This window comes from Vombatus ursinus, unplaced genomic scaffold (assembly GCF_900497805.2).
Source record: "Vombatus ursinus unplaced genomic scaffold, bare-nosed wombat genome assembly UNPS02010320.1, whole genome shotgun sequence".
In the NCBI taxonomy this organism is placed as follows: Eukaryota; Metazoa; Chordata; class Mammalia; order Diprotodontia; family Vombatidae; genus Vombatus; species Vombatus ursinus.
Window position 1 is genome coordinate 1,019,322 of NW_020950098.1, and position 116,434 is coordinate 1,135,755.

At 38.6% G+C, this 116,434-nt stretch overlaps 3 protein-coding genes across 7 annotated transcripts in view; all 3 read left to right on the plus strand.

Annotated features, from left to right (window-relative positions):
• The first annotated feature begins 15,052 nt into the window (after positions 1–15,052).
• On the plus strand, positions 15,053–51,091 carry MDM1 (Mdm1 nuclear protein). 5 transcript variants are annotated; one of them, XM_027854204.1, is made up of 15 exons: positions 15,053–15,187; positions 17,566–17,680; positions 20,481–20,857; positions 21,821–21,958; positions 27,078–27,242; positions 35,254–35,336; positions 35,426–35,525; positions 42,257–42,295; positions 42,639–42,814; positions 43,907–44,209; positions 44,770–44,921; positions 45,009–45,121; positions 48,015–48,264; positions 48,969–49,031; positions 50,330–51,091. In XM_027854204.1, the coding sequence occupies exons 1-15, from the start codon at positions 15,170–15,172 to the stop codon at positions 50,440–50,442; spliced, it is 2,205 nt and encodes a 734-aa protein (XP_027710005.1). In that variant the 5' UTR covers positions 15,053–15,169; the 3' UTR covers positions 50,443–51,091. The 5 variants fall into 5 exon arrangements, with proteins under 5 accessions (XP_027710005.1, XP_027710006.1, XP_027710009.1 ...); XM_027854205.1 differs by having other exon boundaries at positions 21,824–21,958; XM_027854208.1 differs by lacking the exon at positions 42,257–42,295 and having other exon boundaries at positions 21,824–21,958.
• Positions 51,092–81,999: 30,908 nt separating this feature from the next.
• On the plus strand, positions 82,000–88,095 carry IL22 (interleukin 22). Its single transcript, XM_027854147.1, has 5 exons — positions 82,000–82,205; positions 83,146–83,211; positions 83,485–83,628; positions 84,910–84,975; positions 87,649–88,095. Exons 1-5 carry the CDS (start codon positions 82,014–82,016, stop codon positions 87,724–87,726), a joined length of 546 nt encoding a protein of 181 aa, XP_027709948.1. The 5' UTR covers positions 82,000–82,013; the 3' UTR covers positions 87,727–88,095.
• An 18,942-nt stretch (positions 88,096–107,037) lies between these two features.
• Positions 107,038–116,434, plus strand: part of IL26 (interleukin 26) — a 14,286-nt gene continuing 4,889 nt past the window's right edge. Inside the window, exons 1-3 of the mRNA XM_027854183.1 lie at positions 107,038–107,208; positions 107,307–107,363; positions 107,638–107,772. Of these exons, the coding sequence (XP_027709984.1) occupies positions 107,038–107,208; positions 107,307–107,363; positions 107,638–107,772 (363 nt within the window). The remainder of the gene's footprint in view (positions 107,209–107,306; positions 107,364–107,637; positions 107,773–116,434) is intronic.

Below are 116,434 nucleotides of genomic sequence, written 5' to 3' on the forward strand. Positions count from 1 at the left end.
GGCTTTGGTGATCAGGAGATACAGGTGAGTGAAGTCTGAAAGCCCGAGTTACCTGCCTGCCCTCCCCTCCCCCCCAAAAACCAGACAGATCATGACTTATGGGGTGAGGGGGAAATTCTGGAATGCATTTTTCATTAAGTTTGATGATGAGTCATATGAGATTTCTGCTTTTCTAAAAGATCTATAGCAAAAAAGGTTTTGTGCTTTAACCCAAAAGAACAGTGGCAGAATCCACTCCTATGAATAAGAAGAAGCACCTTAGTTTAGGATTCTAGTTTAATCCAGAAAGGGTGGCTAGGTGTCTCAGTGGATACAGTGCCAGGCCTGGAGTCAGGAAGACTCATCTTTGTGAGTTCACTTATTAGCTGTGTGACCCTGGGCAAGTCACTTCACCCTGTTTGCCTCAGTTTCCTCATCTGTAAAATGAGCTGGAGAAGGAAATGACAAACCATTCGAGTATCTCTGCCAAGAAAACCCCAAATGGGATCACTGAAATGACTGAACGACAAATTAATGCAGAAGCTTGAAACACAGAAATACCATAATATAGCACTCAATGGAGCTGGGCACAGAAACACCTAGCAGTGCCCATGGATGACATGATACAATGGAAGGAGTAATGGATTTGGAGTCAAAAGGCCTGGGTTCAAATGATGACTGCTACTTTTGTGACCCTGGGCAAATCATTTAACCTCTCTAGGTCTTTGTTCCCTCATCTATAAAATGAATCAGTTAGATTAGATGACTTCTAAGGTTCTTTCCAGCTCTAAATCTACCATCCTTACAACATCAAGCAGCAGCCCTATGGAAGGAACCAGCAGGCAGCAATACTGTTTGAGACTAAGCATCCAGCAGGAATTACATGCCTTGGAAACATTGCACCTGAAGCGTGCTCACAGGAACAGTGTGGTAACATTACCAGAAGACCTCGGGGGCCCTGGAGCTTCAGAGATGGGAGTCGCCCTTGCGTACAAGTGTGTGATCATCACATTTGTTCCATTTGGGTGTGTACCTACGTGTGTCCACTCTTACTACTGGTTTTTTTCTTTGTTTTGTTTCACAAACTACGTATTTGTGAAAGGGTATGTCCCAGGTTTGGTGGGGAATGTTTTACTGCGACTTTTCTTGCTATTTTATTAAATGTCTTTATGTGAACTAATTGTGCCCTTTGCCTAGCTAGAAAAAGTAAACACATTGGTGGGGGCTCATGATCTTTGTTTTTGATAGGGATACAGACCCACAAAGTACCTTGAATTTAGGGTAACCTTGTTTGGGGACCTACCATGAGGGTTGGGTGTGGCTCTACACCAGGGGTGGGGAAACTTCAGCCCTTTAACTGAATCTAAACTTCACAGAACAAATCCTGTTAATAAAAGGATTTATTCTGTAAAACTTAGACACAGTCAAAAGGGCACACCTAAGGACCTAGAAGGCCACATGTGGCCTCCAGGCTGCAGGTTTCCCACCCCTGCTCTAGGTTCTGCATGCAATAGGTGCTTAGTGTATATTGAACTTTATTGCTTGATACCAGTGTGTGGATGCTAAAACTTATCTCAGTCAGATGGTGAGAATCTTTAAAAATTAGATTAATGCTATTACTCTGCCCATATCTTGACTACTTAATAGGGCTCAGATAAATTTCCAGCTAACCAGATGGGCTTACTGATGGATGGTACAATCAACTATTAGCTCCTTCCCTTGGGAAGGAGCTGATGACAGAAGGAGCTTGGGAATAAAATCAACCTGAGAACAAAAGGTGGTCTAGTTGCCTGGATCCATGGTATTACATAGTTCTTTTTCACTCAGGTTTCCAAGGCAGGTGACTTATGAAGAGTTTGTGTATCCTGTCTCCTTAAAAGGATTCCTGATTTCAAGCCCTGTAATGAGCTTTCTCTATATGCAGGTTGCTTCCTGAGATAGGTTTGGCCTGGCAGGCCTGGTGAATGAATGTCACAACTAGCACTTTGTTATACCTGATCATAATTTAAAGAAATTAGACCCTTGGGGGAGACAAGATGCTGTTTATCTTTGTTAGTTGGCTAAGTAAGGGTGACTTAATTCACAACACCAGTCCCCATGGGATAAGCCAAAGAATTGATTTCACCTTGGTTCCAGGCTGTCTTGCAGGGTGAGAGCCTTGGTATTAAAATGTTCTGGAAAAGTACACTGTGATCCTATCACCATATCCAAGATCACACTTGGATTTTGGCCATTGTGAAACAGAACACATGTGAGTTAGGCCCACAAGAGGACAGGGATTTTTCTGTTCTTCCCACAGGTGGATAAATGAACAGAGAATACTTGAATCTGTGAATGAGAAATCAGATAAGCAGAGCCATAGCTAGGAATTTTTTCATCTGAGGCAAAAGAGGGGTAGCAGTAGTGAAGAGAGAGAGAGAGGGAGAGAGAGAGAGAGAGAGGGGGAGAGAGAGAGAGAGAGAGAGAGAGAGAGAGAGAGAGAGAGAGGGAGGGAGAGAGAGAGGGAGAGAGAGAGACAGAGAGAGAGAGGAAGGAAACAACAGAGTATGCAGAGGACAGTGTGACCTAGGTGAGTCAGGAGAGTGGATAATCCATACCTTCCACCAACCCCAGCCTATGACCCTACTCTTATCATTCTCCAACAGGATCTGCCTTCCCTCACAATCTGTGGGGTTAGAAGTATGCCCCTCTTTAGTTTGGTACCCTGGTACAAAACCTCAATTCCCCACCCTAGTTACTGTTCTGCAGTAAATGATTTTTTTTTTTTTTGGCTAGGCAATGGGGTTAAGTGATTTGCCCAAGGTCACACAGCTAGTAAGTGTCAAGTGTCTGAGGACGTATTTGAACTCACGTCCTCCTGACTCCAGGGCTGTGCCGTATCCACTGTACCACCTAACTGCCCCTTAGTAAATTATTTTTAAATAAGAATGATGCATACTTATAATTATTAGGTCTAAGAGGACACTCAGAAGGGTCAAATGAGTTAAAATAATTAATCCTTTTATACTACAACCACTTCTATGTGTACACATACAACACTATAAAGTTATAATAAACTTTGGCCAGGTTCATTATGTGTCATAAACCAAAACTTCTGCACTACATAAGCCAACCCATTAAAAAGCAAAGGCATTCTTTAGTCTCCAAAGCTGGAGACTGGATGGTGTTTGATAAGGAAGTGATAGTAAAGAGTCCAGCTGTCAAACCTTAGCATGTTTCATCCAGGCCTTTGGCATAAAGCTGTGGAGATTAAAAACCATGGTTACATAAACTCACCCACACCCTCAAGGGAATTAAACCCCTTTTCTCTCACAATGTATATACTTCCTGTGGCTTCTCAGATTAATCTGGCAGACAGCCTAAAATAATCTCCTGGGTAACAAGTGATTCTTAATAATAAGAGGGGAGAGAAATGCTTTTCCAAATGGGTCCCTGCTAGAGACAAGGGAAAGGGAATGAATCTTTTACAAATATGATTTAATTTGACCCTCACAACAGCTCTGGGAGGTGCTGTTATTATCCTCATTCTACTGTTAAATAAACTGAGGCAGACAGAAGTTAAGTGACCTACTATGTGCCAGACATTGTACTAAGAGCTTTTACAAATATAATTTCATTTGACCCTCCTAACACTCTGGGATTTTATATCTGTTATTATCTCCATTTTACTGCTGAGAAAACTGAGGCAAACGGAAGTTAAATGACTTGCCCAGGATCACATAGCTAGTAAATGTCTGAGGCTAGATTTGAACTCAGGTCTTCTTGACTCCAAGTCCAGCTCTCTATCCACTGTGCCACCTAGTTGCCAATGAAGATAGTCTACAGCACATCGGGTGGAATCCCTATGGCAAATTTGTGGGAAGACATCAACTAGAGTTATGTGGACAGGCATGGATGGGTTTTGCATCATTGGAAGGAACTTCCAAATCAATGAAATCACAGATCCACATGAATATTTTTGTATTGAGCTAGAAATTTTCCCCAATTTTCATGTTCATTTTAATTCTGTGTGATTTATAAAAGGAAATTGTTGTGTAATTAATTTTGAAGGTTAGTCCATGGATCCTATTTGTTCCCTAAATATTTAGCAGGAACTGGGCTGGAAAGCAGAGTTGGGAAATCCCAGAACCTCAGATCTATTGCTAACACAAGGCAAAACACAGTGAATCACCATACAGGATGAGGACGATGCTAGACAGGGAGGGTATTAGAAGTGGCAACAACCTGTATCAACCTATATAGGTAGGGTAGGGACTATTTTTCATTTTGTCTTCCTATCTTCTGGGGTACAGCCAAATGATAAAAACCTATTGAATTTGTGTTGAAGTCAGAGAAGGATAGGATTAAGGGAACAGGTGGGTCAGGTTTAATCAGTTTAAATTTAGTAAACATTTATTAAGTACCTACTAAGTCCAGGCACTGTGCTAAGCACTGGGGATACAAAGAGTCAAAAGATAGTCCCTGCCCTCAAGGAATTTACAATCTAATGGGGGAGGCGACATGTAAACAAACATATACAAAGCAAGCTATATACAGGATAAATAGGAAATAATTAAAAGAGAGAATTCAGAGAAGGCTTTTTGTAGAAGGTGGGATTTTAGTTGGGACTTAAAGTCAGGGAAGCTAGGAGGCAGAAACGAGGAGGGAAGCATTCTAGACATGGGGGACAGCCAGAGAAAATGCCTGGAGCTGAGAGATGGAGCAGTGTCCCTGAAACTAAGAGTATGTGTTGGGGAGTAAGGTGTAAGAAGACTGGAAAGGTAGGAAGAGGCTAGGAGGTTATGAAGGACCTTGAATGCCAAACAACATTTTGTTATTTGCCCCTGGAGGTGATAGGTAGCCTCTGGAGTTTACTGTGTGCATGTCTGTGTGTGTGTGTGTGTGTGTGTGTGTGTGTGTGTGTGTGTGTATTACACGTGTGTTTTAAGAAGGTTTAAGGTGGGGTGCATAAGGGGTGCATAGCTCTGCCTTTGAGACTAGAAGGAAAGATGAGAGCGTGGGTGTAAAAACAAAGTTATGTTGAACTTTGGATGACAGCAAATGTGATCATGAACTTTGAACTGTCTTTCTGGTAATGACATTCAATTTGAACTAATCCATCTGCACATTTTCATCCTGTTATTCCTTACAGGAAAACAAAATGTATTAATGCTACAGACTGGTCATAACCACAGTGACAAGCTAATGAGTGTTTACCAAACTTCTAGTATGTGCAGGCAATGTGCTAAGTGGTGGGGGTACAAAAAAGCCTAAAAATAGTCCCTGCCCTCAAGGAGCTTATCATCTAATGGGGGGAAGGGGTAGAGACAACATGCCATCAAATATGTTCAAAGGACATATTGATCGGGGAGTTGCTGAGGGGTCTATGTAAGGATGACCTACTGGGCACTAATTAATGGAACCTCCTCTCCAATCAGAGAAAGAAAAGCAGATGCTTTGGCCTTGTTGCTCTGAAGGTTGTCCCCACAGTTCACTTTCTACAGAAGACAGAGAGAAAGGCCCTATTTAACACCAAAAAAACCCCTACAAAACATTTTTTGGGGAAGCATTAGGTTTAGCCAAGAATCTCTTCTTACCCTCAAACCTATGATAGTCACAACTCACACCTCTGGTATGCACAGAGGAAACTGCGCATTAAAAAAAAACAAGCAATATTATGACAGCTGTGGAAATTTATGCAGATTAAAAATTACAGTTACTAAGTGAGTTCGAAAATAAACAGAAATTTATTTGGAAAACACTTGCAACTAACAGTGTTAAAGCTTTGGGAGGTGAGCCAACCCGCCAATTCTTTCTGTGCCTGATGCAGCCAGGATAGGGAATATTTTAATATAACTGCTCTTGGTTAGTAGAGAATTTTTATTTTCATCTGCAATATTCTGAAACATGTTTGGTCCTGGCACAGGAGCTGTGAGCCATCCTTTCATTTGACTGGGACTCTTTTTTGTCTTCTGGTTTTATCATGTGATTTTTCCATATTGATGCCATTGAAATTTTCAAATTGTGTAATAGACTCACATTGGTTATTGGTGGTTATTTGTGACTTCATATTTTGAATTAATTTTAATTAAGTTAATGTTTATGTAGCACCAGACAATGTCCACTGACAGGTAGAAATACCCAGGACTCCCCTAATCCATCACCCTGGAGAGACCCTCTGAGTGACGACCTAGCTCTGAAAAATATTTCCTCTCTCAAGGGAGAAAGAGGGGGAGATGAAATCTCTCAAGAGAGGTGGAGTACAAGATATTGGCACTAGCATATTGGGAATCTAAGATAAACTGAGACTCATTGCAGCCACTATTGTGACTACCATTATTGACCTGAGCAAAAGTGGAGACCCTGTCGTGGCCACCCAAGTGAACCAGCAGAGAAGTAGAAGCTGAGGCCATAAGATAATTAATTACCTGTGGCCAGATAATGCAGAAGCCACCCAGAACAGATACAGATGGCTGGAGCCATTCATGCTGCTGAGAACTGAACAGGTAACTCTTTAATTGTCCACCTATATTTTAATTTTTAAAATTTTAATTGCTTTTAATTTAATTTGCCTTTAATTGCTTCATTTATATTTTTAAGAGTTCGCTTTCTTTCTCTCTGCTAATGTTTTTGTAGTGAGTATTCTGGTGTCATTCTTGCAGAGCGAGGCTGACTACGTCATCCCTTCAGGTTTCTAGGGGTATCCCTGGGGGCAGCTCAGTGGCACAGTAGATGGAGTGTTGGATACAGAAACAGGAAGACCTGAGTTCAAATCTGGCTTCAGACACTTACTAGCTGTGTGACCCTGGGCAAGTCACTTAACCCTGTTTGCATCAGTCTCCTCAACTGTAAAATACCACCCAGGGTTGTAGTTATGAGGATCTAATGAGATAATAATTGTAAAGTACTTAGCACAGTGCCTGCCACATGGTAAGTACTATCAGCTCAAGCCCCCATCCCAGGGTGTTGCTTCTCATATTAGCCACCAGTGACTAGCAGCCCAGTTCTATTTAACCAATTAACATCAATTAATTTTTACAAAGGGATATTTACTTTGAAGATATAACCAGAATAAAAGTACAAACATGTCCACCCCAAATCTTAGGGGCATACTTTGTCTTATACCATCTTGGTCTCCAGGAAAAGTGAGCTCAGACTTCATGCAATTTCTACATAGCGCTGGTTTCATGAAGCCCATGCCTAAATGGGGCCTCCTTGCTAGATGAACCCTCTTTCACATGCTTCTGGACTGGACCCAAAAAATCTTTGAGTTCCCCTGGGTTCCAAAGTTCAACCAGCTGGTTGCAAAACCCAACATGAACATGACCCTTGGACTTTCTTAGTGGTTCACTCTCCTGACCTCCTAAGGCTCACAAGGTTGTGGCCTCTAGAATAATTTCCTTCTTCTAAAATGAAATAATAAATTCAGAGGCAAAGAACTAAGTCCTATTTCATGAACCACAGGTGACACTGGGATGGCATGGGCCCAAGGTCTCTCCCTTTATGATATCGTCTTTTCTTTTACCAGAATAACATTAGCCAAGAAGAAATCAAAACCAAATTTAAAAAAAGTCAGACAAATTTATTCCTTTAATTCTGGATTTTTTTTTTTTTGTGGTGGTCATTCTTTCCATTTATATTGTTGTAGGAGAGAGAGAGAGAGAGAGACAGAGAGGGAGAGAGAGGGAGAGAGAGAGAGAGAGTGTGTGTGTGTGTGTGTGTGTGAATGTATGTGTATTTTTTGGTTTTGCTTACTTCACTTTGCATCAGTTCATGGAACTCCTTTTATGCTATTCACTATACATCATATTTGCTGTTTCTTACTTTCACAATTTGTCTAGCCATTCCCCAATGGGCATCTAGTTTGTTTCCAGTTTTTTTTGCTACAATAAAAAGTACTGCTGTAAATATTTCAGTGTAAATAAGACCTTTCTTTTTATTAATTCCATTCTTGGAGTATATGCCTGGTAGTGGAATCTCTGGGTCAAAGGGTGTGAACAGATTATAGACCCTCTCCCCTTTTTGCATAATTCCAAAATGCTTTCCAAAACAGTTGCACCAATTCACAGATCCACCAACAATGCATTAGTGTACCTATCTTTCCATAACCCTCCAACATTGACCATTCTGTCTTTTGTCATCTTTGTCAATTTGCTCATTGTGAGGTGAAATCTCAGGGTGGTCTGATTTGTAGTTCATTTACTATTTATGATTTTGAACATTCTTTCATATAGTTGTTGATAGTTGAAATTCTTCTTTTGAGAATTGTTTAATCATATCCGTTGGTCACTTATCTATTGAGGAATGGTTTTTGGTCTTTGTTTTTGTTGGTTGTCTAAATATCTTGGATACCAAATCCTCAACTGAGAAATTTGATACAAAGATTTTTCTTCCCATTAATAGCTTCTCTTCTTATCCAGATACATTAACTATATGTGGAAAATTTTCAACTTCATATGATAAAAATTTCCCACTTTGTCTTTTATAATTGTTGCTATCTCTTGTTTGCTTAAGAGTCCATCTTTAAGCCTCCTTGCCAGTTTTCCCAGAAGTTCTTATTGAAAAAGGAAATGTTTCCAAAGTAATTTATGTTTTCAAGTTCATTGAATAATAGGTTATTGAGTTCCATTATTCTGTCATTCTCCCCTTCTAGTCTGTTCAAACAATCTAGTTCTGTGTTTTTTAAGCGGCACTAAATTGTCTTGGGGGGAGGGGCAACTAGGTGGCAGAGTGGATAGAACACAGGACCCAGAATCAGGAAGACTAATCTTCAAGAGTTTAAATCTGGCCTCACACACTTATTAGCTGTGTGACCTTGGGCAAGTTGCTTAACCCTGTTTGTCTCAGCTCTTTATCTGTAAAATGAACTGGAGAAGGAAATGGTAAACCACTCCAGTAATTTTGCCAAGAAAATTCCAAACTGGGGTCATGGAGAATTGGACGTGACTGAAATGACTGACCAGCAACAACAAAATTGTCTTGATAACTCTTGAGATCTGGAAGAACTATTTTCCTTTCATTTCTACCTTTTTAATGATTTTCCTTGATATTCTAAAGTTTTGTTTCTCCAAATGAATTTTTAAAAAATTATTTTCTCCTTATCTGTGAAGTTCCCCTTTGATAATTTAATTGACATAGCATTAAAATTATAAATTAACTTTGGTAGTGTTCTCATTTTTATTGTGTTAGCACAATCTAGCCATGAGCACTGAATATTCTTCTAGCTATTTAAGCTGTTTTTTATTTCTTTACATTCACATCATCTTTATGAATTAAGATGCTGCTTATGGGGTTGTTATCCACATACACAAACATGTCTAAAAGTGTGAAGGTATTATCTAGCAAAAGATCTTGACAGGCTGGAAAGGTGAGTGGTGTCTATAAGAGAAAATTTATTGGGGATAAATGTTTTAAAAAATCAACTACAGAAATACAGAATAGGGAAAGAATAGTTAGATAATAGTGTGTGGAAAAGATCTGGCAAATTTAGTGGACTTTAAGCTTACAAGTACATAGTGAGATATGATGGCCAACAGTTAATGGAGATTCTCTTCATCTTTTCTCAAAACTTCCATATCTCCCCATCATTCCTCTCTCTCAGTTGAAGAACTTACCTCCTACTTTATTGAGAAAATTGAGGCCATTCAATTCTAGCTATCTCTTCTCCCTTTCTTTTCATTTCAAAACCTCTTGACATCACTCCCCCCACTCTTTACCTGCCCCCCATTCTCCTCTTTTTCTTATGTGTCTGACAGTGAAGTGGTCCTTCTTGCCAAGGCCAATCCCTCTACCTATTCCCTTTATCCCAACCCCTTCCATCTTCTCCAGCAGATTACAATCTCAATCATTCTCTCTCTCTCTCTCTCTCTCTCTCTCTCTCTAATTTTCAGTCTCTTCTCTACTGGTTCTTTTCCTACTGCCTTCAAACATAACCAAGTCTCCCTTATCCTTAAAAAAACCTTCACTAAACCCTACAATTTTTTCAAACCATCATTCTATATCTCGCCTCTCTTTCCCAGCCAAACTCCTAGAAAAATCTACGTTTACTTACCACCTCCACCTCCTCTACTTCCACTCACTCTTCAACTCTTTGTAACCTCAGACCAACTCAACTGAAATTACTCTCTTCAAACTCACCATGGATTTCTTAACCGTCAAATCTAATGGTCTCTCCCCCTCCCCTCTTCATTCTTTATCCATCTGCTGCATTTGACAGTGTTGAGCACCCTACCCTCCTGGATACTCTCTTCTGTGGGTTTTTGTGACACTACTCCTTCCTGATTCTTCTCCAGCCTTTCTTAGTCTCCTTTGCTGTTTCATCGTTCAGACCTACACCTTACAACTGTATTCTTCAAGTCCTCCTACTCTTCCTTCTTTACCTTCATTCTCCTGATGACCTCATCAGCTCCCCAGGCTTTTATTATCATCTCTATGCAGATAGTTCACAGATCTATATATTCAGTCCAGGTTATCTCCCTGGAGGTTCTTAACATCACCAATTGCCTATTGTATACTTACACTGAATCGCCTGGACCCATTTCAAATTTGGAATGTTCAAAACTGATCTCATTATTTATATGCCCTCCACAAACTCAGCCATCTTCCAAACCTCCTCATTTTTGTTGAAGAATCCACCGTTCTTTCAGTCTCCCAGGTTTGTAACCTGATTTATCAATCTCCACCATACTTGTATTTCCAACCAGCTGCCAAATCTTGTCATTTCTACATCCACAATATCTCATATCTAATTCCATCTCTCTATTCACACAATTACACTTTCATACAGCTCCTCAACATGAGTAGCCTGGATTATTGTGACTTGCCCAGGTCACACAGCTAGTAGGTTTCTGAAGCTGGATTTGAACTCAGGTCCTCCTGACTCCAGAGCTGGTCCTCTCTGGGTCACTTAGCTGCCCTAAATGATCTTTATAAGGTCCTTCCAGCTCTTTATCTCATGAACTTGTGGAAATGAAATATTAACCCAGAACCACAAAAAAAAAAGGATTTGAAATAATCAATCTACACAACAAAGCAAGAAGGAAAGGCAACTGCTTCCTGTGGGGACCCAGAGAGGGTAAGTGATCATCCCAGGTCACACAGACAGTAAATGACAAGAGGTAGCATTTGAATTCAGGTCTTTTGATTCCAAAGTGAATGTTCTTTCCATTGTACCTCACTGCCTCTTAGGGCTGTGGGCAGAACTGTAAGAAACAGAGCTGCTATTTTCCTAGCTGTTAGGCTGAAAAGTGTCTTGTTTCTGCTATTCTTGATTTAAATGACAGAGGGACTGTCCTCACCAATTAGCATGTATCAAGTGCCCCCAGGGTATATGGCTCCATAATAAGCACTAAGCCATAGAGAACCAATTTCTTATTCTCTTTGTTCCATTTTTTAGAGGATTTAGGCCATGCTAATCTGTCTTTTCTTTCTGCTTTCAGTTCTTCCTGATCATATATCCCCGAATGAGATCATTGAGTGGCTTGGTTTTAATAGCATAGTTCTTCACAATTTTTAGATAACAGCCACTGAATTCCAGAAAAATTCTTAATTCTTAAAAGTTTTGAACACAGCCAGCTGAAGAATACCTTTTCTTCATAGTTGTGGGCTTGTCAATGTTTAAAACCAGCTCTTCAGAAAAAAAAGTATGTTTAACCCACTTTTAAATTTAATCTGAAGTTTTTCCTTTTCTCCATTGTTTTCTTAAGGCTAGACAATCAACAAAACTATAAAATTGAACCCTGATTTGCAGTTTTGATTATTTCCAACAGCTAAACGCTACCATTGAAAATTTAACAATTGGTTCTCTGGCTCTATCTCATTTTTGTATGGGACCCTCCTATGTGAGAAAGGGTCTGTGAAACTAGTACCTGTCACCTGACAGCATCAGATCAACTTTCAGTACAATGTTTCAACATTTTCATCAGTCTTTCCCCCGTGATCTCCCAGCGTCTTTTTAAAGACAACAAAGTCATCTAGCAACAGCAACATTTCCATGTAGTTCCTGTCTCCAACTACCTTCTCCATAAGTTACTGAAAGATGGCTTAGGTTTTGAGAAGCTTTGGGGAATAATACATTCAAACTGATAAAATGCTGTGGAAAGGATGAAGGCTGCTTTTTCTTTATCTTTCTTTGCTATTGGAACCTGGTAGTATCCACTGTGTAAATTGAACAGTGAAAATTACTAGCCCAGAAAAGAATCCAGGACATCTTGAACTCTGGACATGATATTTTGGTCTACTCTAGTGATCTTATTCAAAGTTTGGGTAACCCTACACACATATAGACTTTCCCAGTTTTCTTCTCTACTATGACTATAGGTCAGTAGGGTCAAACGCAAATAGAAAAAGACCCCTATAGGCCACACTATGACTTAGAAAACCACAAATGAACATTATCTATATTATATTGTATTTTTACTTATTTTGTTAAACATTTCCCAATTAACATTTTAATCTGGTTCCTGGCCCATTGCACTTGGCCTGTGGTAGTTTGACACCTCAGTTGAAGGTGATGCAGAATGTTGGATTCTGTAATAATGCCACTGTTCTGCAGTTCTTTCAGAGAATTTATGAGATCATTCATTGTGGAAAAGGGAATCTTCCCTGACCGTTAGGCATTGTAGGTCGAGAAGTGGATAGAGTGCTGAGCCTGGAGTCAGGAAGACCTGAGCTAAAATCCAGCCTAAGACACTAGCTGTGTGACTGTAACAAATCACTTAACCTCTGTTTGCCTCAATTTCCTTAGCTGTAAAATGAGAATAATAATAGCACCTTCCTCCCTGGGTTGTTTCAAGGATAAAATGTGATAATATTTGTAAAGCTCTTAGTACAGTGGCTGGGGTATAGTACCTGCTTAATAAATCCTAACTTCTTATTAATATTACAACTGCTCTGGAAAAAGATAATTTATCGGGAAGGTGAAATTTTTGAGTTGTTCCTCAGACACAGCTCACAGCCTATTTTTTGCAACAAGAACACCTTTTTCCACCTATTCCTTAACTAGTTCTTCTGCTCTTCGGTATCAGAGTGACAGATCACTATCTAACTCTTAGGGTCATTATGAGGCTCAAATGAGGTAATATTTTAAAATGCTTAGCATAGTGCCTTGCACACAATAGGCATTTACTAAATGCTGTTATTATTATTAAGACAGAATGGATAGAGTTTGAGGCCTAAAGTCAGGAAAGACTTATTTTCCTGAGTTCAAATCCAGTCTCAGACACTCACTAGCTGTATGATCCTGGGCAAGTCACTTAATCCTATTTGCCTCAGTTTCCTCATCTGTAAAATGATCTGTAAAATAAAGAACAAATGGCAAATCACTTACTCTTTGCCAAGAAAATCTTCAAATTGGGTCATGAAACGTTGGACACCACTGAACAACAAAATTATTATTATTATTATTATTATTATTGTTTTTGGGAATGCCCTTTGAAGGCAAGGGCTATGTCATTTTGTTTTCTTATCTTAGCATCTAGTGTGGTGAGGGCTCCTGGTAAATGTGTATGCATGCAAAGGGGAGGATTTGTTACTTCTACTTTGTCCCTCCCAGCTTAGTTGATGTAATCACAAATGACTGGGTGTTAACATTTTTTTTTTTTTACAGTGTGAACATGTTTCTCTGATAGAATTCAGGGGACATGCCCCTGCAAAGGCTGGAGTCAGTCAACTGAAGGTCAGGTTCTAATAGTTTGGCAGTGAGACCATACTAGAAAGCAGCAATGGGAGGCTGGCAGGTACCCCTCCTCCCCCATCATGGTATCAGTACAGCCCCTTACCCATTAGGAGAGACCCCATTCAGTGCTTGGAGAGTCAGCTTCAGCCACAGCTGAGACGCATCCAGTCTGAAGCAGAGACATCCACTCTCCAAGCATACAGCGATCCAAAGAGGCCGTTACTTGCAGAGTGGGACCTCTGGCAGCAGAAAAGAGAGCAGCTGATTTTGGACTCAAGAGAGAACTAGCCCTGGCAACTGAGAGTCACTCCAGAAAAGAGCAGACCTTGGGAGGCTACCTGAGTAACTGGCCCAGCAGAGAGGCTGAGTTCAAGGTGGAGGTGCAGGGGTGGTGGTGGGGTGTCTTTATAAGCACTCTACAAGAAGAGAAAGCCCAGCAGTATTGCAGTTGTAAATTGCCTTTGTCACATGTCCACTACGTGTCCCTCACTACATTCACTCCCTATGATGTACTTAAAAGTTTGTGCCCATTCTTTCCACGGATAGTGTGTGTATTTGTGGGACATTTATGGGGTGACTATAGTTCCTATTTTTATTATTTGTGTTCACTGGGCTGAAGTTAATGGGAAGCATACTAGTAGTGGCTCAAGAGCTATAAATGGTGTAACCACTCTATAGGACCAGAATGCAAACTGGAGGAATTATCCTGAAGGCGGCGCTACATCCTTCTTCTTTAAGCACTTATTTATTATCAGTATTTAGCATTTCAAATATACAATACTATGTTTATATAATAGCTAGAGTTTATATATTACTTTAAGGGTTGCAAAAATGATTTGCAAACATTATTTCATTACCCTGGGAGGTAGATGCTATTATTCTCATTCCCGTTTTACAGGTAAGGAAATTGAAGCAGACAGAGGTTAAGTGACTTGCCCAGTGTCACACAGGTGGTAAACATCTGAGGCTGTATTCTGGACTCTGGTTAGCAGCAGCAACAACAGTTCAAGACTCCAGATTAAACCCCGCAGCATTAAGGAGCCTCTACAGCTTTTTCTGAGGGGGGGGGGCGGGACGAGAGCTCTAAGTACACGACTGCTTACGACGCTAGGTCACAGACTAAGACTTGTTAGAACTTTCGCGGGAACCTGGCTCCCCGGTAGCCCCGCCCACCCGAGTGAGCGATGGGCGGGCGCCCAAGCCCCGCCCTGTGATCGACATTGGAGCTCCGGATTTGGGGGAAGGCAGGCAAGGCAGGCGCATGGGCCCTCCCGAGCCTCCATTGGTTGACTGCCGCGGCCCAGAGAGGAAAGCCCACGTGGCAATTGGCTCAGCGGCCTGAGAGGGGGCGGGGCACGGCCGCGTTTTAAGGGCGGGTCAGGCTGCAGTGCGCCGGCGCGTCGCTGGGGACGCCGGACCGGGACTCCTAGTCGGGGGCACGAACTGTGTCGCCCCGCCCACGGGGCTCTTTGTCCAGTTAACTGTCAGCTGGTGGAGGGAGGGCTGCGGCCCGGGGGCGCCGGGGGCGGCGGAGACATGCCAGTGCGCTTCAAGGTGAGCTCCGGGGGGCCGGGGTCGGGGGACGTGGGCCTGCTGGGCCGGGGAGGGCGGGGAAGCCCCGCGTCCTAGGTGCCTCGGGCGCCGGCGCCCCATTTTACAGACGAGGAAACTGAGGCCCCGAGGCGGGAACGGACGTGTGTCCTCGATGATGCAGCCGGCCAGTGCCCGAGCCAGGAAAAGGCCCCGGTGGCCTGCCTGCCCAGGCCTCTGCTTCCCCTCCCCTGCATGCTCGGCCTTCTCCTCAGCAGGCCGAGTTTTCTCCCCAGCTTCTTCAGGAAGACACTTAAGAGTTACTGCGTGGAGCGCTATTATATTTTGGGGTGTGTGTGCGTGAGGGAGGGGTGGCATAGTGGAGGGAACACGTAATATATGCATGCGTGCTATATGTAACACATAATAATAATATGCATATATAATAAAAACAGGTCAATATGTGTGTATGCAGGGTGTCCCAAAAGTCTGAGTGCAGTTTTGGGCTCTAAAGCAAAAATTTAAGCTATGAAAGCTTAAAACTGCACTCTGACTTTTGGGACATCTTGTATAATAATAGTAATACTTAATAATAATAAATAATAATTTTGTTGCTGTTAAGTCATATCTGACTTTTTGTGACCCCATTTGGGGTTTTCTTGGCAAAGATACCAGAGTGGTTTGCCATTTCCTTCTCCAACTCATTTTACAGATGAAGAAATTGAGGCAAATAGGGTGAAGTGACTTGCCCAGGGTCACACAGCTAGTAAATGTCTGAGATCAGGTTTGAACTCCAGAAGGTGAGTCTTCCTGACTCCAGGCCCGGCACTCTGTGCACTCTGGTGCCACCTAGCTGCCCCAATAATAATAATAATAATAATAAAAATAATAATAATGATAATGATGATAGTTACCGTTTGTATAGTGCTATATGGTTTGCAAAGAGCTTTACATATCTCATTTAACACTAATAGTAATAACAGCTGTCAACATTTTTATAGCAATTACTATGTGCCAGATGCTGTGCTAATCGCTTTACAATTATCTCATTTGATTTTCATGACAACCCTGGAAGGTCCATCCTATTATTAGCCCCTTTTTACAGTTGGGGAAACTGAGGCACAGGAGAACTTAAGTGACTTTCCTAGGGTCCAACGGCTAGTAAGTATCTGAGGCAGGATTCAGGAAGACTGAGGTCTTCCTAACACCAAGTCGAGTGCTGTCTATGCACAGTGCCACCTGCCTATATTTGTGTCTCTACTCATACATACATGTGCATACACATTTCATATATACATATATGTATATAATATCCCCAAAGTGTAAGTACAGCCTTCTATACAATCACCTAGCTGTATTTGTATGTGTATGTATGTGACACACACACAGACAGGGTGTCCTAAAAGTCTTATTGTAATCTGCTGTGCATGATTCCACCTAGCTCTATTTGTGTGTATATTTTTACACAGTACACACATATGTATACATGTGTAGATACACAATATATAACAGATGTCTCAAAAGTCTTAATGTAGTCTATTATGCACTGTGCCTATATGTATATGTGTACATATGTGTGTGGATACATACATACACATGCACACATATACATTTAGGGTGTCTCCCAAATCTTAGTGCAATATTCTATGCACTGTGCTTCCTAGCTGCATTTGTATGTGTGTCTATGTCATATATAATGTATATAAAATGTGTGTGTTTCTACAGAAAGAATGTCCCAAAAGTATTGGTGCAGTATAGAGAATCATATTTTCTTATGCTTTTTAGAATTTGGGTAATGTGCTAGATTAGCTCTAGGGATCATTTGCCCTTTAAAACCCAACTCATGAAAAACAGGGTGTCTTCTTCTTCTGCTTAGGGAGGTGTGTCCTTATAGTTTCAAATCTTTGCCCTACTGCACCATATATCACATAGATCCTGTTATCCAGTGGACGCTTCAACAAGGATTGATTAATTAAATTCAACAAGAATAGTAAAGTTTCTACCATGTGCAAGGCACTGGAGAGTCAAAGATGAAAAAGGATACAGAGTGCCTACCCTAAAGGAGCTTACTTTCTGCTGAGGGATGTAAACAAGAAAGTAAAATGAAGATTAGCTGATGGGGGAGAGATCGATAATAAGTAGGGAACTCAAAAAAGACTTCTCATAGAAGAATATACCACCGCCATATCTTGAATTAGTAAAAATAGTCTCATAGTAATGATAACCTACCATGAAGGAATGCATTTAACTTCCTGTCACCCAGTTGTCAAAGGGAGATCTTTTGTATTTGATTACTAATTCTGAGATTTGAAATTTTTTTAAAGGTTCAAAAATATTACTTAATGGTGTTTGTTTACTGAGTCTCTGATTGTATCAATCCTATACATCTTTGCATTTTGCAGGGTCTGAGTGAATACCAGAGAAATTTTCTGTGGAAGAAATCACATCTCTCGGAGTTAAGTAATTCTCCAGAAAGTCAGAAAAGTCCATGGGCTGGACTTCGATCAGATCAAATAGGTAAGTTTTAGAAGTTGATGACTATTATAATTTGTGCAGATTTTTTCTTACTGGGCAAAATCATATGTCATCTTGGCTTTGCATTTTATAAATCGTTAGGTCTTCCCAAAATTCTTATGGTTGTCCTCGTTGACATACGTGAATTTGATGTAGTTGATGTTAACTTAAATGACCTTAACTTATAAACATCAGAATACTCTGCTGCATATAGAAGCACGTGAATATCTGCAAAGCAGTAGCAAATGGCAGATTTTTACTTGTATTGCAGCCAGTGTTTTGTGTAATTTTTGCAAGTTGCTGTCAGATGACATTGTTACATGAGCAACTGTGAAGTTGAGGCTTTAGAGAACAGAGGTGAGCCAGGGGTTAGATGGAAAGGTCTGCTGTGCTCATCCTCCAACTCCTCAGACCTCTCATCTGCTCCTGAGGGGCAGCTCTTTTCCTATGTTTCACCCCTTCCCTAAATCAGATAAGACCTTCCCATGTTGGGAGAGGGACAGGAATGGGAGGTGGTTTTCCTGTTTGGAAGCCTGGGAAAACATGCTTTAGGCTGTGTCTTATTGGATGACCTTGGTCCCAGGGTAACAGAACAGGAGCTGGGGAAATGGAGAGCTTTAACAGATTAAATCAGAGGGGATTTCTGAGATCATCTCGGGGAAGGGGAGAATAGAACCCATATCACTAACCAGGGGCAGTTGGGCTTCTATACTTCTGGCAGTGTTGAGAATGGATTGCTTGCTCAAAAATAGGTTCTGGATGCTGTCTTGTCTTTGTTATACTTAAATGCTTGAAAGGCTGTGTGATTTTTTTTTTTGGTACTGAATGCAAAGGGCAACTCCTCCATGCCTTGATAGATGGTCCAAGTTGCTATAGCCAGCCTATTTGAATTTAGATTGGTTCTCTCAATTATGAGAAACACAGTTCTTTTCAGTGCCAGAGCTTAGAGTTTTTTCATCTTGGTAGGACCTGCTCGAGCTTGTTCTACTGGCAGACTTTCAAGATGTCAGGTCACGTGTATGCCGTGGTGAGACATCAGTGTATGACTTTGATAGGTGTTACTTAGACTGCATGAAATTCTACCAGTTGGAGTCTTTGGTAAATTATCAAGCCCAAATAAATGTCCTAAAAATGCAGGCTTTGGTTGGGGTGACAAGGGGAAACTCTATTTGGTCATCTTTACCTTTGGGTTGAATTAGTTTGGTCAGATTTCCTTCTTAAACTGAGATGACCTCAATTAGATTTTAGGTGGAAGGGTAAGGGTGGGGGGAAACAAGTAGAGCAGAGTGTAGAGAAGGGACAGATAATTTGGGATTATGGTGATGTTGGGGGAGGCACAACAAGCCTAGATGGGATATTATAATGAAAGGGAGCTTGGACAGTGTGAGAACCTTACAGGCCTGGAATGCTTAAGGATCTTAGAAATTTGGAAAAAGGGAGGTAGGAAAATGCCAAATAAAAATTCCAAGAACTTTTTGTGGGGCTCTCTGTCCTTGCCTTTTCCTTTTCTGCCAGCTCCCTTTTTAATCTCTATTCCCAGAGGCATTAGGAGGTAAGAGCAAACCTTCTTTCTTTGTATGTTGCCTGATGATACTTGGAAAAGCGCCCTTCATGTTCCTTAAGTGCCATAGGGAGCTGCCCCAACTCAGAAACACCAGAACGCTGAAGTGTCTTTACTGATTGTAGAATTTACAGCTGGGAGACACCTTAGGAATCATGTAGTCTACATTCTTCCTTTTATAGGTGAAGAAACGAAAACTGGCTTTGTGATTTACAGAAACCACTGACATGCCCCAGGTGATGTTGGTGGTAAAGAACAGAGCCACCATTCCCATGGGAGCCCTCTGTCTCTAGACCCAGCATTCTGAGTGGGTACAGAGACACTTTGGGCCTTGCATCATATTTTATGTGGTTACTTAGAGGGAGTAACAGATAGTACCCAGACCAACTCACTGACTTTCTCTCCACCATCATGTTTCTGCCCACTTTTCTTTCACTTCTTGATTACTTGAAAACAGAGAATTTGGAATTAAATTCTGTATGTTCTTGTGCAAATCACTTAATCTCTATGCCAGTTTCCCCAACTATAAAATGAAGGGGTTGGATCAGACTTGTGCAGCCTTTAGGGGCCCTTCAAGCTCTAGATTTATGGTCTCTGAACTTTTCCACTTTTCAGTAAAGTAATCTTTACAGCTAAAGAGCTTCCCCCTAATTTGGACAATTTTGGTTTGTTTTGTGACTAAGGTTCCCAATCTGTAAATTCTGTTTGTTTAAAAAAAAAAGTTTGCTCTATTAAAATAGATTCATCAGACAGAATTCACTGCAGTGGTATCAGCTGTTCAAGGAGATTGCAGAATCTCTTCTTGTCTTGGAATATTTACTTTTCTCTGACTAATCTGCATAAGAAAGCCTTTTGAAAAGGTTCAAATTTGAACAGCACCAAAGCCGATTGTTTTTATTAAGTAGCCAGGAAAAAACAATTAGAAACTGTGGCAATATGTCCTTTTTGACTTGCCAAGTGTATGATGTCGTGACCTTGGTGCCTGTCACAACTGACTGGAACAGCATGACCCTAAATTTGTTTTCTTTTTTCTGAGAAGACTTCCAGGACTTACATTTCTTAGGCTAGGTTTTATTTTGAAAAATCCTTATTTAGTTTGCGTTAAGACTTTAAAATTCAAGTAAGCATTTTTACTTGAATTTCTCCTCCTTTCCTTATACAAATTTGTGTCTTTATAACATTAGAACCATCATTATGACATTGGAACCACTAAGTACTCTTTTTATTAACTCTGTTTTACAGGAATCACGAAGGAACCAAGTTTTATCTCAAAGAAAAGAGTTCCTTATTATGACCCAGAAATTCCCAAATACCTTGAGTGGAAGGCAGAAGATGCCTCTGAGAACGAGTTGGTTGTATTACCAGAACCTGAAGTCCCAGAGGTGCCAAAACTGCAGGAAACAAAAGAAAAAGATGACCTGAATGAAGAAAGAATTTTAACCACTGAGGTCTCTCGAGTGCCCAAGAGGGTTCGGTCTCATTCTGCTGACTCTCGAGTTGCAGAAGCCATTGACCCTGTGGATAATAACAAAGAAGCAATTTCAGATCCCACACCAGCACATAGGAATGCAGAACCACAAAAGCCTTCCCAAGGTCTTTCAGAAAATGTCCATAACCAGGTAAGAATTTTCACTTAGTTTTCTGAAAGGTAAAGAAAAAAATCTCAGCTTCAAAGTAGCTCTAGCAGTACTGGCATACATACCTAAAACTTTTTTGTGTGTTGTGCTGGGCTTCAGCTTAGTTAGGGATCATTTCTAAACCTTGACTCTTGATTATCCACATAAACTTGGGAATCAGTGTCAGTGATACAAAACAGTGGAGGATTTGCCTCCGGATTTTATTCACTGCATATCAGTATCTGAATCCTGAGAGAGAGATCAGATGGAGACAGAAGGGAAGTAGGAGCCTCCCTCCACAGGTGGTGAATTCAGATACTATGGTCTGTCCTTTAAGGGTTGACCTCTCAATAGCCCCCTTTCAGTTTCTTATCATGGACCAACAGGAAAGCAAACAGAGTCTTGATTGACAAAAAACCCTAAGAGGAAGGAGGAGAGGACTGGCTGGATCTCCCAAGTATCATTGCCAGCCTTGCTCTCTCATGCCAAGGCTGGGTTGTTGTCACGCACATAAGGGGTTTGTAGCAGCGCTTGTAGGGATAGCACTATCTCCTGGGTTCCTTTGCCTGTTCGAGCGCTCCTTCCCAGTTTCATGTCTGCAGCTGATTGGGACAATAGAAGAGCACTAAATAGTGTTAGAGAAGAGCCCGTGGCCCCTCAGAGAAAGCAGACAAGGAGAGGGGATTCAAGAAAGGTGATGGGGAAGCTCGGTGGGTAAGGGGCAGTGTCCATGGTAGTGACTGAGTACATAATGATAGCAACTAGATGGCCTTCGGATAGGAGAGTCAATCCTAACTAAAATACTAGCATGATATTAAAATGTCATTATTAAGTGTATTGTAACTATTTGATTTGAAAAATCTTAATAGCTTTAAGGAGGGAAATCAAGATTTGGTTTAAATGGCAATTGTATGAATGATGGAAAGTTAAAAAAACTTGGATAAAACAATGAATTTTTTTTTTAAGCAGTTGGACAGGATTCTACGAAGGAAAGCAGGATTGCCTGTTACTCCCATATATCATTCCCTCAGAAATTCTGAATACCAAAGACAATTTGTATGGAAGACCCCGAAGGAGAACTCCCCAGTTCTTGCAGCCAATCAGGTAGCTTGAAGGATGGGTTGACAGTATTCGGTAACTTTTTACAATGTAGGGATGCATGTTAACATGGGACCAAGATCCTAAAAAAACTCAACTGAAGTATAAAAGAAGTAGAGTCTAGGAAAGTGAAACTTTTGCTTAAAAGTTGCTTTAAATTGCCTGGTTGGGTTCTTTGTTATTACTTTAAATTTCTCCAGCGACTTAATTTCCTTTTTCTTCTTTTTTTGTAAGTATACTTAGACCTCATATTAATTTATTTCCTGCATACTTTTGTACCTTCAGAACCTCCAAGAATTAGAAGTGGAATGGAATGCTGTTAGTTGTACCTAGAGCAGTGATCTTGTCAGTTGCAACTACTGTGGAGTTACTAGTATTTGTTATTTTAGTCATAACTGTTCAGTGCAAAAAATTTAACTTACATAGAGCTTTCCATAAGTGATAACAGATAACACCTTTGCTTTTTAAAAACCTACTCACAGAAGTCCTAATAGATTAAATCTTCTGACAAGATTAGAAATCTTACTTGAAACTTAGAAAATAAAAACTTAGCATCTCTCCAGTTTCTTAGATTTTTTCAGGTAAATTATTTGGGTTCCTTAAACCAGAGATGAACTTGTCATAAATCTGGTGACTACTTCAGTAGGATTATGTGCAGATGAAAGAATTGGGTTAAGTCAATGTTGTTTCCTTAGAATGAACAAAATGAATCATTACCATTGTCTTGGGTATTAATTTCATCCCTGTCATTAGAGAAGGGTCTGAAGGAGTTTTTTGGAGTCAAATTTGGTATTTCATTTGAAGCCATATCAGTTTCTGAAATCTGTGTATGTATTGGAGAGCTGTGTGAAAGAAGCTGATATTGAGTTTGTAAATAAATTTTATTATGCCAAAAGCCTGTTTCTGAAAAGATGCCATATACAAGTTTGTAAGTTAACTGTGACGCCTTTAGTTAAGAAATCCCTGGGGTTATAAAATACCAGATCACTACAGTGTATACTTAGATTCAGACTTTGTCAAGAAATAATGTTTTGGAAGTACAAATAAATGGCAGAAACTCCCAATTTTATACATTGAACTTCATACCTCTTGTGCTTGTTTTTTCATATTAGAAACTTAAACTGTATAGTAAAAATGCAAGTCAGACTCTGATATTTGCAAAAAGGGTATTAGAGGCAAAGGACAGAAATATGAAAAAAAAGTTTTTTCTTGCCTAATATAAGTTGTTTTAGTTTAAGATAACAATTAAACAAATTATAAGAGATGTTTAAGCTTTCAAATACAAGTATTTTTTCCTTATTGATTGTAGTGAGCAAATTATGATTTAAATAAATAACTGCTGCAGTGTTTAAAATACTATTGCAGGAAATGGAAAAAAAAACACCTAAGAGAATGAATAAATAAAAGTGCAAATGAATCAATTTTTTTTTTTAAGAGAGAGAATGTTATGGTGGGAAGAACTCTGAAATCTAGGAGTCCAGCATTCAGGTTCTAGTCTGAATTCTGTCATTAAATTCAGACTCAGAATATGAGAGCTAGAAGGGCCTGAAAAGTTCACCTCTCTGGGCCTCAGTTTTTTCTTATTTGAAATGAAGGGACTTAATTGAATGGCTTGTCCAGAGGCTATGTAAAGTGGTCCCGTCACTTTAACTCAGGGGACCTCAATTTCTTTTGTCTTCCAAAGGTCCTTTCCAGTTTTAAGCTATCAGGATTGCATGACCTTGTAGCAACAATCTTTGAAGTAGTTGGTATTCATCACAGCTCCTTTTCATTAGCTGGATTGACCCTATGTCAGATGATGAATAGATTGTGTTTGGTTGGCATTTCTGTTTCCTGTCTAATACTTTGTTTCTTTTACTCTTGTCTTCAGGAGTTAGCACACTGTAGTTCAGTTTAACAGACATTTGTTAAGATTCCAATATTTGTTAGGCTCTGTCCTCTGTATTGGGGATAAAAAGGCAAAATACTTGGGGATAAGCTGGATTCATTCACCTAAGTACAAGTACAGATACAGATCAGGGAAGGTTTTGTGGAGGTCCTTGGCACCTCAGTTGGGCTGTTGCATGTGACAGCTTGTGAAGAGGAAGGAGCTAGGGTGAGAGAGGTAATATTGAGCTCCAGGGAACAGTTTGTAGACCAATTTGCCTTGAAGGTAGAGTGTAAGAAGGGGAGGTGGTGAGAGTGAGCTGGGGAGGAGGCAGCATAAAAAAAAAAACAAAGCCTGGAAGAGTAGATTGGAGTCAGATTGTCAAGCACTTTAAATACCAGCTAGCGTTTGTGTTATTCCAGAGTCAGTAGGGAGCCACTGAAGACTTTTGAGCACAGGAATGACGTGGTTAGATTTATTTTGGCAGCTCCATAGAGGATGGCTTGAAAGGAGAGACTAGAAACTGAGGGACCAGTTGGGAGGTTCTTGTAATATTCCAGGCCTGAGGTGATGAGGTCCTAGATTAGGGGGCTGGCAGGTGAGTAGAAAGAAGGGATTGGAGGTGAAAGATGTAGAAACACAATCATAAGACTTGGCAAGTGATTGGATATAGGGGGTAGGAGAGGGGAAATCAAGATGGCTCCAAAAGTGATTGGGTGATAAATAGGGTGGGGGTATCCTTAAGAGAAGTAGAGAAGTTAGGAGGAAGGTCAGTTTTGGGAAAATCAGTCACTCAGTGTGTACTTAGTAAGCACCCACTCTGTGTCAGGTACTGTGCTAGTTGCTATTTGAAACAGAGACAGAATTGAGAGTCCCTGCCTTTGGGGGTTTATATTCTACTGAGGAGATAGACAAAACATGATTGTTTGTTGTTGAGTGATTTCAGTCACATCTGACTCTTTGTGACCCCTTTTGGGATTTTCTTGACAAAGACCCTGGAGGGGTTTGCCATTTCCTTCTCCAGCTCATTTTACAGATGAGGCCACTGAGGCAAACAGGGTGAGATGACTTGCCCAGGGTCAGACAGCTCATAAGTATCCAAGGCCAGATTTGAACTCAGTTTTCTTGACTCCAGGCCCAGTGTTCTTTTCCCTGGGCCACCTAGCTGCCCTGATTTTGTTGTTGTTCAGTCGTGTCCAACTCTTTGTGACCTCATTTTGGGGTTTTCTTGGCAAAGATAATGGAGTAGTTTGTCATTTCCTTCTCCAGCTCATTTTACAGATGAGGAAGTGAGGCAAACCAGGGTTAAGTGACTTGCCCAGGATTACATTGCTAGTATATGAGGCCATATTTGAATGCAGGTCTTTCTGACTCTAGGCCTAGCTAGATCCACTGTGCCACCCAGCTGCCCATTAAAACATGATTATACATGAGTAAATGCAGGATGTGTGTGTGTGCGAGTGTAGATAATTTCTGGTAGGGCACTAACAACTGGGGAAAGCTTCTCAAAGGAGGTGGCTGTCACTCTGTACCTTGAAGGGATCCAGGAGTTCCAAGATGGGGAGGGAGAGCATTTCAAGCATGAAGGTAGCATAGGCCAAGGCATAGATATAGGAGATCAGTTGTCTCCAGAGAACAGTAAGCAGGCTGGTTTATGGAGTGTAGAATGAATGAGGGGATGATGGACAGTTCAGGCAGAATGGGGCCAGATTATGAAGGGTTTTCAATGCCAAAATGAGGAGTCTGCATTTTGTCCTAGGAAGTCATGCCTGTGCTTCGGAAATATCACTTTGGCAGCCATGTGGAGGGTGGAGTGAAGAGAGGGGTGAGGGGATGGGGCTGTGGGGATGGTGGGAGTGGAACCAGTTAGGAGCCTACTACAGTGATTCAGGAAAGCGATGAGTAGGGTCCATGCTTGGGTAGTGGTGGTGTGAGAGAAGGTGGTGGTGGTGAGAGAAGGGGGTGAATTTGGGAGCTATTGAGGAGGGAGAACTGACAAACCATAGCTGTGAGGGGGTGGGGGCTAAGGGAGAGTGAAAGGGAGAGCTGAGAATGACTCCTAAGTTGGGAACCTTGATGAAAAGATATAATGAGTTCCAATTTGGATGTATTGGGTTTGAGATGCCAACAGCACATTAAGTCTAGGTAGAGTTGTCCAAAATCAATCAATGATAAGGATTTATTAAGTACCCATTATATGCCAAAAGGCAGTTTTTGATAAGGCTCCAAGAGATTAGGGCTGAATTTGTTCATTTGGTAGTCATTTACATAAAGATAATTGAAACCACAGAGAGAATGAAGTGGGGAAGGCCCAGGATAGAAATTTGGGATATAAGCTGAAAAAGTGGGAGATGAATGATGATTCAGCAAAGGAGGCTAAGAAATTATAGACAGGTAGGATAAATAGGAAAGAGTAGTGTCATGGAAACCAAAGAGTCTGTTAAGAGGAAAGGGTTTTGAACATGTCAAAAGCTGCAGAAAGGTAAAAAAAGGATGAGAAATGAGAAAAGACCAAAAGAGGTACTGGTAACCTTGGAGACACAGGTTTCAGTAGAGTGGTGCTGTAAGAAGCCAATTTGTAAGAGGCTGAGAAGTAAGTAGGAAGGGGGACAGGAGAAGTAGATTGGGGGTGAGGTGGGAGTATAGATGATCTGTTTTAGAAACTGGCTTGAAAAAAGTCTTTGGATTTTGCAGTTAAGAGATTGTTGGTAACCTTGGACAGAGTTAGGAAAACCCCCTTTCACCCCTTCGTCATTTTGGGAAGAAAAAACAAACAAATATATATTTTTATCTTTCAACATTATGTTGATATGCTGACAGCCCTTAATAGTAACTATAATTTAAAGTATTAGTCTGAGAACAGAAGAGACCAGATGTATTAACACATGCTGATCTTTGGATATTAGCTTCTTGGCATGTGAATGGAAGTATAATGGACAACAAATACAGTTTTGTGCGTGGTAACTTAATCGTTTATCAGTTTGGTGTAGTGAAAAGTATGTTAGATTCTGAGTCAGAAGACCTGGGTTTAGTTCCTGGCTCAGCCATTAACTAGTTGGATAACCTTCGACAAGTTATATTGCTTTTCTGGTCTTCACTTTTCTCATGTTAAAAATTAAAAGGGTTGGATGAATTATCTTTATGTTTCCTTCTACCCATAACATTCTGTTGTATTTTATTGTCTGTTCTTAGAGATCTAATTTTTGCGTGATTGACCCTTGAAAATAGGAAAAATAACTTTGTTGTTCTTATTTTAAGGTTTTTTTAAATAAAAATAAATCTGTTCCACCGTTCAAAGTTGATGTAACTATCCCTGAAACAGAATACAAGAGGAATTTCAAAGGTTTGTCTCCAAACAAAGAAAGAAGATATAAGCATGATTTGAAAGAGAATGAAAATCCTGAAATTGACTCACCTGAGAAGGTATTATCATTTCTTATCTTTTTTAACTACCATTTTCTGTATCTTATTCTTTATTGGATATATGATGGTTTAGTCTACTTGAAAAATAACATATCATGGCTTTCTAGGAGCCATGAGTACAGTCAGAATGTAAATTAAAAAAAAAACAAAACCAAAACCAAAACCAAAAACCATGGTCACAGCAATTGCCGTTCTATTCTTTTGAGAAAAGGTACAGCAGACAAGATCTCATTTAATGTAATGCATATGGGTTGCCTCAGTATACATGTCATGTTTTTTCTTTGGAATATCAGCAATATTAATTGCACCTTAGAGAAGTTTCTCTTCTTTGTACTAAATTCATAATCGGTGAAAATTAAAGTGCTCTAAACTCAAAAAGATAACAGCATTTTATAAATTTCTTAAATGCCAGTAGTACTTGAATATGAGCAAAGCTTGACCTTAAATGAATTGCTTAACTACTTTGAGCTTCAGTTAACACAGTGATAAAATAAAGTGGTTGAGCTGATGACCTCATTGTCACTTCTAGCATGACGATCCTGTAGTTTTTCAAGGACCTTCTTGTCATGATAAGAAGTAATGAGGTTGCCATCCGAAAGACAGTGTTTTTAAGGATAAACAGTACACACCAATGTATAAAATCAAGGGTTCTCAGCAGTTGGCTACAATCTAGAGAATGAGCCTGTACTGGGAGTTTTAGATTGAAAACTACCCAAAAGTAGGGACTGTGTTGTTGATTCATATTTATATCACCAGTGCTTAACAGTGCCTGGCATATAGTAAGTGCTTAATAAATGCTTTATCTGTCTGACTTTATCTATGTCCTCAGAAAAATGTTACTCTAACCCCGAAAGAGTAATATGTTGAGCATCATATTGAGATCTTTGGAAAAAAAAATAAAAACATTATTTTACCCTTAGAAAAGCATGATATGTCTCTACCTGATATACTGTGTATATTGTAACTCTGGTCATCTTCAGAAAGATATAATAGAAATAGAAAATATTCAAGGAGAAACAGGTAAACTCACCATCATTATTAATCATTATTTTGATGGATCTGACCATGCTACTCCTTTGAATTAGAAAAATGTTGCTATTTAAGAACAGATTGGGACTCATAACCACAGAATTATGGTTGGAAGGAATGCTAAAATTCATCCTGTCCAATCTTCATTGCTTTATGTGGCTGATGGAACTGGAACCCAGAAACTCCCGTGTAAAAGCTAAGGGCTCTCAGGCTCGCAGGGGTGGGTGTTGGAATGTAGAATTCAGGAATGGGTGCTGTTATGTGAATGTGACTTGCTTTCCATGTCCCGAGTTACTAGAATGGTGGCAAGGCACCTTTTAAAACTTGAATGAGGTAAATTTGTGGCAATTAAAGGAAATACCGACATCGTAGGGTTTATAAGCCCATAGACCTCATTGTCCCAAGAAGTGGTCTAGTGCTTTGTCCTTGTCCCAGGAGCAAACTTCACCCTTTCCTACGTCTGTACTTTGCTTTTGCCTTTCTCTCTGCTGGGAATGCCACCCGTCTCATCTCTTTTCTAATTACTGCCTGTCCTCAAGGCCTAGCTCAAATAATAGGTCATAGGATTTAGGTCTGTTAATGAACTCAGATTACCTGGTCCAAACCCTCTCATTTCACAGATCAGGAAACCAAATAGTTGAAATGACTTGTCCTAGATTGTTTCTCCTTATAAGGCCTTTTTGACCCATCCCATCCTGAAGTGCTTTTTCCTTACTTTGAGCTCTTATCATACTTATTATTGGTACCATTTGGGAATTAATTAGCCGTCATAGGTTTTGTATTTTTATCTCAAGATGTTATTGAAATGGCTGTTATTTTACAGTAGCCATTTATTAATTTTAATGATTGAAATTATATATTTCAATAACCATTTATTAATATTATTAGTAATAACAAATTGAGATAATGATTTAATTTAATGATTCCCTTACAGCTATAAGGGAACAAGTAGAATTTTCATTTTATAGATGAGAAACTGAGGATCCAAAAAATTAAGTGATTTACCTGTGTTCACACAACTAGTAAATAAACACTCCATCTCTGCTTGCTGAAATCGTTCTTTATTTCCTTTCCATGCTGGGTTCGGTGGTGTCACAGCCCATTGCCCTGAAGCATTATGCAAGGCGAAGTGGAGGAGATACAAAGAGCACCTCTTCCCTTACCTCCTAGAATTTAGTCTGACTGAGATTGGGTGGGGATACAGTCTCTTAAACTTCAGTGAACCTGCGATCTCATCGTTGCTGTTATTCCTTTGAAAAGGCATATCAGGATGGGCAAAACTGTGGCCCTCTAGGTCCTCAAGCGTGGCCCTTTGACTGAATCCAAACTTGATAGAACAAATCCTCTTACTAAAAGGATTTATTCTGTAAAACTTGGACTCAATCAAAAGGCTGTACCCAAGGACCTAGAAGGCCACATGTGGCCTCCAGGCCACAGCTACCCCACCCCAGTATAGATCAGTTCTCATCCATGCCTTCTCCTCATTTGTGATTCATCTCTGTGTCCTCCCATAAATCCTCCTCAGTGTTCTGCAAGCAGCCTTCTAGGTCTTTCACAATTATTTGTGTACCAGTGTAGCACTAAGGCCATTGAGTGATCTGTTATCCCTCATAACTAGCCCCTCTCCTTTTCTAATTATCCATTTCTCGCGTTCCAGTGTTATTGGGAATATTCTCTGGTTCAACACATGTCTCTCTATTATCATTTGGGTCACCAGCAGTTTGAGTCTTAATCCTCATGGGCTTATAACAAGTACATACTAAAAAAAATGTAATATAATAAGACAAGTAAAAGTGCTCTATAAGGTTGAAGGAAGGGAAGGTAATAGGGGAATCGGAAAGCTTCATGGAGCGTATTATGTTTGAACTGAATTTCAAACTTGGGGAAGGGCAGAGCCATTCTAGGCTGAGGGAGTAGACGTGGCCAAAGGCAGGGTATCTGTGTCCTGTTCTGGCCTTGTCACTTCACATCCCCATACCTTTGCAAAGGTTGTCCTTTGCCATATCCTATGCAATATCCTAAATTCCTATGCCCAGAATGCGTCCCTTCTTTACTTCCATCTCTTAGTCCCTAGCTTCCTTTAAGTCTCAGCTCAGGGACCATCTTCTATGTGAAGAAGCTTTCTTGATTCTTTTCCCCAATCCCCTGACTGACATTTTTGGTGCTTTCTTCCTCCACAAATTTTCCCTATCTTATATTCACTTGTCTGTGTTCTCTAAAGGCCCTAAGTTGTGGTGCAGGTGCTGACTTGTATTGGTAGAGGGAACTTCCTCACTGGGAGTTCCCTCAAGCAGTGAACTCACTGGTTTGTTCCCTGAGATCCCTAAATCCTCATCTGTGCACTAGCTATATCCCCTTAAAATCATTCAGGTAATAAGCATTTATTATGTGCACACCAAGAGCTGTGGTAGGTGATGGGATAACAGAGGCAAAAATGACACAATTCCTGCCTTTTAGGAGCTTACATTCTTTCAGAGGAGACTCTTAGGAATGTAAGTCAATACAAGGTAATTTCTGGGAGGCCCAGGGGTGGGGGAAGGCTCTAGGCTCCAGTTGCTTAGAGGATCAGGAAAGGCCTCCCTCATAAGGAGATTGTATGGGGGCTGAGCTTTCCTGGGCAAAGGCACAGTGAGGACAAGGAGCAACGAGAAAGCCAATGAGTGAACGAAAGGGAATATCATTTACTAAGCTTGGAAAGGCAGCATGGAACCAGCGTGGGAACACAGGCTCCTTGAGGGAAGGGACCTTTTTGGTTTGTCTCTGTATCCCCAGAACATAATAGTGCTTTGCACGTATTTAACAAATATCTGTTGAATTGAAAGTTGAGGATAGATATTATAGATAGAGAGTACTCCAGTTTGGCTGGTTTGTAGGGTATGTAGAAAAGCACAGTTTCCTTCAGTGCCGAGCAGTAGACTTTGGACTCCCTTTGACTGGCATTAAGAACCACTGAAGCAGAAGAATGATATGCTTAGATCCTTGCCTGAAGAGTCCTTCAGTAGTTTGTGAATGTGTTAGGTGGTAAAGAGTGATTAGGCAGCTAATGCAGTAGTCCAAGTGGGAAGTAACAAGGGCCAATACTAGACTAGCTTGGGTCATAGAAAGGAGAAAATAGTCATGAAATGTTGTCCCATGGTCACAAGAACTTGATAATTGTTTGGGTATGAGAGGAGGAAGAAGTCAAAGAACTTTGAGGTTGGGCAGGTATGTGGTACTTTTGATAGAAAAAAAAAAGAGAGAAGTCTGTAGCAGTTGGTTTTGAAGGAAAGAGGATGAGTTTGGCTTCCTAATGTTTACTTCCCTTTCATTTCAAACACTTCTTAAGGGCCTGCTAAATGTAAGGCACCTCTCTAGGGAATATAAACACAAAAAGCTCCTAATCCCCTTTCTCTGGGAGCCAACATTTTCCTGGGGGATTAGAAGGTAAGGATAAGGAGATAAAAGGTAACTTGAGACGGAAGATTGCACTGATGCCTGGGGGAGGCAAGGAAAGGATTTTAGTGGGAGATGGCATCTTAGCTGAGGCTTGAGGAGGTAATGATTGTAAGAGGGAGGAAACAGGAGGAAATTTCAAGCATTGATGATGCCTTGCAAAGGCAGAAACTGGAGATGGAATACCAAATCTGGGCAGTAGCAGCAGCTAGTAGGCCATTTTATCTGGCACATAGGGTTTATGATAGGAAGTAATATGAAAAAAGTCTGGAAAGGTGATTGGGTACCTAACGCTGAGGGTTTTAAATGCCAGATCTGTGCCCAAGATGCTTCTGGTACATATAGATGAGGATATCCTATAGGGAGTTGGAAATGTGGTCAGCACCCAGGAGAGTAGTTAGAGCTGGAAGGATATTTGGGAGATTTATGTCTTGTTTTACCAATTGGTTGGTAAGACATCTAAACAAATAACATGTTATAGGATCATCGATCTTGTTATTGTTTGTCTTGCGTTCTCAAAGAGGACTGTGACATCAGGAAGGTGATGCCATGACTTGCAAGCGAATTGAATTTAAGTGAGGGAGGGCTATACAAAGTCATCAGCCTCACTTTCTCTTCCAGAGCCATCTGTGTCCAGTGGCCAGATACGGATCAGAATAATGAGTTGGCCCCACAGCTGTAGAGTAGGAAAGGACCTTTAAAGCCATCTAGTCCGACCTTAATTTTACAGATGAGGAAACTGAATCCTGGGGAGGTTTCGTGACTTGTCCGAGTTCACACAAGTAATAAACCTCAGGGTTGGGATTTAAATTCACATCATCTGATTCTGGGGCAGGTCGGTGGTGCAGTGGATAGAGTGCCAGACTAACCTTGCTGAGTTCAAAAATGGCCTTAGACACTTACTAGTTGTATGACCCTGGGCCAGTCACTTAACCCTGTTCAACTCAGTTTCTCATCTATAAAATGAGCTGGAGAAGGAAATGACAAACCACTCCAGCATCTCCGCCAAGAAAACCTCAAATGGAGACACTAAGACTCGCATGTGACTGAAATGACTGAAGAACCATATCTCACTTCAGAGCCAGTGATATTTCCACTCTACCCGTCTGCCTTTATTCCTCATAGTACCTTACACGTAGTTGCTGCTTAGCAAATATTTGTTACACTTATTTTTAATATCTTTGTGCGTTATCTAGCACATGGTCTGTTTTTGTAAAAGTACCACGTGGTATTAAAAACTATGTGCTTTCTTTAATATATATGTATTTAATGTAACATGACATTAAATGTAATTTGATAAATTTAAATCTAAATATATTATAGTTTTTGTTCATGTTTTTAGGGAGTCCAAGGATTTTTAAGTTCTTTCTCTTATACTCGTTTTCAGTTATTTGTTTTTGATAGTAGATATATTGTTTAGCTGCTCTTATAATTCTTGTAGTCAGGCCTTTTTTTTTTTCCCTCTGAGATTCTGTTTGTAGTTGATGTGGTGTTAATCTCTTCTTCTGGGTTTATCTTTTAGGCCTCTCTTAACCCATAGTATTTTAGTCTTTTCTTCTGTTTACTCATATTTTCAAACTCAGTTCGTGGATTGTGGTCTTGTACTTATGCCAGTCCCCTCTGGCACTATTGTATGGGTTAGGTAGGACTTCCTTGGTCCTGTTTCCTCTGTCATCTGGATGCTGCCATGCCTTAAAACGTTTTTCTTTACTTTATTCTCAAGTCATTATTTTCCCTACCATTCCATCCTGAAATTTTATTCTGTAATTTTTATACTCTTTATTTCTTCCTTAACTTCTTTGTGTACTCCTTGGGATAAAAGCTTCTGAAGTACCAGATTTGAGTTCCCTCTTCTGATAAGTTTCTTTGTTATTGCTTTTATGGATTTTGTTCTGTCATCCCACTTTTCTGCTGTGCTTCATTCTTATAGATATAATTCATGAGAGAAGTTTGAGAGACTCAGTGATGTATGGTAGAAATTACCAACATGTTCTAAATCCTGCACCAGCCCCTACCTCACGGAATCTTGTCTCTGAGTCTGTGTCTCATCATTCAATAAATATATATTTGATTTTTTGGGGGGGGGGGGATCTAGACCTGTAAATTGATTGGCATAGGGAACTTCCAGTGAGGTAGTTCCTACCAGTACAAATGCTCTTTTATTGTGTACTTTTTAGTCTTACAGAGTTATCTGGGGGCACTGACACATATCCAGTATGTGTCAGAGACAGCACTTAAATTCAGATCTGTCTTTGAGGCCAGTTCTGTATTTACCTTGATAGGCTTCCTTGAAATCAGACTTAATGATGAGGTATACAAATATATTAAAAGAAGCTGGAGTCAAGTTTATGAATATGAGGGCATATTAAAAGAAGCTGAAATATGTTTAACCCTTAAAGTTTCCCTGGGTACTTCCAGGGCACTGGTCCTTGACATCAGACAGGAGAAGCAAAGGCTGTGTTGGTAGCTGCAAAGTGGCTTAGGAAGGAAACTTTGGGGGAGGGTCGAGAAGCAGAGGTGATCAGTCAACTGGTATTCTTGGAGAGAGGCGCAGACATTCTCATAAAAGCCACACCTTCCCTAAGACAGAGCTGACAAATTGTCCTGGTGTTGTGTTTTTGTGACTACTTTTCCCCTTTAAAAATGTCCTTTTGGGAACTAGGAATTTAGATTGATGAGCACAATGTCTGATTTTTGCTGCTGGTCAAATCACTTGAAGCTAACCCTGGATACCACATCTTACGGGAATGGCCTGAAATATTGGTGTTAGGTAAGGTGTGTGTGCTGTCCTCTAAACTCTGCCTTGAGACTTCTGTTATTTATGGAGTACTGGGTTAGAGTAATGAGAAGTCTGACGTAGTTTAATAATTCTTAAGTGTAAATGTTATGGTGGGTCAGTCACATTTTTTGTGGCTCATATATATACATATACACATATAGATAGTCTTTTCCACAAAAGATAACTGAAATGAAATTAAAGCAACTTGTTAATCGTACTTTAAATTATTATTACCATTTTTATTCATAGGGAAGGTTTGCCATTAATACTTGGTGAGAAGGGAACAGATATATTATTTGTTTCTTTTTCAGAGTAACAAGGGAGTAGTAACATTTACTGAAGTGAACTATATCTCTTGTTTTTCCTTTCACTTCTTTCCTAATTGCTTTGCATCTAGAATATAGTGCTACGAAATGCTCATACAAATATTAAGAATACCAGGGTGAAAACAGTAGCATTGTTAAGATAGGTAACAGCGTTGAATTGCAGAGTAGTAGGTTTTTAGGTGTTCTTTAAAAAACAAACAAACTCAAAAAACTCTGTTCAGAATCTTTGCTGTGTCATAAATTATGCTCTACCTGGAGCTACACTTTGGAAAAGTTGGTAACCAGGATAGTTCTGTTTGGTGTTGGTGTTTAGCTTTAATTCTTGAATGAATTAAATCTACTTCATATAGAAATATTATGATATAAAATCTAACATTAAAGAATTTAAAATTTTTTTAAGGCAATATTTTAAAAACTAACACTATTTAAATTATTTCAATTTCAGAGTAGTAAAAAAGAAAATTCATCAAAACAGAAGGAAGCAGAAATGGAACCAAAAGACAAAATCTCTCCCCATAAATATCAAAGGTTTGGGCATATGTTTTGGAACAAAAATATCATGCCTTTTAGATCTTGGACTTAGCAAAATGTATTCACTCTTGTTTTCTTTGTGCTAGGAAAGCAAACACTGAATATAGAGCTAAATTTGTGTCCCCATCTCAGTATTTGTACAGAGATGGTACTTGGAAACGGGTGAGGGAAAACACGCTAAATCAGGTGAGTATTTGAGGCTCAGATTTTCTCTAAGGATATAGAAATGTTGAATTCTTCTTGAGGTCTTTGTGTTAGTGATGGAATATGGCATGAAAAGCTCATAGCGCCTTTGAAATTGTATTGTTAAAAATAGAGCATGAACCCAGGAGTGTGATTGGCAGGTCTGGACACAGGGATTTAAAAATGTTCTGAAGGCCTTTCTACTTCTTGTGCCTGTCTAGGTTCTTCCACATCTGAGTAAACTGAGTTTAGATACCTGCTGCTGCAGAATAGTTAATTAGTGCAGTCATTATTTGCAGAGCCTCTGCAATCTAAAATCAAGCTATAGTTAAGTCTTGTGTTAGATGATGGCACCCACTGGAAAAATGTGATGCTGCAGTCAGTGGTTAGATAATATAGGTATTCAGGAAGGAGGAGAGATGGCAGTGGAGTCGTGAGTCTGTAGCAGGGAATAATTCTTGTGATATGGAAAAGGGGTTTGGGCTAGAAGTGGGTTGTAGAGTCATTCTCAGAATTGGAAAATGGCAGGAAGCCACATGAAGCCATTAGGTGAAAAAGGAAAACACTTTAGCTATGATACCATTAAGATCATTGACACATTTTAGCTTAATAGTCAGGGTTCTCTGCTTTTACCATACCTACATGATTTAAAAATTTAAGTGGAGATCTTAGCAGTTTAGTTTAGAGCAGGAATTTATTGGCAATTACCAAAATAGGTTATCAGTCTGAGAAGGGGAATGATTCTGTCCTGTAGCAACATTTTGAAAACCAACGCATTCCTGAGGGATGGAGAAGGGACAGCTTGTCCCACGCTTTGTGCTTTCAGTTCAGTCCCTGTCCTTCTACTGCTCTAATAACTGGGGCCTTGAGGAAGCAGAAGGTGGCTTTTTCAGCTGGAGCTAACAAGTCTTCAGACTCATAGTTGGTAGCTTAGGATGTAAACATCTTGAGTGGAGATTGTTTCATTCTTTTTATTTATATACACAGTACCTGACACATACTCAGTGCCTAGTAAATGCTTCTTAACACCTCTTGTAAATGATCTTAACACCTCCTATTATTGCCAAAGTTTGTATGTAACCTTTACATACAACCCTTAGGTTGCATTTCACAAAAGGGTAATATCGTTTTCCATTCAGATCTTCCCTTTATGTTAATTTTGACCTGATCTCACTTTTTAAAAATCAGAAATGGGGATGAGTTGTATAAGAGGAGGACAGTTGAAATAAACTACTTATGTTATCTTATTCAAGCCTCACAACAATAAATAACAACAGTAAGTGGGTACGTTTATTATCCCCATTTTATAGAATAGGAAGATGAGCCTGAGAGAAGCTGAGTGACTTATATAGATGATGATCTTTTCCAGGAGTTCAAAGGAAGGAGACACTATTGGTGGGCTGCAGTGGGTCGGGGAAGTTTTAAAGAAGGGTTAGGAGACCCCCTTTGCAGACTGGTGAAACCTGTGGACCCTTTTTCAGAATATTGTTTTTAACTGTACAAAATAAAATGCATAGGATTACAAAAGAAAATGATTGTATTGAAATAGCCCAATATTTTTTAAAATCCACAAGTTCATGTTAAAAACTCAGGTTAAAATCTTCAGTTCTAAAGGTTGTAGATTCTCTACTTGAGAGAACATTTCTTACCTGTTTAGGTAAAATAAGATAGTGAGTCTACCAGGCTATTCTCCTCTCAATTTTACATTTTCAGGGAACTAGAGAGAGGTGATTTTTTAATGAAGGACCAATAGTTTTTATATTTCCTGGAAAGGAGAAAACTCCCAATGTCTCTTTGTATTAATATAGTTTATCCTTTTTTTTTTTTTGGTGAGGCAATTTGGGGCTAAATGACTTGCCAAAAGTCACATGGTTAGTGAGTGTTATGTGTCCGAGGCTGAATTTGAACTCAAGTCCTCCTGACTCCAGAGCCAGTGCTCTATCCACTGCGCCACCTACATGCCCCTAGTTTATCTAATGAATATTTTTGAGTGGGTAGAAAATCATGAGATTGCAGTAATAGCTGCTGCTGAGGTGGTTACAAACATTTTAAATAAATGGTATAGTTGACATCTGTCCCAGATGCTGTAAAGGTGAAATGGTTTAGAAAAGAAAATGAATTCTAGAAAGAAAAGGATACCAGAGATTCTTTGTGAAAGGAGATGTTTGTTACCAGGTATGCAACTACTGAAGTTGGAAGAAATTTGAGCTTTGTTGACACTCAGGTTTATCTATGTAAAATGTAAGACATTTAAGTTACATGTCTTTATTTGCATTTAGTTTGTTCTTTTTAACTTTTTCTTTTAAACATGGATTTTTTTTTTAAATTGCATTTTAACTGGTTGGAAAATTAAGGCATAAACAGAAGGAAATGCAGTTTATTTATATGTAATTTATGTTATGTAAGTGGAATATGTTGGATGCCCGTGAGAATTGTTGGACTTCTTGTTGGAGTTTTCAGTGAAAGTTTTAACTCTTCTAATGAAATTGACTTGTAGGGACGATATAATTGAAAAGAATACAGCATTACTGCTTTTAGTTAACCTAACATTTGTGACAACACTCACAGAATCATAGATTGTTTGAACCCAAAAGCATCTTTGTGTGCCATCTGTAACAGATGCCATCGTACCCAGCCAGTGCTGGGCACGACATAGCATTGATGTCATGAGAGTAGTGTGTTTGGAGTGCTTGGTAAGCCTTATGCCACCATGTGTGTGTCATTGTATTATCACCTAGTCCAACCCCTCGATTTGCAAGTGGGGAGAGAGAGGCCCAAAGGGGTATGTGGTTTGGCCAAGGTAGACCTGAGGTCATGTCTTCTTATTTCAGGTTCACTGTGCTTTCCACTATTCAAGAAGGCCAATTTGGGAGATTTGTAATTCTTGTAATTATGATTGTTTTTAATTAAAATAAACTTGAAGATTCTATGGGATGAAAATTAATGTACCACATTGTAACAGATTACTGATAACAAACACTGACATAGAAATGATGTTTAAATAGAAATGATGTTTAAATGAGTTGGAAGCATTAAAGATTATATACCCATGACAAATAGAATTAGATTAACTACAGTAGAAATCTTGTTAAAAATAATGTTGGCATTAGATAATAATCATTGGTTTAATGAGAGAGATCCTATAAACCACTCTATACATAGGAGATATTTTCCTTGCAATATAATTTAACTGGATTTTAAAGATTTTTTTATATTTAAACTACACAAGTATTTTGGTTGAATTGGGCAATAGGAAAAAAGTTCTGGAAAAAAATGAATGTTTCTTTTAGCCTTTATCTGTTTAATGCATCAGACTTAGGGTAGTGCTTTTCATATAAGACAGATATTTTTAAAACTGAATATGAGTGCTGCTCCAAAGAGCAGAAAAACTTGCCAAGTCTCTGATCCTGCCTCCTTTGGACTTAGGGATTCTCTAGAGATTTGACATGATCTTTATCCCTTTACTTTCACCAGGGCTCTGTTACAGGGCTTTGAATATATTTCTCCAGTTGCTTTAGTAATGCCAGACTTCCTTACTTTTTTTTTTAGTTTAAATAGGTTTAAAAAAGGGGGCAGCTAGGTGGCACAGTGGATAGAGCACCCTGAAGTCTGGAGGACCTGAGTTCAGATCCGGCCTCACACCAAACACTTGACACTTACTAGCCGTGTAAGCCTGGGCAAGTCACTTAACCCCGATTGCCTAAAAATAAATAAATAAATAAATAAATAAAATAAGTAGGTTTAAAAAAAAAAGACTTGCCAGATGCAGGCCTCGCTGAAAGAATGGTAAATATAAAAATAAAGAGGTAAATGCAGTTCTAAGTTTCTGTACAAAGACACCATTTTATTCTATTTGGATTTAGTGTCTTTATTCCTTTAGCTTCTGTTCTTTGCTATGATAAACAAAGATTATTTTAAAGGTCTTAAAGGTTTTTTTTGTGAGGAAAATGTATAATTGAGACATTTCTTTTAAAAACAGCTTAGAATAGTATTTAGTAATAAGCCAACAGGTGGCAGTGTGATGCAAACAATTAAAAGATTTCAAACCACTGAAAAGTTCCTTAAGTCATTTTTTATTCAAAAGGACACAACTAAAAGTGCTTTGCAAATTAGTAGGAAGATAAAACTACATTCTGAACATTTAAAGAAGTATTCATTTTTTTATGTCCTGTCCTTTCTTGATGTATGTATGTATATTGTAGTTTAATCCCAAACCACATACTATGAAGAAATAGCCCTCTTTTTCTTAAGAGATCTCACAAACCCGTTAAGGAATTCAGAGAAAAGATTTTTGCTTATCAGAGAGCTGGTGGGGATTGGGGTAGTAGCACAGAAAAACTAAGATTCTTTTCAATCAGTATTAAAATGCATGCTGTGGGTGTACGTATGGGGAGTCCTGAGCCAGGTAACGGAGGGAGGGGATAGAGAAAAAAGAAAACAGGCCCGAATTCTTGGAACTTACTAGCTAGTGAGGGCAGGAAAGACATAAGACTTGGAATCAGAAGACTGGGGTCTGAGTCTGGCACGGCTGCTAATTGGTTGGGCAGGTGACTCCACTTTCCTGAGCCTCACTTTTTTAATCTATAAAATAGAGACTATTAGAAGCGGGACTGCTGTTAAGAATCAAATGAAATAACCCTTAGTAGCTATAAAGCCCTATGTCAGTATAAGTGGTTATTGTATGTGTTGGAGAATGAAGTGGTTTTGGCATTTGCTTGCTCTGAACAGATGGAAATTTGTAACCCAGGTTGAATGATGGAGTCAGGATATGAAAAGAACAGATCTTGGCTAGAACAGGTGTTCTTAGCCTGGGAAGGAAAGAAGGAATGAAATAAGTGTTTATTAAATACCTAGTATGTACTGGACACTGGGCTAAATGGTTACAAATAGTATCTCATTTGACCCTAACAACCACCCTGGGAATTAGGTGGTGTTATTATCCGCACTTTACAAGTTGCAGAAACAAAAACAGAGGTTTAGTGACTTGCTCGGGATCACACAGTTAATACAGAGTCTGAGGCTGAATTTGCACTTGACTTTCTAGATCCAGCCCAGTGCCTGCACTGCACCACCTAGCTGCCTTGAACCACAGACCTTGGGTGGTCTGCCAACTTGTTCTTCAGTATTTTGGTAACTTTATTTCAACATAGTTTCTTTTGTACTCATATATATTTTGTTTTATGCATTTAAAAACATTACTCTGAGAAGAAATCCATAGGTATCATCCTACTGCCAAATGGGAGTCCATGCCACACACAAAAAAGATTAAAAACCCCTGGGCTAGAATAATGGGCTTAACTGAATGAGATGAAATTGAATAAGGATCAATATAAAATTTTACACAGGTTCAAAAAAATACATTTCACGAAGTTGAGGTAAATATGTATAGATAGCAGTTTCTCTGGAAAACAACCTGGGGGTTAATATCAACACGAGTCAACAATGTGATACCGCCACCAAACCCCCTCCTGTGATGTTAGGTTGTATTAAGTGCTGTGCAGTGTTTAGAGGACTATGTCGATGATGACCCTGTCATGCCCTTCCCTGGTTTTGACCACCCTCGGGGTATTATGTTCAGTTCTCAGAGCCACCTTTTAGGAAGAACATTGATAAACATTAGAGCATCCAAGAAGCATGACCACGATGATGAAGGCCTTCATCTCCTGCCATATATGGATTGGTTAAGGAAGTGGGAATGAGAAGAGAAGATTTGGGGGCAAGATCACCACTTAAGCATTTACTAAGTGCCAACTGTATGCCAGGCGCTGTGCTAGGAGCTGGGCATCCAAAAACAAAAGTGACACAATTCCTGCCCTTGGTTACTAACATTTATTTACATTTATTATGTATGTACCAAGTAAATGCAAGATATATTTGGGAGGAGCAGGGGGAGACACCAGCAGTTAGGAGGGTTAGGGCTTCATTTTGAAGATGGCGTTTGAAAGAAGAGAAGGTTCCTGAGAGGCAGAGGTTAGGAGAGAGGGCATTGCCGGCTTTTAGTTCGGTCTGTCTGTAGGCATCATGACAGGAGATTGGAATGTTGTGTGTAAGGAATAGCAGCACAGCCAGTTTGGCTGGACTGTTGAGTATGTGAAGCAGAAGAGTGTGTAAGAAAGCTGGAAGTAGGTTGGACCCGGTTTCTGAGGGGCTTCAGAATGCCAAATAGAGGAGTTTGTATTTGATCTGAGAGGTAATGGGAAACCACTGAAGCTGATTGAGTCGGAGAGCGACATGGGCAGATGCCCTTTGCGTGAGGAACACCGTTTTGGTAGCATGTGGATGAGAGGGAGTGATCTGAAGGGCTGTCATTTGGGAAAAGGATCAGTCTTGTTCTCTTTGGACCCAGAGGGTAGAAGTGGGTAGAAGTTGCAAAGAGGCAGATTTTGGCTTGTGAGGAAAAGTTGCTGCTAGTTGGAGCTCTCCTATAGTAGTATGGATGTTTGAGAAGGAAGGAGTGGGTCCATCCCACCAGAGGGCTTCAGACAAAGGCTGGCTGACCAGTGGAGAAGGGGTGTTGTAGAGAGGATTTTCATTCAGCTCTGAGTTGAACTTAATAATCTCTGAGGGCCCTTCTGTCTAGGAGATTTTGGGGAATTTGAGAGAATAGGGTTGGGTCAATTCTGTGTATCTAAAAGTGAGGATGATGATGTGTGATTTATTGGTTCCCCGTGATGATGATATGGTATTATCATACTGACATATTTCAAATGTGTTTTCTGTATTCCTCCTCCTAGGGTTCTCAAAACACCCTAAATTCCCTGTGGTATGCTGAGGTTGGTTGCTTCTGAGTTTTTAAAAAATCTAATGCATAGAATATTTGTGCGAGCTCAGACTGAAAATAAAAGACTCCAAAATTACTGTATTCCTAGTTGCTACATAATGTCCCTGCCTGCTGAATGAATAACTAGCACTGTGCTTTAGCTTGACACTTCTGATTTCTGCTTTCAGAATGCGTATAGTCATGCAAATGTGGCTAATTTTTCTTTTCTTTTCTTCATTTTGTGGTCTAATTTGTGCTGTGAATGTTCAAGATTGCCTATCTTTGCTTTTTGATGTTTGTAACAAAAAACTCAGATTTTTATAGTGATGCATGGCATCTGGTTTCTTCCTGTATAGGTTAAAGAACTTCGAGAGAAAGCTGAGTTTTATAGGAAACGGGTACTTGGGACGCATTTTTCTCGGGATCATCTGAACCAGATTCTCTCTGAAAACAATCGCCTATGGGATGTCTCTTCTGTGTCCAGCTCAGAAGGAACTGTTAGTAACAACATCAGAGCCCTAGATCTTGCTGGGTGAGACGCCCCCCCCCTTTTTTTTTAGATAGTGAAACTTTTCGTCATAGTTACAAAACTGGGATTTAAAAAAATAAATGGAATAATGATATCAGAAAATGACACCTATCACTCAGACTTTACAGATTGCATATAGTAGGCACTTAACCCAAGCTTAAGTGGTGATGTTGCCCCCGAATCTACTCTTCTCATTCCCAGTTCCTTAACCAATCCATATATGGCAGGAGATGAAGGCCTTCATCATCGTGGTCATGCTTCTTGGATGCTCTAATGTTTATCAATATTCTTCCTAAAAGGTGGCTCTGAGAACTGAACATAATACCCCGAAGGTGGTCAAAACCAGGGAAGAGCATGACAGATTGAAAAGTGAAAATCACTCTTAAGATCTTATTGATTCCGAAGTGAATACCAATAAATATGTACCGAAGAAAAAATGCCATAGGAAGTAGGAACAAATAAATTTGGCTTTGTTTATTGTGTATGTGATGAAATTAGTGTATCTGGTGTGGGGGATGAGTGCAGAATCTCTTTGCTCTATATGCTTGCTGGTTTAATTATGTCTTTAAACATTCACATGTCTAAAGGAGAATTTACCACTTCACTGGATGGAGGTTTCCTCATTTTCAAACGTATTTGTGCTTTTAAAATGAGCACTTGTATGTGCAGATTGAGTAATAGTGCAGGTGACCATCTAGGCCACACGACTTGCTAGAGCCTGTGTGCAGGCAGCTGTCAGGTGTGGGTTTTGTGGGCTTTGTGGGTGTGGCTTCATGAGTGAATTTTCATGTAATTGCAAGTGCAACATGGAACTAATTGTTTTTGTATTTTGAATTGTGTGTAAATTCCAGATGACTACTTTCATTGACTATTCTTTAAAGTGAACCTATTTGTATGTGTTACCCCTCTTTCATTATATCTGTTGCAGTGGCATGAGACACACACACACACACATATACACACACACGTTATTTATATATAGGTATACATAATATGTATTTATGAATAATGGAGGAAACTAAACTGGAATAAAATTACTTCAAACTGGAGAAACTATGTTATTAGCTTATAATTAAATTTGTTTTGGTCATACAGAGTTCCTACAGGTCATAAGACATTGCAGAGCCATGATTCCAAAAAAAAAGCAGAAGAAAGGCCACCTTTGGCAACAGAGTGTCAGAAAGATACTACAGAAAAATTGGGTGTGTCCGATGCTCTCACCCTCCCTGTTAGAAGAAAACTGGCTTGGGATGAAGGCGGCGCTGGTGATCAGATACATAACCATGAAAGAAGAGTGGAAGAAGAGAAAAATGAAAATGACAAGCAAGATTGTAGAGAGGAGGCCAAGGAATTAGAAGAAAGTGATAGTGATGTCAAGAGAGACAGGATCCAAGCAGGGTGAGTTTTTAATTGTCCGTTATAGGAGATCACTTTTCCTCTACATTGTGCTTTATGGTTATGTACTTAATTTGATGTAAAAGGCAAAAGATTTATTTGATATTACATTTGTTAGTAATCAAGTAAAATGACTGTGAAGTTTTCAAATGTGTAGACAAATCACAGCATATGTTGCATAAGTATCATAAAATAGGTCCCTTTATTTGACACCACTAAAGTTAAGAATTTGGCTCACGTATTTCCTGTGGAATACAGAGCCACCCTAAAGTTCAGTTGTCCTGTGGCCCCTTCCCCAGAATACCTTGCCTTTCTCATTACTCTTTCAAATTAGTGTGGGGCATTGGTTGTCCTGGCCAAGGGCATTTCAGGATAGCTGTTTGGAGTAAGAATCAGCCCTCATCCAGCAAGGTGAGTCAGTTATCTGTACTTTATAGCATCAGGTCTCTTTGTTATGAATAATCTAGATTTGATTACATTTGATAATGGAAATGTCCCTCTTGTAAGTTTAGAATTAACCCTTGCATATCAGTGACACACATGTCTTGATCATGTTTTTGCAGAGAGACCGCTTCCCTACCAAGTGCTTCAGTAGCAGATGGGTCAGATTCTTCTTCTGTGTCCTCAGGAAAAGGTGGCCGGCTCCCAACTCCGAAGCTGAAAGAACTTGGTGGAGCCCCCAGGACTCATCACGATCTAACTACTCCTGCTGTTGGTAATAAGGAGAGAAGAGCTAGCAGAATCTTTTCTGCCTAGTGCTGTCCAGTTTGCTTTAAACGTGTTGCCTTCTGCATTCTTCCAGGGGGTGCTGTTTTAGTGTCTCCATCTAAAGTGAAGTCTTCATTCCCAGAACATAGGAGAAAAAAGTCTTCTCCAGATTTCTTAGGAGAAACTTCAAAGAATGAATCTAATAGGGTAAGATAAGAGTCATTGTTGGTGAATATGTTTAATGAGATGGGGATGGGAGAGCAAGGAAGCCAAATCTCTTTCTGATTTAAATAAATATGTTAGCACTATGCAGGAAATGCCTAACAACTTTAGCTCTAGAAGAAGTACTATTTCATAAAGTAAGGTGACTGGTGACTTGCTGTTAGTGAAGTATACACTTGAAATGGTTTTTCTAGTAGTGGAAATTAATTCCCTGATCGCAGCCCACCACCTACTGCCATTTGTAAATAAGGAAGCAAACATTAATGAGATGGCTTGTTGGGGTTTAGGGTATATAGTCTATGGTCTAATTTAGAAATTGAAACTATTATTTTGGCTGTATTAGCTCTGTACTTTAATCAAGTGAGCTGACTTTTCATAGATGAAACATGTATAGTCTTAGAATAAATAAGGTGGCTTATTGTAACTTAATTTTTATTTTTAAATTTATTTGATATTGTGCAATAGAGAATAGCAGAGCAATTTCTTTACAAGCTGGTTAGCATCAAATACTGATTGGTTTTAATTGAAACTTCAGAAAACAGTTTTTGTAGTAGTGGTTTCAGGTTTAAACAATTTTAACCCCCTTCGTGTGTCATTTCAAAAGAGAAAAATCCTTAACAATTTTGATATAGTAAAGTGCAGATGCAACTTTTTTCAGAAGTAAAATTCGGGCTCGGACCTTGAGAGCCAACGGTGGCCTGGATGGTGTGGCTTGGTTTGCTCGCCTGATTGATGACTGCTTTGGTTAGAACTACACTGACTCCTTAAGAGAATAGCAAAAGAAACAGGAAGTGAAGGCTAAAGTTCATCCTGTAGTTTAAGTTTCTCTAGGAGCTTCTGATTTGTTTGTTTGTGATGCATAATTTTGAAAACTACATATCATTAGGCTACATAATACAATTGAGTTATAAAACTGTTCTATTAATGTTTTGTTCTTGGGGTCTCTGTCAGGGTCCTGAAGTAGTACTGAGTAGTAGTATAGTAGAGTAGTACTGAATGTACATTCTAGTTTCTGTGGTTCATTTTTATTATGGTCAAATTAGAAATTTTTGAATAATGTGAAATAAATGAATGCTACCCTAGCATTCCAGGCTGCATCCTAATAGGCAATATGTAAGAGGTGAATAACAGCTTTGAATTTGAAAATATTTGCATGCTACAGATTGCAGGTGATTTTCACTAGATTTTTCAGCTATTCATTGAGTAAAATCACATTGAATAAAAATGGCCCTGTTCAGATAATGAGTCCAGGAATTCTTAACCCCTTTGTGTCTCGGATCCCTTAGGCAGTCTGATGAATAGATCTACAGTTTAGAGTAGTGTTTTTAATGGAGTAGAATAAATCTGTGGGATTACAAAGGAAACTAATTGTACTGGAATGTGCTTATCCAATGTGAAATAATGATATAATAATAAAATGTAATTATTTCCTTAAATTTTATTGAATATAAATATGATGCCATTAAATATTATTAAAAGTTTTAAAAATATTTAAAAGTTAAATTTTTTTAAAGTTCACAGACCCCAGGTTAAGAACTCCTATGTTTATGTTAGTATTTTGTTTTAGAAGTTAGTTGGAGGAACTCTTTTGATCAGGTAGTTTGTACCCAATACAGGTGAGCTCTTTCCATTGTTTGGCAGCAGTCTCAGTTCACAAAAGGGAGTTACTCTGTGTAGATTTAAGTTCCATATAGATATTATTCCCATATAGTTAATCTCCAAAAGAGAAAAAAGTAACAGTCAAGAAACTAAAAAGATTCTCCACCAGTCAACCCTTGACTTGTAAATGATGATCACTCCAGAAATTTGCATTTTTAGCATTAAGATCTTTTGCATAGCTGCAATTTTTCTGTTTCTGTTTTCTCTTACACATCGAGAAGAATTAAGACCTAGAAGCACAAAAGTGAGATAAATCAAAGCTTTTCATAGGATTGGTTTAGGAGCACTTGTAGAAAAGATTTGATTCATTATCACTGGGGAAGATAAAGCCATTGGCTGTGGAGAGATAAGAAAGGTTGGTAGGGCTTTGCTGTCAGCTGAAGCTAGGAAGCAGTGAAGTAGCCTAGGGGTTTTAATGCTGAGTGAATAAGTTAGAGAAAGCACTAAGTATGTTGGTTTGAAGATCCAAGATGCAAGGACTAGTTAAGAATGAGAAAGGTATCACCTTTATCTTTCTTTTTTAAAATAAATCCTCCTTTATAGAAATTACATACTTTAATGTTTGCCATGTTTAGCTGTTTTAATAGTTACATGGTTTTATTTAAAGAAGAGAAATGAGTGTACTTTAGTCTAGCTCTCATATAAAGCTTGAGCTTTTATCATTTGAACCACAGTCTTCTGATAGAGGCCCCACCACCGGCTAGGGTCTGCATACTTATAATGTAGGGAAAATAAAATCTAAGGGAGAGAACCACTTTAGCTCTAAACCTAAAGAGACAAGCAGATATCATAGGAATTCACTTAGGAATTGTCAGGCAGGGGGAGAACATCAGCGATCAGCAGTTCAATGAGTATTTACCATATAAATATTTATTTAAAGCGTCCAAAGCCCTATTTTTAATCTATTTTGTTCTTCTTACAACTTTCTTTTTCTTTTCTTTTCTTTTTCTTTTGGCGAAGCAATTGGGGTTAAGTGACTTGCCCAGGGTCACACAGCTAGTGAGTGTCAAGTGTGTCATCTGAGACTGGATTTGAACTCAGGTCCTCCTGACTCCAGGGCCTGTGCTCTATCCACTGTGTCACTTAGCTGCCCCCTTCTTGCAACTTTCTAATCGGGAGGCATTACTCCTGCCATACTGCTCCCATTCCAATTAGCATTCACTTCTTTTCTCTTGTATCATCATAAGCCCTTCGTTCTGTTTTTTTTTTAATCTTTTAGAAAGAACTTGGTCCTAGACCCTTATTGACTCCTCTGGCAGCTGGTTTGAAAACAGTGGATCCCCTCCCATTGAGAGATGAGATTGAAACCAGTATTTCCAAATCGGGTGGGGCTCATCCAGGCCCAAAGCATCCTGAGCATTCCATAAAAGTCCCCGTGCAGGGGTCTCGGCCTCTCTGTGCTCCATCATACTGGAATCCATCTTGTCGAATTCAGGGGTCGCTCAGGAATGCAGAGTTCCAGCATAACGGTGAGCTTCTATTTTATCTTGTTCTTTAAAACCTATAGCATACTGATATATATATATATATATATATATACACACACACACACATACATACACACACACACACACATATATACACACATATATATACACACACACACGCGCACACACACAAATCCACATGCATGTATATGTACATATACCCACATATACACATATGTGTTTATTGTTTATAAAGATGATGTCAACAACATTGAACGTGTCTCATGACTGAAGTAGTGAGATTGACAACTGGTAGTAATGTATAAAACAAACTTCTTACTTTATAGCCACATACATATTGTGAAAATGATGTGATTCGTTAGTGTTACGTACGCTGTTAGTTTGTACATCCAACATGTGATATTTAAATTACAGTAGAGACAGTTCAAATTGGTAACAACAGCAGCTGAAGGATCCCCCTGCCAATAAATCAGATGAGTAATAGGCATTGTCCAGCTGTGTGCATGTCCAGCTTAGCAATTATCATCTTAGCACTGTCAGTCTGACAGCCTGGTCCACTATTTGTAGTGGACACCTTTACTAGATAGCTGTATCATGCTTTTATATTTATAAAAATTATGAAATTGATATTCTTTAGTAGTCTGCCTTCTGTTAAGTGGTTTTATATAAAGGAGTCAGCTATTTAGAGCCAGAACAAATCTATTTTGCTTTTTTCCCCCCCATAGGAAACATTGTGAGCCCAAGAACAGGCCTTTACCATTTACCTCACCAAGAAGTCAATGATGAAGGTAATTTGCTAAAAATTGAGTGAGACTTGATTGAATGTAAGGTTTCTAAAAATTACCATTTCATGGATCCAGCCCACAAATCAGTGTTTGGGTCTAGAATGATATTTTATATATTTTAATTGCCCATGTTTACTTGTATTTTTTTTCCTCAGAAACCCCTTTCCCCCAGTTGAAGAGCAAATACATTTTTTTCTCTGCATAATTTTCACTCTCGCTGATTGTCATTAGTATCAGTAGGAAGAGCTCTGAAAGTTTGATGAGAATGTTTGAAGAAGGTATAAATGACTACTAACAAAATATGCTTGAATTTCTCAATTATTAATTTGATTACTAAAATACCTGTATTTATATTCACGCATTTCAGGGTTTAATATTTTTCCCCCTGCATTCCTAGGCCTCTGAGGCCTCTTTTTGAAGATTTAGCAAATGGTCATTGAATTATTATACATTTAAAAATGCATATACTTGAGATTTCTTAATGCACATTTTTTTTAAAAGGTAGCCTTTTTTTTTTTTGCCATTAAGTATTCAGCCAAATTTTCCTGAATAGACTACTCTGAGAAAGAAAATTGAGTACTTAACTGAATTTGTTGTTGTTCGGTAGTGTCCAACTCTTTGAGACCCCATTTGGGATTTTCTTAGCAGAGGTACTGGATCGGTTTGCCATTATCTTCTCCTTACTTTACAGATGAGGAAACTGAGGCAAACAGGGTTAAGTGACTTGCCCAGGGTTCCATAGCTAGTAACTGTCCGAAGCCAGACTTGAACTCACCAAGATGAGTCTTCCTGACTCCAGGCATAGCACTCTATCCACTGCACCACCTAGTTGCCCTACTTAATTGAATTACAAGCTCCCAAAATTAGAAGCAGTTTCTTTTTCTCTAAATTGTCTTAAAGTTTTAAAAATGTGCCATAATTCTCATAGTAGGGAACATATTAACATATGTTCTGCTTTTAAGAGGAAAGAAACCCAGAATTATAAGTAGTGTTAATGGGTTGGAAGCGACAAGGCTGGGGTCTAGTCCCACCTTTCCTCTTGGCCAGTTTGGTGACTTTGTTCTGTGTCACTCCACATTTCTGGGACTCAGTTCTCTCATCTATAAAATGAAAGGTATGGTCTATTAAGTCATCTTGGAGCTTCTGGCTTCTAGCTTTCCTATTCTGATGCTGTTACATTATAGGACTTGTTGGTATTTATGGCTATGTTAGTTTCCTTTTTACTGAGTTGTTATAAATACATACAAGGAATGATAGGTTTTGGTTACCCTGACTTGTGATTGTGGATTTTTCCATTGTAGATGATGACAGATTGTCCCAGATTTCTGCTCGGTCTGCAGCCTCTAGTCTGATGGCTTCTCAAACTTTGGCACGTGCTCAGAAAAGGAAAGAGAGTTTTTGGGGCAAAAAATAGTGCTCTTTATGAATAGCTCTTTCCATTTTGGTGACTATTGCTGTGATTATTTTTTTTCATTCCAAGGTTTTTAAAGTGTTTGGGATTCTTGTATTTTGGGGGAAGGAGAGGTTGGCTTTGTCTAGGGATATGAGTAACTGTATTCTAATAGCCATTTCAGTTCAGTCATTTTAATTTTTTTTCTTTATGTAGACAAATTGAATTTTAACTTTAAGTTAATTGCCATTTTAAACTTACCTGAAAAGGTACTAATGGATTTACCTAGTCCTTCACATGTTCTGAACTTAACTATTTCTCATCAAGCATAGTTTGTAGAATTGAGAATTACATCTATGTTACCAAGAGTATTCTGAAAAGTTAAAGTGTGTAAAAACTAAGAACTAAGTTTGAAATGTGTGGTTTTGTAGGATTGGTTACCTATGTTTATAAATTAAAGATGTCATAAATTGAATCTGTACCCACAATGTTCACTTCTAGATTTTTTTTATTTTTAAAAAATGTCCTTCGGGATATAGTTACTCTTAGTATGATTAAAATAATTGTACTTAGGTTGAAAATGTTAACTGTATATATATTTTTTATCTTATATAAGAAATTTGCTTAAAAATATGTATATTTTTGGTCTCTGTGTTTTTGATTTGTATAAGAGCTTGTCTTACATTTTAATAATGTTTGAAGGTGGAAAAGTTATTTGTACAATGAAGCATTGAAACTTTTTAGACATTTTCAAATAAAAAAGATCAAGTGTGTTTGGTTTCTCCAGGAAGTTATTTCATGGAACAGTGGTAATCTTTTTACAGGGTTTTTCCTCCAAGAGCAAGGTGACCAAAATTTTCTATACTTCCTTTAAAGCTTTTGTTACAATACAATAGAAGATGAGTCCAGATCTTTCACCTTTTTGTGACGGGGGGAGGGTAAGAATGGACAGCTGTGAACAGAGAGAAGGGGACGTATAAGGGTGACTCAAAGATAGAAACAAGCAGTCCTGGCAACAGATCATCTGTATGGGATGGGAGCTGAGGTGACTGGAAGCTTGGTGATACCCTAGACAGTAGTAGGGAAATTCATAAGACAGGAAGGTTGGAAGGTGGGGTGGGAGGGGAAGATAATCTGTCCTTATGGTATTCATGTTTTTTATTTTCTGATAAAACTCCAAATGTCCCTAGTTCATAGTTTTAATTATTTAAAGTCTGTTACAGAAATCAATACAGGTAATGATGATGCAATGTGTGTCTTAAAGCCTTTTTCATGAAACACCAACACCCGTTAATGAATAGGAGAATCACCACTGTTCAGCATTGTTCTCAGATACTTGGTTTTGTCCGGTAAACTGTTCAAAAATTACAGTTCCCTCCCAAATATCATAACATGGGTCTAGGTATCCACCATCTACTTAAATCTCAAATTCTTATTAAAAAGAACTATTTTTCCCTATTCAAACCATATTTGATATTGAAAATATAGATAAAAAGGAGCTATTATTTTGATGAAATTTAAGATTGAAAGCACAAGAACCAACTCTGTATACTGTACTTAGTGACTTGAGATAGCGTAGCTCTGTCTGTAGTGACCTACATATATAGCTAATACGAAGGCATTTTTGGGTGGAGGTGCTGAAAGGATTTTTCTGTTTCCGGTATGTGGTAAGACAGCTTGCTTCTGACTAGTGCAGTGACTCAGCTACTCTACTGTGTGGAATTAATTACCTCTTTTATGCAAAGTATGTTAAGGCAACCAGGGTCCTAATGACATATGTCAGGAAATCCAGACCAGGTAAAATACCCACAGTAATTGGTCTGACGTGTGATGAAGGAAAGTTAAATGAAGTTTCCCTCTGAATATAAGCATGCTGTCAAAGACTGTTTTGGTAAGCCGTAAGATTTTGGTTGTTCCAAGAAAGGAATAAAACTTCTTACACTAACGTCTGGGCAGTAGGTGGTGCAGTGGATAGAGCACCAGGTCTGGAGTCAGGAGGACCTGAGTTCATATCTGGCCTCACACACTTCCTATTGATATGACCCTGGGCAAGTCAATCAACCTCTGCTTGCCTCAGTTTCCTCAACTGTAAAATGGGAATAGTAGTAGCACCTATCTCACCAAGAGTATTCTGAAAAGTTAAACTGTGAAGAAATAGTAGATAAAACTTGGAGTTGGGATATATGATAAAGAAATTAAGATAGTACACATGTGCAGGCCAATTATGTGAGTTGTAATGAGTGAGAGCTCTGAGCATACCATCAAGGAGGGATGAGCCCATAATGAGCAATTTAGTTTATTATATAATGTCCCAGATGAAACATTAAATCAGGTCAAAAGAGGTGAGTTCCTGGAGAAACCACATGAAAATTCAGCATAAGGGTAACATGACAATATCGATGCTTTGTTTCTCGAAATAGCAAATAGGATGCTAGGGTTGTGAGATTCTGCAATGAAAGTTCCTCCAGTATTTTCATTAACAAGAGAGAAGGCATTTGGCATTGACCTGTTACATCCTGTTCTTCGTGGGCAAGACAAGTCTGAGCAATAATTCTTGGGCACATGTTCTGAGTGTTATAAGAAGGTGGCAGGTTCTGTCAGCACCCCAAATTGAAATATAGTTACTAGAACGTACAGACACCACACCTCCCCCCACCAGCCCCATCCCTGTAAGGAGTGACTCTCATCACTTTTCAAGAAGACACATTTTTAAAATACTTAAAACCATAGAATTTCAGCTGTGATTTAGAGTCAAAGGAACTGGAATCCTGCACCTGCTACTACTTTGTTGCTGGTGTGACTTTAGACATCACAACCACTTGAAGACTCAGTTTCCTCATCTGTAAAAGGGTAGGAAGAAGGGGCTTGGATTACATGATTTACTAATGATGTGAACTCTACCATTTGAAGCAGTCTATTGTATTTATGCATGTCTCCATTTATTAGTTCTTCTTTAGGTTGAACCCAAATCTGTATGCCTGTAGTTTCCATCTGTGGATCCCTAGTTAGTTTTGTGTTCTAAAACTACATATGTATATATGTGTGTTTTTTATATATATATATTATATATATATATATATACACACATATATATACACACACACATATATAAAATACATATGTATATATGTATGTGTGTATATGTATGTGTGTGTATCTATACACACTCACACACATATATATATATACATATAAATAAATATATAAAATCTCTCTTACATGAGACAGACCTTCAAATGTTTTAAGACAACAATGAGTCTTGAGTTTCTTTAACAGTTCCCCCCCTTTGGTGATTTTGAGACAATCTTATCATCTAGGACCCACCACCTCTAGACACATTTCAGTTTGTCAAACGACTATATGTATTTCTAGGTTCAAAAACTCTTCTGTTCATGTGTATTTTAGGAAAGGGGAAAAAAAAGACTCTTTACAAAGCCAGTTATAAAATCCACTAGAAGCCTATTACAGCTTCATTAAGAATCCCATTCATCATGAAAGTGGGGGAAGGAAGTAAGAGATGCTATGCAGCCTCCCTTGGAGCTGTTCTTTATTTGTAAAATGAGAGGATTGGTGGGTTGCAGTCCCTTTCAGACTGAAAGCAATAGTCTTGTGATCTTGTAACATACTAGGCGGCTACCAGGAAAAACTCATACTCGGAAGAGAAGAGGCATGTTCTGTGAATGCATACTGCATTTGCTTTTAATAAGTTTTGTCTCTTTTGGTAACCAAGATGCATGAAACTGAGGATAAGCAAAAAAGATTTTGCTCCCTGAAAAGAGATTCAGGGGAGACAGAATGAGAAAAGAATAGCCTTTGGGTTAATTGGATATGCCCAGGAAGCATTATATGCCCTCTCTCTGTTAAGTGGCAGATGGGGTAAATGAAAGAGCTAGGTAAGAACACGTTGATACCAACAGCACTGAAATGATGGGGAGCTGTATAAAAAAAGGTTCTCAACGTCAGACGTGTAAATGAGAAAAACCTTAAATGTTCTCCTTAAGGCGTAATAAGGACAACCAGAGTTGGAATTTTAATGTGAGAAAATTACAATATTATATGGAGGTTAAAATGCCAAATGGGATTTCATGGAAGTCGTCGGGAGTTTAATGAGTTGGAGAGGAGGGGTGACTTGGTCAGATCTACTTTTTAAAGTTACCTTGACAGCTCAGAGGAAGATGGACTGGAGTGAGAAGAGACCTGAGGCCAGGAGACCAGCTCGGAGGCGACTGTAATAGTCCAAGCAGGAGGTGATTGAGGTTCTAAGCTAGGGTGGTGACTAGAGAGCACAAGTAGCCCAGAGTTGGGAAGGCAGAAAGAAGAGTATTTGGCAATGGATTGGATTTGTAAGGTGAGAGTGAGGAGTGGCAGATGACACTGAGATTGTGGGTCTGGGAGATTTAGTGGTACACCACACAAAACGTCAAATTCAGATAGAAATGGGGGCCATTAAAAAAACCCCATGGACAGCACAGGCTTGCCGTGGTCTGTCGGGTCATGAAGAGTTGGATGCGACTGAACAACAGCAACGACAGTTTTGTATGTTGTGGAGTGTGGTTTTCTCACATATTCTAATACAGGTAACCATAATATTTAATTAGCTAGGACGCCTCAGTCTTCAGACAATATGGACCAATGGCACTTTATGTTAAAAAGGGAAATGGGAATGCCATTTTCATTTTACTTACAATAAAAGTTTCATGAATTTAGGCTAATTGTAGGGTGGTTCATTTTGATCTAGTGGCAAGTCAATTATGGAATGTCTTTTTAAAAATGCAATTTTGTTACTTTCTAGTACGTACATAATCATATGTTTGTGCATATGTATATATGGATGTGTATATATATACATGTACATGTATATGTATGTATGCATATATTCATACACACACCCACACACCCACACACACCCACACACACACACACACAGGGACCTCTTGTCTCCCTCCCTCCCCTTCCCCTGCCACCTAAGAGGAATAGCAAACCTAACCCCTTCCCGGCTCATCCTGCAACACCCTTTGGAGACAGTGAGCTTCACTCTTCATCCTACCACCCACTATTATCCCTATTTCTACTCCTGTACTTCTATCTATCCCTGTATTAATCTTTTACCAGCCAATGGAAGGAGATAACGATCCCCGTCTTTCTCCTCCCATTCTCTCATCTCCGTACTCAACCCCACTCCATTATAGCCCACTCCAATCTTGCTTACTTCTATTGCACTTTCTGGAATTCCTGTTCCATAGTGATTAAAGTCCCTTTCATCCTGGACTTCTTTCTCTCATAATCACTGAGACCAGTGTCTTTTCTGGTGACACTCACCACATCCCCATTTATTCCCTCCAGTCCTATCTGTAGCTTCTCTCACACCTTCCTCTCTTGCCCCCAGGTCCTGGACAGGGGGGTTAGAATACTCTTTGTTCCCCTTTGTCATTTCCAGACTCTACTTTTATCTCCATCACCCAGTAACCTTCTCTTCTTTCAAGTCCACTCCATCAAAATTTTCCTCCCAAACTAAATTATGATAGGTGTAGCAAACTGAGTCCCACATCATTTCCTTTCTCAACGAGTTTAGTATCTGGTTTACCAATTTGCTCACCTCCCCCAACTCCTGCCCTTATACTTTGCTGTGGTTGTTGAGTTGTGTTCAATTCTTCATGACCCGATGGACCATAGGCCATTCCTACACGAGGGGCTCATCTTCTGATGTCACATATTTTAGCATTTTAATACTGTCCATAAGGTTTTCTTGGCAAAGATACTGAAGTGGTTTGCGATTTCCTTCTCAACTCATTTTACAGATGAGGAAACTGAGGCAAACAGGGTGAAGTGAAATGCCCAGGGTCACACAACTAGTAAGTGTCTGCAGCCAGACTTGAACTCAGGAAGACAAGTCTTCTTGACTCCAAGCCTGGCACTCCATCCACTGCTCCACCTAGTTGCCACCTACTGACTGGGCATATTAGAAATTCATGTTATCCAACATTAACTGGACCCTCATTGCAACAAGGCAATAATTTTATTCCTCTCTAATTGATTTCCTATCTCACTCCTCACAGCAGTTATTCCAAACTTTCTTTTCCCTCCTCAAGTCACCCCCCATCTCCTCCCCATCCTCATCCCTACCTTCTTGACTAAAGAAAAGAATTCAACTCCTACTTCATGGAGAAAATTGAGGCCTTTGAATGAGAGCTAGAGTTCCCTCTTCTCTCCATCTCAAAATCTCTTGACATCATCTCCCACTCTCTCCTCTTTTCTTCTAGTCTCTGACAAAGGGGAGCCAAAGCCAACCATTCTACACATCCCCTCTCATCTCCTTAGCATGTTGCATTCTCAATCAACTTTTGTCTCTCTTGATTCTTCAGCCCCTCTCTATCAATGGATTCCTTCCCTACTGGCTTCAAACATGCTTCAGTTTCCCTTTCCCTCATCCTTAAAAAAACAAAACAAAAAAATCCATCCTTAGACTCTACCATCCTCACAAGTTATTGTTTTATGTCTCATGTCTTTCTCAGCCAAACTCTTAGGGGAAGAAAAAAGAAATCAAAAAAACTGTCTGTTTATCACCTGCACTTCCTCTCTTCTCCTTAACCCTTTGCAAGCTGGTTTCTGACCTCATCTCTGAACTGAAACTGATTTCTCTAAAGTTGCCAGCAATCTCTTAATTGCCAAATCTATGATCTATTCCCTCAATCTTAAACCTTGACCTCTTGGCATCATTTGGCACTGCTGACCACTCTCTCCACCTTGATCCTATCTCCTTTCTGGGTTTTCATGACACTATTCTCTCCTGGTTCTCATTCTAACTATCTGACTGCTCCTTCTCAATCTCCTTTGCCGGTTTAGATTTCAGATCGTTCACTTCTCCTTTCCCACAATTGAAGGTGCTCTTTTCTTTTGATAATCTCACTAGAAACCAACATTCTAGCTGTTACTTCTATGCAGATGAGGAAGTAGGGAAGGAAATGAATGTTCATTAGCACTTACTATGTGCCAGGCACTGTACTAAATGCTTTCTCATTTGATTCTCCTAACAACCTTTTGAGGTAGGGGCAAACAGAGGTTAAGTAGTTAAATCCAGAATCATACAGGTAGTAAGTATGTGAAACCAGATTTGGACTTAAGTCTTCCTGATTTCAGCCTCAGGGTATCCACTGTACCACTGAGCTGCCTCAATCCAGAGGTATATATCCAGCCCCAGTCTTTCCCCTGAACTCCAGTCCCACATCACTAATTGACTGCTGGATATTTCAAACTTCACTGTCTTATCTTAAGATATCTTAAGCTCAACATGTCCAAAGCTAAACTCATTGTCTTTCTGCCTAACTCCCATACTTTCTTATTTCTGTTAAAGGGACCTACACTCTTCCAGTCTTCGTGGTTCACAACATTGGCATCATCCCTGACCCTTCCCTCTCCCTTATCCCACATATCCAATCAGTTTAAAAATCTAACTTTTTATCTTCACAATATCTTTCTCATCCAACCCTTTCTCTTGATTATTGATTGATACTAGAGTAATCTAATGGACTCTTGTCTAGTATGGCTTAGGGGACCTCTTTTAATGAACAAATAAGAATGATCTAGCATATCAATTTTCACAAATGACGCTAATAACATTAATTGTTTAACAGGGTCTTATGTCTGATACATACTTGCTGTGTGACCCCGGGCAAGTCACTTACTTGTTCAATGCTCTGAGAAACTCTCTAAAATGATAAGTTGCAGAGAAGGCACTGGCTTATATTTGAGAGAGAGTTTCCTCCCTTGGGAGTTTCTTATACCAATGAAATCTTGGATATAGGCCTTTTGTCCACTTTTTTAACATTTCCTGGGAATGTTGTTCATGCTATTAATTGTTTTCAGCTTATAGTGGAAAAGTAGATTTCAAATTAGTTTTGAATTATCCTAAATCTTTAATTTTAATAAAGTTCAAATTAATGAGGTAATTTAGTCTATAGTTTTCTTTTTCTGTTTTGACTTTCCCTAGTTTAGGTGTCAGAACCACAACTGAATTGAATCAGTGGATGTATGTAGCCACATTCAATAATTTCACAAACTCATTTCTCACTGAGATGGGGTTTTCTTGGTGTTGAGGATGGAGACATTCCAAAGCTCCTAAGACAGGGGTTCTGTTCTGACTTTGTGAGTCAACATCTGGTACCCTTATCTTTGTCCCATCCATTCCCATCAGGCTAGACTGTAAAATACTTAAGGTGGCTAGCTGACCTGTTCTTAGACAGCATTATTACAAATGTGGAAGCAATAATTACAGCTATATATAACGGTCTCTCTCTGTTGTTGTCCCTCATTTTTGAAGAGGACCAAAATGACATCACTATGTTAGAGTCAAGTTTTAGTGTGTATGAGTGTGGCTGATCAGACCAATAGAAACTCGGAATGTTCTACCACAGGTCAGGCACAAATAGTCCATGTGAACATTTGGGGTGGATTCTCTTAAGTTTGCATATCTTGCGTTTCTTGTGAGCTACCTCAATTCTGCTTTGCTCATAGGGCACAGCATCTTTTCTGATGTGGGCACACCGTGCTGAGCAGTCCTGTGTCTCTCATGTCACATAATCAGTTCCACAGTTCTTAAGAGAAAGCTTGAGAGTGTCCTCGTCTCGCTTCTTCTGACCACCATGTGAACGCTTGCCCTGGGTGAGTTCTCCATGAAATAGTCTTTTTGGCAAGCATTTTGCATTCGAACAACGTGGCCAGCCCATCGGAGTTGTGTTCTCTGAAGCAGAGTTTGAATGCTTGGTAGTTTAGCTCGAGAAAGGACCTCAGTGTCCAGTATCTTATCCTGCTAGGTGATCTTCAGAATCTTCCTAAGACAATTCAAGTGGAAGCAACTCAGCTTCCTGGCATGGTGCTGGTACACTGGCCAGGTTTCACAGGCATACAACAATGAGGTCAGCACAACAGCCCTGTATACCTTCAGTTTGCTAGGCAGTCTCTGTATTGTCTCATTGAATTCCTAGAATAACTCTGAGAGAGATAGGTACTACAGATGTTATGACTCCCATACTGTGGATGAAGAAACTGAGGTTCAGAATGACTCAATGCCTCACCAACCCAGCCAGTAGGGATTTGAGGCAAGATGTGGGATCATTGTGCTTTCTATTACCCAGCAATTAGACTCAAATTTTTTGGACCCCTCTTGTGATTTCATTGTCAGAGTGAATTCCCAGGTGAAGAAATTCTTTCTACGAAGGTAGATTAGCATCTACTTTGTAATTAATAGTTTTAGAGAATTATTTGAGGGCATTGAGAAATTAAGTAACTTTGCATATGGTCAAATAGCCAGTATATACCCAAGGTAGAACTTGAACCATGCCTGACTCTAAGGTCAGTATTTTGTCCACTATACCATTTTGCCTCTTTGACAGTTCAGTTACCATACTCATTTAGATTTTCTTGTGTATCTTCTATCTTTATGTTCTCTTAATCTAGGCTTTGCAGTAGATAGAGCACTGGGTTTGTTGTGAGGAACAACGTGACCTCAGATACTTGCTAACTCTGTGACTCTAGCAAGTCACTTAGCCTGCCTCAGTTTCCTCAGCTGTAAAATGGGGATAATAATAGCACCTACCTCCCAGAATTGTTGTGAGGATCAAGTGAGATAATATTTGTAAGGCACTTAGCATTGTACCTGGCATATAGTAGGTACTTAATAAATGCTTGTTCCCTCTTCCCATTCCCCGTAATCCATGCAAGTGGTTTCCATTGTTTTTTAGTCGTGACTAAATCCCATTTGGGGTTTTCTTGGCAAAGATATTGCAATGGTTTGCCATTTCCTTCTCCAGCTCATTTTATAGATGAAGAAACTAAATAGGCAATGTAGGCTATCCAGAGGCCCAGGGCTGTAGCTTTGGGTTTACATGATTGAGTTCAATCTTGGGAGGTATCTCTAAAAAATCTTTCTCTTTAACTCTTTGTTTCTATTCGAGTTCTCCCTAGGGACTTCAGAATTTGGCCTATTTTCATGAATTATGCTAAGTTCCTGGCCCAAATTTCCGGAAGAGAAGAATTCCTGGACTAAGCGGAGAACTTTGAATGTTGATGCTGTATTATAGGAGCTGGAACTTAGGAGTGGTGGAGGACAGAACCATAACGTGGAGGAGTAAACCCAGACCTTGTTGTCTACTAAAAGAGCTTCTTTATGTGTAAAATGATGTGACTGGACTTGATGATCTTAATGGTCCCTGATCAGCACTAATTCTATGGTCCTATAAGTCTATATTGTTATATCAGTCCCTAAGGGAGGTGGGACTTATCATGGGTGAAAGGAGAGTTATTTTGACTCTCTGTGAACTCAGGTACAAATTCTTTTCTATTTCTCACTTTTTATTTGGAAATAAAGTCTATCCTGTATTCAGTATATTGTTATCCTGAAGGCTTGCAAAGGAACTGAGATCCCTTTTACCTTTTCTTCATATACCTATACATAAGCTCATGTCTGATGTTCTCAGAGTAAAGGTATAGACCTGACAGGATTGAATGAACCATGTCTGTTTAAACCCATGGCTGAGGTTCTGGGTTAGTTTAGGCTAAATGTGATTCAGGTTGGCCCAGTGGATCTAGTTCAGAATTGGAATGAAATGAGACACTTGTAGTCCACCCAACATTTAACGAAAAAGACGTTTGCTCAACAGCAGTATGGAAAATAAGCAGCAAGGACAGAGTGCTGGTTATAGTGCACACAGCTCCCCTTATGTCTGTCTGGAAGGGGTATTAAGGCACAAGGGTTGTTGACTCATATGAAAGTGGGACAACTTTCAAGTGTGAGGGGCACCAACTCTTCCTGGGCTGACATAATGCCACTAGCCCTAGTCCCTTGTACTAATCAAGTCTCAGAGACAGTTTCTCTACCTTTTAGAGAACCACTAGCTCTGCCTACATGGGAGGGACCCTAGTAGATCTTACTCCCCTCACATGGGACTAGGGGTTAATGGTGTATGTTTTAATGATGATTGCTGCTTATACTTGGACAATGGGGTTAAACCATGTAGTCTGGCATGTAATTCAAAATGAGCAATGATGTAAAGGACTTTTTTAGGATGTCCTTTAGGATTTCGAATAGATCAAAATCTTCAAAGCTTGCTGGAATTGACCTTATCTCTTGGGATGGATAGAGGGGTGGTATTGTAGATACCAAATCAAATGTTTAATGGTGGCTCACTCAAGACTTACTTCAGGGCATTGTTACCCTCAGACCATGCAGGTCAAGAGTACCTTGGGATTTAATGTTCTCTTGACTGATAATGTAGACACCTGGAGGACATGAAAGTAACCAGAAAAGACTAACCAGAAAAGAATATGCTGACCTATTATTGATCCCATCCCTACTGTACACAATGACAAAAGGCTACACCGCTTCCTTCAGTAGTGACCACCATTTTGGAAAGAGTACCAAACCATTTCAAAGAGGGGCATCTGACCAATTTCTGCATCTAAATAATAGTTCCCGCAATACTTATTAGACCTGAAGATGATGGAATTACTAATGATGTGGTTTATTCTGAGTGTGTAGATAAAACTGGCCAAAGCAACATGACATCTATAGTCGTCTGAGTGGAATAACCATTTGTTGTAACATAGGACCAGACATCATAGATCCTCTCAATTTTTCTCCTATGGTAAGGGTGTAATTTTGTGTGTTGAGGAGAGGGGAAGTTGAGTGACTATTTTCCCACTGGTACGCTAGAGCCAGCTCCAACTGGCTGGAAAAAACCAATTGTTATATTTTCAGTGTGAACATTTGTACTTCAGAAATGCTCAAATGTTACAAATCAGGGCTTGAGTTTTTGGTTTGTTAATTGTCTAGACAAGAAAGCAATGGAGAAAATGTTAGTAATGCCATTAAACTTAATAATGTACCCTGTACACTTTTCTTTTGTTTCAGAGAGCTGGTTGTTAAACATTTGCCAGTATCCCACTGCAGTATCCTATAAGACCATAAAACTGCCCATTGAACTTTATTTAGCACCTCTCCCAACATGTATCATTTATTAATGGGCATTATAGTCATTTATGTATGTTTCTCTGTAATCAACTTCATGGCCTGTCTTGTCTAAAATTTACATTTCTTAAAGCTACTTGTAGCTCTGTGGGTAGTAAGTGTTTAATAAGTGCTGAATTTACTAGTATTGACTTTCAGTTCCTTGTTGAGCTTTTTTTTATTTTTTTTTACTCCATCTCCCTAAAGCAGTGGTTTCTAAACTTATTTGGCCTACTGCCCACTTTAAAAAAAAAAAAATTACTCAGTGCCCCCCTGGAAATCTACTTTCCTTAACCCTTTGATGGTTTTTTTTAAAAATTTGCATCATTTCAAAAAAATATGAAGTATTAAAAAAGATGCATCTTTAATAATTTATTGTAAATTTGTGGTTTTTTCCCTTCTATTGACATTTTGATGACGAAACATTGCATCATGTAACTGTATAGTATTGTACTGTAAACAAATCATTACACGCACATATTCCTGCTGATGCATGCTGGGCTTCCTGACAATATGCGACAGGCTCGCCTTGGTGAACTTGGCCTCTGATCCTTTCTAACTTGCATTTTATGTGTTTGTTTGGAAAATAATGTAATCACTATGACTTTAACTCTGTCACGCAACAGATGAAATATGTACGCATGGTTTTTCAAAATTTTCTTCTTTTCTCTTCTTTCTTTATGCTTCCACCACCCCTTATTTTTATTCAGTGCCTCCCAATTGTACCTGAGGCTACTGCTGTCCCCCTAGATTGTTCCAGTACCCCCAGAGGATGGAAACCTCACCAGAGAGCTCAGTCCATTTAATCTCTGTACACATAATTTCAATGACCTGATCACACATGTAAATGAAAGAGTCTAAATTGGAAATTGAAGGTATCCTATGAAAGCAATAGAGAAAGTACATGGTAGGCATGATTAGGCAATTTACAAACAGGCAATGTGAAATAGAATTGGGGTAAAAGAAATCACCAAAGAAGTGTCACGAGTGAACCAGAAGATGGTCTGGTCATGGATGGAGAGAGCAAAGGATAACCAATAGACAGCCTGTGTGTTCCTTTGATATCCTTACTATGTCAAGAGAAGGCAAAGAATGACCCTAATTTATTGTGATGAGTTTATGAAATAATATAGAAAATGTATACAAAGGATGGAGAAGGATGCATGGGTTGTTGTTTATGTATTTGGAGGAAATACTCATTAAATGAGGTCCCAGATTCATGTGAGTAAATTATAAATGGTTCATGTACTGTCCTTCTCCCCAATTCCTTTACTCTCTATCCCCCAAGGAATAGAGAATGCTCTTCTTTTAAATGATCATAGCAAATGAACATTAATTATGATCATCAAATGTGGATAAGTCATACAGTGAATGAATAAAAAAAGCATTTATTAAGCACTTACTTTATGTTAAACATTATGCTAAAGGATGGGGATATAAACGAAAAAGCATAGGGAGTGGTAGCTAGAAATGGACATTTTGTTTTTGGAAGTTACAGGGATAGCGAGTGGGGCAATAGGGGAATAGATTGATACACTCCATCCAGGAACAATGGCCTAGTTGATTTGATTGTGGTTCAAAATTCTAGAAGTGGAGACATGGGGTGGGGTTGGGGGGGAAGAAAGAGTACAAGTGCAGAGGCTTGTTGAGGCCATGGAAAAGCTGGCTAGAGAGTGGGAAAGTGACAGGTGACATGAAGAGCCCACATACTACCTTTTCACCCATGGAATGTTGAAAGACATAGAGGAAGATTTGTAGTATATTGGGTTGATTGTCTGTGAAAGATTGATGGTAGGACATGGCAAAGAATTGAATATGGAAAAGGAGATGTGAATGGGTTGCAGTCTATGCCATGGAAGGGAGTAGTACTCATACTGATGAGATCATAGATTCATTGAAGTGTGGAGAATCTATCTATCTATCTGTCTGTCTGTCTATCTATCTATCTACTTACCTTTATCACATGTGTAAAAATCTGTGGATTTATTATGCACCAATAAATAATTAACTGTGGATGGTTTCAGACTCTTAGTATTCCGTAAGTAAAGAACCAAAGTTTGTCCACTGCTTTTAGGAAGCACAGTTAGGTCCTGGTTAGTGTGAATAATAAATCCCTTGATGTGGTTGCAAGTATTCAAATTCGTACTACTTGAGGTTATAATTATGTAAAATATGATAATCGGTTCAACCTTATGGAAACATAAAATGCAAATTTGAATGATGAGACCACTTAAGGGATTCATGCTAATCTGGCTAAAATTTCCAAACTGGGAGACTAGGTTTCAAGGTCCCTTTTCATGTTGAGAATATTGGCTTAGTGAAAAATGGAATAGCTTCTCTTTATGTTCTGGAATTCTCGTGGTAATTATTGTCTTCAAAAGATTTTATGAAGCTATGGCTGGAGACTTCACATTTCCATTGTAATCAGAAAGCAATTTTCTGTTTCAATTGTGCATGAAAATACAATGAACTTTCAAAGGGAAAATGCTAACTTGAGGACTTGTTGACCATTCATTGAATTGACTGGTGGGTTTCAATGGTAAAAGTGACTTGAGAATATTTGTACCACCTTCAAGTCCCTTTGGAATTGAATGTTGATGAAAAGTCTCAGCTATGAGGAAAGACAGAAATCTCTTAGGCATTTACAAATTCTGTTCTATAGAATCTGAGATTTGGAAGGGACCTTGGGTCAACAAGTCCAAGTTTCCTCCTTCATTCCTTCGTCATCTGACTTCTCCTTGGATGTGCCCAGTAGCTAGGAGGGAGGCTGCTTCATTATTGGGTAGTTGTGGTTAATTGAAAGTCCTTTCTTCTATTGAACAGCAAACTACAGCAGCAGTGTGGTTAAGTGGATAGGACTCTGTATCTTGGGTCAAGAAGACCTCTGGCATTTGCTGGCTGTATTATCCTGAACAAGTGTCTGAGCTTCAATTTTATCATCTGTAAAAAGAAGGTAATAATATCACCCATTTCCAGGGTTGTTTTCAGGTTAAGTCAAGTCAACAAGTATTTTTTAAGCACTTACTATGTGCCAGGCACTTTACTAAGCACAGAGGGTACAAAGAAAGGCAAAAAGCAGTCCCTGTCCTCAAGGTTTTCTTAAGGAGTTCACAGTCTAATAGGGGAGGTGATAACAAAACTATCTACATTTGAGCGTAATCTCAGAGGGAAGGCATTATCTTTAAGGAGGACTGGGCAGCAAGAAGACTTTAGCTGAGATTTGAAGGATGCCGTGGAAGCCATGAGGCAGAGGTTAAGCAGGGAGGTGAGAATTCCAGGAATGGGGGACAACCATTAAAAAGGCATAGCAGAGGGAGAGTGTCCATGCAAGAAACAGCGAGAGACCAGCGTCTTTGCATGGAACAGAACCTGGAGGTGAGTAAGGTGTTAGGAGACTGGAAAGATAGGAGTGAGTGGGTAATGAAGGACTTTAAAAGCTTCACTAGCAGATTTTATATTTAATCTTGAAGGTAATGAGGAGAGTTGATTAGATGGGATGTATATGTATGTATGTGTGTATGTATGTGTGAGTGAGAGAGAGAGAGACAGACAGACAGACAGAAAGACAGACACCTGGTCAGAATTGGACTTTAAGAAGATCAGTTTGACAGCTGAGGTTGTTGTAGGGGTCAAGTGAGATAATGTATGGAGCTCTATGTAAATGTCTATTATTATTATTATCATTTTTATTAATTTTGCTGGGATTCCTAACCATTGATCAAAGTTCTGTGCTCTGAAGTAATACAGGATTAGTCTACTCATTCTTCCCAATGATAATGAAATTGAAGATTGCCTTATATACAAATTGTCTTTGTTCAATCTCTATCTCTTTCTTTCCGTCTGTTCTCTTTGTCTCTCTCTTTGTTCTCCATGTCTCTTTTTCTCTCCTCTCTCCGATTTTGTATTAAGTGTTTTGTTAATTAATTACACCTCCCAGTAGAATATAAGCTCCTCAAGGGCAGAGGCCCTTTTTCCTCTGTAGTGCTGTGCCTTGCCTAAAGCTAGGTGACACAGTGGACAGAGTGCTGGGCCTGAAGTCAGGAAGATTTATCTTCCTGAGTTCAAATCTGGCCTTAGACTTTTAACTAGCTGTGTGGCTCTGGGCAAGTCACTTAACCTTGTTTGCCTCAGTTTCCTCATCTGTAAAATGAACTGGAGAAGGAAATGGCAAACCACTCTAGGATCTTTGCCAAGAAAGCTCCAAATAGGGTCAGGAAGAGTTGGGCATGCCTGAAATGACTGAACAACAAAACAACCTTGCCTATAGTAGATACTTGATAAGTGTTTGTTGAATTGTTGAATAAATGAATGACCTTAAGACTGTACCTAGAGGACCATAATCTGTGCCAGACTTCCTTTTTATGGCTCCTAGGATGTCACCATGTGCATATAAATGTTCATAATATCACACTAAACTATTCTTCTCACAGAGGGAAACTGCCCTGGGGTTGGGCAGGTTCTGGCATTGTCCCACACATATTCTTTCTTGCCTCTTCATTTTTGGTTACAGTCTTCCTCCATCTAGGGAGCTTTCTTCTTCCCTTTCATTGATCCAAATCCTTCTCATCCTTCTGAATGCATCTCAAGAACCTCTTCCAGGAAGACTTCTCTGATTACCTACACATACCTTGTCTCTGAACTCATATTGAATTTGTAGTTGGTATTTTAGAAGTATAGAGGCATTGTCCTAGACAGTTGGTTGTAGAGGCAGAAAGACTTCAGTTTAGGTCCTACCTTGGACACAGACGGGCTCTCTGACTTTGGGCAAGTTACTTAAACCTCTCAGTATTCTAGGAGTTGCAGAGAAGGGACTGACGTGCTTTGGTAGAGGGTGTTCCTCACCTAGAAGTTCCCTATTCCAAAGAATTCACAGGTCCAGGCTCTATCCCTACTACACAATTTGGTACTTAATTATACTTTAATTGTTTCCTGTAGGTCACTTTTACTTCCCTAAGATGGATTTTAGACTCCTTTTATCTTCCAAAATCTCAAGCATAGATAGGAGCTGGATATTCTAAAAACACCTAGGAAATACTTATTGTTTGATTTGTGGGGAGAAGTGGACTGATATAAACCCACATCAGGGCCGGGAATTCAATGAAAAATTTTACTCACATTGCCAGAGCCTTTCCCTATGATGACTGAATGAATAAATGAATAGATGAAAAAAAAATGATTGTGTCTGGTACATGCAAAGCACTGTGCTAAGTGTGAATATACAAAAGAGAACAAAAATAGTTCTTGCCCTCAAATGGAGGCAAGAACACATATGGAAGGGTTTCATCTGTAAGTCAAATGGAAAGGTCCCATAGGCCTTATGATGCAGTGACAAAACAGATGGTCAATATTTCTTCTTTATCAATGGATGACCTCATGGCAGGTTTGCATTTAATTTCAATATTACATTACATAACATTCTTAGCAACATGCCTAGAAATTTTTGAAGGTGAATTATTAATTAAGTTAACATTTATTTTGTGCCTACTATGTATGAGGTACTTTCTAGGTTGGGAGATACAACATGAAAGAGGACAAGTTCTACACCCTCATGGTTTATAGTCTAGGAGGGTTTCTGATTCTTTGATATTTCAGCAAACTTATCTGATCCTGGACCCCATTATTTCAGGGCCCTGGTCTCAACTAGGTAATATGTCTTGAGCTTATAAATTAAACTAATCCATTTTAATGAGTTGATTTGATTATGTGAAATCAAACTCAGGTGAGATTTTACCTCAGATGTGCCAATCAACCATTGCCTTCAGTAAACACATGGAAATGATTTAAATGATGGAGCTACAGACAAGTTTACCAAATCATACCATGTAGGTGGCTACCTACATTGTAGATGTGGAGGGCCACTTCACAGGATGCTTACTACTTCATCTGGTCTGTTTCTGTAATGTGTCAACCCAATTCCTCATATTTCTGTTCTTTACTTCAAATAATGTCAGTTCCATTCCTTTCTCACCTCCTCCAGATTCAGACACAATTGGTTGTAATGACAATATTGTGTCTAATGACTTTGTGCAGCCAATACTTAGCAAAATGCTCTGGAATATTTTTTTAAGGGCCTTTCGATCCAGCTCAGGAAGCAGAAATGACATATATGGAATAATTAAAAAAAACTAATTATGCTCATTGGCCACTTCCGTTCATAAAGCTATAGAAACACAGAGGGGAATAGAGATCCAAGATTACGCAGCCCAACCTCTCCCTCCCCTAGCCCCTCACTTCTCAGATGAAGAAACTGAGGCCCAGAGAGAAAAGTAGAACTCTGATCTGTTCTTTGTGGGTTCAATTAAATGAAAGAAGGAAGTGTTTGTGGGTCTTGAGGTAGAGTAATGCTGACTTCCAGTTCTTTCCCCCAAATCCTCCTCGTTTTACAAGTCATTGTCGAGAACACTAAACCACCAGGGTGAACCAGGGGAATCCCAATAGGCAGCTGTTGCCTTTAAGCATGCTTTCATTGGGTCATTGGTGAAGAGTTTTCTGGGACATCTTGGGGAGTAAATGGAGGGAAATAGGCCTATCTGTAAGTAAATGAGCCAGTGTACTCCAGAACTGATATTTTATTTCCTCAGCAGGAAAACTAGAAATTTTTGTGCTGTCATTCACACACACACACACACACACACACACACACCAGAATGGACCCCTTTCACCTTTCTTAATAGCAAATGTTTCAAAGGCAATCATTGATATTTTTATGTCAAATGAAGATTAGCAGTGAAAGGAGAGGAGAGTCTCACCTTATGCGCCCCAAATCTTCCCCATACTTGACCTTTCCAACATTAGTATGTAAAACACTCTTGTTTAAGTACAAATTTACCATTTAGGAGAGACATCAGTCAGAACTGATGTCTATTGAGGCATCTACAAAGAGCGGCTGCAGAAGTCCCATTGGGAAAAACTGTTTTCCTCAACATACCCAACTCCTGTTTTCCCCACCCTCCCACCTCCAGCGACTTCATGGGCCAAGCTGGTGCCCCTCCAAAGAGAGGCTCTGTGATCTGGGGCAGTATCAGCCTTGCCTCCCCTCCTCAGACTTTCATTTTGGGTGGGACACAATTAGGATGAGCAAGTATTGGTAGGTTGTGTGATCTTCATTCTTATCTCATTAAATTCTCTTTCCTCCCAAACTCAGTCCTCTTCCAAGCTTTCCCCTATAACTGTCAAGAGCACAACCATCTTTGCAGTCCCCCAGATCCACAATTTTAGTGACATCTTTGCCACCTCACTGTCCCTCGCCCTATATATCCAATCAATTTCCAAAACTTGTCATTTCTTCCTCCTACTCTTCTTTTCAGTTCTTTTCAAATCTATCCCCTTCTCTTTATTCATTCTAGTTCACATTCTATTCATTTCTCTACTGGACTTTTAAAATAATTTCCTAATTCGTCTCTGCTTCAAGTCTCTCCCTTCTCAAATCTATCCTCCACCTAACCGCTAAAGCACAGTCAATAAACATTTATTTAGCACCTACTGTGTGCCAGGCGCTGCACTAAGTAAGTACTGGGAATACAGAGAAAGGCAAAGAATAGTCTCTGTTCTCAAGGAGCCCATGGTCTACTGGGGGAAACAACATGTAAGCAACTATGGACAAATAAGATATAGAAAGGATAAATTGGGGATTAGCAGTAGAGGGAAGGCATTGATATGAAGTGGAGTTGGGAAGGGCTTCTTGCAGAAGCTGGGATTTTAGCTGGGATTTGAAGGAAGCCAGGGAAGACCGAAGGTAGAGATGAAGAGGGAGAGCATTGTGGGCATGGGGCATAGCTGGTGTATCACTCCCTTTCTCAACAAATTGTAGAGTTTCTCTGTTGACCCTTAGGGCCAAATATAATTTCATCTTTAGCTTGTCTTTTAAAATTCCTATTTTATAATGTACATAATTGTATATAATAGTATATGTATATAGTTTGTAAGTAAATACATACATATTGGGGGTGTTCATAATTTTTTTTACTGATATGGGTACATGATAAGAAAAAGTTTGGAAATCACTATTGTATGTGATCTTTAAGTCAGGGGTCCATATGTTTGATTAAAAAATGCATTTAGGTATTTCAATACAATTGGTTTCCTTTGTTAATTCTATGTGTTTCATTTTATCCATTTAAAAAATGATTCTGAGAAGTCCATAGACTTGACCCAATTGTCAAAGAGAACCAGGATACAAACACATTAAGAACCTTTGTTCTAAGATGCCTTCTGGTTCTCACATTCATTGAGCTAGTAGCTGTTTTCTCTTTATCATAGGTTGGTTTATTATATTAGCTTCAATCACTCAGGAGGACCTTGAGGGGGTCGGAGTACATGACAGGTGAGTTTTGGTGGAGCGATGGTGGCAAGAGAAGAGAGATCTCATAGAGAGGTTAGGCTTGCACAGGTAATTACAGGATGGGGCCATGAATGGTCAATAGAACTCACAGCATTATAGCTTTATATGACCATAGGATCATAGACCTAGGGCTGAAAGAGACCTTAGAGATCAGTGAGTCCAATCCCTTTATTACCAAAGCCCAGAGAGGTTGCTTGATTTGCCCAGCGCCATAAAATAAGTGACATTGCTAGGATTTAACTCCAAGTGCCCTGCTCTCTCCTCCATATTACTAGATTGTTGGTTGTGCTAAAAACTATAAGGAGGAGGAAGGTTATCTACTCTGACTCAGATAGATGACCTGGCATTTAGAATGTTCTCTACACAATCCTGTTTCTAAGGAAAAGAGAATTGACAAATCACATCAGGAGTAGTCTTGAATTGCAGTTGGTAGTCTGGTTGAAACTGGGATTGACATTGAGGCCTGAGATATAGGTAACCATCCAGCTCATGGTGAGCTGATCTGATCGGTTATTTATTCAGAAGCCTTTCTCTTCTGCACTCTTTTTTTGTGTAGGCCCTTAGGTATAGGCAGGGTTGGGGTGGAGGGTGTGTGGCATTCATCCTCTCTACTTCTTCTGTCTGGGAGCAGCCTCATTTGGACATCAATACATCTCATGCTTGCATTTAATTTTTTTAAGACCTTTTTTTTTTCGTAATTGACAAACATAAGCATTCCAATATGCGTTACAATACACAAAGCTGAGAGTTAGAGCTGCCATATTGGATGATGAAATCAGGATCCAAAAAGATCCCAACCATCTAGAACACTGGGCTAAATCTAGTAAGACAAAATTGAATAGAGAAAAATGTATAACATTATACTTGGATTCAAAATATTAACATTGAAGTATAAGAAAGGGGCGAGGGGTGTAGGTGTGTAACAATTTATCTGGAAAGGATATGTAGGTTTTAGTGTACTGCAAACTCAATATGGGCCAAAATATGGCAGCTACAAAAACTAGTTTAATTATGGTCTGTTTTGAGAGGCATAGAGTCCTGGACCCCGATCAGATCATATCTGGATTATCGCCTTCAATTTGGGGCATCCTCTGTTAGGAAGAATATTGATAAGTTGGAAAGCACTGGCGGCTGGGGAGATGGAAACCAGAAAGGGCCTGGAAATCACACTGTAGGGGGATTGGTTGACATACCTTGATACCAGGTACATGATGGCTATCTTAAATATTTTATATAGAAGAAGAATAAGACTTGTTCTGTATGTTCCCAGAGGGCAAAACTAGCTCAAAAGAAGAAAATGTCCCAAAGGACTTCCTTAGGATTTAATAATGGTTAACATTTGGATAGTGCTTTAAGGTTTGAGGAAAAAAAAAGTTTTATATACATGGTTTCAGTTTATCCTTACAGCAGCTCTGCGAGGTAGGGACTGTTCCCATTTTATAGATGAGAAAACTGAGGCTCAAAGAGGTTTAGAAACTTACTTCTATGAGAGGGTGTTTTTTCACCCAGGACCACGTTCATCACTGTTTCTCTTATGTACCACTCCTTCTCCTCCTATGTGGGTAGTGGGTTCACCCTGAGGCACAGGCTGGATGATTGCTCCTCAGTTATGTCATAGAAAGGATTCCTATGTAGGTAAGAATTGGAATAGATGTCCCTTTAGATCCCTTCCAATTATGAAATTCTGTGAGCCTTTGAGAAACAGTGATGCGTGCATCCTTGGTTGCTAGGAGTTCAGATCTGGCACTAGTTGTATGACCCTAGACAGGTCACATAACCATTGTTTACCTCAGTTTCCTCATCTGTAAAGTGGGAATAATAACAACGTCTACCTCCCAGAGTTGTCGCATCAAACAAAATAATATTTATTAAAGTGCTTAACAAAGTGCCTGGCACATCGACAGTGCTATATAAATGTTAGTTGTTGTTATTAGTATTATTAAATGTTATATATCATTATGTATAATGATATATGGTATATATTATTATGTATTAGTTATTATTATTATTATTATTAATGGTAGTAGTAATACTAATAATTGTAGGGAGGGGTAGTTGGGAAGCAATGATGAATCAGTCTAGAAAGACAGGCAGGAGCCAGATTGTGAAAGGTTTTAAATGCCAAATGGAAGTTTCTATTTTATCCTAAAAGTGGTCACTGAAGTAAGTAACCTAGTCATACCTTTGCTGAAAGAATGTCAATTTGGTAGCAGTGTGGAGTAGGAATAGAGAAGACTGGAGCAAAGAGGCCTATTGGGAGTCAACAGAAAAAAGGCCTCCGATTTTAAGAATGCAATTGCTTTAGGACTAATCAGATCATAAAATGTTAGGACGGGAAGGGTCCTCCGAGGTCATCTAGTCTAATCCCTCCATTTTACAGATGAGAAAACTGAGATCTTTAGAGATGAAATGATTTGCTCATTTACTCAACTTGTTAGTGGCAGGGCTAGGACTAAATTTATTCTCTTGGGTCACCATCCTCTATCTCATATCCTTTTTTGGTCACTCTGTTCTGTGTAGATTCTCTTATCATAAGGTGGGTGGGGTAGGTTGAATAAAGATATTTAGTAGAGATTGGCTATGCCTTCATCCAGAATATGAAGTCATTGCTGACTTTTTCTGTCCCTTATTCTACAACCTCAAGCCCGGAGATACGTCACAGCTTACCTTATATCCAACATTGGCCCAATGGTAGTTTCAAGAGAGTACTGGGGGTGGATGCCAAATGACTAGGGTTATGGAGGAAATGAATGGGTGGATAGAGAGTAGAGGTAGTGGGTGTTGACTGCACCTTCAACGAATACGGCAAGGAAAGGAAGAATAGAGATTGGATGCTAGCACGAAAGGGTTATGGCGTTGAGATTTTTTTTAAGATAGGAGAGGGTTAAGCATATTTGAAGACTGAAAGGAAGAAGTTTACAAAGAGGGAGAGAATGAAGCTGCTAGAGGGGGAGGTTAGTTGGAGGAGTCAGGTCTAAGAGGAAATTATAAACCAGGATTCACTTCAAAGAAGAAGAGAAAACAAACCTTTCAGAGCATCCTTTTACATAGAGATAGTTATTCTATTATCGAATTTCCGTAGTCTTTTAGTCATTTTAGTCATTTCCATTTTTTTAACATTGGACTAAGAATCTCTTTATGGTGGGAACTACTATCCCAGAATATGGATTCTGGGACTTCAAGAGTTCATTTAGTCTAACTCACAAATAAACAAGGATTCCCATTATAACTTAACTGAAAAGTGGCTGTTGCACCTTTGACCACCTTTCCAGGTAGCCAATTCCATTTTGGAATGGTGCTAGCTGTTACATTTCCTTACATCAAGCCTAAATATGATTATCTTCAGCTGCCCCCCAAGGTTCACTTATAGTTCAGCCCCCTTGGGGCCAAGAAGAACAATTCTAAACAATTCTAAACCCTCTCCCATGTAGCAGCCTTTCTTATATTTGAAGTCAGCTCTTTTGTTTTCCTTGTCTCTGATTAAAACATCCTTAATTCCTTCACCGATCCTCCTATGGCATAATCTTGAGGTCCTTCACCAGTCCTAATCACCTTTCTCTCAATGCTCTCCAGCTTATTAATGTTCTTCCTAAAATGTGGTGCTGTAAACTGAGCAATACTTCAGTTGTCATCTGTCCAGGGAAAGTTATTAGGGACTATGACCTCCCTAGTACAGACACCATTCCTGTCTTAATGCTTTCTAAGATCATATTACCTTTCTTGACTGCCAAATTGGATTCATGTTGAGCTTGTGGTCCGCTTAAACCCCCAGATATATTTTTTAAAGATGTGTTACTCATCACACCTCCTCCATCTTGTATCTGTGAAATTTACTTTTTGAATCCAAGTTTAAGACTTTACACTTAACCTGATTACATTTTATCCTATTAGATTTGGTCCAATTTTTAAGCCTGTCAAGGTCTTTATCGATCTTGATTCTGTCATCTAGTGGGTTAGTTATCTCTCCCAGCTTTGTGTCATCTGCAAATTTGATAAGCATGCCATCTGTGTCTTTATCTAAGTCACGGATACAATTGTTAGCCAGCATAGAGACAAGGGCAGATCATTCGATTTTCCACGGGAAGTCACCCTCCAAGTTGATAGTCATTCATTAATTAACAGCTACTTTTTGGCTCTAGTCATCCAACAGGGTCTGAATCCATCTAATTTTGCTATCTTCTTGCCCCCATCTCTCTCTATCTTTTTTTTTTTTACAAAAAATAACATGGGAGACTTCTGTCAAGTGCTTTGTTAAAATCGTTATTCTGTAGCTTTAGTAATACATTGCTAACATATTTCATTTTACCACAAGAACTTTAAAATAATAAAATGATTTCTTTTAAAAATATTTACAATTCAGACCTTTTCACTAATTTAGAATCGTCTGAATTGCCTACCTGGTGATGCTTTATGTTATAAGTGTCTTGTTAATTATCCTAATACAGAGATATCTTTAAAAAATAATATAAAATAATTGTTATTCTGAACTGGACTAATACTAACAAATATGAGTACATATACACAGGAGGACCAGCAAAAGAAGACTGTACATGAACCTATGAATCTCTATCATAAACAGCTTTTAAAAAAGTACACAATATATTCAGCATATTAAGTCCACATTTGCCCTGCTTGTCTTTATGTCCCTCTAAATCTCCTTCTGTTATTTTTTCCTGATACTTGTAATAATTCACTGATGTTCTTATCATTATTTATTCTTTTTATTTTTTTTTTACATTGCTATCACTGGTACCCCCAAATGACCCCCCCCGATAAAAATAAAAACAAATAAGCATAGTCAAGTGAATGAAATCCAATCATTAGTTGTATCAAAAAATGTCTATCTCCTTCTGCATCTCTAGTCCATGCCCTCTCTGCCAGGGGATGGGTAGCATAATTCATTACTAGGCCTCTGTAGTCATGGCAGAGCGTTTACTGACCATTGACCAAAATTCTGAAGCCTTTCCAAATTATTTGTTTTTCCAATGTTGTAGTGATTATATAGATTAATCACTTTACTCTTCCTAGTTCCTAAAGTTCTCCCGTTTCATTGCACTTTCATCGTATTATAGCATAATACTATTTCATTATATATATATATATATTCACATAATAGCAAATATGCATGTAACACCTTAAAGTTTGTAAAATACTTTATGTATATAGTAGTTTGCTTGAGGTGTAGTTAATAGAGGTGAAGTGCTTTGCAAACTCTAACTCTCTGTATACAAGTTAGCAATATTATGTGAATGTAATGTAATGTTATTGTGCCATAATATGATGAAAAGGACAAGGTACAGTGATACCTGGGTGTACTTATAGGAACAGATGCAGAGGAAAGTGAACTGGAGAATACTCTGTACAGTAATTACAACATTATAAAGAGAAACAGCTTTGAAAGACTTAAGAATTCTGATGAATGCAATGCCAAACTAGAGGACCAATGATGAAGAAGTGTATATATTATATATATATACACACACACATATGTATGCACACATATACATATATACACATACACACATGTGTATACTTATCTACATATAGGTATATACACACATATATACTTATATATGATTTCTATAATATATATTTTATACAATGTATAAAATAGAGATAACAGTCACTTAATGAGATAATAATTATAAAGCACTTAGCAAAGTGCCTGGCACATAGTAAGCACTATAAAAATGTTATTATTATTATTATCATTGTCGTCATTATTATTGTGGTTATTACTACTATAATATAATAAGCATATTCATATGAAGATTTCTTATTTATACAATTGCCAATGCTATTACTAGAAAGAGAGATTGTGGTAATGAACACACTATTTCCATGGGGTTGCAGTGGTTCCATTTGCATAACAGTATTGTCAATATAACTGTCAAATTTTGTTCACATAAGGTACAGGAAGTAGCATGACCTCATGGATAGGTTGGCCTGGATTCACATCCTTTCCTTCATGCTTACTCTCTATATGACTATGAGCCAGTCACTTAAAGTCTCTGAATGTTAGGCAATTCTCTAAGACTGGAAATTGTAGATGGGTTTATGGAAGGAGTTTTCCCACTGAGTTGTTTCAATGTTATAGAAATAGCAGATATTGGCAAACAATGTTTTCTTCTACCATCTTGCCTTCTTCAAATATTTTCTAACTTGATACTTGGAAGGAAATTATGATAAATCTAGAGGATAAAAAAGCAACCATTCTTGCATGGATGATTTTCTTTCATCTTTATGGATGATTCAAAGTCTGTCTTTCACCAGGCTTTGAATCAAGACTTCAGAGGTCAGAAGACTAAGCCTTCAGGAAGAAGAGAAAGGTGGCTGTGGTTGACAAGTCTGTCCTTTGTGGGCATGTGTATAACTAAGGGGGAAACTAGGGCAGGAAGTTGCCCTGGGGCAGTTGAGGTAGACTTGGGCAAAATTGTAAAGTAGCTAAAGTTTATCTTTAGAGCTCAGACCCTTTATTCTTTGTCCTTTGCCCAGGAGTATGCTGCAGCTACTTCTAACTTGTTTGTGAGAGCCCATTATTAAATTTTTAATGTGAGCATTTACACCTCAGAAATTGTTACAAATCAGGGCTTGATTCACTGATTTGTTACTTATTTAAAGTTAAGAAAGTATTAATAATGCAAATTCAACTTAAAAACGTGTGCATGTATTTTCTCTCCCAGAGAACCTGATTGTTAAACGTTTAGCAGCACACCCCTGTTTTTCTCTATAAACATGGTCAAAGCTCATCAGGAGGGCAATAGGGAATGAAGTTATCACTAAACTGGAGGCCTCATGACTGTAGGTTATTATTATTATAGTAGTAGTAGTACTACTACTAGTATTATTACTAATTACTAATACTAGTAATATTGGTAGTAGCAGTAGTATTAATAGTAATACTTCTTCTAATGATAACTGGCATTTATATAGTGCTTTAAGGTTTGTAAAGTGCTTTATGTTTATTATGTCATTTGAGCCTCACGACACCCCTACCTATGTCCCAGACTATAGTACCTCCAGAGCCCACCCTTTTGGGGAAGCTAGTGCCTTTGAAGATTCTCTCTTCTTATAGTGGGCGTATTAAAATGTGCTTTAAAGAAAGGGATCTGAAACTCATTTACACCACATTTGAAATGATTTTCTTAATAAGTTTAGAGAGTTACATGGGATTATAGGATTCTTGAGCCGGAAGGAAAATATAGAGGCTATCTTGACCACTCCCATCATTTTACAGAAGAAGAAACTGAGTCCCAGAGGTTAAGTAAGTTGCCCAAGTTTGGACAGGTGGCAGAATCAAGATTCAAGCCCAGATCTGACTACGAATCTCAGGCATTTGCAGGTATTTGCCTTTTAACAGGAATCAAAGTCTTAAAACACGCTTCTCTCAGCATAGAATTTCAGGCATCAGCAAAATAAGCCCCGAATCAGTGAGTTTGTTCAGGTCATCTATGTCTAACATCCACTGGTCTGCAAATAGCAAACATCTCAGGACTGGGGTGAGGGGAGAGGGAGCAAAGGTAGTGATGATGCAAAAAACAGTCCACTAAATTCTATTGGTAAGTGCTACTTAGATTGACATTTATGGAGGGATGTCCCAAGCTTGGGAAAAACTCAAGTAATTCATAAGATCTGTGATCTCCTTGAAGTTGGTGTTCCCTTCAATCATTTAGCCCATTTATGCTTGCCCCTCTTGTGTGACTCACTTGCGCTTCCTGTAAGTTCTTCATAGGATCTAATGGTGACCTTCCCTATTTTCTTTTGACATTCTTATCATTTGAATATAGGACTATTGCAAGAATTCTCATTTGGTCCTGCCTATTCATTGTGAATAAGCCAGCACAGGAGACAGACAGAAAGAGATAATCAGCAGTTTATTCATGTAGAATGTGACATGCTTCATCAGTAGAAAATGGATACATGTGCATCACCATTCAACTAGAGATACCTTTATCAGTCTATCATCCACACGATAGATACATGAGACAGAGAGGGGTGGGTAGTAAGAGCTGACGTATCACACAACAAAAGTGGATGCTTGCCAAGGAATCTGCCATTGTTCAATAACCAGTCCTGTTAGATCAAAGGGAGCAATACTTCCTCTATCAGATGAGATAAAGAATAAGAGTCTCTTTTCTGGGGCTATCAGACTTCGAAGGAGACAGCTTGCTTGAAGTTGTCCCTGGAGTACCTGTCAAGGCATCAGATAGCAAAAAATGGTCAATACAGGACAAAACAGACTTAAATATGCCACCTCTTGACATATCACTTTTAGTTTCCCAAGTTTCTCTTTTAACAAATTAGACTTGGAAATGTCCATCCAAGGAGAACAAAAAGGCAAGTTCTGGGCCACACACATGTTTGAGTGCAGTTGTGATTTCAGTTGTTTTTCTTTTTAGTAAAGGTGCTGGCTTACCATGATGCTTCACCATCTTTCACCTATAAAATCAATAGCTCTCACAGATGTATCACCACATATAGCAGAAATGACTTGAGGGAACAGCATAGCATTTGGGAAGCCAACAGATGAGTTTAGGAATCAGAGCTACATTCTTAGTCTCCTTATTAGGAAGAGTACTGGGCCTAGAGATGGGAAACACCTAAGTTCAAATCTTACCATTGACATTTGCCAGCTATATAACCACATGCAAATCTCTGAAGCCCCAGTTTCCTCATCTGTAAAATGGGGATAATACTTATAACATAATAAATATAATAAAATAAAATAAATATAATATAATGTCATGTAATATAATATAATGTCATATAATATAATATAATATTTACTTTCTCAGTGGTTATTGTGAGGACCAAATGAGATAAGTTACACAAAGTGATTTGCAAACCTTAACTTTCTCAACATGTCAGCTATTATTTCAATGTTTATTAGCGATTGGACTGTCGAATATCCGCAGAGAATAGTTAGATTTACTGTGAAATGTCTTTTTTATGTGCTCTGCTAAGTGTCCTCTGTTCCAAATCATTAATAAAAATTTCAAATGAAACTGGACCTACACTCCACATTGGAAGCCCTTGGTCCTATATTTATGAATAGCATTGTGTCCATTCTGTCCCCAAGCATTTATATTTTAAAAGAGGGTACTTGTTAACCCAAATGAAACTTTAAGGAGTGTAAATTTCAGATACTCTAATAAAGTAAAGAAAATCAAATGGGAGCAGGGTAGGAGATGCTTTAGAATGGAGTGCCTACCCCCATCTGGGAGTCTCATATGCTATGTGAATGAATGAATAAACAAAAGAGTAAATGTACAAATGAATGGATGTAAAAAGCAATTCTTATGTGCTTATGATGTACCAAGTACTGTTTTAAGTGCTGGAGATAGAAATAAAAAAGTGAGATAGTCCCTGTTCTGAAGGAGCTAATACCCTAATTGGGAATTCAGCTACAAGGCTGACAGAAAGACCTGGGAATCTTGAGGGTTTAGCTGTGGTATAGAAGGAAAGGTCCAAGGGGCTTTAGGAAGCATCAGTAAGTCACAAGGTGGTGCCCGGGGGTCTAAGCAAAGCTCTAAAGTAGATAGCAAGGCCCAGAGGACTTTAGGATGCAGTATCAAAGCAGGTGGCAAGGGAGGGTGGTCTTTCATCTCACTAGAAAGATCACAGTTGGTGATTCTTGTCTCATCCAAACAGTGTGAAATCCAGATCCACTTTAAGGTGCAGGGGGCTTTAAAGCTCCCCAGCCCCTACATTCCTTCCTTGAGAAAGTGGGAGTGGGCTTGAATATGGAATGTGGATTCAGGGCTCTCTCCTATAGATTCCTATAGTGTGATTAAGTGGGAGGTGGGGTGGGTTGGGGAAGTGGAAAAGGAAGTTGGAAGACAATTTGGGGAAGAAGGGCACCCCATAGCACACCCAGATATATTCTGAGTGGCCTGGGGCAGGGGAGGGGAAGAATGGAGGAAAGGGTCCCAGTGATCTTTGCTTTTCATAGTGCCTTACTTTTCCCCATTTCTAAGCCCTCTACATATCTAAAAGCTCTAAGGTTGTTCCCCCCCGAAAAAAGCAGAAGATTTTCTCTTGGTAATACCAGAAGGTGGAGTGCAGAATATTGATTAATTTAAAAGTGGATGTCTCCCATTCATTGTCTGTACACCTTTTTAGTAGATAAAGGTTGCGTTGTTTTCATGCTTTAGGCAATTTTTGAATCATTTGCCCATTCTCACACTTACCCTTGTGATTTAATTTTTTATAATAAAACTTAAACCAACTGCAATGTTACATGCTGTAGTTTTCAACATATATTAAGTTTGTTGCACTCTCTTATTCAGTAACCCTTCCATAATATGAAAAATGATAATCAAATTCTAAATTTATCTTGAAAGCTATTTAGCAATAAGGAGGCTTTTGAAAAGTGTTAAAATAAGCACAATCACTTATTTTCCATATAAATTCTTTGCCCATGAAAATATCTCTAAATCAGCACTTCTTAACCTGGGTTTAAAAAAATTCATGATTAAATTTCAATTTAATTGCTTTCCTTTGTGATCTTATTTTTTTTTTAAATTTTGTTTTATGGACTTAAAAACATCATTCTAAGAACGGGGTCCATAGGCTTCACCAGACTGCCAGAGAATCCCATGACACAAAACAGGCTAAGAATCCTGTTCTGAACTCATCCGCTAGGAAAACTACCAGCAAAGAATATAGGTTTCGGCTCCTTTGTTTCAAAATACCCTAATGAGATAACAATCTATGAAATTGGTAGAAAAAAGAGTTTGCAAACGAAATGCTTTCTCAGCCCCGGGGGGGAGAGCAAGGGACACTTTTACTAAAATGTGGAATTAATCAAGATAGCATAATTATTTTCTCTGAAAAATCGCTGGGGTTAAAGAATTTCTGGGCTTAGCTTATGAAAGCCCTTCCTGTGTTATGATAAGGACAACTGAAGGACACTTCTTTGTGTCTCAAGGTAGGAAGCCAGGGAGGGGATGCTTTGTGGGCTCTAGTAGTGGTTAAGTGGTTCTTAGAAGAGAGTACTGGAAATTAGACAATGTGCTGATGTCATATTTAAATCATAATTTGAAAAAATTGAGACCCTGGGATCTATAAAAGTAGCACCTTCCAATGCTCACATTACAACGAGACTCATCCAAACTGTAAGTCTTTTAATATACTTAGCTTTGTTGATGTTTTAAAATTTATTATAGTTCACCTCCTGTCGCTAATGTTTCTGTATTTCTTCCTTTAACAATAGATTCTCCAACCTGAGATTGCCCAACACTAGAGACCCAAATGACTGTAAAGGAGACTCAGAAGGGTTTGGAGAGCTTCTTTCACATGGCGACCTTGGCTCTGTGCTTCCTTCTCATTACCCTGTTGGTTCAGGGAGGAGAAGGGGCTTCTGTCAAATCTTCCTGCAAACTTGAAAAGTCCACCTTTCAGCAGCGTTACATTAGCCACCGAATCATCTCACTGGCCCAAAAGGTAAGAAAAAATATTTTCTCCCTCTCTCTTACTGACTAAACAAGAAATACTTTCTTTTATTTCATCCTCCAGGAAGCTGTACAGTTGGAAATAAAATTGGTTCATAGTGTTAGATTCAATAAAATTCAAAACATTAAAAAAAAACCCTTTTTAAAAATTTGCTCCCCATAGTAGAAGATTAGGGCAAATATTGAGGAATTCCAAATCAGTGTTATTGATTCTTTTGCTCTCTAAAAAAGCTTACTAAGCGCTTACTATGCTTTAAGGCTTTGTAATCACAAAGAAGGGCAAAACAAACAAAAACAACTAACAACAATGCCATAGGCCTTGCCCTAAAGAGTATATTCTATTGGTAGAGACAATAAGTTACTAACTAGGTACATATGAGATATTTACAGAGTAGATGGAAAAGTAATCTGAAAGAGGAGAAATGGAAGGAAAGAGGATCAGGATGACTTCTTGAAGGTCAGTTTTTTGCCTTGAAGGAATACAGGTTAATTAAAAGATGGAGGTGAAGGATTAGAATATTCCAGATATGGGTACAGCTAGTGTAAGGAATATGGAGGACGGGGGTATTGTGCTAGAGGCACTTCAAGTGGGTCAGTGAGCTGGGTCATAGATAGAATGCACGGAGCAGTCAAATGAAAGAAGATTGGAAAGAGAAGAAGGAGCCAAGTTTTTATATGCCAAACACAGGGGCATATTTTGTTTAGCTAGAAAACCTACTATACTAGCCTTTGGGATATTTTACTGAGAGCTACCTCTAAAGGAACCATTGAGTTCATTGACTCTTCATTCTCTCCCTCATTCCTTAATATTCCCCTGCCACTCCTCCATTTTCAATATATAATCTACACCTGGATTTTCCATTTGGTATACTTTCTTTGCTTCATTCTCTTCCCATATTACAAGTCTCCACATTGCTCCTCTTCCCTTCCAGGGCAGTTTGTTCGATAACGAAACCAGCACTCGACTCCTCGAGCGTTCCATGTTCAACGATGTGGAAGTAAGTAATGGCCATACTCTACATGACAAGACTATGTCCTTGTTTATTGAGAGTAACAGTCAGTGCTTGTTTTGTGAAAAAAAAAAAATTAAAAAAAGGAATGTAAGCCCTTTGAGGGTGTGAATGGTCCTTCTTTTTTGTTTGTATCCCTAGTGCTTAGCGCAGTGCCTGGCATAAGATAAGCACTCAGCAAATGCTAGCTGACTTGACTTTGGGTGGAGGGATGCTCTGTGTTTATGATTCACTCTAACTGGGGTGAATTTTGTCTTGCAGGACACAAATCGCTGTTATATGATGAAGGAGATTCTGAACCTGGTCTTGAAGGAAGCGTTGCCTCCTCACCAGCAAAAATTCAAGTCAGACATGCAAGACGTGTTGCCCTTCCTGCATGATCTGAAAAGCAAGCTGAATGGCTGTGTGAGTATTCTCTTCTACTCACTTAAAGACAACCTTCCTTTAATTACTCTTAGCTATCACCTCCATTCAGAGTTATTACTTGTAGACTGCCACGATAGGAGGGTTAGATTTCTTATGCTAATCCCCTTAGGGAAGAACTAGGAGCCAGAGAAGGAAGTTTTGTAGAGAATGGTTTTTCATTGATCGAAATTTCTAATCAGGAGCTGTCCAAAAGTGGAATAGTCTATTTTGGGAGGTAGGAGGTTCTTAAACGAGAGGCTGGATGGTCATTTGGAAGGGATATTAAATGAGAGATTCTTGTTATAGGGTACAGGTTGCACTCAATGACCTTTGAGTTCCCTTTAAACTCTGAGGGTCTGTGAAATTTTGAATCATTTGAAATAAGGGAATGTGTATGACTATTTGTTTGATTTGCTTTACTTAAATCCGGACCTTTAAGAATAAACAGAGGATGATCACTCTTTTTGAATTCACTTGTGCCTGGCAAAAATGCAATTTAGAGATGATGTGCTGAGGAATGGAGCTCTGAGATTGCTCTTCGTAGCTTAAAATATATATTAATGAGAAATTAAGAATGATGAAAAATGAGAAAATGAGAAATAAAATATATTAATTGAGAAATCTGAGACCTAGAAAGTCAAGGAGAGGGGAGGAAAGAATGGAAAGAAAGGCTAGAGAGCAGAATGTCACGTTTTCATAATAGACTTAGGGGACCATAGATTTTGAAATGGAAAGAACCTCATAGATCATCTAGTCCAAGCCCTGTCATTTGACAGATGAGGAAACGTCCAGACGGGTAAAAGAATTTGTTCAAGGTCATAGGGTGCTAAGACAATGGGTGTATGTCAAAGGACATTCATAAGTGCCTTGTGATGTTATAGGAAGGGACCAAATTAAAAATACATTAACCTTATTTCCTTGGAAGTTTAAAACTACGAAAATCTTTTTGGCACATGTTCATGAGTCATTTAGCTCCCGATTGACTGTGAGGTGCTGGACAAAATACAAGAATAATGTGGCATAGCCTTTGTTAAATTCAGAATGTGGAATAAATCGTTTCACCCTCTCCACATGGCTAATTCGTGTCATGTAGGTGAGGCCCAAGGGCAAAAACAGTGTGGAAAATCTAAGTCACCAATTAAAAAAATGACTGATAGAATTGTTTTCAGGTCTTTAATCAAAGGAAGCCTCACGCTCATGTTCAGACTAAGGGATACAAAATTTAAGAAACATCATATTGAAACTGACGTTATATTTGACATTGTATTTTTCCTTTTGTAGACTTTGAAGGGTGATGGCAGTCCTGTCCAGAGAAAAATTGATAATGTGAAGAGCAAACTAAAACAGGTATTAATGGCCTTTATTTATATCTATTGCAATATTAAAGAGTTTAATAGGAAGGAAAAAAATGCCCTTTCCTTCATTTGGTAACACTTGTTTGTTCTAAATCTGGGAGTCAAAATATTATCAAAAGGAACCTGGGAATGTCCAGTTCATTTAAGGGTTTATTGAATGAATATTGGTTTGTGTGACTAGATATGTCTATATCTTTTTGTTTATACGTAGGGTGTCCCCAAAGTCTTATTTCCTAAAGCTCTTACAGCTTAAAATTGCACTAAGGCTTTTGGGACACCGTATGTATGTGTGTACATATATACATATATGTATGTATATATATGTATGTGTGTGTGTGTATGTATATATATATATCTATGTATATATAAATAATCTGATAAATCATAGATTGTAAGAGCTGGAAAGGACTTTAGAAATGAACTGGGCCAACCCTTTCTTTTTACAAATGAGGAAGTAGAGACCCATACTGATTATTTCCCTTGACTAAACTCATCTGGTAAATTAGTATCAGGGCAAAGACTTAAATCCTACATCTGGCTCTCAATCTAAGGTGCACTTATCATTTCCAAAAAACTTGCACTCTTGGCCCCTCAATTAGCTGGAAGAGAGCTAGGAGGCCATTAACTCCAACCCCATCATTTTGCAGATGAGGAAAGCGAGGCTCAGGGCTTTTAAGAGGCTTGTTCAAAGTCACAGAGGTGGAATTTTAAACCATGTTCACTGACTTTTTCCATTATGCTACCCTACTGAGAACTGGGAACCCATCTATACTTTTAGGATTTGGAATATATACATTTCTGTGCCAGGCAATTTTTAATCTTATCATCATTAACTCACTTAAAAATGAGTTATGGAGATGAATGTCAATTTTGTTTTAAATTTTTCCAATTTTAGAGTTATATTTACTCAATAAGATTTTTTTCCAAAAAAAAAAAATGCTCAGGAAACAAATCTATTTATTGAATTGAGTTCTGGCACTGTTTACCTAAAAGATTAAAAACATGGAGAAATAAGTGAAGGATGGAGGAAAAGCTGGAATCTTACTGCAAGATCCACTTTATAGGAAACATTCTTGAGTTTTCAGGTCCAGCTTACCCTAACACAGCAACCAACAACTTTTGTTTTTTATTTAAGACAAATGGTCAACGTGCCCTAATCTTTAGCAGCTGCCTATAAATATAGCAGAAGGTCAGACCTTCTTTTCGTTGTGGGATCATTTATGAGAGGAAGAAAGAAGTCAGACCTGAGAGTCAGTCCATGTGTACAGAATTCTGAAGGACTTCATTTCTACATGCCTGAACTCTACTGATTAGGGGAAGACCCCCAAATAGCAACTGGTGCTCAGCTAGAATGAAGGGGAATGGATATGAGCTGTGAAGAGAATGCTGTTGTTAGGGGATAGGTACAGTGAAACAAGGTGAAGTTGGAAATATGGAGAGTAAGTTGCCTAGTTAATGGCAATTTCAGGATTATAGAGGTATACTTTGAAAATTTTTTAAAATTTCAAACCTAGCTATGGAAACTCTTCCTAAAACATATTAATCTACTTTAATGCCATAGTAAGTATAGTATGGCAAACTTAGCTGATTTGTATGTTGATGACTGAGAATTTAATGATGTTTCATAACAATGATAAATTATGATCATTTAGAGTTTGGGCTGTGTATTTAGGAGGTATAGGAAGTTAAGCTGATGCCTGATCTGTGGAAATCAGATTTTTGAATAAAATTACTGGATAAAAATTACAAAATTTTGAATAAAATTTGGATAAAAGTATTTGGATAAAACAAACTTATTTTATCATCATATGCTTTCCACTAACAGTGGAGTATGAGAGAAAAAGCTAGCTAATTGAATTTTACTTCATTAATATAGCTGGAGACTTGAAATGATCTTATGAAGTCATTAGCTAAAATAATCCAATGCCTATTAATGATGTTTTGAGAATTCTCTCTGGGAGAATGACAAAGTAAGTAGAATTTAAGACCAAAAAGGAATTTGGACTTTCAGTTAGTGGAAAGAATATTAAGAATTATGGTATATTTTAGGAGATAAATAATAACTCATTTCTACATAGCACTTTAAGGGTTACAAGTCATATTCCTTGAACAACCCTGTGAAATAGATTTTTTTTTTAAAAATATGGACTGTGAGATAACAGCTAAGGGAATTTATTAAGCGCCTACTATGTGCCAGGCACACTATGCTGGGTGCCTCAGTGGTTCTGCAGAGTCCCTATGGCTCTAATAGCTGCAGTCCATGGGTTTTGGTAATATTCTTGGTGTTTGGTAATAATCTATATCTGGCCACTGGACCCACATGGCTCTAGAAGAGAAAGTGAGGCTGGTGACTTTTCACAGCCCTCCCTCACTTAAATCCAATTCACTTGCATATCATGGCATCATCTTCCTGATGTCGTGGTCCTCTTTGAGAGTGAAGGCCATACAACAGCAACAACAACCAACTGCAGTTTCCTCCCTTATTCAAAGAATATTGCTTCGAACCCATTTTAAAAGGACTGGAAATTGTAAACTCTTTAAAAGACTGAATTAATTTACTGTAACAGAGCCGTTTCTTTCCAGTGATCTAATTATTCCATCTCTTCTTCTAATTTTGATCCTGTTGGTATAAGTCCTAAGATGATCTTGTTTCTTATTTTTCCAGTTGGGAAAGAATGGAGAGATAAAAGCAATTAGTGAACTGGATCTACTGTTCATGTTCCTGCGAAGATACTGTGCTTAAAGCTCTCGACAAAATAAGAAGAATAAGAAAGTGAAATCCAAAGTTTTGGAAGATCAGATGGAAAACTAGAATGGTTTATCTCCCCCTTCAAAAAGGCAATTGGGAAGTCAGAACTCTAGCATAAAAGTGTCCATTCAATATGTACCCCCAGAAGGAAAAAACTCAAGCATATTATTAATAAGTGCATTCTGTTTCTGAGCCCCAAAAGTGAGCTTCTGAAACCTTGCTGGGGCTATATAGCTGAAATGTTAGTCTGGATAGGTGTTTTATACAAAAAAAATAATTTATTTATTTTTTTAAAATGACCTTTATACTTATTTAGTGAATACTTCCCAATCCTTTAGGGGGAAAATTCTTCCTAATGTTCACTGTATTTATTAATGCTGTAATTATGTGTTTTATTTATAAAGATTTCAATGATATGGTTTTATTTATTGAAAACATTAAATGTTGTGAACTAACTGAAATTAGTTCATCTATGATACATGATGTAATCATATGACTATAATATATTTATTTGATGTTAATAAATGCATTAATTTTACCAATCTGGCTGCTTTCTGATTACTTTTGGGATGAAATTATTATAGTCTGTGTCAATGTCATTTCTGTTGTTCATTTTTCCTGAAAAATTTACTTGATTTTTATTAGTCACACAAAATTGGTACAATTCAAATAAAGTTACACCCATTCTGAATATCAATTTGGAACTTTTCAAGAAAAGTAGCTAATTTTACATATTTTTGACCCAGTGATTCTCCTAAGGAGTATTAACATATATATATTTATATACGCATGTATATATGTATATATGTATATACATCTATGAACCTATGTATATATCTATCTACATATTTATGGGGCAGCTGGTGGTACAGTAGATAGAGCACCTGAGTTCAAATCTGGCCTCAGGCACTTACTAGCTGTGTGACTCTGGGCAAGTCACTTCACCCTATTTGCCTCAGTTTCCTTATCTGTAAAATGAATTGGTAGGAAATTGAAGGAAATGGTAAACCACTCTAGTATCTTTGCCAAGAAAACCCCAAATTGGATGGATCACAAAGATTCAGACAAGACAAAAATTACTAAACAACAAGTATATATAGACACACACATACACACACATATACATACCCCAGGGAAGTCAGAGACAAACAAAAATTACATATATGTCAAAATGTTAATTAAAATACTCTGTGGTAGGAAAGAACTAGAAACAAATTGACTGAAGAATTCTAAAAAAACCCTCAAAAAATCAAAACCCTAAACTTTATGGTATATGAGTAAAATAGAATATTATTGTGTAGTAAGAAATGATCAATATGAAGAAATCAGGGAAATAGGAGATTAGTATGAACTGATATTGTTGTTCGTCCTTCATTTTGAAGAGAACCAGTGACATCATGCAATGATGCCTTGACTTGCTTCTGAATTGGATTTAAGTGAGGTAGAGATGCACAAAGTCAGCTTTACTCTGTCTTCTGGTCATCGAAGTCCAGTGCAGGACAAAAGTCAAGATGACTGGCAATGGCCCAGGATGCAGTGGATGACCCTTGGTGTTTTTCTTGTTTGACCAAGCTGTAAGGCCTCCATGGTGCCTGCTGCAGCCGCTTTCATGGTTTCAGTTGTTCTCATCCACACATTCCATGGGGGTGGGGGGAAGTCTTCACATGCTTGGGGTAGATACCCCCTTAACTCAACCACAGATTTGAGGCCCATCGGTTACCCTCAACCTGATTGAGCCTTTCTGCTGAGATGGCTTACTGGGGTGCGGTCACTGGGCACACAACTGAGCCTCAGGTGAAAGTTGGGTGAAGGTGGACACCAAAGGTCGATGAACAGCCCTGAAAAGGGCATGGCAAGCCCTCATACCAGAGGTGCTACTCCTCTCTGAACACCCCATATACCTCTTGAACTGATACAGGGCAAAACTAGCAGAGCCAAGATAATAGACCTTACTACAACGATGTAAATGAAAAGAGCACTGAAACAAAGTCAGACTCCGAGTAACTAAAAAAACAAACCAATAACAGTTCCGTAGAACAGATATTAAACTTACTTCTCTTTTTTTTGTGGCAGACACCTACAGGGCCTCTAGGACAAAACATTGTCAGACATGGATTTTCTATCAAATGTTTTCCCCTTTACTGTTTCTCTTTTGAGGCAGGTAAGTGAAGCAGTCGTTAGGGAACAAATATTTATTAAGTGCCTACTATGTGCCACGTATTGTACTAAGTGCTTTACAAATGTTATCTCACTTGATAGAGTACTGGATTTGGAATCAAGAATACCTGAATCCAAATTCTGCCTTGTTTACTTACTAGCTGCATGACTGGGCAAGTCACTCCATGTTCTCATATAAAAAATGGAGATAATTATTGTACCTACTTCGATGGGTTATTCATGAGGATCAGACAAGATAATATATTTAAAGCACAATATAAACACTAGCTATTCTTATTATTTGTCACAAGGGAGGGTTAAATTGAGGTTAGGCATGAGGATGGCAGTTGAAATGATTGTGAAGTAAATACCAAAGGCATCAATAAAAATGTACTTTTAAAAGTGGTGCCACTCACGAGCTGTGTGACTCTGGGCAAGTCACTTAACCTCAGTTGCCTCATATAAAAAAACAAACAAACAAACAAAAAAAGTGGTGCTGTGAATACTAAGTGAAATTTTCATGTAAACACTATTAAAATATCAAACACTTATGATTTCATCACATCACAACCTGTCTAGCCCCATATCATCTTATTCATTCATTCATTCATTTATTCATTTATTTTCAATTCATGGAACAAAACAAGGTTCATAAGAATAAAACTATAAAAAAGATTATTGGACATGAAAACTGCATGTACAACTTGCTGTTTCCTCCAAAAATACAACAAAGTTATCATGTAAATTTTTTTCCTCTTTTTTCCTTCCCTCTCCCCTCCCCACCTTCACCCTAGAGATGGCTACCATTAGACAAATAGGTATGTATGTATATATATATATATATATATGTAAAATTATCCTATGCTTACTTCTAGTCATCAGTTCTTTCTCTGTATGCAGAAAGCATCTTTCTCCATATGTCCTTTACTTTTCATTTGTGTATTTATAATAGTCAAAATGACTTAGTCACCCAAAGCCATTCTTAAAACAATATTGCTGTTACTCTGTACAATGTTCTCTTGGTTCTGCTCACTTCACTCTTTCAGCTTCTACTTGTTATCTGAGAACACAATCCAGAGAGTGTGGTATTTTCCCTGACAATTCTCTTTTAATCCATTTCTGGGAGTTGGGTAACTCTTTTCTGGGGAAAAAAATGGTTCAGAGGGTGAATATTTAAGTAAAAGGGTGTGGGGTCCATGAACTTGTTAAAAATATCTTTTTTTGAGGGGCAGCTAGGTGTCACAGTGGATAGAGCTCCAGCCTTGGAGTCAGGAGGACCTGAGTTCAAATCTGGCTTTGGACACTTGACACTTACTACTAGCTGTGTGACCCTGGGTAAGTCACTTAACCCCGATTGCCTCACCAAAAAAGAAAAAAAAGTGTTTTTTTATAGCTGTATTCATTAAGCTTGTTTTATAAAATTTTGACAGCTGTATTTCAAGATAATTGGTTTCCTTTGTAATATTATGCATTTTTAAAATTCATTCATTTTGAGAAGGGTTTCATAGGCTTCAGCAGACTGCCAAAGAGGTCCATGACACAAAAAAGGTCAAGAACCCCCAATTTAAGGAGTAAAATTGAATCTTGATACTCAGTTAAAAGGGAGAGGCCATAGGGGAAAATGGGGGTGATGCAGCCCTTGATGATTGACTGGTTGTTTAGCGAATTTAGAAGCAGGGATTTGATGTGTTGAAAGAAAGGCTTATAAACCACCAGAAATGCAAATGGAGACATATTTATTATAACCCCAGTTTCAAAACAATAAAATAAGTAGTAGAGTTATAGTTTCTTAAATAGTCACTTTTAATTAGGAATAGGAGACAGTATGATACCATTATCCAAAAAGCTCCCATCTTCCCTTTGATTCCACAGGCACCCTGGGAATACTTCTTTCCAGCTATGGTTACTTCTCCTGGTTGCTTCTCCCTTCACCTCCAGCCTCTTTACACTTGATAATCTCAGTTTCAGCCAAACTACCATCTGGTCAAATGCCGTGACATTTACTTTGAAGCAAGCATACTGACTTCCCTGCAGAGAAGTTAGCTGGGGACAATTATTATGTGCTTCCTGTGGGGACCAGGTGCCCTTTGCATGTACAGATACTCGGTGGTGCTCTACCTAATAAGGATACCTGGGTAATCCTTACATCTCCCTCCTACAGCCCACTTCTCCTACGCATAAGGGAAAAACTGAGTTGAGTGGTTCTTAGCATCTTTCCTCCTACTCTGATAATATGCCGGCAGATTAACCTCATCCTTCTCTCCCCACTGACCAAAAGCATTCTTATGAGTTGGCACTGTTTTTCTTTTAAGTTGTCTTGTGATTATCCAGTTCTTTGAAAACAAACAAACAAAAAACCCAACCCAGTTCTATCCTTGACATTTTTATTATTCAATTTTGGTGATGCACATTCTTAGTCATGCTGGCTTCCAGTTGTTTAGTCTCATCACACCTTGGAGGCAGGAGGTGCCAAAGTGAATTCAGACAACTTTCAATTTCGAGTCTCTTAAAACACGGTAATGAATGATGATGCCCAGAAGGGTAACTCAGTGAATTGGCTACTGTTTTCTCCTGCCTCTGTCATTGATGAAACTGGGGGATGATAGAACAGTTACTCAACCACTCTATGTTTGAGCTTGTTCATTAATAAAATTGTCAGCGAACACTTAGCCAGCCTCATCTAAATGTTAGGAGGAATAATAATAATTGTGGTTAGAAAGCTTTTTCACAAATATTGTGTGATGTAATATAATTTTCATAGCCTTGTGAGTTTGATGCTAACATTCCAACTCAATCAATCAACTCCCCTAAATAATCAATAAGCATTTAGGTGGCTAGGTGGTGTACTGGATAGAGCACTGGGCCTGGAGTCAGGAAGACTCATCTTCTTGAGTTCAAATCTGGCCTCAGACCTGTCGGCCTCAGTTTCTTCATCGGCAAAATGAGTTGGAGAAGGAAATGGCAAACCTCTCCAGGATCTTTGTCAAGAAAAACCCCAAATGGGATCATGAAGAGTCAGACATGACTGAAATGATTGCACAACAACAACTAATATTCCAGGCACTGTGGTAGGTGTTTGGGATACCAAACAAAAAATGAAACAATCCCTACTCTCAAGATGCTTACATTCTATTGGGGGAGACAAGATGTGTACCCATAAAAATATACAAAATATATGTGAAAGAATGGAAAGTAATTTTGAGTGGAGTTTGGCAAGAGCAGCTTCAGGTATACATAAAGACCTTAGGTGACAAGTCAATGTAATCGTCCCCTTCTCCATTCTACAGCAATATTCTCAAATGAGAATTAACCCGGATTGTTATGAATTACCAAACCACAGTCATTTCCAGTTGCCAATATTTCTCCCAGTAGAGTTGAAGGAAGATCAATGCTGCTTATGTGATAAAGAAGCAATCTACTAAAAAACATGTGCATATATGTATGTGTATGTATACATATGAGTGCATATTTACATTAAACATTGAATACATTAAAGATATGAAAGGCATTGTCTTTGTGCTAGACACAGAGATGGAACTCCTGCCCTCAAAGGGCCTACGATTTGGAATAGGTCAGAAAATGTGTAGACAAATGATGATAGTATATTAAGGCTATAGGGAAGTCCCAAAGAGATGAGCATGAAAGATTTTAAAGAGGGATGAATTCTGCTGAAATCTATTACATCAAACAATGCCATCAGATTTATACTATTGTGTGAGGAGTTGGAAGGGCAGAGCTATAACCAGGGAAAGATAACCAGGGCTGTGCATCAGGAGATTAGACATTAATGGGTGCTGACGATGTACTGCTTTGAAAGCATAGGAAGCACCCCCTCCCCACATTATCCAAAAAGCTCCCATCTTCCTTCCGATTCCTCTGAATTTTACATCTCTTTACAAGAATAATTAGTTAAACAGGAAACTACCTTCTCCCACCTGCCCAGCAGTGATCTTATAGAGTACTGGGATTTCTATCCAGAGGTTCTAGTGTTCCTTTCTCTGGGGACCGAACACATACCAGGATACTCTCCCTCAACTAAATTTGTCAAAAAATTAGATTTTTAGGGAGCTTTTTGTGCTGCTCATCCCAGGCAAATTTTTATTTAGAGTTGAGATGAGAAATACTACTGGAAAGACAGACTTTCAATGGACCTCTTGGTCTGTTTATCTTTGCTTAAAATTAAGAAATAATAAAGGATACTTTAGAATATTTCAGTTCAAAGAAATACGAATGGGGGGAACTAACATGATTGGAGGATTTGGAAGTAAATCAGTTGCTATGTTTTTATATTTGTTGGAAAATAAAAGGAATTTCCATCTTCTGAATGTAGTGGTATTGAGATCAAATCAAGATTTTAGGTTAGGTGTTGGAATGAGCAGAAGAGGGAGGATAAGAATGGGAAGTTTTCTGACCTTCAAATTAGATGAACAGTCATTAGAATCTTTTTGACTTACCCTCCCCCTCTCTTTCTCTTTTCTCCACTTTTCCCTCCCCCCTTTTCTCTCTGTCTCTCTGTCTCTCTCTCTCTCTCACACACACCACACAACTCCTTTTATGTTGAGAGCCCATCTCTCCATAGATCATCTCTGGATCTCTGTTCTGAAATCATTCTGGATAATACATGCAATTTCAGTGCCCACAAGAAGGTTGTTATCAGTACCATTGACTCATGCAGGGAACAATGTGTGGGATGAAAGCCATGAAATCAGCAGCATTGCCCTTTACAGTATGAAACTAAATTGACTCATGGAAAAAACAAAAACAAAACCAAAACAAAAGCTAAATACTACATATTTTGCTCCCAAAGGTAGTGAGCCATGGTGGTACCACAATGTGAATATGATAATAAGAATAATATTGATGATACTATAATAAGCACATAGTAGTGGCTGGGGTTGGCACCATTGAGCCCAAGGAGAAAACCATCTACCCCCTCTTCCATGGCCTTTGGGTTGGTAATGCCACTCTCTTCCTTATTCCTTCTTTCAAGAGTTATTTTCTTTCTAGTCATTGCCTTTTCCTCCTTAAGAATGGATTTATTTCAAGTTACTGCCCTTTCATCCTTAGTTTCTTCATTATTTCTAAACCTTCACCTCAAAAACAAAGGCATATCTGAGGTACCTGAGACAACTACCTCTGAGGGAAATAATTCCTGCTTTTTATACCTTCACAATTTTTAACTACTGACTCATGGACTTCTAATACTTTCTATCAAATAATTTTTCTTCTCCCTCTCTGATACTTGTGGATCCTTTAGTGGCTCTGTTGCTCAGTCTGCCTAGACCTTTTTGGAGTCTTACCCAGGAAGACAAGGGTCTACTGCAGAAAAAGTTTTGTTCTTGGGTCTGATATTGGTGTCTACAATGAAGTATCTAGTCTGAGACTGTGAAACCTAGTATACTATGCCATATAGTCAAATGAGCTTTCTCTTTCTGATGTAGGACAGTTGGCTTTTTTTGTCCCTTTCTGATGTAGTGTACCTAGATATGGTCCTTTTCGGAGAAATTGCTCTTCTAAATGGCTTGGGGCAGCAGTTCTCAAATTTTTGGTTCTCTGTATCCTTTTATACTCTTAAAAATTATTGACAACCCCAAAGCAGTTCTGTTTATGTTGGTTATACCTACAGATATTTATCATAGAAATTAAAATGGATATATTAGAATTTTTAATTAATTCATTTAAAATAATAGATCCATTATGTTTATATAAATAACATTAAAATTATTATATTTTATAAAACAAAAAACTTAGTGAGAAGAATGTAATTGCTTTACATATTTTGGAAAAGGGAGGATTATTTTAATAGATGAATAACATCTTAATATTATTATGAAAATAGTTTTTACTTTGAGGACACTCTGAAAGGGTCTTGAGGAACTAAAGTGATCTGTGGCATGTGCTTGGAGAACCACTGGCTTAGGAAAACTAATCCTCTGTCTTGTATAGTCCCTGCCTTATGTAGGAGTGGGCATTCTTTTTCCCTATTCCTCCCTTCAGATGTCGTGTTGTTTCCCTCTCAGGGAGGGACTACTTTAAATCTGAAAGAAGAACAAAGATTTGAATTGCCCAAAATAATTTTCTTCATCCATCAATTAGTAGAAATCAATTGCTAGACTTGAAGTCACAAATATCTGGTTTTTATCCTGCCTCGGAAACTTACTAACAATATGATCTTGGGCAAATCACTTAATTTGGCAAGCCCTCGGTTTCCTTGCTTGTCAAAGGAGCAGGTTTAATTAGATGACCTTTGAGGTATTTTTTAGCTATAGACCTATCAACCTCATTTCACTACTTAAAATTGGTTACTTATGGTTCAGGTTTTGCCAAGCATCACAGGTCCAGATTAATTTAATGATTCTCTTCCTTTAAGAAAGTTACGACGGAGAAGGCAATAAGCTTTTCTCTCATTTAACCCCCAAGCCCTAGGGGGTGGAAAAAAAAATCTTGTCTCCTCTGAGCTCCTGTTTGGGATAGGGAGGTCAAGAGGAGGCTAAAGCCCAGTTCCTCCCACTGGGCACTAAGAATCTCCTTTGTTTTCACTTTTGGCACATTCATCATTAGTCCAAGCTTTTGGTTATGGTTTTCAAAATTCCAAATGTCAGTTTTATTAAGATTATATAAATGTCTGTATCAAAAGAATTTATTTAAATATGAAAGCTAGGAACCACTGACTTCCATTGGGCTATGTGAAAGTGTTAGTTACAGGTTCAGTACTTCCAATGGAAGACACCTCCAAACCTCCAAAAAGAGTAAACAAGGATTTGTATTTTTGAAGAATGTGAAATGTTTGCCTAATTGCTAATTTTATATAAAGTTAATATTAATTTGTGTAAAGTTGCAAATCCATTAAGAAGTAGAAATTTAACTTTTTAGAAATGAGAAAAGCAATATTAAATACCAATGAAATCCTAATTAATGCTTACTTAAAAAAAAACATATTTTGTTTGACACTCAGGCCAAGCAGAAAACCCAAATCTTTCTTTTACATGACAATCATTCAAATATTTGAAAAAGCTGTCATATTACCCCTAAGTCTCCTCTTCTCCAGGTTAAACATCTTTAGTCCTTTCAAATAATCTTCATAGGGTGTAAATTTGAGGGTCTTTGCCATCCTGGTTATCTTTTTTTAGGCACTTCTCAGCTTAGCAACGTCCTTTCTACAATGTGGTGCCCATGACTGTATGTAATACTCAAGACATATTCTGATTAGAGCAAAACATAGTGGGATCATCACCTTCCTTGCTCTGGAAGCTGTCTCTTTTAATATAGTCAGTCCCTTATGTTTTCTTTGTTGCTGTAACACACTATTAACCCATATTCATCTTTGCAATTTACTAAAATTCCTGGTTATTTTTCAGATGAACTTCCATCTAACCATACTATCCTCATTTTATTCTTCTGAGGCTGATTTTTTTAGAGTCAAGTGCAATAGTTGACACATACCTGTTACATCCCACCTTTTTTAGAATGAATCCAATGTTCTGTTCTTGTTAAGTTATTTGGAATCCTGATTGTCACCCAATATGCTAGCTAATCCCTCCCAGCTTTGAGCCATCTGCAAAACTTATAATTCTGCTGCCTATGCCTTTATCCAAGCTATTTTCAAAAATATTGAATAGTATGGAGTCAAGACAGATCTTTGACATAAATTGAAATACCCCCACTACTCACTGTTTGACAAAAACTGCTGGGAAAACTGTATATCAGACTTGCAAAAATTAGGTTTAGACCAACATCTCATATCATATCCCAAGGATAGTTCCATGTAGATACATAACCTAGATATAAAAAGGTCCCATCATAAATAAGTTAAAGGAACAAGGAAGAGGTTATAAAGATTGTAAAAAAGTCTATAGGCAGGGTAAGAGTTCATGACCAAACCAGGGATAAAGGGGATCATTGAAGAGAAAATAGGCAATTTTGATTTCATAAAATTAAAAAGTTTTTGCACCAACAAATTCAATGAAATTAAGATTGAAGGGAAACAGGTAGGAAAAAAAATCTTTGCTGCAAGTTTCTCTGATGAGGGTCTCATTTCCAAGTTATATAAGAAACTGATTTAAAATTCAAAATAAAAGTCATTTCCCAATTGATAAATGATTAAAAGTTATGAATGGCAGTCCTTCAGTGAAGAAATCCAAGTGATCAATAGTCATATGAAAAAAACGCTCCGAATCACCAATATTTAGAAAAAGACAAATTAAAGCAACTCTGAAATTCTACCTTTCCCCCAAAAGATTGAAAAAGTCAACAAAAGAGGAAAGAGACAAATGTTGGCACAACTGTGGGAAGACACATTGGTACATTGTTGAAGGAACTGTGAATTGGTCTAGTCCTGGAAAGCAATTTGGAATTATGCCCCTAAAGTTACTAAACTGTGCATCTTTTGACCCAGCAATGCCACTGAGATCTATGTCCTAAAGAGAGAAGAAAAAAACATATATGTACAAAACATATTTATGACATCCTTTTTTGCAGTGACAAAGAACTGGAAGCTAAGGGTGTGCCAATCAACTAGGGAATAACTGAACAAATTATGGTATATGAACATGATGGAATACTACTTTACCATAAGAAATGATGAAAGGGGACATATTAAGAGAAACCTGGGAGGACCTAAATGCACTTATGATGAGAGAAGTGAGCAGAATCGGATAATAATGTATATAATAACTACAATATAAAAAATACAAATAGTTTAAAAAAGATCTAAAGACCTTGATCAATGTAATGGCCAACCAGAAAACTAGTGGTGGAACATGCTTTCCACCTCCTGATAGAGAAATCGCAGACTAGAAGTACAGAATGGGACATATTTTCACATGGACAATTTGTGGTGTTTTTTTTTTTTTTTTGACTTGACTGTATAAGAAGGATGTTTTTATTAGGGATGCAAATTGGTGGTGGGGAGAGTACATAGAGTAATAATAATAATAACACACATGCACATACCAAGAAAGAATGGTAAGATCATAAATGAAGCATTAAAAATGAGCAAGATAGAACAGAATGAGTTGTAGAGGCAAATAGATAAACGGGACAACCTTAGAAATAAGGTCTCAAATTTATATAATTTAAAAACAAACATACAATCATTAGCTAATGGCGATTCACTATTCATGTACAATCCTCCTTTTCTGTTCTTTGTATATGGGAATGCCCATGTTTCCTGTTGTTTGTTAAATTCAGAATAACAAAAACAATAGTTTTATTATTTTTAGCAAAACAAAAACAAAACAAAGAGAAATACCTTGCCACAACTAACATCTATTCACAGTGTCCACAGTCAGTGGCATCCCCAGTAATTATCAGATGATTTTTTCCATTTAGCAAAGATATAATGTTTTCTTGGGCAATGTTGTGCAAGATAAAAATGAAATAATTTTGGATGTGATTGCTGAGATAGCTAGCATTTCACAGAGGTGGTTGCATGTATTTTGACCTTATGGAGCAATAATTTTGGAGTATATCTATTAGATTTAGAAATAAATGTTTCTCATAATTGTCTCCCCCTTTCACCAAACACAGAAACATGTCAATCAGTTGCTCAGTTTTACTCTGGTTATGGTGCCATTGTTATTTAGATAGATTAATGAGCTTACACTTCACCAGTGCTTAGGGGACAGGGGATTCTCAGGTAGCTAATGATGAAATAGAGGTGATAAAACAGTTACACACATAACTAGACTGAAAATGAGAACCAACTTGGTGCCCTAGAGAAAGACAAACAAAATAATCTCAGTTCAGTTGAGACTACCCTCCTAGTAGTCATAAGTGAAAGGTTTGACTCAGGATGACTAGTTTATCAGAAAGCATCCTTTAAGACCTGGTCTGAGAGGAATCTGGGTTTCCTGAGAAATGGTTGCTATAGTAGTACATGAGAAATGAATCAACAAATACAATGATTCATGAGATTTAAGTCAAGCTTGTTCCAATATTATGTTCTCAAGAGATGGTTGGAATTTGAATACTCTTCAATTCAACATGCATTTATTAAGTGACTAATGTATGCAAGGTGTTGTGCTAGGCACTGGGTACCTAGGTAAGACCTGTCTCTGTTCATATAGAACTGAAAGTCTAGGGAAATAGAGATAGATGCAAACTTAGATGATTGTAACACACAATATTACATGACTAGGGCATTAGAAAGGTACAAAAAAGGGAGGCTTCTCCCAGTAAGATAGACACTAGATTAAGCCTTCAGACTAGAGCTCTTGAAATCTAATGAGAAAACTAAGTAGAACAAGGCTTTGATGTATGCTCAGATCACTTAACTTGGAGGAACCTACATGGGAGATGTCAAACACCTGATTATGGGAGAAGACATTCTGTGTTACTATATTGGTCAGAACAACTTCTTTCTACTGACTTTGTAGCCAGAATGGGTTGCATCTTTAAAACTACCAAGATGGGACAGTCTCATTCTCTCCTAGACACAAGTAGAGGGATGAAGTATCTGTTCACCCATAGCATGGGCACCATGAACTTAACTAGGTGGGAGTAAGGGCTACCTTCCTTCCTTCACCTTTCAGGCTCTGAGAAATGGGCTTGGTGTTTAACATGTTTCATTTGACCTCAGTTCTAGGCACAGACAGTGGAGTCCTTGGACCTAAACTTAAGCCAAGGCAACTTTGGAAGTAGGATTCCAGGCCAATGTTGCTGCAGGCAAGCACTGAGAAGTCAGAGTACCCAAGACCCAAACCCAATGGGAACTTTAGATTTGGAACTTAGTGGGGCTGTGCTGTATAAGATCTGAGCTAAGCTATGAACCTGATTCCTACCCTGTCCCCCAGAGATTGATGCATCTCTATGTGGGGGATTATGCCCCTACCTATTGGGGGGAATGTTTATAAGTTTGTTCTTGCTATACATCTGAAGTAAATGTTCTTTTGTAAAAGCTAACCTGAATGTTGAGTGGTTAAATGGAACTGGGAGGAGGGGGTCCCAAAAAATGGAAGAATACCATCAGTGGGGGGTTGAGCTAATGGCAGAGAGACTAGACACTTCTCAACCCCATTAATGATTCAAGCAAAGGGGACCAGAGTAGTCACTGTTACGGAAGTAATTAAAAGGATGCATCTATTAAATTTCTGAAGATAATAATAGTTATTGTACTTCCGTGAACTAGACTCCAGAAGACCTCTAAAGTTTCATCTAGCTTTAAATCCCATTGATTGGCTTGTCCTCTTGAGATGACCTTGGGGGTTTGTTCCTACCTCCTTTCTAATGTAAACAAATTGGAAGACCTTTTTTAGTTACTGGTCATTTATTTATTTATTTATTATTTATCCAGTCATTTAGTCATTATCCATTCACACACCCATTTATTTGTTTGTCTATTTATTTGTCAGTCTATTTATTTATTTGGAGGAGACCTGTGAATTCATTGGTATGGGGAACTCCTATACCTATTTGTACCTGGTATACAGTATATAGTTTTAGAGAGTAGTCTGTGACACGGGCAGGTTTTGTGACTTTTGTCACATAGTAAGTATGCATTAGAGGCAGAATTTGAATACAGGTTTTCTTGACTCTGAAGTAGTCTTTTCATCTATCATGCTACTTGTCTATTGATTTATAGAAGAGTTAAATGTTAAGGTAATGCTGGATCCTGGAAGTGTAGAATCTTCAAAGCTTAAGCCCTTGAAGTCACAGAGAAAGGAGTCTAAATTGTTGGATTTGGAAAGTACTTTATAGGTCACCTCTCTTAACCTTCGACCAATGTGAGAATCCTTTCCACAACATTCCCGATAGGTCAGCATTCAGCCTCTGCTTGTACACCAGTCCCCCACCACCAAATGCCCATTGGACATCTCCTAGATATGCCAAACTCAACATTTCCAAAATAGATCATTGTCTCTCCTCTTAAATCCACTTTTCTTCCTAAGTTCTCTGTTCCTGTCACCATCATCCTAGTCACAGGCGCTCACAACTTTCCTTGACTCTGCCCTCTCTTATCCTCCCATATCCAATCAGTTATCTGGTTGAGTCTCCCTCAACAATATTTCTCACATCAATCCCCTGCTCTCCACTCATATGGTCACCACCCTAGATTGCCTGGACTATTACAATAGCCTTCTTTACAAATATTATCTCATTTGATCCTCACAACCACCCTGTGAGGTAATTTCTATTATTTCCCCCATATTTTTACCAATGAGGAAACTAACGCACAAAGAAGTTAAGAGTTTGCCCACGGTTACAAAGCTGGTAAGAGTTTGAGGCTGGGTTTGAATTTAATAGCCTTCTAATTGGTCTCACTGCCTCCAGTCCCTTCTCTCTGATAATATTCCACCCAATTGCCAAATTCCTGGTCCTAAAGCAAAGATATGACCATGCCATTTCTAGGCTCAAGAAGCTTCAGAAGCTTTATTACCTAGAGAATAAAATACAAACTCCCCTGTTTGCCATTTAAAACCCTTTGTAATCTAGTTCAATTTATCTTTCTAAACAGATTTCACATTATTTCCCTTCATTTACTCAATATTTCATTTGAACTGGCCCATTTTCTGTTTCTTATATACAGTATTTTGCTAGAGGCGAGCTCAGAGTAACCCACAAAAGCCACTTGTTAAATTTTCAAAAATCAGCAAATACCATAAATCATGGCTTGCTTGATTGTTTTGTTGTCTAGACTTAAGAAAGCTTTGGAAAAAATGTTAACAATGCAAATTAAACTTAAAAGTGTGTCATAGGTACATCACCCCCCCCCCCCCACTCACCCAAAACCCAAGAGCTGGTTGTTTACCAGCCTACCCCTGCTTATACACAATATTCTACTTCTAACCTTATACCTCCCACCTCCAAGTCTTCATATAGTTTTTCCTCCTACACAAAGAATTCATTTCCTTCTCACCTCACTCCATTCAAGGCTCAGACTCAAGTACTTTTTGCTGCAAGGGGCCTTTTCTGACTTACTCCCCATTCCCAAGTTGTTAATGGTCCTTGCCCCCTACTCCCATCCCCCCCAACCACTGAAATTACTAAGACTTTTATTTTGCATTTGTCTAATATCAGCTTATCCATATGCACATGCTTTCCTCTAGTACACAGTAAGTTCCTTGAGGGCAAAAACTTTGTCTTTTTTTTTTTGCCTTTGTCTCCCCAGCACTTTGCACATAGTATGTACTTAATTAATGTTTGTTGAATTACATTGAATTGGAAGTCAAAAAGAGTTGAATTTAGGCTTATTGGAGGAAAAAAAAATCTCCCAAATGAAAGCTATCTAGAACTAAAATGGATTACTGAGAGAGCAATGTGGTTGAGGTAGTGGATTCTGCCTGAAAGAAGGAAGACTCATTTTTTTTTTAAATTAGAAATGGGCAAGAGAAATCGAATGATGTTATAAGGTTATAAGATGCCAAGACTCATCTTCCTGAGTTCAAATTTGGTCTTAGACATTTATGAGCTATGTAACCCTGGGCAAGTCATGTAACCTTGTTTGTCTCAGTTTCCTCATTTGTAAAATGAGCTGGAGAAGGAAATGGCAAACTACTCTAGTATCTTTGCCAAGAAAAAAAAATCAAACCAAAAAACAACAACCCTCAAATGGGGCCAGGAAGAGTTGGACATGACTGAAAAGATTCAATAACAACATCAGAATGACTACTGAAGTCCTGTCTAAAGAGGCTGTGAATCTGTGATTCTATGACTGCATCTTCACATTTGAGCACATCCCCACTAAGGCTCTAGCTTTTTTTTTTTTTTTTAATGTGAGGCAATTGAGGTTAAATGACTTGCCCAGAGTCGCACAACTAGTGAGTGTTATGTGTGTGTGGCCAGATTTGAACTCAGGTCCTCCTGACTCCAGGGCCATTGCACCACCTAGCTGCCCCAGGCTTCATCTTTTTAAGCTAAATATAATTTCCTTCAATCATTCCTCAGAGGAACCGAAAACTCATGTTGACCTTTATTGTATGTTTGAGTATTCAAAATACATCTGTTAGTTGTGAGATATTAACTATAAATCAGCATGAGAAGAAAATTTCCGTTAATGGATTAGTATAAACTTTTCTACACAATGTGACTGGAAAGTGTTGTGACTTCTTAAAGCAAACATACCAGAACTTACATCACCATGTGAAAACTGTGCTTTGAAGTAATCACGTCGAAAGGTGGTAGGCTTATTCTAACAATGTTTTCATTCCTCAGCATTCACTTTCGAGTCATTTACTGAATCAATAACACAAGAAAATGTCTTTACAATCTATGTTTTATGTTTTATTTCTTAATCCCAAAGATCTATGCTCAAACTTGATAATTCACCTCATTTACTGGACTTGGTCCTGAATAACTTCGTCACATTTCACAAAATGAAATTTATCTTCAAAGGAGGAACATTTGTCAGCACTGAAGACACACAAAAAAGATTTTGCTTAGCTTTTGAGGTCAATTCCCAAGGTGCTCCAGAAAATGTTTTAATCAATGGAAGTATTATTGGAATTACTGTATGACCTTCCAACATAACCATGCTGAAGGGAGACAAAATATACTTCTAGATGTAAAAGATTTCCTATGCTGGAATCTGTTTATATAATCTATCCATATCCATATTTTGTTGATGTGGTTACTTTTTCACATTGGAGAATCCCAGAGGTGAAAGAGACCTCAGAGATCCCTGCTCCAACTCTTTGATTGAAGTTTTAATCTTTTCTATGGCATCGTTGACAAGTAGTCGTTCCATCTCCACTTGAACACCTCTGCTGTTGGGGTCAGTTTGTATTTGTCAGCCAATTGTTAAATTTTTAGTGTGAACGTTCACATCTAGTGAATCAGCAAATGCTGAAATCATGGCTTGTTTTATTGTTCTGTTGATTGTCTAGACTTAAGAAAGTGATGGAGAAAATGTTAATAATATATATTAAGCTCAAAAGTGTGTCCTGTGTACATTTTTTCCCTCGGAGAGTTAGTTGTTAAACATTTATAGCATATGCCTGCTTATTTCCCTTTTTAGATTACAACTTCTTTGATAGCAAGGACCATGTCATATTCATCTTTATCTCTCTTTTAGTATAGTGTTTTTTTTTAAACCGAGTGGCATTTGATATTATTTGTTTGAATGAATTAAAGGAAATACTGATTGATAGAGAGGCTTCTCATGGTATGGAGAGAGGGCTAGGGGAAAAGTCTGGGCATTATGTTAAAAGGGACACGAAGAAGGAAAAAAAAACCCTTTAATTTGCAGGCTATCACACCAGGGCTAAATAAATCATGACATGTTTTAGGTATTTATGTTTCAGGGCCTCATAACTTTTTCAACTAGGGCAGGAAATATTTCTCTTTTGCTAGGTCACAGGGGTTGTGGCATCTAAAAAAATGCAAAGCTCTTTGCTTGAGAAAAGAATAGAATGATGAGGATGGCAAAGGGCCTTGACTGTCTTTCTGTCTTAAGAGCATCAGTTGGAGGTGCTGAGGAGATTTAGTTTTGGAGAGAGATGATGATAGTGGGGCCTGATGGTTGGCTTTGCGCGTTTGAAGGGGCGGCATGTAGAAAGAGTTTACACTTGTACTGCTTGACCTCAGGGGTAAGAACTAGGAGTAATGGGTAAAAGTTACAGAAAGATAGATTTTCTTTTAATGTAAGTAAAATGTACAAACAATCAGAACGATTCCAAAGTAGAATGACTATCTTGAAAAGTAGAGGAAAGGACCACTTTCTCTTAGAGGTCTTCTTTTTCAATTTCTATTTACTTATTTTTAATATTCATTTAAGTAGAATTGAGTTCCAAATTCTCTCCCTTCTTCCAAGCCCTCCCCCACTCATTGAGAAGGCCAGCAATACGATATCAATTATGCATGTAAAGAGGGCAGTTGGGTGGTACAGTAGATAGAGCATTGGGCCTGGAGTCAAAAAGACCTGAGCTCAACTCTGGTCTCAGACATTTACTAGCTGTGTGACCCCGGACAAGTCACTTCACCCTGTTTGCCTCAGTTTCCTCTTCTGTAAAATGAATTGGAGGAGGAAATGACAAACCTCTCCAGTGTTTTTGCCAAAACCTCCCCCCAAAAAACCCAAAAGGGGTCACAAAGAGTTGGCTACAACTGAAAACTGATTAAACAACAACATGCATATAAACATCCAAAACATATTTCCATTTTAACCATGTTGAAAAAAAAAAGCAAGAAAAATAAAAGTGAAAAAAGTATGCTTCTATTTGCACTGAATTCAACAGTTCTCTCTTTAGAAGTGGATAGCATTTTTCATCATGGGTCCTTTGGAATTGTCTTAGAAGCGTCGTGGCAAAAATCACATAGATCTTTATTAAAAGCATTGTAGAGAAGATTATTGTTCAGGTAAAGTTTGGACCAGATCAGTGGTTCTTAAGCTGGGGTCCAAAAACTTGTTTTTTGTTGATTTTATTTCAATATAATTGGTTTTCTTGGTAATCCCAGTATTTTACTTAATATTTCTAATAACATGATTCTGAGAAGTGGTCAGAAGGCTTCATTAAACTGCCAGAGGTGTGTAATATAACAAAGGTTAGGAACTCCTGATGGTTTCTGAGGTCCCTTCCAAAGTTGAGATTCCATACTCCTGGAATATGGAGAGGGGAGAAATGTGAAGCTGTCTGAGTTTTGTCACTTGGGACTGCCAATGGGTAGATTTCTCCTGGCTTCCCTTTGTAGTAGTTCATAGAATTCTAGAATCTCTGAGTTGGGAGAAAACTCATAGGTCATCGTCCAATTTGGTCAACTCCAGATTGTATGTGGCATTTCTTGATTATCGCGTGGCCTCCTTGTGTAGCCCTTTTTTGAGTGATGTGTACGAGGCCTTTACGACAGTGACGTCTTTTACAGAATGCCGTTAAAAACCCTCATTTTGTGGAAATGATGGCCTGACCATTACCAGTAAATTTAGAGTTGGCTTTTACCTAACTGCCACTCATGGTGAGGTCAGTTTTTTTTTTTTTTGATTGTGAAACAAGTCATATAAAAATAGAGCGAGCAACTAGAGTGATCTTCCTATTTACAAGCTCGAAGTTATCTTTAGCTGCATCTCATTGGAGAAGCTTGGTGGGGAGGGGGGTTTACATAAGTAGGTTATCCTTTATCATCTAACCAACCTGAAGTAACTCAGGCTGCTAAGAGTGACACAAGGCCAGTGTCTTTGTGAGTGTTTTGGGTTGGGGTGGTGGTGGTGGTGCGGAAATGCAAGTGAATTATATTTTGTGTTCTGGGCTGCTTTTTATCATTCCGCATTTGGTCGTTGTTGAAAGCAAACCACCTCGTTCCACCACGGCCTGCTGTCATAAAGAAACCCTATCCAGAGTGATTGACATCCTCTTCATCAAGGCCATGGGATTCAAAGCATCTGTACCAGTAAGTATTAAACTTTTTTGAATGAACAATGACCCAGAACATTGTCGGACATCATGGTGTGTACTGGGCAGACCTAACCTCAATTTGTTCCGTTGTAGGCAGACAGCATCAAAAACACAAAGCTGCTAAAAAAGAAAACCAAAAGTCTGTTCATGGTAAGCCTGGGAGTCCTTTCTCTTATTTTATTTTTCTACTTGTTTGGTATTTAAAGAATTAATCATCTAACCTTCAATCCCACAAGGGAAGCAATCCCTAATGACTAGAAAGATGTTGCTAGGGCAGGAACCAGGCAACACTTGATACTTCTTAGGGGGTCAGCATCCGTTCCTTCAGTGTTCCAGTGAAGTATTGGTTGGAAGGGTGACATAGGGGCAAGAACTGGCCATCAGTGGTAAACTTAATGCAATGTCTCATTTGTTTGGATTATAGAAAAGCTGCCAATTTCGAGAGCAACTGCTTTCGTTTTTCATGGAAGACGTTCTTGGGCACCTTCCGTTTCCATCAAACAAAGAGATGGGCTTCATTGAGGACTTTCGTAGCTTTGGAAAGAAACTGAATTACTGTGTAAGTATATTTTTCAAAGCATGGGTATTCTAATCTTTCTCACCCTATTTAGGAACAAAGTCTAGGGCAAAGCCATTTGGGAAGGTGTCTCGAAAATGAATAACTTTTCAAACTGAGGTTTTAGTTCCACTGAAAGTCACAAGAACTGCTAATAATTGCATGATTTAGAAACTACATCAAATATCAATGTATAACCCATACCTTCCCTTTCTAGACCAAAATCTACCATCCTATATCACCTTAAAAGAGTGAAAATTGAAGTGTATTGGATAGAACTGTGAAAAAAAATAGATACAATATTAACTACTTACACGATGTCTAAATGTTCAAATATTTGAAAGGTGACTGTCATTTGGAAGATTAAATTCTATTCTGCAGGGTCCCAGAGGGAAGAGCTAGGGCCGATGAATGGAAGTTACAGGAAAGCAGATTTTAATTCAATTTACGGAAGACTTTCCTAATCATTATAGTTGTTCCCAAATGGCTGCCGTTGGAGATAGGAAGGTATCTCTGGAGCTTTTTAAATGAAGGCATGATAGTCATTCACTGGGGATACGGTAGAAAGGATTCATGCTGCAGGCAGGGCTTGGTTTGAATGAGTGACTTCTGAAGTCAATTCCAAATCCAAGATCCTCTGACTCAGTTTACTTTTCTGGGCCGTACTTTCCTCATCTGTAAAATGATGGGGTTGAACTAGGTGATTCTCCAAGATCCCTCTGCCTCTGAAATTCTCTGATTCTATGAAATTTTTTTTTTGCCTTCACATCATTATGGTCTCCATTTATTTATTCATAAACACAAAAGTCAGGGGATATCAATTACATTGCTTATCCCCCCCCCCCCTCCCTGATATTGGTGATTTGGTTGATTTTTATGTGTCCCTATTACAAAGAACTATGTGAGGGCCAAGTAAAAAGGTAAAGTCTAAATAAAATAGTTCAAATTCATGCGACATATTTTCCCCTTCTTCACCTAAAATTGTTATCCTCAATGTGGTCACTGCCCAATGTGTCTTCACATTTGAAAGGTCAGAGGGAGAACCACCCCATAAAAGCATCCACTGGAAGAGAAAGAGGATAACAAGGAGATGGATTATGTTAGGTGAAGACAGATGACTTCATGATCACATGGAGCTGAGTTTTTGCTTTGGTGCTGTTAGATTTTGAAGTGTGCTTTTCTTATGCCCTAGAGCTTTCTTCAGTAATGCCAGGGACAGTAAAAGGGTGCTTGTTGTATTCCAGTCTTGACGTTGAATGGGACGGATGTCCCTCCTCATGCCTTTTGCATTCAATAAGAGAGATGTTTGCCTAGAGTTAGAATTTTTTCCCCCTTGCTGCTCGGTTTAAGCCTCAGTAAATCAATCAATTAATCAATAAATACTTAATAGTGCCTACCATGTACCAGGCACTGTGCTAAGTGATAAGAATACAAAAAGAGGCAAAAGACAATTCCTGCCTTCAAGGAGCTTGCAATCTAATGGAATCAAAGCAGGAGAAGCTAAGGACACATGGTGTCTTAGAAAGAATACTAGTTCTAGAGTCAGAAGACCTGAGTTCCAGTCCTGATTCTGATACTGTCTAGCTGTGTGAGGGGCAGGAAGCTGGGCCTCCATTTCCTCATCTATTGGATAAGGGGTAGATGGCACAAACTGCTGGTCTTGGAATCGGGCAGGCCTGAGTTCAAATCTTGCCTTAATACTCACTAGTTGCATGATCATCAGATACTAGCTCTGTGACCTTAGGCCCAATTCAATTAACCTTGTAGAGTCTCAGTTTTCTTATGGAGTAAATTGGATTAAATAATCTCTGAGATTCCTTTCCAGTTCTAAATTCTGTGAACCTTCCATGATCTTTTCTAAGCATGGGCTAATCAGATAGGGAATCAAGTGTCCACAAAATCAGTTGCTTTGGTTTAGTCAATTTATATGTTATTCATGTTGGTGGTTATTGCATATCACAGTAGCTCATCTCGACAGCTCACAACCCCCTCCTTCTTACCCCAACCTGGTACCTCCTCATGGAGAACAAAAGGAGAATGGTGTGGGCCAAGGGTCCTGATCTTTACTGAAAGAAAAAAGAACAAGTAGCATCCTACTGCTGCCATGAAGCCATTTTGAGGCAGAGAACAGATAACTGTAATTATTACTCTGCTAGATGGGGGCTGGACGATTCCACATTTTCCCTCTCTTTTAGAACCAGAGCTTACAGGCTAAGATCTTATTGGTTATATGGTAGATAAAGTTTGGTCCAGCATGGGCTGGACCAAATGGCCTGTGGGGTTCTTTCCACCTCTGAAATTCTGTGATTTTCTTAGCTTCAGTTTCCTCATCTGTAAAATGAGGATGATAATCCCTGTAGTACCCATCTCAGTGCTTTTGTGAGGCTCATCTGAGATAATATGACTAAAATCCTGATAAATGTTATCTATTACTATACATATATATGTATATATATGTATATATATATGTATATATATATATACATATATATGAGGTATGTCTATTGACATGCTGGGGAGGGGGCAGGAATCAAAGTAATAGATCCCCACACTTGATTTTATCCTTAATGAAGTTTTCTTGTTTCTGTTGCTAGATTACTCATCTTTGTCAAATATGACTGCCAGTATTTAAATATCAGCCAACTTCTGGTTTCAATGGCACAGAAAACTGTGCTTCCAAGAACCTTTTTCTTCCCTAATTTTTTTTTCTGAGAAATTTCATTTTCGAGTAGACCTCAACCTGACAAGACAAAAATTCACTCTTGGTCAGGCTCTGCTTTAAGTTAATAATTACAAAGAGACACTTTTTCCTTTTGTTTTTAGGTTTTGTGGTTTGTGAAACCATTGGCTCCCCCTGATGGCAAAATTTTAATTCGCACAGATTCCGTCCCTCCTGTACTCCACAGAAGGAAAGTGCCCACTTTCACCTAGCTCTTGTCTTTCACATCAAATGGGATCACAGGACCATAAATTTAGAGCTGGAAGGGATCATAGAGACCATTTACTCCAATCCCTCACTTCAGAGACAGTAATGATTTGCTCAGAGTTCCATGGTCAGTTTGTGTCTGGGGTGGAATTTGAGCTCAGATCTATCCCACCCCAAATCTGGCCCTCCATACACTACTCTTTGCTGCCTCAGAAATGAAATTTTTCCTGCTGGCTAATCTTTCCATCCCACAACCTCCTTAGTAATATCAGTAACCATTAGTTGACCATGTGAATTAATTGAGTTTTACTGAGTGTTAAGATGTAGCTTGTGGTTGTTGTTTGTTTTTTGTTCTCTAAGAGGACCATGATATCAGGGAGGTGATGCCATGACATGCAAGCGAATTGAATTTAAGTGAGGGACGGCTGTGCAAAGTCACCAGCCTCACTTTCTCCTCTGGAGCCATCTAGGTCCAGTGGCGAGATATAAATCAGGATGACAGGAGATCAGGGTTGGAGGGTGCAGTTTCCTTCTACAAAAGGAGTTTTTGGAGGATTGCTGAGAGACAGTTTGAGAGAGGAGACCAAGGAGAAGGGAAGAGGGTGGGCCAAGATGTAGCACAATATTGGAGCGGGGAAGGGGAAGACCCAGAAGATCTATGTTCTGATCTCAAATCTGATATTAATTAACTATGGGCAAATCAATTCATCTCTTTGGGCCTCACTTTCCTCATTTGTAAAATGAAAGGAGATAGACTGGATAAATGATGTTTTAGGTCCATTCCAGCTACCCTCCAGAAGCCTGGCTACCATATAGTGAATTATTTTGACTATAGACACTTAAGAGACTGTGTACTAAAGATTAACAGGGCTCCAGTCGGATTATTAGTGGGAGAGCCCACACCAGTGTCATTGTGGCTTTTTAATAATGATAGCTAACACTTACAAGAGGCAACTGGGTGGTCAAGTGCACCTGAAAGCAGGAAGACCAAAGTCAACTCTGGCTTCAGATTAGCTGTGTGACCCTGGGCAAGTCACTTAACCTCTGTTTTCCTTAAACCACTGGAGAATGGAATGGCAAACCACTGCAGTATCTTTGCCAAGAAAACCCATGGACAGTATTGGTGTGCTAAGGTTTACAGGATCAAGAAGAGTTAGACATGACTGAATGAATAACAAAGCACTTATAAATCACTTTAAAGCTTGCAAAGCACTTAAAAATATCTCCTTTGTTCTTCATAACAACTCTTGGAGGTAGGTATTCTTCTTCTTCTCCTTCCCATTTTACAGATAAAGAAACCAAGGCAGGCAGAGTTGAGTGACTTGCCCAGGACACCACAAGTAGTAAGTGTCTGAAGCCAGCTTTGAACTTAGGCCCTGACTCCAGGTCCATTCTCTGAGGTTCACTATACCAACTTAAAACTAATATCAAATATCAAAACCAAAATATATAAGGCCAAAATGAAAATATGTAATAAAGTGTTATTTATATAGCTTATAGATTTCAGCAATAAGTACACATTTTATTGTTGTGGAAGATTATGATAAGAAAACCTGTATATCATTTCATTTTATGTCTTAACATAATGTATAGAGACCCGGCCTAGGAGGCAGAAAGTTCTGACTTCAAGCCCCAACTGTGACACATATTGGCTGTGTCACCCTAGGAAAGTCACTTATCTTCTGGGTTCTTAACCTCTTTTGTGTCATAGACCCATCTGGTAGCCTTGGTGAAGCCTATGGACACCTTTGCAGAAAAAATGTTTTTAAATGTTTAAGCAAATGTAGAATTTTCAAAAAGGAAATAAATTCTATTGAAATATAGTTATCAAAATATTTTAAAAAACCAAGTTCACGGAAGACCATAAATTGCAGAGAAGGTACTAACCTGCGTAGTGGAGAGAGTTTCCTCATGTGGGTGTTTCCTATACCACTGAAATCATAGGTTCAATTCCTACCCCTCTTACTTTGCTTACACTATGGTTCATGGTGTTTACAGAATGCAGACTACCTTACATTTTCTGATTTTAGGTGTTTATTTTACCCCCCTTGTGGATAAGATTTTAAGAGCAATTTGGTAATTTAAAACCACTATTTACTTCTGTGTCTGTCATGTATTCTAGTCCTTTTGACATGCCCAACAAAACAATGTATATTAGTTAGTTTTTCAGTCGTGTCTGACTCTTCATGACCCCATTTGGGATTTTCTTGGCAAAGATACTGGAGTGGTTTGCCATTTCTTTCTTCAGCTCATTTTACGGATGAGGAAACTGAGGCAAACAGGGTTAAGTGATTTGCCTAGGGTCACACAGCTATTAAGTATCTAAAGCTGCATTTGAACTCAGATCTTCCTGATTCCAGGCCTGTCCCTCTATCCACTGTGCCACCTAGCTGCCAATAATGTATGTACAATGTTTTTAAAAAACCCATTTGTTAATATGGATTTGCATGGTTCTGGATGGATAACTTGAAGAAGAATAATATAAACGTCTTAATTTTCAGAAACTTTGCTAGCCATGATATAGTTTCCTGATATAAGAGGCATTGTCTAAATCTATAAAATAATTGTATATAATTTTCCATGGTCAATGAGATATTAAAGAAGATGTATTGATTAGTTAGTCAACAAGCATTTATTACATGTTTATTGTATGTCAGATGCTGTGCTAAACTCTAGGAATACAAATGCTTGCAGAAAGAAAGATAGTCCTGGCCCTCATGGAACTTACATTCTAAAGGTGGGAGATAACACATAAAAGGAAGCTAAATACAGAAGGGGAAAACTCTGTGTGTGTGTGTGTGTGTGTGTGTGTGTGTGTGTGTATGTGGTACCTAAGATGAAGGTACCCGGCATAGGGGTATGATATGATTTATTCCCATAAGCTCCAAAATCTTCAACTAAATTTCTACTCCAGTGCCTAATTGTGACATGGAGGGGACCCTCAGGCCAGCAGAATGCTAACTTCGGTAGGTCTTAGTCCTCTGGAAAAGCTTTGATTATAGGTCTGGGCTTGAACTGTGTATCTGTCAACTAACACCCAAACTAGCTAAGACTTGTTATCAGAGGGCTGGCCACCAGGTGGTGATGTTTTGTATTTTTTTCAGTATCAGAAATTCAAGACTTGAAGAATTGAAATAATGAAACAGGGAAACATTCTCATGTGTATCTCCATAATCCTGCCTTGTGTTTCTCCTACAAATAATATGATCTATGAGGGTAGGGAGTGCATTTGACTATTTTTAAAAAAATATTTTTAATTTATGGAATAAAATAAGCATTTCTATAACAGTATAAAAAAGATGATTGTACATGAAATCGCAAATCTGCTATGTATAACTTATTATTCCTTTCAAAAATTTGGCAAAAATATCAAGGAAATTTCTTTTTTTGTTCTTCTGGCCCTAGAGATGGCTTTAGATACAAATAGGTACATATATTATATATATACATACATATATATATATAATTATTCTATTTATCATCTCTTTCTCTGGATGCAGACAGCGTCTTTCTTCATATGTCCTTTATAGTTAGTTTGGGTATTTATAATAGACTGTTTTGTTCTTCTTTAAAAATATTATCTCATTTTGTTCCTCACATCAACCCTGGGACGAAGGTGTTATTGTAATTCTCATTTACAGATAAGGCAGATAGAGTTAAATGACTTACCCAGGATAGCTTAGCTGGTAAGTACCACAGCTTGCTGGACATGATAGGTGACTGAGTAAATGTTTATTGAGTTGAATAGACTTGTGTAATTTATTCTGAAGCCAGGTGCCAGCTAGTAAATAAAATATCTGTAAGAGTTTGCCTTTCTTGTGGTGGGTTTGGTAAGACAATTGTAATATCATCTGCAAATGGGCTGATAAGATAGGAAACAATACCAATGTTTATATTTATCATTCGGAATGATAGCAACTGTTAATGGTTTGGCCGATGGAGGAAAAATAGCAGTGAGAACAGCCCTATCTCATTTTCCTCTTAGTTGCAAAATCCAAAGAATGGGATGATTGTTTGCTTGTGTGTTCCTTATGTAGACTATTAATTACCCAGGAGAAATTTCCCCTACTCCATTGCTTTTTTTCCCCTCTTCTTATTCTCATGTTGCTATACATTTCAGTCCATATTGTGATTTTTTTCTCTTTTTACTCCTGTGCTACTGTATACCCTAGTCCATAAGACTGAATTTCCTAGACTTTATTTGGAGGGACAGGAAGAATATACAAGTTCAGAAAAATACACCAGAGTAAGGGAATTGGAAGACTATATATGAGATACAGTATGGCATATAGGGCCAGTGTTGGAGTCCTGAAGAACTGGGTTCAAGTCTCTCCTTTGACAGCATATTATGAGTCCCTGAACATATCACTAAACTTTTCAGTGCCTCGGGCAATTCTAACTTGTAGAAGAGGTGCTGATAGGCTTTGATGGAGAATTTCTATGCTGGTGGTTCCATCCATAGAAGAAATCTAGACATTAAAATAGAGAAATAGAAAGTCTTCTTCTTCCACGGAGAAGGAGTTTAAGCTTTTGATCTAGTCCTTAACTAAAATCCCCTAGGGCTAGTTTGGACCATGATCACCACATGCCACCATGTTTGGCTCCCTTGCTGCTCCAGAAGAAAATGGTATCTTTCACCCAAGAATGTCTTTTCTTCCTCCTGCCCATTTGGAATTGGTCCAGTCTGGACTGCCGGGATCAGGCTAATAGGTCTGTTCTTTAAAGTGGCTGATCATTCTCAATCAGGATTTTTAAAAAAAATTTCATGGTGAATTCTTGGTATTTTAACCATAATCATGGTATATGCCTTATTAGTAAGTCAACCTTTTAGTCATTCCTCTTGGAGTAGCCTGACTTCAGGGGAAGCATACAAAGTTAGTGTGTGCCATTTCTTAGTAGTCAGTAAGTGAACTTACATATCATCACCCTATAACTGAGCCTATCAGTAATCATATCTGATCAACTTGGGTATTAAAGATTACCTCAGAGTTCGGAATTTTATTTCCACTGAGAATACACTTTTAGATGCAAGTCCCAGCTCTTCCGGTATACTTTTTTTTGTAGGACATTTTTCTCCCTTTATGTCATAATTGGCCTTTGCTAGAAGTAATAACTAGTTATTTTTATTCATTGCTAAGTGTGGGTTTGGGGCAGGGGAAGGAGGCCTTAGGATACTGTGAGGCCACTATTGGGGAGGGATAAGGAAGGGACCAAGCTGGGGTGGAACTCACTTGAAATATAATCATAGAAGAGGAAAGAAATTGTTTTAACTAATTATTCTTGTTGATTAGATACAAAGTTTAATAGTGTCTAAACTACTGAAAAAAGTTGCAAGCACTATCAACACATTAAATTTTGGCATGTACAGAATCCTGAGACATAGCCCCATAAATCTACCTTTACCTATGGAGAGGCCTTCAAGACAGGGTAACTGCATGTATGTCGCTCCTTTTTGGTTTATACAATTCACCCCCATTTAAAATATACATTGTCTCATAGTTGTCAAATGGCAGCTAGGTGGTGCAGTGGATAGAGCACTGGGCCTGGAGTCAGGAAGCTCTGAGTTCAAACCCAGGCTCGGACACTTGCTGGCTATATGATGCTGGGCAAGTCACTTAACCCCTATATGTATCAGTTCCTTGTCTGTAAAATTGGGGACACACTGGAGAAGGAAATGGCAAACCATTCTAATATCTTTGCCAAGAAAACCCCATAGGCATGGTCCAAGGAACCATGAAG

What these genes read in the sequence shown, in the direction of transcription:
- IL22 (XM_027854147.1), top strand. Translation starts at nt 82,014, where the DNA reads ATGACTGTAAAGGAGACTCAGAAGGGTTTGGAGAGCTTCTTTCACATG. An exon ending in TCATCTCACTGGCCCAAAAG is followed by an intron (nt 82,206 to 83,145) that starts GTAAGAAAAAAT and finishes CTTCCCTTCCAG; the next exon opens with GGCAGTTTGTTCGATAACGA. An exon ending in CCATGTTCAACGATGTGGAA is followed by an intron (nt 83,212 to 83,484) that starts GTAAGTAATGGC and finishes TTTGTCTTGCAG; the next exon opens with GACACAAATCGCTGTTATAT.
- MDM1 (XM_027854204.1), top strand. An exon ending in AAATTGACTCACCTGAGAAG is followed by an intron (nt 27,243 to 35,253) that starts GTATTATCATTT and finishes TTTCAATTTCAG; the next exon opens with AGTAGTAAAAAAGAAAATTC. An exon ending in TCTAACTACTCCTGCTGTTG is followed by an intron (nt 44,922 to 45,008) that starts GTAATAAGGAGA and finishes GCATTCTTCCAG; the next exon opens with GGGGTGCTGTTTTAGTGTCT.